This window comes from Zosterops lateralis (genome assembly GCF_965231275.1).
Source record: "Zosterops lateralis genome assembly, chromosome: 6".
NCBI classification, from domain to species: Eukaryota; Metazoa; Chordata; class Aves; order Passeriformes; family Zosteropidae; genus Zosterops; species Zosterops lateralis.
This window is the reverse complement of record NC_139761.1, coordinates 50,748,369-50,892,547: the sequence shown is the minus strand read 5'-3', so window position 1 is coordinate 50,892,547 and position 144,179 is coordinate 50,748,369. Positions and strand designations below refer to the sequence as shown.

General features: G+C 41.0%; 1 protein-coding gene across 2 annotated transcripts; it reads left to right on the top strand.

The window, feature by feature from the left end:
- The first annotated feature begins 48,890 nt into the window (after positions 1–48,890).
- Positions 48,891–134,981, top strand: PDE3B (phosphodiesterase 3B). Of its 2 annotated transcripts, none has more exons than XM_083863258.1 (16): positions 48,891–54,068; positions 117,170–117,220; positions 117,885–118,130; positions 120,607–120,752; positions 123,158–123,264; positions 123,435–123,645; positions 124,225–124,298; positions 124,828–124,934; positions 125,664–125,798; positions 127,294–127,405; positions 128,147–128,260; positions 129,897–130,096; positions 131,479–131,682; positions 131,918–132,079; positions 133,181–133,430; positions 133,761–134,981. In XM_083863258.1, the coding sequence occupies exons 1-16, from the start codon at positions 53,091–53,093 to the stop codon at positions 133,985–133,987; spliced, it is 3,324 nt and encodes a 1,107-aa protein (XP_083719384.1). In that variant the 5' UTR covers positions 48,891–53,090; the 3' UTR covers positions 133,988–134,981. The 2 variants fall into 2 exon arrangements, with proteins under 2 accessions (XP_083719384.1, XP_083719385.1); XM_083863259.1 differs by having other exon boundaries at positions 133,181–133,434; positions 133,764–133,928.
- Positions 134,982–144,179: the final 9,198 nt, after the last annotated feature.

Here is a 144,179-nt window from a genome sequence, read left to right as displayed (position 1 = left end):
CCAAAGACATCCAAATTTACTTAAATTTGTAATTTCTGAATAACTTCTTAATTTAAAAAAAATTTATACATTATATGTCACATAAAAATGATGTTTTGAAAAGTTATGCAAATCCATGAAAATTTTCCATAGATCCAGTAAGAAATGTTAGAAAATTAATTTTATTTGAGGGAACATGCATATTATACCTGCTGAAATCACATCAGCATCAATAGATTTTGCTTGAGAAACATTAGAAAACATTGTTGACATTTTCACCCTCAAAGTGAGAGCTTGGTTATGACTGAAACATATTTCAGCTATAGAGATGCACATCACTACATGCTTAGCTGGAGTTGCACAAGTTGGTCCATTTCCAAAGAGTCTGAGTTTGTTCACATGAGGATGATCCCTTAGATTAAAAAAAGAAAAGAATGGAAGCATCTGGATATAGTACCAAAAGCCAACACACTACTGCTTCTTCTCATAAAAATATGGGCATTGTTTGGAATGGTAGCAATACATTAAGAAGGAATATTCAAATGTCTGCATTTCATGTGTCTGAAGAATAGCAGAAAAAGGTGCTTTGAGGTGGAACCCACAGCAATTTTCAACAGAGCTGATCTCTGTGCACGCAAAGGTTACAGGGCATGGGCAAAAAAGAAATAAAATTTAGCAAGTACAAAGAGAAGGTGATTATTAAAACGAAGAAATATTAAAATGGATGTGGTAAGATTTAGGCAGGTTCTGGATGTGTGGGTCAAAAGAAATAGGCCGAAGAGGATACCAAGATTAAAGTCTTGAGCGAAAAGAGTCATTGATATGTTATCAGTTCTTTCTAGTTCTTCTACACTAGAACAGAGACAATGCAAAAATAGGTTAGAATTTTGAAATATAAAAAAATTTTCATTTAGAAATTACAAAAGAGGAAATGAAAATATTTGTTTGTGTATGGAGGCCATAATATCATTGGCCACTGTTACACACGTGCAGGTATTTCTATCATATGGTTCCTTCAGTATCAACCAGTTCCAGCAGTGGCGGGAAGTCCCACAGAACCCAGGGCTGGTCCTGCCCTTGGGCCACACGAGCCCCCTGCAGCTCCAGGCCGCTCCTTCCTTCCTGCAGGGCTCAGTGTGAGGCTCCAGGTGCCTCCTGTGCCGTGGGCACTGGCTCCAGCTGGCTCGGCTGCCGAGGGCTGGGGCACAGCCCTGTCCCTGCTGGGCAGCCTCCAGCAGGGCCCCCCTTCACTGAGCTCCATGGCTGTCCCTGGGCCTGCACTGCTCTCCCTCCCAAGGGCCCGGGGAGCTGGGCCTCTTTGTCCCACTCCTCTGTGAACAGTTCCTGTCCAGAGCCTGCAGAGACTTTGGTCTGTTCTGTAATTCTGTGTCGCTTCTCTGACACATTTCCTCAGAGCTGTCTCAGCTGAATGCCAGTGCTCCTTCTCTCTCTGCTCTTCTGCTCTGGGCATGGACACAGCCTTGGCCTTCAGAGACAACTTCTGTCTCTTCTGGGTTCCATTCTCCTCTGCTTGGAGGCCTGAAGGACTTGAGGCGGCCTTGAGATTCCTGTTCTGCCACGGCAGCCCCATGACAGAACTGCCTTTTGTGTGCTGTTCCAACTGCATCCTACAACTCGAGTGCTGCTGACTGAAAAGACCTTCCCAATCCCTGTACTTCCATCAGCCAGGGTTCCTCTTTGATTTCGCAGCCCCAGCCTGTTTCCTGCTCTACTTATTGACATTCATTCTTGTACAAACTCTCCATTACATTTAGCAATTCTTCCTTGAAATGTTGTTTTATTCTTTAATACTTATATACAGAAAAAAAGGAAAGCAGCCCCTTGGATGGCCAAAAAGTTGAGCAGCACTCTTGGGCAAAGCCTCTGGTCATTCCTACAGGGAAATTGCTAACGAGGCAGTGGCAGCCTTGTCAGAGCTGGGTCAAGGACATGAGAGAGCAGATACCAACAAGGATTTTAATCTGTGCCAAGGGAGGGTTGGGTTGGACATTAGGAAGTGCTTTTGCCCACTGTTAAGAGATTGGAATGGGCTGCCTGGGGCAGTGGTGGAGTCCCGGGTGTGGGAGGTGTCCAAGGAAAGCTTGGGCACAGTGCTCAGTGCTCTGCTGGAGCTGCCATGGTGGGCATGGATCCCCACTTGGGGCCTCCAAAATCCATTCCATGACTCTGTGACCTCACAGCCTCTGGGGCCAGTGCAGTGGGACTGTCCCCGGCCCGTCACCGTGCCCAGAGCACCAGCAGCAGTTGGTGTGGGCAGACGGTCAGAGCGTGTGCTGAGGTGGCAGCTCGACCTGCAGCAGCAGCAGCAGCAGCAGCAGCAGCAGCAGCAGCAGCATGGCTGGCTCCGTCTCCCAGTGGGTTCTGAGTGCCTGTGTGCTCCTGCTGGTGGCCCGTCCGCTCAGCCCTTCCAGCCGTCCTGAGGCGGACACGGCCACCTTGTGCCAGCTTCCCAAGGGCACGGAGCAGCAGGATGAGGGCCCTCAGAAGATCCCCTGGCTAGTCAAGGTGGCTACTTCCCTGGCTGGCGTCGTCCTGGAGGTGCTGCTGACCACAGCTCTCCGCAGATGGTGGTCTGGCAGAAAGCCCCAGAGACGCCGGGAAGAGGTGAGGGAAGGGGGTCAGGCAGGTGGATGGGGGCAGTGGCCAGGAGGAAACAAGGACCAAGCTGATGTCGGGAAAGGCATGAGAGCCCACACGGGGGGGAAAAGCTGGGCAGATCCCGAGGGTCCTGGGCCTTTTGGGCAGCGCTTTGGCCAAGGCCCCGAGGCAGAGGAGGTGCTTTAGGCCCAGGGAGGGAATCAGGCTCTGGGCTGAGCCCCAGGGACACCAGGCTGAGCCGGACAGAGCCCTTCTCCCTGCAGCCTCTGCCCGGGCCAGCCCAGGGGTGTCCAAGGCAGGCCAAGAGGGCTCAGCGCCACGCTCTCCCTGTGCTGTGTCTTGCAGGAGAAGAGGCAGAGCCCCCCGGGCCCTGCAGAGCCGTGCTGCTGCAGGGAGCTGCTGGAGGAGCTGAGGCACAGCCGTGCCCTGCTGCGGCCATCCCTGAGCCACAGCTCTGGGCAGAGGCCCAGGCAGAGGAGACCAGGCCTGTGCAAGAGGCGGAGGCTGCACTTCTCCCCTCAGCTCTGCAGTGCCCAGCTCCAGCTTTGCCCCTCAGCTCTAGAGCTGGCCAAGGGGATGCTGTGACCCGTGCCCAGCCGGGACACGGTGACAATCCCCCAACATAGATTTTAGTAAAGACCCTGTTTGTTACCCATAGCTTCCCTTAGCATAAGAGTAGTTGCCCAACAATCTTTCCCCCTTCTTTTCCTCTAGAAGATAGTTTTCCTTAGCATTCCAATTTTAATAAGTAGTAGACAGTTTTTTAGGAATAAGGTTCTCCCCATAAATTACACCTGGCACTGCCCCGATTTAGATTTTTTGATTAGTCTGTTTGAATAAAGTTCAGCTTTTCTACGCTATGTTGTTTTGTTTTCTTGATATTCTATCCTATATTAAAATAAAGATCGTTTATTGGAAGGAGTATATCACTGTTTTCTGGGGAATGGAAAGTTTGATGGCTTACCCATTACTACATGACCAATAGGAGAAAAGACTACTAATCAACTTTGCAATTTTAAAAACTACTCTTTCAACTCTTACAAATCAGTTGGCAATGTTCTGAAGTGATACCAAAGCAGAAAACAAGGGGGAAGACAATCAGCAATTGACAACACCTGCTAAACTACATGTTAAATTTAATTTAACGTCTCTAGGTGCAAGTTTCAGTCTGTAAATGGGGACATTCACACAACAGAGGCACTATCCATTGGTAGTTTTGGCCTTTCCTATGAGTTTTCTTTTTTTCTTTCCCACCAAAATAAGGAAAAAATCAAACAAAAGTGACTTTTTTTGGTGAGGAAAAGACATGATCCGGTTTTAGGAAATCATTATATTCTGTCTAATAACCTACTGGGGAAAATGTGAGCTTTTAGCAAAATGTCCCTGTGCTGTTGCAGCTGTTCTACCACTGCATGAATAACAGGCAGGTGTGTAAGACTCCTCTAGTTCATCCTATGGGAGGGACATTGACCAGTTATCACTGTAGGGATCACTGGGATGAATGACAGTGGAAAGTGTGGAGGGAGCTGGATAAATAAATGCTTGCAATTTCCTTAGCCAGAAAAAAACCCAAACCTGTCATGGTGTATTTTGGGGCTTTACTTGTTTGCTATATACATCTGTTTGTTGTATACTGTTTCCCAATGGTTTTTCCCATGTACCCCATGTTGTACCCCATTATGGTTTACCCCAGTTACTGTTATTAATCAGTCATTGTTTATATGACAGCTTGGTCCTTTCTGTCACTTCGAGGCCTCATCCTGAAGTCTAGAAAATTCCGGTGAGGAACCCCAATGATTGGCAGGGTCTTGGTTCTCCTTCCCCCTTTGTTCCCTGATTTGTTCTATGGCTTGTCACTTTGGTTCAGGGTCACTCCCTTCCCATTCTGGATTGGTTCCAAGCTGTGACCTCCCTACTCCCCCACCCCCATATTTAAGTTGAAACCCCACGAGTTCAGAGGACTTTGGTGTGCTGACTGCTGGGTGACAAGAGATATAATAAAATCCAGCTGAAGTCCCCCTCCAGAGTCTCATTCCTTTATTGCTCACATTGTTCACACTGCTGCTAAGACAAGAACCCACAGGAATGGAACTGTATTCCAAAATCCAGAACTGTACCTGCTTGGGGCACCGGTGCCAGAGCAAAGCAGGGAATGCAGGCAAAAGCCCCACTGCAAAAAACCAACCCTCAAAACAAAGCAATAAAAAAAGTATCCTCTGAAGTAAGAGAATTTAAATGAACTGTTTATGACTGATTTTGGTTTGTATTCTTATGTTAAATATTATCATTTCATTATTGTTCTTTTCTTGTTTTGTTTCCCATGGGCCTGTTTTTTGAAAAGTTCAACCAGGAGATGTAATTTGTAGTAACTTTGATTTCCCAGCCCCTGCCTGTTTCCTGCTCTACTTATTGACATTCATTCTTGTACAAACTCTCCATTTCATTTAGCAATTCTTCCCTGAAATAATACTGTTTTCTTTAATGTGAATATAAAAAAATGAAAGGAAAGCGGGCCCTTGGATGGCCAAAAAGTTGAACAGCACTCTTGGGCAAAGCCTCTGGTCCTTCCTACAGGGAAATTGCTAACGAGGCAGTGGCAGCCTTGTCAGAGCTGGGTCAAGGACATGAGACAGTAGATACCAACAAGGATTTTAATCTGTGTCAAGGGATGGTTGGGTTGGACATTAGGAAGTGCTTTTGCCCAGTGTTAAGGGATTGGAATGGGCTGCCTGGGGCAGTGGTGGAGTCCCGGGTGTGGGAGGTGTCCAAGGAAAGCTTGGGCACGGTGCTCAGTGCTCTGCTGGAGCTGCCATGGTGGGCATGGATCCCCACTTGGGGCCTCATAATGGATTCCATGACTCTGTGACCTCACAGCCTCTGGGGCCAGTGCAGTGGGACTGTCCCCAGCCCGTCACCGTGCCCAGAGCACCAGCAGCAGTTGGTGTGGGCAGACGGTCAGAGCGTGTGCTGAGGTGGCAGCTCGACCTGCAGCAGCAGCAGCAGCAGCATGGCTGGCTCCGTCTCCCAGTGGGTTCTGAGTGCCTGTGTGCTCCTGCTGGTGGCCCGTCCGCTCAGCCCTTCCAGCCGTCCTGAGGCGGACACGGCCACCTTGTGCCAGCTTCCCAAGGGCACGGAGCAGCAGGATGAGGGCCCTCAGAAGATCCCATGGCTAGTCAAGGTGGCTACTTCCCTGGCTGGCGTCGTCCTGGAGGTGCTGCTGACCACAGCTCTCCGCAGATGGTGGTCTGGCAGAAAGCCCCAGAGACGCCGGGAAGAGGTGAGGGAAGGGGGTCAGGCAGGTGGGATGGGGGCAGTGGCCAGGAGGAAACAAGGACCAAGCTGGTGTCGGGAAAGGCATGAGAGCCCACACAGGGGGGAAAAGCTGGGCAGATCCCGAGGGTCCTGGGCCTTTTGGGCAGCGCTTTGGCCAAGGCCCCGAGGCAGAGGAGGTGCTTTAGGCCCAGGAAGGGAATCAGGCTCTGGGCTGAGCCCCAGGGACACCAGGCTGAGGCGGACAGAGCCCTTCTCCCTGCAGCCTCTGCCCGGGCCAGCCCAGGGGTGTCCAAGGCAGGCCAAGAGGGCTCAGCGCCACGCTCTCCCTGTGCTGTGTCTTGCAGGAGAAGAGGCAGAGCCCCCCGGGCCCTGCAGAGCCGTGCTGCTGCAGGGAGCTGCTGGAGGAGCTGAGGCACAGCCGTACCCTGCTGCGGCCATCCCTGAGCCACAGCTCTGGGCAGAGGCCCAGGCAGAGGAGACCAGGCCTGTGCAAGAGGCGGAGGCTGCACTTCTCCCCTCAGCTCTGCAGTGCCCAGCTCCAGCTTCGCCCCTCAGCTCTAGAGCAGGGCAAGCGGATGCTGTGACCCGTTCCCAGCCAGGACTGACTGACAATCCCCCACCATAGCTTTTAGTGAAGACCCTGTTTGTTAACCATAGCTTCCCATAGTAGTAGTAACCAAAAAATCTTTCCCCCTTCTTTTCCTCTAGAATGTATAGTTTTTCTTAGCATTCCAGTTTTAAGAATTAGACGGTTTTTTAGGTATAAGGTTCTCCCCATAAGTTACTCCTCTCACTGTCCCGTTTTAGATTTTTTTGAGTAATCTGTTTGAATAAAATTCAGCTTTTCTATGCTATGCTGTGTTGTTTTCTTGATATTCTATCCTTTATTAAAATAAAGATCATTTATTGGAAGGAGTATCTTGCTGTTTTCTGAGGAATGCAGAGTTTAATGGCTTACCCATTACTACATGACCAATAGCACAAAAGACTACTAATCAACATTGCAATTTTAAAAATTACTATTTCAACTCTTACACATCAGTTGGCAACGTTCTGAAGTGACACCAAAGCAGAAAACAAGGGGGAAGATACTCAGCAATTGACATCACCTGCTAAACTACATTTTAAATTTAATTTAATGTCTCTAGGTGCAAATTTCAGTCTGTAAATGGGGACATTCACACAATAGAGGCCCTACCCATTGGTAGTTTTGGCCTTTCCAATGAGTTTTCTTTTTTTCTTTCCCACCAAAATAAGGAATAATCAAACGAAAGTGACTTTTTAGGCGAAGAATAGTCATGGTCAGGTTTTAAGAAAGCATTTTATTCTGCCTGCCTAATAATCTATTGGGGAAATGTTAGTTTTTAGCAAAATGTGCAAAAATGTGCTGTTGCAGTTGTTCTACCAATGGATGAATAACAGGCAGGTGTGCAAGACCCCTCTAGTTCATCCTATGGGAGGGGCATTGACCAGTTATCACTGTAGGGATCACTGGGATGAATGACAGTGGAAAGTGTGGAGGGAGCTGGATAAATAAATGCTTGCAATTTCCTTAGCCAGAAAAAAACCCAAACCTGTCATGGTGTATTTTGGGGCTTTACTTGTTTGCTATATACATCTGTTTGTTGTATACTGTTTCCCAATGGTTTTTCCCATGTACCCCATGTTGTACCCCATTATGGTTTACCCCAGTTACTGTTATTAATCAGTCATTGTTTCTATGACAGCTTGGTCCTTTCTGTCACTTCGAGGCCTCACCCTGAAGTCTAGAAAATTCCGGTGAGGAACCCCAATGATTGGCAGGGTCTTGGTTCTCCTTCCCCCTTTGTTCCCTGATTTGTTCTATGGCTTGTCACTTTGGTTCAGGGTCTCTCCCTTCCCATTCTGGATTGGTTCCAAGCTGTGACCTCCCTACTCCCCCACCCCCATATTTAAGTTGAAACCCCACGAGTTCAGAGGACTTTGGTGTGCTGACTGCTGGGTGACAAGAGATATAATAAAATCCAGCTGAAGTCCCCCTCCAGAGTCTCATTCCTTTATTGCTCACATTGTTCACACTGCTGCTAAGACAAGAACCCATAGGAATGGAACTGTATTCCAAAATCCAGAACTGTACCTGCTTGGGGCACCGGTGCCAGAGCAAAGCAGGGAATGCAGGCAAAAGCCCCACTGCAAAAACCAACCCTCAAAACAAAGCAATAAAAAAAGTATCCTCTGAAGTAAGAGAATTTAAATGAACTGTTTATGACTGATTTTGGTTTGTATTCTTATGTTAAATATTATCATTTCATTATTGTTCTTTTCTTGTTTTGTTTCCCATGGGCCTGTTTTTTGAAAAGTTCAACCAGGAGATGTAATTTGTAGTAACTTTGATTTCCCAGCCCCTGCCTGTTTCCTGCTCTACTTATTGACATTCATTCTTGTACAAACTCTCCATTTCATTTAGCAATTCTTCCCTGAAATAATACTGTTTTCTTTAATGTGAATATAAAAAAATGAAAGGAAAGCGGGCCCTTGGATGGCCAAAAAGTTGAACAGCACTCTTGGGCAAAGCCTCTGGTCCTTCCTACAGGGAAATTGCTAACGAGGCAGTGCCAGCCTTGTCAGAGATGGGTCAAGGACATGAGAGAGCAGATACCAACAAGGATTTTAATCTGTGCCAAGGGAGGGTTGGGTTGGACATTAGGAAGTGCTTTTGCCCACTGTTAAGAGATTGAAATGGGCTGCCTGGGGCAGTGGTGGAGTCCTGGGTGTGGGAAGTGTCCAAGGAAAGCTTGGGAACGGTGCTCAGTGCTCTGCTGGAGCTGCCATGGTAGGCATGGATCCCCACTTGGGCCCTCATAATGGATTCCATGACTCTGTGACCTCACAGCCTCTGGGGCCAGTGCAGTGGGACTGTCCCCAGCCCGTCACCGTGCCCAGAGCACCAGCAGCAGTTGGTGTGGGCAGACGATCAGAGCGTGTGCTGAGGTGGCAGCTCGACCTGCAGCAGCAGCAGCAGCAGCAGCAGCAGCAGCAGCAGCAGCAGCAGCAGCAGCAGCAGCATGGCTGGCTCTGTCTCCCAGTGGGTTCTGAGTGCCTGTGTGCTCCTGCTGGTGGCCCGTCCGCTCAGCCCTTCCAGCCGTCCTGAGGCGGACACGGCCACCTTGTGCCAGCTTCCCAAGGGCACGGAGCAGCAGGATGAGGGCCCTCAGAAGATCCCCTGGCTAGTCAAGGTGGCTACTTCTCTGGCTGGCGTCGTCCTGGAGGTGCTGCTGACCACAGCTCTCCGCAGATGGTGGTCTGGCAGAAAGCCCCAGAGACGCCGGGAAGAGGTGAGGGAAGGGGGTCAGGCAGGTGGGATGGGGGCAGTGGCCAGGAGGAAACAAGGACCAAGCTGATGTCGGGAAAGGCATGAGAGGCCACACGGGGGGGAAAAGCTGGGCAGATCCCGAGGGTCCTGGGCCTTTTGGGCAGCGCTTTGGCCAAGGCCCCGAGGCAGAGGAGGTGCTTTAGGCCCAGGGAGGGAATCAGGCTCTGGGCTGAGCCCCAGGGACACCAGGCTGAGGCGGACAGAGCCCTTCTCCCTGCAGCCTCTGCCCGGGCCAGCCCAGGGGTGTCCAAGGCAGGCCAAGAGGGCTCAGCGCCACGCTCTCCCTGTGCTGTGTCTTGCAGGAGAAGAGGCAGAGCCTCCCGGGCCCTGCAGAGCTGTGCTGCTGCAGGGAGCTGCTGGAGGAGCTGAGGCACAGCCGTGCCCTGCTGCGGCCATCCCTGAGCCACAGCTCTGGGCAGAGGCCCAGGCAGAGGAGACCAGGCCTGTGCAAGAGGCGGAGGCTGCACTTCTCCCCTCAGCTCTGCAGTGCCCAGCTCCAGCTTCGCCCCTCAGCTCTAGAGCTGGCCAAGGGGATGCTGTGACCTTTCAGCCTGGGGACTGTAACAATTCGTCACCATAGATTATAGTGAAGACCCTGTTTGTTAGCCATAGCTTCCCATAGTGTAGGAGTAGTTTCCCAACCATGTTTTCCCCTTCTTTTCCTGTAGAATGTATAGTTTTTCTTAGCATTCCAGTTTTAATAATTAGACAGTTTTTTAGGTATAAGGTTCTCCCCATAAGTTACTCCTCTCACTGCCCCGTTTTAGATTTTTTGAGTAGTCTGTTTGAATAAAGTTCAGATTTTCTATGCTATGCTGTGTTGTTTTCTTGATATTCTATCCTTTATTAAAATAAAGGTGCCTCATTGTAAGGGGCATCTCACTGTTTCCTAAGGAATGCCAACTTTGATCGCCTACCCATTCCTACTAGCCCAATAGGACAAAAGACTACAAATCAGCTTTACAATTTCAAAAGCCACTCCTGCTCTTATACATCACTTTTATTACTGGCAATATTCTGAAGTGATACCAAGGAAGCAGAATACATGGAGGAAGATATTTAGCAGTTGACATCACCTGCTAAACTACATTTTAAATTTCATTTAAGTTCTCTAGGTGCAAATTTGTGTATATCAATGGGGCATTCACGTAGAGGCATTACAAAGAAACAAGACCTCAAAACAAAGCTATAAAAACAGTTATCCTCTGAATTAGGAGAATTTAAATTAAATGTTTTATGAATTCTTTTAGTTTGCATTTTCATGTTAAATATTATCATTTCTATCTGAAATATTCATCATTGTTATGCTTCTCAGAAGTGAATTACAAAGTAATATACACTGATCTTTCCAAAATCTGGTTTTAAGTCTTTGCAAGTTTAATCACCTAGGAAACAAAAGGAACCGCACATGTCACAGGATCAATAAAATGTAACCAACAAAACTTGAAAAAGTATATTAAATTGTCAATAAAGTCAGTAAATGTTTTCCACTGTAGAGATAGATAGCACCAATTCAGGAATTTTGCTACTAATGATTTAGTGTAGAAAAAAATAAGTCTTTATAGCCAAATCAGCCATGAGATGTTCTCCTCCACTGCCAGTGTCCTCTGGGTATGAGCACTGTATTCTTCACACTCTCATCCACAAAGAATTCCACTCTAAAGTTTGGTCTGGTTTTGAGTTTGACCAAACAAATGAAAATTCTCTACTAAAACACAGGGATGGCAGCAGGGTCAGTCTTTGCAATGAAAATCTAAGATTTCACAGTGTATTCCTGATCAGATCTCCAGGGCTGAGTAGACATGGTCATGGTTTTGCCCGGCCCTTGCTGGCAGCCAAACTTCCACCCAGACATTGTTATTCCCTCTGCTCAGGAGCAAAGGCAGAAAATGAGAAAAGCAGGAACAAGAAAGGTACCTCAGCATAAAGACAGGGAGGTCACTGATGAAACAGGCTTAACTTGGAAAATCTTATTTATCACCGCTTAAAATGAATATTTAATTCTATTAGTATTTGTTATCATTAGATAGTCAGAGACAGCAAACATGACTCAAATCACTAAGACAGCCATCTTGTTTTGGTAGTGAAACTGGAGGATGACAAAAAAATAGGACATTTCCCTGACATAAATGTCTTCACTCCAATTTTAATAAACCAATATGTTTTTCTGTGCATGCTTAAGAAATAGCTAATGGAAAGTTATTCCTTCATTCTAAAAGTTATTCTGTTACAAGGAGCAATTTAGCTAATGCTATTCTAATTTACAACAGACACTAAAGTACTCAAACTAGGTTTTCTTTATATTGAAATTCCTCATTATTAGATTGGAAACTCCTCAAGACAGGGTCCTGTAATGTGGGAGGAAGAGTGGTGTTAGGCAACAGAGACATTACTGAAGACCAACGATATTCCCATTCCATTTTGGAATGTATGCATTACTTCAGCACACATAGCACTGAAATTAAAGGTAATTAATTCATGATAAATGATCTGAAAAAAAGATGGGAAGTTGTATAGTATAATGTTAATACAAAGTTACTGAGAGTAAAGATAGAACTGACTGAGGGAATGGGCTTACAGCCCCACAGTGCTGAGTTCATAGGCAGGGGAAATTTACTGTAGATAACTGTAATGTAAACACAGAAAAAAAATCCTAATCTTACCTATAAAATTATCTAGTGGATGTAGATGTTAACAATCAGAACACAGAGCCTGGGATCTATCTACTTAACACTGTGAAAACAGTATTCAATGTTCAACAGCACCACGTTCAACAATGCTTAGTTTATCTGCTGTCTCACTTTCTCAGACAAGCAAAACAAAAGAGAGACACGAACTTCAAGGAAAGAAATCATTAATTGGACTGTGCTTCTGTCTTGAATACTGGGTGTAACTCCTGCTCTTCTCTGCTCCAAAAGCATAGAGCAGTACTCAAAAAAAGGGAAAAATCCAGTAACATGGAAAGAATCTGAAAAAACTATGCCCAAGGACTTCAGCTTAGAAAATAATTGCAAGAGCGAGGAAAGATCTAACGACGGCCTTCCACAGCACCTCCACCTTTCCAGTGCTTTCCAGTGCCTTGCCCATTCTTTCTAAACTGACAAGCACTGCATCCAATAAAGACAACTTACTTTTCATTGCTCTTTTCCAGTTTTGTTTCCCATGGGCCTGTTTTTTGAAAAGTTCAACCAGAAGATGCAATTTGTAGTAACCCAGGCTTTGCTGGCACGTGGTGAAGATCAGAGTGTTGTAACTTATTTGAAAGTGACTGCTTTGCTTGATGTGGAATGCAACTGAATCTCTCTTTGCCACCCTTAGACATGACAGATTAACCACACCTAATGGTGAGAATACTGACACCATGCTTAGTGAACACACTTGCACAACGAGCCTCTTTCCCCAGTACATTTGTAATTCCTCCAACCACTGCATTTTGCCATCTCCTTCAGGACCTTGTTCCCGTCACGTCTGGTTGCCTACAAACCACCACAGCTCTCTCTCAGTCTTCAGCACTGCAGACATACACACACCTCAGCAGCTGATCTGGGCTGCCTTTAAGAGAGAGCATGGAGCACACAGACAAACAGGAGATGACCCAAGCAGCTCCAGTTGCAGGCTGCAGCACATGTTTCTACAGAGTAACCACAGTGATCACCACCACACGAACTTTAAAAGATAAGGCACAATGCTGGTGTTTCTCCCAGCACAGAACTTTGGTCAAAACTTTGGATTTCCCTAAGTGAGCCACGCTTGCCTGGGTTTTCTGGAGGCAGAATATTTCTTTAGTTTGTTGTTTGCTTGGGTTTTTATTTTTGCTCACGGGTTATGTTGTAATAACCCCGTTTCTCTGTTTATTCAAGCATCTGATGCACAAGTGATAAAAAAGCTGAGGCACACACAGACAATTACTGCCTATGTAATCCTGACTGTCTTTAAACTAATTATGGACAAATTAGTTTCTCCACCTTTAATACTCAAAGAAAAGCTAATTCAAAACCTGGTATTTGGCCATCAAATTCCTAATGGATATGAATAAATGAAAAGTAGCAAAATCATTAACTTCTAAACTCAGAGCTCACACACAAAATAAGTCCTCTCTTCCAACATTTTCATTCATATGCTGGACACCTCACCAGTAGTCAGGTAGTAGAATATTATTCCCTAAACAAAGCATGAATGTACTGATTCTTCAATCATACACAAGACTTTCTACAGAAATGATCCCATATTATGATGAGGAAGCCAAAAACGAAGCTTTAGAAAGCACTGCTGTATCTCATAATTTCCTGGAGTGTTACTCTGTGAAAGTTTCCAAATTAGGTACCAAATTGATGATTTCTTTCCCCATAAAAAAAGGGGAGGACCTACAGTCAGGGCATGTTTACATGCAATAACAATTAGATCTGATGGTTATTAATTTGATGCTTAACATCCAAAGAAGTTCTTGAAGAGAAACTTTAAAGAGGACTTCCTAGAATTTAACTATCATTTCCATTCTGATTCAAAAGAAATCACAAAAAGGCAACGATGTCCAAAGTTATTAAACTGATGCAAATGTGGTACATACGGTAAGAAATTGATTGAAATGGCAGCACAACATTAAGAAGAAATAATCATATGTCTGAAAAATGTACTTTGAGGTGAAACCGGCAGCAATTTTCAACAGAGTTGATCTCTGTGCATACCAAGATTACAGGGCATTGGCAAAAAAGAAATAAAATCGAGCAGCACAGACAGAAGGCAGTTATTAAAGCTAAGAAATATTAAAATGATTGTGGTGAGATTTACACTGGTTCTGGATGAGTCAAAAGAAATACGCCGAAGTGGATGTCAAGACTAGAGCCTTGAGTCAAAAGAGTCATTGATATGTTATCAGTTCTTTCTAGTTGTTCTACACTAGAACAGAGACAATGCAAAAATAGGTTAGTATTTTGAAATATAGAAAAACTTTCATTTAGAAAGTACAAAAGAGAAAAGGAAGATATTTGTTTGTGTTATGGAGGCCATAATATCATTAGCCACAGTTACACACGTGCAGGTATTTCTATCATATGGTTCCTTCAGTATCAACCAGTCCCAGCAGTGGCGGGAAGTCCCACAGAACCCAGGGCTGGTCCTGCCCTTAGGCCACACGAGCCCCCTGCAGCTCCAGGCTGCTCCTTCCTTCCTGCAGGGCTCAGTGTGAGGCTCCAGGTGCCTCCTGTGCCGTGGGCACTGGCTCCAGCTGGCTCGGCTGCCGAGGGCTGGGGCACAGCCCTGTCCCTGCTGGGCAGCCTCCAGCAGGGCCCCCCTTCACTGAGCTCCATGGCTGTCCCTGGGCCTGCACTGCTCTCCCTCCCAAGGGCCCGGGGAGCTGGGCCTCTTTGTCCCACTCCTCTGTGAACAGTTCCTGTCCAGAGCCTGCAGAGACTTTGGTCTGTTCTGTAATTCTGTGTCGCTTCTCTGACACATTTCCTCAGAGCTGTCTCAGCTGAATGCCAGTGCTCCTTCTCTCTCTGCTCTTCTGCTCTGGGCATGGACACAGCCTTGGCCTTCAGAGACAACTTCTGTCCCGTCTGGGTTCCATTCTCCTCTGCTTGGAGGCCTGAAGGACTTGAGGGGGCTTGAGATTCCTGTTCTGCCATGGCAGCTCCATGACAGAACTGCCTTTTGTGTGCTGCTCCAACTGCATCCTACAACTCGAGTGCTGCTGACTGAAAAGACCTTCCCAATCCCTGTACTTCCATCAGCCAGGGTTCCTCTTTGATTTCCCAGCCCCTGCCTGTTTCCTGCTCTACTTATTGACATTCATTCTTGTACAAACTCTCCATTATATTTAGCTACTCTTCCTTGAAATGTTGTTTTATTCTTTAATACTTATATACAGAAAAAAAGGAAAGCAGCCCCTTGGATGGCCAAAAAGTTGAACAGCACTCTTGGGCAAAGCCTCTGGTCCTTCCTACAGGGAAATTGCTAACGAGGCAGTGGCAGCCTTGTCAGAGCTGGGTCAAGGACATGAGAGAGCAGATACCAACAAGGATTTTAATCTGTGCCAAGGGAGGGTTGGGTTGGACATTAGGAAGTGCTTTTGCCCAGTGTTAAGGGATTGGAATGGGCTGCCTGGGGCAGTGGTGGAGTCCTGGGTGTGGGAGGTGTCCAAAGAAAGCTTGGGCACAGTGCTCAGTGCTCTGCTGGAGCTGCCATGGTGGGCATGGATCCCCACTTGGGCCCTCATAATGGATTCCATGATTCTGTGACCTCACAGTCTCTGGGGCCAGTGCAGTGGGACTGTCCCCAGCCCGTCACCGTGCCCAGAGCACCAGCAGCAGTTGGTGTGGGCAGACGGCCAGAGCATGTGCTGAGGTGGCAGCTCGACCTGCAGCAGCAGCAGCAGCAGCAGCAGCAGCAGCAGCAGCATGGCTGGCTCTGTCTCCCAGTGGGTTCTGAGTGCCTGTGTGCTCCTGCTGGTGGCCCGTCCGCTCAGCCCTTCCAGCCGTCCTGAGGCGGACACGGCCACCTTGTGCCAGCTTCCCAAGGGCACGGAGCAGCAGGATGAGGGCCCTTGGAAGATCCCCTGGCTAGTCAAGGTGGCCACTTCCCTGGCTGGCGTCGTCCTGGAGGTGCTGCTGACCACAGCTCTCCGCAGATGGTGGTCTGGCAGAAAGCCCCAGAGACGCCGGGAAGAGGTGAGGGAAGGGGGTCAGGCAGGTGGGATGGGGGCAGTGGCCAGGAGGAAACAAGGACCAAGCTGGTGTCAGGCAAGGCATGAGAGCCCACACAGGGGGGAAAAGCTGGGCAGATCCCGAGGGTCCTGGGCCTTTTGGGCAGCGCTTTGGCCAAGGCCCCAAGGCAGAGGAGGTGCTTTAGGCCCAGGGAGGGAATCAGGCTCTGGGCTGAGCCCCAGGGACACCAGGCTGAGCCGGACAGAGCCCTTCTCCCTGCAGCCTCTGCCCGGGCCAGCCCAGGGGTGTCCAAGGCAGGCCAAGAGGGCTCAGCGCCACGCTCTCCCTGTGCTGTGTCTTGCAGGAGAAGAGGCAGAGCCCCCCGGGCCCTGCAGAGCCGTGCTGCTGCAGGGAGCTGCTGGAGGAGCTGAGGCACAGCTGTGCCCTGCTGCGGCCATCCCTGAGCCACAGCTCTCGGCAGAGGCCCAGGCAGAGGAGACCAGGCCTGTGCAAGAGGCGGAGGCTGCACTTCTCCCCTCAGCTCTGCAGTGCCCAGCTCCAGCTTCGCCCCTCAGCTCTAGAGCAGGGCAAGCGGATGCTGTGACCCGTTCCCAGCCGGGACACAGTGACAATCCCCCAACATAGACTTTAGTAAAGACCCTGTTTGTTACCCATAGCTTCCCTTAGCATAAGAGTAGTTGCCCAACAATCTTTCCCCCTTCTTTTCCTCTAGAAGATAGTTTTCCTTAGCATTCCAATTTTAATAAGTAGTAGACAGTTTTTTAAGTATAAGGTTCTCCCCATAAGTTACTCCTGGCACTGCCCCGTTTTAGATTTTTTGAGTAGTCTGTTTGAATAAAGTTCAGCTTTTCTACGCTATGTTGTTTTGTTTTCTTGATATTCTATCCTATATTAAAATAAAGATCGTTTATTGGAAGGAGTATATCACTGTTTTCTGGGGAATGGAAAGTTTGATGGCTTACCCATTACTACATGACCAATAGGAGAAAAGACTACTAATCAACTTTGCAATTTTAAAAACTACTCTTTCAACTCTTACAAATCAGTTGGCAATGTTCTGAAGTGATACCAAAGCAGAAAACAAGGGGGAAGACAATCAGCAATTGACAACACCTGCTAAACTACATGTTAAATTTAATTTAAAGTCTCTAGGTGCAAGTTTCAGTCTGTAAATGGGGACATTCACACAACAGAGGCACTATCCATTGGTAGTTTTGGCCTTTCTGATGAGTTTTCTTTTTTTTTTTTTTTTTTCCCATCAAAATAAGGAAAAAATCAAACAAAAGTGACTTTTTTGGTGAGGAAAAGACATGATCCGGTTTTAGAAAATCATTATATTCTGTCTAATAACCTACTGGGGAAAATGTGAGCTTTTAGCAAAATGTCCCTGTGCTGTTGCAGCTGTTCTACCACTGCATGAATAACAGGCAGGTGTGTAAGACTCCTCTAGTTCATCCTATGGGAGGGACATTGACCAGTTATCACTGTAGGGATCACTGGGATGAATGACAGTGGAAAATGTGGAGGGAGCTGGATAAATAAATGCTTGCCGTTTCCTTAGCTGGAAGAAAACCCAAAGCTGTTGTGGTGTATTTTGGGGCTTTACCTGTTTTCTCTATACATCTGTTTGTTGTATACTGTTTCCCAATGGTTTTTCCCATGTACCCCATGTTGTACCCCATTATCCTTTACCCCAGTTACTGTTATTAATCAGTCATTGTTTCTATGACACCTTGGTCCTTTCTGTCACTTCGAGGCCTCACCCTGAAGTCTAGAAAATTCCGGTGAGGAACCCCAATGATTGGCAGTGTCCTGGTTCTCCTTCCCCTTTGTTCCTTGATTTGTTCTATGGGTTGTTACTTTGGTTCAGGGTCTCTCCCTTCCCATTCTGGATTGGTTCCAAGCTGTGACCTCCCTACTCCCCCACCCCCATATTTAAGTTGAAACCCCTTGAGTTCAGCGGACTTTGGTGTGCTGACTCCTGGGTGACAAGAGATATAATAAAACCCAGCTGAAGTCCCGCTCCAGACTCTCATTTCTTTATTTCTTGCTTTGTTCACACTGCTGCTGAGACAAGAACCCACAGGAATGGAACTGTATTCCAAAATACAGAACTGTACCTGCTTAGGGCACCGGTGCCAGAGCAAAGCAGGGAATGCAGGCAAAAGCCCCACTGCAAAAACCAACCCTCAAAACAAAGCCGTAAAAAAAGTATCCTCTGAATTAGGAGAATTTAAATTAACTGTTTATGACTGATTTTGGTTTGTATTCTTATGTTAAATATTATCATTTCATTGTTCTTTTCTTGTTTTGTTTCCCATGGGCCTGTGTTTTGAAAAGTTCAACCAGAAGATGTAATTTGTAGTAACTTTGATTTCCCAGCCCCTGCCTGTTTCCTGCTCTACTTATTGACATTCATTCTTGTACAAACTCTCCATTACATTTAGCAATTCTTCCCTGAAATGTTGTTTTTTTCTTTAATACTTATATACAAAGAAAAGGGAAAGCAAGCCCTTGGATGGCCAAAAAGTTGAACAGCACTCTTGGGCAAAGCCTCTGGTCCTTCCTACAGGGAAATTGCTAACGAGGCAGTGCCAGCCTTGTCAGAGCTGGGTCAAGGACATGAGAGAGCAGATACCAACAAGGATTTTAATCTGTGCCAAGGGAGGGTTGGGTTGGACATTAGGAAGTGCTTTTGCCCAGTGTTAAGGGATTGAAATGGGCTGCCTGGGGCAGTGGTGGAGTCCTGGGTGTGGGAGGTGTCCAAGGAAAGCCTGGGAACGGTGCTCAGTGCTCTGCTGGAGCTGCCATGGTGGGCATGGATCCCCACTTGGGCCCTCATAATGGATTCCATGACTCTGTGACCTCACAGCCTCTGGGGCCAGTGCAGTGGGACTGTCCCCAGCCCATCACCGTGCCCAGAGCACCAGCAGCAGTTGGTGTGGGCAGACGGTCAGAGCGTGTGCTGAGGTGGCAGCTCGACCTGCAGCAGCAGCAGCAGCAGCAGCAGCAGCAGCAGCAGCATGGCTGGCTCCGTCTCCCAGTGGGTTCTGAGTGTCTGTGTGCTCCTGCTGGTGGCCCGTCCGCTCAGCCCTTCCAGCCGTCCTGAGGCGGACACGGCCACCCTGTGCCAGCTTCCGAAGGGCATGGAGCAGCAGGATGAGGGCCCTCAGAAGATCCCCTGGCTAGTCAAGGTGGCCACTTTCCTGGCTGGCGTCGTCCTGGAGGTGCTGCTGACCACAGCTCTCCGCAGATGGTGGTCTGGCAGAAAGCCCCAGAGACGCCGGGAAGAGGTGAGGGAAGGGGGTCAGGCAGGTGGGATGGGGGCAGTGGCCAGGAGGAAACAAGGACCAAGCTGGTGTCAGGCAAGGCATGAGAGCCCACACAGGGGGGAAAAGCTGGGCAGATCCCGAGGGTCCTGGGCCTTTTGGGCAGCGCTTTGGCCAAGGCCCCGAGGCAGAGGAGGTGCTTTAGGCCCAGGGAGGGAATCAGGCTCTGGGCTGAGCCCCAGGGACACCAGGCTGAGCCGGACAGAGCCCTTCTCCCTGCAGCCTCTGCCCGGGCCAGCCCAGGGGTGTCCAAGGCAGGCCAAGAGGGCTCAGCGCCACGCTCTCCCTGTGCTGTGTCTTGCAGGAGAAGAGGCAGAGCCCCCCGGGCCCTGCAGAGCCGTGCTGCTGCAGGGAGCTGCTGGAGGAGTTGAGGCACAGCCGTGCCCTGCTGCGGCCATCCCTGAGCCACAGCTCTGGGCAGAGGCCCAGGCAGAGGAGACCAGGCCTGTGCAAGAGGCGGAGGCTGCACTTCTCCCCTCAGCTCTGCAGTGCCCAGCTCCAGCTTCGCCCCTCAGCTCTAGAGCAGGGCAAGCGGATGCTGTGACCCGTGCCCAGCCGGGACACAGTGACAATCCCCCAACATAGACTTTAGTAAAGACCCTGTTTGTTACCCATAGCTTCCCTTAGCATAAGAGTAGTTGCCCAACAATCTTTCCCCCTTCTTTTCCTCTAGAAGATAGTTTTCCTTAGCATTCCAATTTTAATAAGTAGTAGACAGTTTTTTAAGTATAAGGTTCTCCCCATAAGTTACTCCTGGCACTGCCCCGTTTTAGATTTTTTGAGTAGTCTGTTTGAATAAAGTTCAGCTTTTCTACGCTATGTTGTTTTGTTTTCTTGATATTCTATCCTATATTAAAATAAAGATCGTTTATTGGAAGGAGTATATCACTGTTTTCTGGGGAATGGAAAGTTTGATGGCTTACCCATTACTACATGACCAATAGGAGAAAAGACTACTAATCAACTTTGCAATTTTAAAAACTACTCTTTCAACTCTTACAAATCAGTTGGCAATGTTCTGAAGTGATACCAAAGCAGAAAACAAGGGGGAAGACAATCAGCAATTGACAACACCTGCTAAACTACATGTTAAATTTAATTTAAAGTCTCTAGGTGCAAGTTTCAGTCTGTAAATGGGGACATTCACACAACAGAGGCACTATCCATTGGTAGTTTTGGCCTTTCTGATGAGTTTTCTTTTTTTTTTTTTTTTTCCCATCAAAATAAGGAAAAAATCAAACAAAAGTGACTTTTTTGGTGAGGAAAAGACATGATCCGGTTTTAGAAAATCATTATATTCTGTCTAATAACCTACTGGGGAAAATGTGAGCTTTTAGCAAAATGTCCCTGTGCTGTTGCAGCTGTTCTACCACTGCATGAATAACAGGCAGGTGTGTAAGACTCCTCTAGTTCATCCTATGGGAGGGACATTGACCAGTTATCACTGTAGGGATCACTGGGATGAATGACAGTGGAAAATGTGGAGGGAGCTGGATAAATAAATGCTTGCCGTTTCCTTAGCTGGAAGAAAACCCAAAGCTGTTGTGGTGTATTTTGGGGCTTTACCTGTTTTCTCTATACATCTGTTTGTTGTATACTGTTTCCCAATGGTTTTTCCCATGTACCCCATGTTGTACCCCATTATGGTTTACCCCAGTTACTGTTATTAATCAGTCATTGTTTATATGACACCCGGGCCCTTTCTGTCACTTCGAGGCCTCACTCTGAAGTCTAGAAAATTCCGGTGAGGAACCCCAATGATTGGCAGTGTCCTGGTTCTCCTTCCCCCTTTGTTCCTTGATTTGTTCTATGGGTTGTTACTTTGGTTCAGGGTCTCTCCCTTCCCATTCTGGATTGGTTCCAAGCTGTGACCTCCCTACTCCCCCACCCCCATATTTAAGTTGAAACCCCTTGAGTTCAGCGGACTTTGGTGTGCTGACTGCTGGGTGACAAGAGATATAATAAAACCCAGCTGAAGTCCCGCTCCAGACTCTCATTTCTTTATTTCTTGCTTTGTTCACACTCCTGCTAAGACAAGAACCCACAGGAATGGAACTGTATTCCAAAATACAGAACTGTACCTGCTTAGGGCACCGGTGCCAGAGCAAAGCAGGGAACGCAGGTAAAAGCCCCACTGCAAAAACCAACCCTCAAAACAAAGCCATAAAAAAAGTTATCCTCTGAATTAGGAGAATTTAAATGAACTGTTTATGACTGATTTTGGTTTGTATTCTTATGTTAAATATTATCATTTCATTGTTCTTTTCTAGTTTTGTTTCCCATGGGCCTGTGTTTTGAAAAGTTCAACCAGAAGTTGTAATATGTAGTAACTTTGATTTCCCAGCCCCTGCCTGTTTCCTGCTCTACTTATTGACATTCATTCTTGTACAAACTCTCCATTACATTTAGCAATTCTTCCCTGAAATGTTGTTTTATTCTTTAATACTTATATACAAAGAAAAGGGAAAGCAAGCCCTTGGATGGCCAAAAAGTTGAACAGCACTCTTGGGCAAAGCCTCTGGTCCTTCCTACAGGGAAATTGCTAACGAGGCAGTGCCAGCCTTGTCAGAGCTGGGTCAAGGACATGAGAGAGCAGATACCAACAAGGATTTTAATCTGTGCCAAGGGAGGGTTGGGTTGGACATTAGGAAGTGCTTTTGCCCAGTGTTAAGGGATTGAAATGGGCTGCCTGGGGCAGTGGTGGAGTACTGGGTGTGGGAGGTGTCCAAGGAAAGCCTGGGAACGGTGCTCAGTGCTCTGCTGGAGCTGCCATGGTGGGGATGGATCCCCACTTGGGCCCTCATAATGGATTCCATGACTCTGTGACCTCATAGCCTCTGGGGCCAGTGCAGTGGGACTGTCCCCGGCCCGTCACCGTGCCCAGAGCACCAGCAGCAGTTGGTGTGGGCAGACGGTCAGAGCGTGTGCTGAGGTGGCAGCTCGACCTGCAGCAGCAGCAGCAGCAGCAGCAGCAGCAGCAGCATGGCTGGCTCCGTCTCCCAGTGGGTTCTGAGTGCCTGTGTGCTCCTGCTGGTGGCCCGTCCGCTCAGCCCTTCCAGCCGTCCTGAGGCGGACACGGCCACCTTGTGCCAGCTTCCCAAGGGCACAGAGCAGCAGGATGAGGGCCCTCAGAAGATCCCCTGGCTAGTCAAGGTGGCCACTTCCCTGGCTGGCGTCGTCCTGGAGGTGCTGCTGACCACAGCTCTCCGCAGATGGTGGTCTGGCAGAAAGCCCCAGAGACGCCGGGAAGAGGTGAGGGAAGGGGGTCAGGCAGGTGGATGGGGGCAGTGGCCAGGAGGAAACAAGGACCAAGCTGGTGTCAGGCAAGGCATGAGAGCCCACACGGGGGGGAAAAGCTGGGCAGATCCCGAGGGTCCTGGGCCTTTTGGGCAGCGCTTTGGCCAAGGCCCCGAGGCAGAGGAGGTGCTTTAGGCCCAGGGAGGGAATCAGGCTTTGGGCTGAGCCCCAGGGACACCAGGCTGAGCCGGACAGAGCCCTTCTCCCTGCAGCCTCTGCCCGGGCCAGCCCAGGGGTGTCCAAGGCAGGCCAAGAGGGCTCAGCGCCACGCTCTCCCTGTGCTGTGTCTTGCAGGAGAAGAGGCAGAGCCCCCCGGGCCCTGCAGAGCCGTGCTGCTGCAGGGAGCTGCTGGAGGAGCTGAGGCACAGCCGTGCCCTGCTGCGGCCATCCCTGAGCCACAGCTCTGGGCAGAGGCCCAGGCAGAGGAGACCAGGCCTGTGCAAGAGGCAGAGGCTGCACTTCTCCCCTCAGCTCTGCAGGGCCCAGCTCCAGCTTCGCCCCTCAGCTCTAGAGCTGGCCAAGGGGATGCTGTGACCCGTGCCCAGCCGGGACACAGTGACAATCCCCCAACATAGACTTTAGTAAAGACCCTGTTTGTTAACCATAGCTTCCCATAGTAGTAGTAGTAGTAACCCAAAAATCTTTCCCCCTTCTTTTCCTCTAGAATGTATAGTTTTTCTTAGCATTCCAGTTTTAAGAATTAGACAGTTTTTTAGGTATAAGGTTCTCCCCATAAGTTACTCCTCTCAGTGTCCCGTTTTAGATTTTTTGAGTAGTCTGTTTGAATAAAGTTCAGCTTTTCTATGCTATGCTGTGTTGTTTTCTTGATATTCTATCCTTTATTAAAATAAAGGTGCCTCATTGGAAGGGGTATCTTGCTGTTTTTTGAGGAATGCAGAGTTTGATAGCTTACCCATTACTACCTGATTAATAGGAGAAAAGACTACTAATCAACTTTGCAATTTTAAAAATTACTCTTTCAGCTCTTACACATCAGTTGGCAATGTTCTGAAGTGATACCAAAGCAGAAAACAAGGAGGAAGATACTCAGCAATTGACATCACCTGCTAAACTACATTTTAAATTTAATTTAATGTCTCTAGGTGCAAATTTCAGTCTGTAAATGGGGACATTCACACAACAGAGACCCTACCCATTGGTAGTTTTGGCCTTTCCTATGAGTTTTCTTTTTTTCTTTCCCACCAAAATAAGGAATAATCAAACGAAAGTGACTTTTTAGGCGAAGAATAGTCATGGTCAGGTTTTAAGAAAGCATTTTATTCTGTCTGTCTAATAATCTATTGGGGAAATGTTAGTTTTTAGCAAAATGTGCAAAAATGTGCTGTTGCAGTTGTTCTACCACTGGATGAATAACAGGCAGGTGTGCAAGACCCCTCTAGTTCATCCTATGGGAGGGGCATTGACCAGTTATCACTGTAGGGATCACTGGGATGAATGACAGTGGAAAATGTGGAGGGAGCTGGATAAATAAATGCTTGCAATTTCCTTAGCCAGAAAAAACCCAAACCTGTTGTGGTGTATTTTGGGGTTTTACCTGTTTTCTATATACATCTGTTTGTTGTATACTGTTTCCCAATGGTTTTTCCCTGTCATCCTTGAATTTCTTGCCTTCAGGTGTTTGAGTCTTTGCAGCAGCTTCTCACGCTGCTTCATGTAAACAATATTTTATTCTTCGAAATTATCAGTATGTTTTGCATTCTTGTTCTCTGAGAGAGAACTTGATTGATGGTCATATTGACCAATGGAGTCAGGAGCTTGTAACCTCCTTGGGCCAATCTTGGCCCTCTGTAGAAAATGTATATAAGCCTTTAGAGTGAGATAATAAAGAGCTTTCCATGATTCACCAAGCTGCTGCCTGCTGTCTTCTGTGAAGGTCCACTCCCACGTCACAACATGTTGCCCCTCTAAAGGCTGGGGTAACATTTCCCATGTACCCCATGTTGTACCCCATTATCCTTTACCCCAGTTACTGTTATTAATCAGTCATTGTTTATATGACACCCGGGCCCTTTCTGTCACTTCGAGGCCTCACCCTGAAGTCTAGAAAATTCTGGTGAGGAACCTCAATGATTGGCAGGGTCCTGGTTCTCCTTCCCGCTTTGTTCCTTGATTTGTTCTATGGGTTGTCACTTTGGTTCAGGGTCACTCCCTTCCCATTCTGGATTGGTTCCAAGCTGCAACCTCCCTACTCCCCCACCCCCATATTTAAGTTGAAACCCCTTGAGTTCAGCGGACTTTGGTGTGCTGACTCCTGGGTGACAAGAGATATAATAAAATCCAGCTGAAGTCCCTCTCCAGAGTCTCATTCCTTTATTGCTCACATTGTTCACACTGCTGCTGAGACAAGAACCCACAGGAATGGAACTGTATTCCAAAATCCAGAACTGTACCTGCTTGGGGCACCGGTGCCAGAGCAAAGCAGGGAACGCAGGCAAAAGCCCCACTGCAAAAACCAACCCTCAAAACAAAGGCATAAAAAAAGTATCCTCTGAAGTAAGAGAATTTAAATGAACTGTTTATGACTGATTTTGGTTTGTATTCTTATGTTAAATATTATCATTTCATTGTTCTTTTCTAGTTTTGTTTCCCATGGGCCTGTTTTTTGAAAAGTTCAACCAGGAGATGTAATTTGTAGTAACTTTGATTTCCCAGCCCCTGCCTGTTTCCTGCTCTACTTATTGACATTCATTCTTGTACAAACTCTCCATTACATTTAGCAATTCTTCCCTGAAATGATACTGTTTTCTTTAATGTGAATATAAAAAAATGAAAGGAAAGCAGGCCCTTGGATGGCCAAAAAGTTGAACAGCACTCTTGGGCAAAGCTTTTGGTCCTTCCCACAGGGAAATTGCTAACAAGGCAGTGCCAGCCTTGTCAGAGCTGGGTCAAGGACATGAGACAGTAGATACCAACAAGGATTTTAATCTGTGCCAAGGGATGGTTGGGTTGGACATTAGGAAGTGCTTTTGCCCAGTGTTAAGAGATTGAAATGGGCTGCCTGGGGCAGTGGTGGAGTCCCGGGTGTGGGAGGTGTCCAAGGAAAGCTTGGGAACGGTGCTCAGTGCTCTGCTGGAGCTGCCATGGTGGGGATGGATCCCCACTTGGGCCCTCATAATGGATTCCATGACTCTGTGACCTCACAGCCTCTGGGGCCAGTGCAGTGGGACTGTCCCCAGCCCGTCACCATGCCCAGAGCACCAGCAGCAGTTGGTGTGGGCAGACGGTCAGAGCGTGTGCTGAGGTGGCAGCTCGACCTGCAGCAGCAGCAGCAGCAGCAGCAGCAGCAGCAGCAGCAGCAGCAGCAGCAGCAGCAGCAGCAGCAGCAGCATGGCTGGCTCTGTCTCCCAGTGGGTTCTGAGTGCCTGTGTGCTCCTGCTGGTGGCCCGTCCACTCAGCCCTTCCAGCCGTCCTGAGGCGGACACGGCCACCTTGTGCCAGCTTCCCAAGGGCACGGAGCAGCAGGATGAGGGCCCTCAGAAGATCCCCTGGCTAGTCAAGGTGGCCACTTCCCTGGCTGGCGTCGTCCTGGAGGTGCTGCTGACCACAGCTCTCCGCAGATGGTGGTCTGGCAGAAAGCCCCAGAGATGCCGGGAAGAGGTGAGGGAAGGGGGTCAGGCAAGTGGGATGGGGGCAGTGGCCAGGAGGAAACAAGGACCAAGCTGATGTCGGGAAAGGCATGAGAGCCCACACGGGGGGGAAAAGCTGGGCAGATCCCGAGGGTCCTGGGCCTTTTGGGCAGCGCTTTGGCCGAGGCCCCGAGGCAGAGGAGGTGCTTTAGGCCCAGGGAGGGAATCAGGCTCTGGGCTGAGCCCCAGGGACACCAGGCTGAGGCGGACAGAGCCCTTCTCCCTGCAGCCTCTGCCCGGGCCAGCCCAGGGGTGTCCAAGGCAGGCCAAGAGGGCTCAGCGCCACGCTCTCCCTGTGCTGTGTCTTGCAGGAGAAGAGGCAGAGCCCCCCGGGCCCTGCAGAGCCGTGCTGCTGCAGGGAGCTGCTGGAGGAGCTGAGGCACAGCCGTGCCCTGCTGCGGCCATCCCTGAGCCACAGCTCTGGGCAGAGGCCCAGGCAGAGGAGACCAGGCCTGTGCAAGAGGCGGAGGCTGCACTTCTCCCCTCAGCTCTGCAGTGCCCAGCTCCAGCTTCGCCCCTCAGCTCTAGAGCAGGGCAAGCGGATGCTGTGACCTGTCAGCCCGAGGACTGTAACAGTTCCCCACCATAGATTTTAGTGAACACCCTGTTTGTTAGCCATAGCTTCCCATAGTGTAGGAGTAGTTTCCCAAAAGTCCTTCCCCCTTCTTTTCCTCTATAAGATACAGCTTTCCTTAGCATTCCAATTTTAAGAACTAGAATGTTTTTTAGGTATAAGGTTCTCCCCATAAGTTACTCCTCTCACTGCCCCGTTTTAGATTTTTTGAGTAGTCTGTATCCTTTATTAAAATAAAGGTGCTTCATTGGAAGGAGTATCTTACTCTTTCCTAAGGAATGCCAACTTTGATCGCCTACCCATTCCTACTAGCCCAATAGGACAAAAGACTACTAATCAGCTTTACAATTTCAAAAGCCACTCCTTCAGCTCTTACACATCGCTTTTATTACTGGCAATATTCTGAAGTGATACCAAGGAAGCAGAATAGAAGGAGGAAGATATTCAGCAGTTGACATCACCTGCTAAACTACATTTTAAATTTCATTTAAGTTCTCTAGGTGCAAATTTGTATATATCAATGGGGCATTCACGTAGAGGCATTACAAAGAAACAAGACCTCAAAACAAAGCTATAAAAACAGTTATCCTCTGAATTAGGAGAATTTAAATTAAATGTTTTATGACTGCTTTTAGTTTGCATTTTTATGTTAAATGTTACCATTTCTATCTGAAATATTCATCATTATTATGCTTCTCAAAAGTGAATTACAAAGTAATATACACTGATCTTTCCAAAATCTGATTTTAAGTCTTTGCAAGTTTAATCACCTAGGAAACAAAAGGAACTGGACATGTCACAGGATCAATAAAATGTAACCAACAAAACTTGACAAAGTATATTGAATTGTCAATAAAGTCAGTAAATATTTTCCACTGTAGAGATAGATACCACCAGTTTAGGAATTTTGATAGTATAGACTTTGTGTAGAAAAAATAAGTTTTTAGAGTCAAATCAGCCATGAGATGTTCTCTTCTACTGCCACTGTCCTCTGGGTATGAGCACTGTATTCTTCATACTCTCATCCACAAAGAATTCCACTTTAAAGTTTGGTCTGGTTTTGAGTTTGACCAAACAAATGAAATTGTTCTACTAAAACACAGGGATGGCAGCAGGGTCAATGTTTCAATGAAAATCTAAGATTTCACAGAATATTCCTGATCAGGTCTCCAGGGCTGAGTAGACATGGTCATGGTGGTGGCCTGGCCTTTGCTGGCAGCCAAACTTCCACCCAGACATTGGCTCATTCCCTCTGCTCAGGAGCAAAGGCAGAAAATGAGAAAAGCAGGAACAAGAAAGGTACCTCAGCATAAAGACAGGGAGGTCACTGATGAAACAGGCTTACCTTGGAAAATCTTATTTATCATTGCTTAAAATGAATATTTAATTCTATTAGTATATGTTATTAGATAGTCAGAGACAGCCAACCTGACTCAAATCACTAAGACACCCATCTTGTTTTGGTAGTGAAACTGGAGGATGACAAAAAAATAGGACATTTCCCTGACATAAATGTCTTCACTCCAATTTTAATAAACCAATATGTTTTTCTGTATTTGTTTAAGAAATAGCAAATGGAAAGTTATTCCTTCATTCTAAAAAGTGTTCTGTTACAATGAGAATTTTAGCTGATGCTCTTCTAATTTGCAACAGACACTAAAGTACTCAAACCAGGTTTTCTTTATATTGAAATTCCTCATTATTAGATTGGAAACTCCTCAAGACAGGGTCCTGTAATGTGGGAGGAAGAGTGGTGTTAGGCAACAGAGACATTACTGAAGACCAACTATATTCCCATTCCATTTTGGAATGTATGCATTACTTCAGCACACATAGCACTGAAATTAAAGCTAATTATTTCATGAGAAATTATCTGAAAAAAGAAGGGAAGATGTAAATACACTATAAATACAAAGTTACTGAGAGCAACGATAGAACTGACTGAGGGAATGGGCTTATAGCCTCACAGTGCTGAGTTCACAGGCAGGGGAAATTTACTGTAGATAACTGTAATGTAAACACAGAAAAAAAATCCTAATCTTACCTATAAAATTATCTAGTGGATGTAGATGTTAACAATCAGAACACAGAGCCTGGGATCTATCTACTTAACACTGTGAAAACAGTATTCAATGTTCAACAGCACCACGTTCAACAATGCTTAGTTTATCTGCTGTCTCACTTTCTCAGACAAGCAAAACAAAAGAGAGACACGAACTTCAAGGAAAGAAATCATTAATTGGACTGTGCTTCTGTCTTGAATACTGGGTGTAACTCCTGCTCTTCTCTACTCCAAAAGCATAGAGCAGTACTCAAAAAAAGCAAAAAACCGCAGTAATATGGAAAGAATCTGAAAAAAATATGCCCAAGGTCTTCAGCTCAGAAAATAAATGCAAGACTGAGGAAAGATCTAACCATGGCCCTCCACAGCACCTCCACCTTTCCAGTGCTTTCCAGTGCCTTGCCCATTCTTTCTAAACTGCAAGCACTGCATCCATTAAAGACACCTTATCATACATGTAGCAACATAGTTTTCATTGCTCTTTTCCAGTTTTGTTTCCCATGGGCCTGTTTCTTGAAAAGTTCAACCAGAAGATGTAATTTGTAGTAATTCGGTCTTTGCCTACACGTGATGAATATGAGAGTGTTGTAACTTATTTGAAAGTGACTGCTTTGCTTGATGTGGAATGCAACTGAAACTCTCTTTGCCACCCTTAGACATGACAGATTAACCACACCTAATGGTGAGAATACTGACACCATGCTTAGTGAACACACTTGCACAAGGAGCCTCTTTCCCCAGTACATTTGTAATTCCTCCAACCACTGCATTTTGCCATCTCCTTGTTCAGGACCTTGTTCCCGTCATGTCTGGTTGCCTACAAACCACCACAGCTCTCTCTCAGTCTTCAGCACTGCAGACATACACACACCTCAGCAGCTGATCTGGGCTGCCTTTAAGAGAGAGCATGGAGCACACAGACAAACAGGAGATGACCCAAGCAGCTCCAGTTGCTGGCTGCAGCACATGTTTCTACAGAGTAACCACAGTGATCACCAGCACACGAACTTTAAAAGATAAGGCACAATGCTGGTGTTTCTCCCAGCACAGAACTTTGGTCAAAACTTTGGATTTCCCTAAGTGAGCCACGCTTGCCTGGGTTTTCTGGAGGCAGAATATTTCTTTAATTTGTTGTTTCCTTGGGTTTTGATTTTTGCTCACTGGTTATGTTGTAATAATCCCGTTTCTCTGTTTATTCAAGCATCTGATGCACAAGTGATAAAAAAGCTGAGGCACACACAGACAATTACTGTCTATGTAATCCTGACTGTCTTTAAACTAATTGTGGACAAATTAGTTTCTCCACCTTTAATACTCAAAGAAAAGCTAATTCAAAACCTGGTATTTGGCCATCCAATTCCTAATGGATAGGGATGAATGAATGAAAAGTAGCAAAATCATTAACTTCTAAACTCAGAGCTCACACACAAAATAAGTCCTCTCTTCCAACATTTTCATTCATATGCTGGACACCTCACCAGTAGTCAGGTAGTAGAATATTATTCCCTAAACAAAGCATGAATGTACTGATTCTTTAATCATACACAAGACTTTCTACAGAAATGATCCCATATTATGATGAGAAAGCCAAAAAGGAGGCTCTAGAAACACTGCTGTGTCTGATAATTTCCTGGAGTGTTACTCTGTGAAAGTTTCCAAATTAGGTACCAAATTGATAGGTTTTTTCCCCATGAAAAAATTATGACTACAATCAGGGCAGGTTTGCATGCAATAACAATCACATCTAATTGTGATTAATATGTTGCTCAACATCCAAAGAAGTTCTTGAAGAGAAACTTTAAAGAGGTCTGCCTAGAATTGAACCATCACTTCTATGCTAATTCAGAAGAAAGCAGAAAAAGATTTTATGAGAAGCTGGGCAACTATGTCTGAAGATATTAAACAGATGCAAAAGTTGCCACACCATGAGAGATTGATTGGAATGGCAGCACTACATTAAGAAGGACCAATCAAATGTCGGTATTACATGTGGCTGAAGAATAGGAGGAAAAGGTGCTTTGAGGTGGAACTGACAGCAATTTTCAACAGAGCTGATCTCTGTGCATACCAAGATTACAGGACATTGGCAAAAAAGAAATAAAATTGGGCAGTACAAATAGAAGGGAATTATTAAAACTAAGACATATTAAGATGGATGTGGTAAGATTTAGGCAGGTTCTGGATGTGTAGGTCAAAAGAAATAGGCTGAAGAGAATGCCCGGATTAAAGTCTTGAGTGAAAAGAGTCATTGTTATGTTGTCAGTTCTTTCTAGTTATTCTACATCAGAAGAGAGACAATGCAAAAGTAGGTTAGTATTTTGAAACATAAAAAAAATTTTCATTTAGAAATTACAAAACAGGAAATGAAGATATTTGTTTGTGTATGGAGGCCATAATATCATTGGCCACAGTTACACACGTGCAGGTATTTCTATCATATGGTTCCTTCGGTATCAACCAGTCCCAGCAGTGGCGGGAAGTCCCACAGAACCCAGGGCTGGTCCTGCCCTTGGGCCACACGAGCCCCCTGCAGCTCCAGGCCGCTCCTTCCTTCCTGCAGGGCTCATTGTGAGGCTCCAGGTGCCTCCTGTGCCGTGGGCACTGGCTCCAGCTGGCTCGGCTGCCGAGGGCTGGGGCACAGCCCTGTCCCTGCTGGGCAGCCTCCAGCAGGGCCCCCCTTCACTGAGCTCCATGGCTGTCCCTGGGCCTGCACTGCTCTCCCTCCCAAGGGCCCGGGGAGCTGGGCCTCTTTGTCCCACTCCTCTGTGAACAGTTCCTGTCCAGAGCCTGCAGAGACTTTGGTCTGTTCTGTAATTCTGTGTCGCTTCTCTGACACATTTCCTCAGAGCTGTCTCAGCTGAATGCCTGTGCTCCTTCTCTCTCTGCTCTTCTTCTCTGGGCATGGACACAGCCTTGGCCTTCAGAGACAACTTCTGTCCCGTCTGGGTTCCATTCTCCTCTGCTTGGAGGCCTGAAGGACTTGAGGGGGCCTTGAGATTCCTGTTCTGCCACGGCAGCCCCATGACAAAACTGCCTTTTGTGTGCTGCTTCAACTGCATCCTACAACTCGAGTGCTGCTGACTGAAAAGACCTTCCCAAACCCTGTACTTCCATCAGCCAGGGATCTTCTTTGATTTCCCAGCCCCAGCCTGTTTCCTGCTCTACTTATTGACATTCATTCTTGTACAAACTCTCCATTACATTTAGCTACTCTTCCTTGAAATGTTGTTTTATTCTTTAATACTTATATACAGAAAAAAAGGAAAGCAGCCCCTTGGATGGCCAAAAAGTTGAACAGCACTCTTGGGCAAAGCCTCTGGTCATTCCTACAGGGAAATTGCTAACGAGGCAGTGCCAGCCTTGTCAGAGCTGGGTCAAGGACATGAGAGAGCAGATACCAACAAGGATTTTAATCTGTGCCAAGGGATGGTTGGGTTGGACATTAGGAAGTGCTTTTGCCCACTGTTAAGAGATTGGAATGGGCTGCCTGGAGCAGTGGTGGAGTCCCGGGTGTGGGAGGTGTCCAAGGAAAGCTTGGGAACGGTGCTCAGTGCTCTGCTGGAGCTGCCATGGTGGGCATGGATCCCCATTTGGGGCCTCCAAAATCCATTCCATGACTCTGTGACCTCACAGCCTCTGGGGCCAGTGCAGTGGGACTGTCCCCAGCCCGTCACCGTGCCCAGAGCACCAGCAGCAGTTGGTGTGGGCAGACGGTCAGAGCGTGTGCTGAGGTGGCAGCTCGACCTGCAGCAGCAGCAGCAGCAGCAGCAGCAGCAGCAGCATGGCTGGCTCCGTCTCCCAGTGGGTTCTGAGTGCCTGTGTGCTCCTGCTGGTGGCCCGTCCGCTCAGCCCTTCCAGCCGTCCTGAGGCGGACACGGCCACCTTGTGCCAGCTTCCCAAGGGCACGGAGCAGCAGGATGAGGGCCCTCAGAAGATCCCCTGGCTAGTCAAGGTGGCCACTTCCCTGGCTGGCGTCGTCCTGGAGGTGCTGCTGACCACAGCTCTCCGCAGATGGTGGTCTGGCAGAAAGCCCCAGAAATGCTGGGAAGAGGTGAGGGAAGGGGGTCAGGCAGGTGGGATGGGGGCAGTGGCCAGGAGGAAACAAGGACCAAGCTGGTGTCAGGCAAGGCATGAGAGCCCACACGGGGGGGAAAAGCTGGGCAGATCCCGAGGGTCCTGGGCCTTTTGGGCAGCGCTTTGGCCAAGGCCCCGAGGCAGAGGAGGTGCTTTAGGCCCAGGGAGGGAATCAGGCTCTGGGCTGAGCCCCAGGGACACCAGGCTGAGGCGGACAGAGCCCTTCTCCCTGCAGCCTCTGCCCGGGCCAGCCCAGGGGTGTCCAAGGCAGGCCAAGAGGGCTCAGCGCCACGCTCTCCCTGTGCTGTGTCTTGCAGGAGAAGAGGCAGAGCCCCCCGGGCCCTGCAGAGCCGTGCTGCTGCAGGGAGCTGCTGGAGGAGCTGAGGCACAGCCGTGCCCTGCTGCGGCCATCCCTGAGCCACAGCTCTGGGCAGAGGCCCAGGCAGAGGAGACCAGGCCTGTGCAAGAGGCGGAGGCTGCACTTCTCCCCTCAGCTCTGCAGTGCCCAGCTCCAGCTTCGCCCCTCAGCTCTAGAGCAGGGCAAGCGGATGCTGTGACCCGTGGCTCTGACTGAGCGCTGTTAGATTTTAGTAAAGACCCTGTTTGTTAGCCATAGCTTTCCATAGTTGCAGTAATAGTAGTTTCCCAAAAGTCCTTCCCCCTTCTTTTCCTCTACAGTTTTCCTTAGCGTTCCAGTTCTAAGAAGTAGACAGTTTTTTAGGTATAAGGTTCTCCCCATAAGTTAGTCCTCTCACTGCCCCATGTTAGATTTTTTGAGTAGTCTGTTTGAATAAAGTTCAGCTTTTCTACGCTATGCTGTTTTGTTTTCTTGATATTCTATCCTTTATTAAAATAAAGGTGCTTCATTTGGAAGGGGTATCTTGCTGGTTTCTGAGGAATGCAGAGTTTGATGGCTTAGCCATTCCTACTAGCTCAATAGCACAAAAGACTACTTATCAACATTACAATTTTAAATGCTGTTCCTTCAGCTCTTACACATCACTTTTATTATTGGCAACATTCTGAAGTGATACCAAGAAAGCAGAATACAAGGAGGAAGATACTCAGCAATTGACATCACCTGCTAAACTACATTTTAAATTTATTTTAATGTCTCTAGGTGCAAGTTTCAGTCTGTAAATGGGGACATTCACACAACAGAGGCCCTACCCATTGGTAGTTTTGGCCTTTCCTATGAGTTTTCTTTTTTTCTTTCCCACCAAAATAAGGAATAATCAAACGAAAGTGACTTTTTAGGCGAACAATAGTCATGGTCAGGTTTTAAGAAAGCATTTTATTCTGTCTGTCTAATAATCTATTGGGGAAATGTGAGTTTTTTAGCAAAATGTGCAAAAATGTTCTGTTGCAGCTGTTCTACCACTGCACGAATAACAGGCAGGTGTGTAAGACTCCTCCAGTTCATCCTATGGGAGGGGCATTGACCAGTTATCACTGTAGGGATCACTGGGATGAATGACAGTGGAAAGTGTGGAGGGAGCTGGATAAATAAATGCTTGCAATTTCCTTAGCCGGAAGAAAAACCAAACCTGTTGTGGTGTATTTTGGGGTTTTACCTGTTTTCTATATACATCTGTTTGTTTTATGCTGTTCCCAATGGTTTTTCCCATGTCCCCCATGTTGTACCCTATTATGGTTTACCCCAGTTACTGTTATTTATCGATCATTGTTTATATGACACCTTAGATCTGATTGTTATTAATTTGATGCTTAACATCCAATGAAGTGTTTGAAGAGAAACTTAAGAGAGAGCACGGAGCACACAGACAAACAGGAGATGACCCAAGCAGCTCCAGTTGCAGGCTGCAGCACATGTTTCTACAGAGTAACCACAGTGATCACCAGCACACGAACTTTAAAAGATAAGGCACAATGCTGGTGTTTCTCTCAGCACAGAACTTTGGTCAAAACTTTGGATTTCCCTAAGTGAGCCACGCTTGCCTGGGTTTTCTGGAGGCAGAATGTTTCTTTAATTTGTTGTTTCCTTGGGTTTTGATTTTTGCTCACTGGCTATGTTGTAATAATCCCGTTTCTCTGTTTATTCAAGCATCTGATGCACAAGTGATAAAAAAGCTGAGGCACACACAGACAATTACTGTCTATGTAATCCTGACTGTCTTTAAACTAATTATGGACAAATTAGTTTCTCCACCTTTAATACTCAAAGAAAAGCTAATTCAAAACCTGGTATTTGGCCATCAAATTCCTAATGGATATGAATAAATGAAAAGTAGCAAAATCATTAACTTCTAAACTCAGAGCTCACACACAAAATAAGTCCTCTCTTCCAACATTTTCATTCATATGCTGGACACCTCACCAGTAGTCAGGTAGTAGAATATTATTCCCTAAACAAAGCATGAATGTACTGATTCTTCAATCATACACAAGACTTTCTACAGAAATGATCCCATATTATGATGAGGAAGCCAAAAATGAGGCTCTAGAAAGCCCTGCTGTGTCTGATAATTCCCTGGAGTGTTACTCTGTGAAAGTTTCCAAATTAGGTACCAAATTGATGATTTCTTTCCCCATAAAAAAAGGGGAGGACCTACAGTCAGGGCACGTTTACATGCAATAACAATTAGATCGGATGGTTATTAATTTGATGCTTAACATCCAAAGAAGTGCTTGAAGAGAAACTTTAAAGAGGACTTCCTAGAATTTAATGAACACTTCCATGCAGATTCAAAAGCACAAAAAGGCAACTATATCCAAAGTTATTAAACAGATGCAAATGTGGTACATACGGTAAGAAATTGATTGAAATGGCAGCACAACATTAAGAAGAAATAATCATATGTCTGAAAAATGTACTTTGAGGTGAAACCGGCAGCAATTTTCAACAGAGTTGATCTCTGTGCATACCAAGATTACAGGGCATTGGCAAAAAAGAAATAAAATTGAGCAGCACAGACAGAAGGCAATTATTAAAGCTAAGAAATATTAAAATGATTGTGGTAAGATTTACACTGGTTCTGGATGAGTCAAAAGAAATAGGCCGAAGTGGATGTCAAGACTAGAGCCTTGAGTCAAAAGAGTCATTGATATGTTATCAGTTCTTTCTAGTTGTTCTACACTAGAACAGAGACAATGCAAAAATAGGTTAGTATTTTGAAATATAGAAAAACTTTCATTTAGAAAGTACAAAAGAGAAAAGGAAGATATTTGTTTGTGTTATGGAGGCCATAATATCATTGGCCACAGTTACACACGTGCAGGTATTTCTATCATATGGTTCCTTCAGTATCAACCAGTTCCAGCAGTAGCGGGAAGTCCCACAGAACCCAGGGCTGGTCCTGCCCTTGGGCCACACGAGCCCCTTGCAGCTCCAGGCCGCTCCTTCCTTCCTGCAGGGCTCAGTGTGAGGCTCCAGGTGCCTCCTGTGCCGTGGGCACTGGCTCCAGCTGGCTCGGCTGCCGAGGGCTGGGGCACAGCCCTGTCCCTGCTGGGCAGCCTCCAGCAGGGCCCCCCTTCACTGAGCTCCATGGCTGTCCCTGGGCCTGCACTGCTCTCCCTCCCAAGGGCCCAGGGAGCTGGGCCTCTTTGTCCCACTCCTCTGTGAACAGTTCCTGTCCAGAGCCTGCAGAGACTTTGGTCTGTTCTGTAATTCTCTGTCGCTTCTCTGACACATTTCCTCAGAGCTGTCTCAGCTGAATGCCAGTGCTCCTTCTCTCTCTGCTCTTCTTCTCTGGGCATGGACACAGCCTTGGCCTTCAGAGACAACTTCTGTCCCGTCTGGGTTCCATTCTCCTCTGCTTGGAGGCCTGAAGGACTTGAGGGGACCTTGAGATTCCTGTTCTGCCACGGCACCCCCATGACAAAACTGCCTTTTGTGTGCTGCTCCAACTGCATCCTACAACTCGAGTGCTGCTGACTGAAAAGACCTTCCCAATCCCTGTACTTCCATCAGCCAGGGATCTTCTTTGATTTCCCAGCCCCTGCCTGTTTCCTGCTCTACTTATTGACATTCATTCTTGTACAAACTCTCCATTACATTTAGCTACTCTTCCCTGAAATGTTGTTTTATTCTTTAATACTTATATACAGAAAAAAAGGAAAGCAGCCCCTTGGATGGCCAAAAAGTTGAACAGCACTCTTGGGCAAAGCCTCTGGTCCTTCCTACAGGGAAATTGCTAAAGAGGCAGTGCCAGCCTTGTCAGAGCTGGGTCAAGGACATGAGAGAGCAGATACCAACAAGGATTTTAATCTGTGCCAAGGGAGGGTTGGGTTGGACATTAGGAAGTGCTTTTGCCCACTATTAAGAGATTGGAATGGGCTGCCTGGGGCAGTGGTGGAGTCCCGGGTGCGGGAGGTGTCCAAGGAAAGCCTGGGCACGGTGCTCAGTGCTCTGCTGGAGCTGCCATGGTGGGCATGGATCCCCACTTGGGCCCTCATAATGGATTCCATGATTCTGTGACCTCACAGCCTCTGGGGCCAGTGCAGTGGGACTGTCCCCAGCCCGTCACCGTGCCCAGAGCACCAGCAGCAGTTGGTGTGGGCAGACGGTCAGAGCGTGTGCTGAGGTGGCAGCTCGACCTGCAGCAGCAGCAGCAGCAGCAGCAGCAGCAGCAGCAGCAGCAGCATGGCTGCCTCTGTCTCCCAGTGGGTTCTGAGTGCCTGTGTGCTCCTGCTGGTGGCCCGTCCGCTCAGCCCTTCCAGCCGTCCTGAGGCGGACACGGCCACCTTGTGCCAGCTTCCCAAGGGCACGGAGCAGCAGGATGAGGGCGCTCAGAAGATCCCCTGGCTAGTCAAGGTGGCCACTTCCCTGGCTGGCGTCGTCCTGGAGGTGCTGCTGACCACAGCTCTCCGCAGATGGTGGTCTGGCAGAAAGCCCCAGAGATGCCGGGAAGAGGTGAGGGAAGGGGGTCAGGCAGGTGGGATGGGGGCAGTGGCCAGGAGGAAACAAGGACCAAGCTGGTGTCGGGAAAGGCATGAGAGCCCACATGGGGGAGAAAAGCTGGGCAGATCCCGAGGGTCCTGGGCCTTTGGGCAGCGCTTTGGCCAAGGCCCCGAGGCAGAGGAGGTGCTTTAGGCCCAGGGAGGGAATCAGGCTCTGGGCTGAGCCCCAGGACACCAGGCTGAGCCGGACAGAGCCCTTCTCCCTGCAGCCTCTGCCCGGGCCAGCCCAGGGGTGTCCAAGGCAGGCCAAGAGGGCTCAGCGCCACGCTCTCCCTGTGCTGTGTCTTGCAGGAGAAGAGGCAGAGCCCCCCGGGCCCTGCAGAGCCGTGCTGCTGCAGGGAGCTGCTGGAGGAGCTGAGGCACAGCCGTGCCCTGCTGCGGCCATCCCTGAGCCACAGCTCTGGGCAGAGGCCCAGGCAGAGGAGACCAGGCCTGTGCAAGAGGCGGAGGCTGCACTTCTCCCCTCAGCTCTGCAGTGCCCAGCTCCAGCTTTGCCCCTCAGCTCTAGAGCTGGCCAAGGGGATGCTGTGACCTGTCAGCCCGAGGACTGTAACAGTTCCCCACCATAGATTTTAGTGAACACCCTGTTTGTTAGCCATAGCTTCCCATAGTGTAGGAGTAGTTTCCCAAAAATCCTTCCCCCTTCTTTTCCTCTAGAAGATACAGTTTTCCTTAGCGTTCCAGTTCTAAGAAGTAGACAGTTTTTTAGGTATAAGGTTCTCCCCATAAGTTACTCCTCTCACTGCCCCGTTTTAGATTTTTTGAGTAGTCTGTTTGAATAAAGTCAGATTTTCTACGCTATGCTGTGTTGTTTTCTTGATATTCTATCCTTTATTAAAATAAAGGTGCTTCATTGGAAGGAGTATCTTGCTCTTTCCTAAGGAATGCCAACTTTGATCGCCTACCCATTCCTACTAGCCCAATAGGACAAAAGACTACTAATCAGCTTTACAATTTCAAAAGCCACTCCTTCAGCTCTTACACATCGCTTTTATTACTGGCAATATTCTGAAGTGATACCAAGGAAGCAGAATACAAGGAGGAAGATATTTAGCAGTTGACATCACCTGCTAAACTACATTTTAAAATTAGTTTAAGTTCTCTAGGTGCAAATTTGTGTATATCAATGGGGCATTCACGTAGAGGCATTACAAAGAAACAAGACCTCAAAACAAAGCTATAAAAACAGTTATCCTCTGAATTAGGAGAATTTAAATTAAATGTTTTATGACTGCTTTTAGTTTGCATTTTTATGTTAAATGTTACCATTTCTATCTGAAATATTCATCATTATTATGCTTCTCAAAAGTGAATTACAAAGTAATATACACTGATCTTTCCAAAATCTGATTTTAAGTCTTTGCAAGTTTAATCACCTAGGAAACAAAAGGAACTGGACATGTCACAGGATCAATAAAATGTAACCAACAAAACTTGACAAAGTATATTGAATTGTCAATAAAGTCAGTTAATATTTTCCACTGTAGAGATAGATACCACCAGTTTAGGAATTTTGATAGTATAGACTTTGTGTAGAAAAAATAAGTTTTTAGAGTCAAATCAGCCATGAGATGTTCTCTTCTACTGCCACTGTCCTCTGGGTATGAGCACTGTATTCTTCATACTCTCATCCAGAAAGAATTCCACTTTAAAGTTTGGTCTGGTTTTGAGTTTGACCAAACAAATGAAATTGTTCTACTAAAACACAGGGATGGCAGCAGGGTCAATGTTTCAATGAAAATCTAAGATTTCACAGTGTATTCCTGATCAGATCTCCAGGGCTGAGTAGACATGGTCATGGTGGTGCCTGGCCTTTGCTGGCAGCCAAACTTCCACCCAGACATTGGCTCATTCCCTCTGCTCAGGAGCAAAGGCAGAAAATGAGAAAAGCAGGAACAAGAAAGGTACCTCAGCATAAAGACAGGGAGGTCACTGATGAAACAGGCTTACCTTGGAAAATCTTATTTATCATTGCTTAAAATGAATATTTAATTCTATTAGTATATGTTATTAGATAGTCAGAGACAGCCAACCTGACTCAAATCACTAAGACACCCATCTTGTTTTGGTAGTGAAACTGGAGGATGACAAAAAAATAGGACATTTCCCTGACATAAATGTCTTCACTCCAATTTTAATAAACCAATATGTTTTTCTGTATTTGTTTAAGAAATAGCAAATGGAAAGTTATTCCTTCATTCTAAAAAGTGTTCTGTTACAATGAGAATTTTAGCTGATGCTCTTCTAATTTGCAACAGACACTAAAGTACTCAAACCAGGTTTTCTTTATATTGAAATTCCTCATTATTAGATTGGAAACTCCTCAAGACAGGGTCCTGTAATGTGGGAGGAAGAGTGGTGTTAGGCAACAGAGACATTACTGAAGACCAACTATATTCCCATTCCATTTTGGAATGTATGCATTAGTTCAGCACACATAGCACTGAAATTAAAGCTAATTATTTCATGAGAAATTATCTGAAAAAAGAAGGGAAGATGTAAATACACTATAAATACAAAGTTACTGAGAGCAACGATAGAACTGACTGAGGGAACGGGCTTATAGCCTCACAGTGCTGAGTTCACAGGCAGGGGAAATTTACTGTAGATAACTGTAATGTAAACACAGAAAAAAATCCTAATCTTACCTATAAAATTATCTAGTGGATGTAGATGTTAACAATCAGAACACAGAGCCTGGGATCTATCTACTTAACACTGTGAAAACAGTATTCAATGTTCAACAGCACCACGTTCAACAATGCTTAGTTTATCTGCTGTCTCACTTTCTCAGACAAGCAAAACAAAAGAGAGACACGAACTTCAAGGAAAGAAATCATTAATTGGACTGTGCTTCTGTCTTGAATACTGGGTGTAACTCCTGCTCTTCTCTACTCCAAAAGCATAGAGCAGTACTCAAAAAAAGCAAAAAACCGCAGTAATATGGAAAGAATCTGAAAAAAATATGCCCAAGGTCTTCAGCTCAGAAAATAAATGCAAGACTGAGGAAAGATTTAACCATGGCCCTCCACAGCACCTCCACCTTTCCAGTGCTTTCCAGTGCCTTGCCCATTCTTTCTAAACTGCAAGCACTGCATCCATTAAAGACACCTTATCATACATGTAGCAACATAGTTTTCATTGCTCTTTTCCAGTTTTGTTTCCCATGGGCCTGTTTCTTGAAAAGTTCAACCAGAAGATGTAATTTGTAGTAATTCGGTCTTTGCCTACACGTGATGAATATGAGAGTGTTGTAACTTATTTGAAAGTGACTGCTTTGCTTGATGTGGAATGCAACCGAAACTCTCTTTGCCACCCTTAGACATGACAGATTAACCACACCTAATGGTGAGAATACTGACACCATGCTTAGTGAACACGCTTGCACAAGGAGCCTCTTTCCCCAGTACATTTGTAATTCCTCCAACGACTGCATTTTGCCATCTCCTTGTTCAGGACCTTGTTCCCGTCATGTCTGGTTGCCTACAAACCACCACAGCTCTCTCTCAGTCTTCAGCACTGCAGACATACACACACCTCAGCAGCTGATCTGGGCTGCCTTTAAGAGAGAGCATGGAGCACACAGACAAACAGGAGATGACCCAAGCAGCTCCAGTTGCTGGCTGCAGCACGTGTTTCTACAGAGTAACCACAGTGATCACCACCACATGAATTTAGAAAGATAAGGCACAATGCTGGTGTTTCTCCCAGCACAGAACTTTGGTCAAAACTTTGGATTTCCCTAAGTGAGCCACGCTTGCCTGGGTTTTCTGGAGGCAGAATGTTTCTTTAATTTGTTGTTTCCTTGGGTTTTGATTTTTGCTCACTGGTTATGTTGTAATAATCCCGTTTCTCTGTTTATTCAAGCATCTGATGCACAAGTGATAAAAAAGCTGAGGCACACACAGACAATTACTGCCTATGTAATCCTGACTGTCTTTAAACTAATTATGGACAAATTAGTTTCTCCACCTTTAATACTCAAAGAGAAGCTAATTCAAAACCTGGTATTTGGCCATCAAATTCCTAATGGATAGGGATGAATGAATGAAAAGTAGCAAAATCATTAACTTCTAAACTCAGAGCTCACACACAAAATAAGTCCTCTCTTCCCACATTTTCATTCATATGCTGGACACCTCACCAGTAGTCAGGTAGTAGAATATTATTCCCTAAACAAAGCATGAATGTACTGATTCTTCAATCATACACAAGACTTTCTACAGAAATGATCCCATATTATGATGAGAAAGCCAAAAAGGAGGCTCTAGAAACACTGCTGTGTCTGATAATTTCCTGGAGTGTTACTCTGTGAAAGTTTCCAAATTAGGTACCAAATTGATAGGTTTTTTCCCCATGAAAAAATTATGACTACAATCAGGGCAGGTTTGCATGCAATAACAATCACATCTAATTGTGATTAATATGTTGCTCAACATCCAAAGAAGTTCTTGAAGAGAAACTTTAAAGAGGTCTGCCTAGAATTTAACCATCACTTCTATGCGAATTCAGAAGAAAGCAGAAAAAGATTTTATGAGAAGCTGGGCAACTATGTCTGAAGATATTAAACAGATGCAAAAGTTGCCACACCATGAGAGATTGATTGGAATGGCAGCACTACATTAAGAAGGACCAATCAAATGTCGGTATTACATGTGGCTGAAGAATAGGAGGAAAAGGTGCTTTGAGGTGGAACTGACAGCAATTTTCAACAGAGCTGATCTCTGTGCATACCAAGATTACAGGACATTGGCAAAAAAGAAATAAAATTGGGCAGTACAAATAGAAGGGAATTATTAAAACTAAGACATATTAAAATGATTGTGGTAAGATTTACACTGGTCCTGGATGTGTAGGTCAAAAGAAATAGGCTGAAGAGAATGCCCGGATTAAAGTCTTGAGTGAAAAGAGTCATTGTTATGTTATCAGTTCTTTCTAGTTATTCTACATCAGAAGAGAGACAATGCAAAAGTAGGTTAGTATTTTGAAACATAAAAAAAATTTTCATTTAGAAATTACAAAACAGGAAATGAAGATATTTGTTTGTGTATGGAGGCCATAATATCATTGGCCACTGTTACACACGTGCAGGTATTTCTATCATATGGTTCCTTCGGTATCAACCAGTCCCAGCAGTGGCGGGAAGTCCCACAGAACCCAGGGCTGGTCCTGCCCTTAGGCCACACGAGCCCCCTGCAGCTCCAGGCCGCTCCTTCCTTCCTGCAGGGCTCAGTGTGAGGCTCCAGGTGCCTCCTGTGCCGTGGGCACTGGCTCCAGCTGGCTCGGCTGCCGAGGGCTGGGGCACAGCCCTGTCCCTGCTGGGCAGCCTCCAGCAGGGCCCCCCTTCACTGAGCTCCATGGCTGTCCCTGGGCCTGCACTGCTCTCCCTCCCAAGGGCCCGGGGAGCTGGGCCTCTTTGTCCCACTCCTCTGTGAACAGTTCCTGTCCAGAGCCTGCAGAGACTTTGGTCTGTTCTGTAATTCTCTGTCGCTTCTCTGACACATTTCCTCAGAGCTGTCTCAGCTGAATGCCTGTGCTCCTTCTCTCTCTGCTCTTCTTCTCTGGGCATGGACACAGCCTTGGCCTTCAGAGACAACTTCTGTCCCTTCTGGGTTCCATTCTCCTCTGCTTGGAGGCCTGAAGGACTTGAGGGGGCCTTGAGATTCCTGTTCTGCCACGGCAGCTCCATGACAGAACTGCCTTTTGTGTGCTGCTCCAACTGCATCCTACAACTCGAGTGCTGCTGACTGAAAAGACCTTCCCAATCCCTGTACTTCCATCAGCCAGGGTTCCTCTTTGATTTCCCAGCCCCTGCCTGTTTCTTGCTCTACTTATTGACATTCATTCTTGTACAAACTCTCCATTACATTTAGCTACTCTTCCTTGAAATGTTGTTTTATTCTTTAATACTTATATACAGAAAAAAAGGAAAGCAGGCCCTTGGATGGCCAAAAAGTTGAACAGCACTCTTGGGCAAAGCCTCTGGTCATTCCTACAGGGAAATTGCTAACGAGGCAGTGGCAGCCTTGTCAGAGCTGGGTCAAGGACATGAGAGAGCAGATACCAACAAGGATTTTAATCTGTGCCAAGGGAGGGTTGGGTTGGACATTAGGAAGTGCTTTTGCCCACTGTTAAGAGATTGGAATGGGCTGCCTGGAGCAGTGGTGGAGTCCTGGGTGTGGGAGGTGTCCAAGGAAAGCTTGGGCACAGTGCTCAGTGCTCTGCTGGAGCTGCCATGGTGGGCATGGATCCCCATTTGGGGCCTCCAAAATCCATTCCATGACTCTATGACCTCACAGCCTCTGGGGCCAGTGCAGTGGGACTGTCCCCAGCCCGTCACCGTGCCCAGAGCACCAGCAGCAGTTGGTGTGGGCAGACGGCCAGAGCGTGTGCTGAGGTGGCAGCTCGACCTGCAGCAGCAGCAGCAGCAGCAGCAGCAGCAGCAGCAGCAGCAGCAGCAGCAGCAGCCGCAGCATGGCTGGCTCCGTCTCCCAGTGGGTTCTGAGTGCCTGTGTGCTCCTGCTGGTGGCCCGTCCGCTCAGCCCTTCCAGCCGTCCTGAGGCGGACACGGCCACCTTGTGCCAGCTTCCCAAGGGCACGGAGCAGCAGGATGAGGGCCCTCAGAAGATCCCCTGGCTAGTCAAGGTGGCCACTTCCCTGGCTGGCGTCGTCCTGGAGGTGCTGCTGACCACAGCTCTCCGCAGATGGTGGTCTGGCAGAAAGCCCCAGAGACGCCGGGAAGAGGTGAGGAAAGGGGGTCAGGCAGGTGGATGGGGGCAGTGGCCAGGAGGAAACAAGGACCAAGCTGGTGTCGGGAAAGGCATGAGAGCTCACATGGGGGAGAAAAGCTGGGCAGATCCCGAGGGTCCTGGGCCTTTTGGGCAGCGCTTTGGCCAAGGCCCCGAGGCAGAGGAGGTGCTTTAGGCCCAGGGAGGGAATCAGGCTTTGGGCTGAGCCCCAGGGACACCAGGCTGAGCCGGACAGAGCCCTTCTCCCTGCAGCCTCTGCCCGGGCCAGCCCAGGAGTGTCCAAGGCAGGCCAAGAGGGCTCAGCGCCACGCTCTCCCTGTGCTGTGTCTTGCAGGAGAAGAGGCAGAGCCCCCCGGGCCCTGCAGAGCCGTGCTGCTGCAGGGAGCTGCTGGAGGAGCTGAGGCACAGCCGTGCCCTGCTGCGGCCATCCCTGAGCCACAGCTCTGGGCAGAGGCCCAGGCAGAGGAGACCAGGCCTGTGCAAGAGGCGGAGGCTGCACTTCTCCCCTCAGCTCTGCAGTGCCCAGCTCCAGCTTCGCCCCTCAGCTCTAGAGCAGGGCAAGGGGATGCTGTGACCTGTCAGCCCGAGGACTGTAACAGTTCCCCACCATAGATTTTAGTGAACACCCTGTTTGTTAGCCATAGCTTCCCATAGTGTAGGAGTAGTTTCCCCACAATCTTTTTCCCTTCTTCTTTTCCTGTGAGAAGAAGAAGATTTTTTAGCATTCCAGTTGTAAGAAGTTGATAGTTTTTTAGGAGTAAGGTTCTCCCCATAAGTTACTTCTCTCCCTGACCCATTTTAGATTTTTTGAGTAGTCTGTTTGAATAAAGTTCAGCTTTTCTACGCTATGTTGTTTTGTTTTCTTGATATTCTATCTTTTATTAAAATAAAGGTGCCTCATTGGAAGGGGCATCTCACTGTTTTCTGAGGAATGCCAACTTGGATGGCTTACCCATTCCTACTCGCCCAATAGGACAAAAGACTACTAATCAGCTTTACAATTTCAAAAGCCACTCCTTCAGCTCTTACACCTCACTTTTATTATTGGCAACATTCTGAAGTGATACCAAGGAAGCAGAATACAAGGAGGAAGATATTTAGCAGTTGACATCACCTGCTAAAGTACATTTCAAATTTCGTTTAAGTTCTCTAGGTGCAAGTTTCAGTCTGTAAATGGGGACTTTCAGACAGAGGTACTACCCATTGGTAGTTTTGCCCTTTTTATATTGAGTTTCTTTTTTTTTTTTTTTTTTTTTTTCACCAAAATAAGGAAAAATTAAACAAAAGTGACTTTTTAGGCGAAGAATAGTCATGGTCAGGTTTTAAGAAAGCATTTTATTCTGTTTAATAACCCACTGGGGAAAATGTGAGCTTTTAGCAAAATGTCCCTGTGCTGTTGCAGTTGTTCTACCACTGGACGAATAACAGGCAGGTGTGTAAGACCCCTCTAGTTCATCCTATGGGAGGGACATTGACCAGTTATCACTGTAGGAATCACTGGGATGAATGACAGTGGAAAATGTGGAGGGAGCTGGATAAATAAATGCTTGCAATTTCCTTAGCCGGAGGAAAAACCAAACCTGTTGTGTATTTTGGGGTTTTACCTGTTTTCTATATACATCTGTTTGTTGTATACTGTTTCCCAATGGTTTTTCCCATGTACCCCATGTTGTACCCCATTATGGTTTACCCCAGTTACTGTTATTAATCAGTCATTGTTTATATGACACCCGGGCCCTTTCTGTCACTTCGAGGTCTCACCCTGAAGTCTAGAAAATTCCGGTGAGGAACCTCAATGATTGGCCGGGTCCTGGTTCTCCTTTCCGCTTTGTTCCTTGATTTGTTCTATGGGTTGTCACTTTGGTTCAGGGTCACTCCCTTCCCATTCTGGATTGGTTCCAAGCTGTGACCTCCCTACTCCTCCACCCCCATATTTAAGTTGAAACCCCTTGAGTTCAGAGGACTTTGGTGTGCTGACTGCTGGGTGACAAGAGATATAATAAAATCCAGCTGAAGTCTCCCTCCAGATTCTCATTTCTTTATTTCTTGCATTGTTCACACTGCTGCTGAGACAAGAACCCACAGGAATGGAACTGTATTCCAAAATCCAGAACTGTACCTGCTTGGGGCACCGGTGCCAGAGCAAAGCAGGGGACTCAGGCAAAAGCCCCACTGCAAAAACCAACCCTCAAAACAAAGCAATAAAAAAAGTATCCTCTGAAGTAAGAGAATTTAAATGAACTGTTTATGACTGATTTTGGTTTGTATTCTTATGTTAAATATTATCATTTCATTGTTCTTTTCTAGTTTTGTTTCCCATGGGCCTGTTTTTTGAAAAGTTCAACCAGAAGATGTAATTTGTAGTAACTTTGATTTCCCAGCCCCTGCCTGTTTCCTGCTCTACTTCTTGACATTCATTCTTGTACAAACTCTCCATTACATTTAGCAATTCTTCCCTGAAATGACGCTGTTTCTTTAATGTGAATATAAAAAAATGAAAGGAAAGCAGCCCCTTGGATGGCCAAAAAGTTGAGCAGCACTCTTGGGCAAAGCTTTTGGTCCTTCCTACAGAGAAATTACTGACGAGGCAGTGCCAGCCTTGTCAAAGCTGGGTCAAGGACATGAGAGAGCAGATACCAACAAGGATTTTAATCTGTGCCAAGGGAGGGTTGGGTTGGACATTAGGAAGTGCTTTTGCCCAGTGTTAAGAGATTGGAATGGGCTGCCTGGGGCAGTGGTGGAGTCCCGGGTGTGGGAGGTGTCCAAGGAAAGCCTGGGCACGGTGCTCAGTGCTCTGCTGGAGCTGCCATGGTGGGCATGGATCCCCACTTGGGCCCTCATAATGGATTCCATGATTCTGTGACCTCACAGCCTCTGGGGCCAGTGCAGTGGGACTGTCCCCAGCCCGTCACCGTGCCCAGAGCACCAGCAGCAGTTGGTGTGGGCAGACGGTCAGAGCGTGTGCTGAGGTGGCAGCTCGACCTGCAGCAGCAGCAGCAGCAGCAGCAGCAGCAGCAGCAGCAGCAGCAGCAGCAGCAGCAGCAGCAGCAGCAGCATGGCTGGCTCCGTCTCCCAGTGGGTTCTGAGTGCCTGTGTGCTCCTGCTGGTGGCCCGTCCGCTCAGCCCTTCCAGCCGTCCTGAGGCGGACACGGCCACCTTGTGCCAGCTTCCCAAGGGCACGGAGCAGCAGGATGAGGGCGCTCAGAAGATCCCCTGGCCAGTCAAGGTGGCCACTTCCCTGGCTGGCGTCGTCCTGGAGGTGCTGCTGACCACAGCTCTCCGCAGATGGTGGTCTGGCAGAAAGCCCCAGAGACTCCGGGAAGAGGTGAGGGAAGGGGGTCAGGCAGGTGGGACGGGGGCAGTGGCCAGGAGGAAACAAGGACCAAGCTGATGTCGGGCAAGGCATGAGAGCCCACAAGGGGGGGAAAAGCTGGGCAGATCCCGAGGGTCCTGAGCCTTTTGGGCAGCGCTTTGGCCAAGGCCCCGAGGCAGAGGAGGTGCTTTAGGCCCAGGGAGGGAATCAGGCTCTGGGCTGAGCCCCAGGGACACCAGGCTGAGGCGGACAGAGCCCTTCTCCCTGCAGCCTCTGCCCGGGCCAGCCCAGGGGTGTCCAAGGCAGGCCAAGAGGGCTCAGCACCACGCTCTCCCTGTGCTGTGTCTTGCAGGAGAAGAGGCAGAGCCCCCTGGGCCCTGCAGAGCCGTGCTGCTGCAGGGAGCTGCTGGAGGAGCTGAGGCACAGCCGTGCCCTGCTGCGGCCATCCCTGAGCCACAGCTCTGGGCAGAGGCCCAGGCAGAGGAGACCAGGCCTGTGCAAGAGGCGGAGGCTGCACTTCTCCCCTCAGCTCTGCAGTGCCCAGCTCCAGCTTCGCCCCTCAGCTCTAGAGCAGGGCAAGCGGACGCTGTGACCTGTCAGCCCGAGGACTGTAACAGTTCCCCACCACAGATTATAGTGAACACCCTGTTTGTTAGCCATAGCTTCCCATAGTGTAGGAGTAGTTTCCCAACCATCTTTTCCCCTTCTTTTCCTCTAGAAGATACAGTTTTCCTTAGCATTCCAGTTCTAAGAAGTAGAATGTTTTTTAGGTATAAGGTTCTCCCCATAAGTTACTCCTCTCACTGCCCCGTTTTAGATTTTTTGACTAGTCTGTTTGAATAAAATTCAGATTTTCTACGCTCTGCTGTATTGTTTTCTTGATATTCTATCCTTTATAAAATAAAGGTGCTTCATTGGAAGGAGTATCTTGCTCTTTCCTAAGGAATGCCAACTTTGATCGCCTACCCATTCCTACTAGCCCAATAGGACAAAAGACTACTAATCAGCTTTACAATTTCAAAAGCCACTCCTTCAGCTCTTACACATCACTTTTATTATTGGCAACATTCTGAAGTGATACCAAGAGAGCAGAATACAAGGAGCAAGATAATCAGCAGTTGACATCACCTGCTAAACTACATTTTAAAATTAGTTTAAGTTCTCTAGGTGCAAGTTTGTGTATATCAATGGGGCATTCACGTAGAGGCATTACAAAGAAACAAGACCTCAAAACAAAGCTATAAAAACAGTTATCCTCTGAATTAGGAGAATTTAAATTAAATGTTTTATGAATTCTTTTAGTTTGCATTTTCATGTTAAATACTATCATTTCTATCTGAAATATCCATCATTATTATGCTTCTCAGAAATGAATTACAAAGTAATATACACTGATCTTCCCAAAATCTGATTTTAAGTCTTTGCAAGATTAATCACATAGGAAGAAAAAGGAACCTCACATGCCGCAGGATCAAGAAAATGTAACCAACAAAACTTGACAAAATATATTAAACTGTCAATAAAATCAGTTAATATTTTCCACTGAAGAGATAGATACCACCAGTTCAGGAATTTTGCTAGTATAATTTTAGTGTAGAAAAAAAAAAGTCTTTAGAGCCAAATCAGTTATGAGGTGTTCTCTTCCACTGCCACTGTCCTCTGGGTAAGAGAACTGTATTCTTCATACTCTCATCCAGAAAGAATTCCACTTTAAAATTTGGTCTGGTTTTGAGTTTGACCAAACAAATGAAATTTCTCTGTGATGGCAGCAGGGTCAATGTTTCAATGAAAATCTAAGATTTCACAGAATATTCCTGATCAGATCTCCAGGGCTGAGTAGACATGGTCATGGTGGTGCCTGGCCTTTGCTGGCAGCCAAACTTCCACCCAGACATTGGCTCATTCCCTCTGCTCAGGAGCAAAGGCAGAAAATAAGTAAAGCAGGAACAAGAAAGCTACCTCAGCATAAAGACAGGGAGGTCAGTGATGAAACAGGTTTAACTTGGAAAATCTTATTTATCATCACTTAAAATGAATATTTAATTCTATTAGTATTTGTTATCATTAGATAGTCAGAGACAGCCAACCTGACTCAAATTACTAAACCACCCGTCTTGTTTTAGTAGTGATAATGGAGGATGACAAAAAAATATGACATTCCCCTGACATAAATGTCTTCACTCCAATTTTAATAAAACAATATGTTTTTCTGTATTTGTTTAAGAAATAGCAAATGGAAAGTTATTTCTTCATTCTAAAAATTATTCTCTTACAAGGAGAAATTTAGTTATTACTCTTCTAATTTACAACAGACACTAAAGTACTCAAACCCAGTTTCCTTTATACTGAAATTCCTCATTATTAGATTGGAAACTCCTCAAGACAGGGTCCTGTAATGTGGGAGGAAGAGTGGTGTTAGGCAACAGAGACATTACTGAAGACCAACGATATTCCCATTCCATTTTGGAATGTATGCATTAGTTCAGCACACATAGCACTGAAATTAAAGCTAATTATTTCATGAGAAATTATCTGAAAAAAGAAGGGAAGGTGTAAAGTATCATGCTATTACAAAGTTACTGAGAGTAAAGATAGAACTGACTGAGGGAATGGGCTTACAGCCCCAGAGTGCTGAGTTCACAGGCAGGGGAAATTTACTGTAGATAACTGTAATGGAAACACAGAAAAAATCCTAATCTTACCTATAAAATCATCTAGTGGATGTAGATGTTAACAATCAGAACACAGAGCCTGGGATCTATCTACTTAACACTGTGAAAACAGTATTCAATGTTCAACAGCACCAAATTCAAAAATGCCTAGTTTATCTGCTGTCTCATTTCCCCAGCAAAGCAAAACAAATGAGAGACAGGAATTACAAGGAAAGAAATCGTTACTTGGACTGTGCTTCTGTCTTGAATACTGGGTGTAACTCCTGCTCTTCTCTGCTCCAAAAAATAAAAAAAAAAACAGTAACATGAAAAGAATCTGAAAAAGTATGCCCAAGGTCTTCAGCTTAGAAAATAAATGCAAGAGTGAGGAACGACATCAAATCATTAATTGAAGAGATAAGGTGACTAGAGAGAAACTATCCATTGTTTCTATCAAAATGAGAAGAATATCAATTAAGACAGATAGGAAACTTTAAAAAAACAACCATATTTCACACTTGTGTAGTAAAGTTGCATTGGGTAAGGACATTTCCTTATACTACTCTGCACATGCTAAAGATTCTGTGGACTTAAAAAAAAGAAAAAAGACTGGGCAAATTTGTGGCTCTACTGAGAACTGTCAAGAACAAGACACCACTTCTGATTCAGAAAGTGCTGAAGCCACAGATGGTTTCATCCATGGTATTTAGGGAGCATGTGATGTCCTATCGCTGTAGTCTTCTTTACGCACTTCCTAGTCGTCACTGTTACAAATATACCTAAACGTGTTTTAATGAAGATTACACCAGCAAATTATTTCTGGACTGCATTTATTTATAGCTCAATTCAAGGGAATATATATATATAAAAGAATATGCATAAATGCAAATTATTTCTCAGCTTTAAAAGCATTTACAAGTATACTTGATTGTGGTCCAGTTGATATCACTAACATATGAATACAAGAAAATGTAAGAGTATAATTCTAAAGGGACTACACATTTTCCTTTTTTAAAACTTTTTAGAACCACTAGGATAGCACAGAATCTTTGTTAAGTGTACCAAGTCAGGAGAGAATATTTTTTCTTTCTTTTGGAAAAAGAGTGTAGGGGCATTTCTAACAAAGGAAGATATACTGTGGTATTAAAATTCCACCAGATTGACCAGCCTTTAAAAAAAAAATTCAAATCACTACTTATTTCCATCTTGTGTGCAGGAGTTAGTGTATTTGCCATTGCATAGTGCATTTTCTGTCAGGAATCACGCTTGACGATTTCTGTTCATGGGCAGCTTTCAGGCCGTGTCCTGCAGCAGCACTTCCTGCCACCCACAGCTTCCACACAGCAGCTGCTACTCGGGGGCTGCTCGAGGGGAGGGAATCACAAGCAACGGCACCAAATAATTTCAAGAGTTCCTTGTTTCCATAAAAGAAGCAAAAAGTGCAACCACTGACTTACCTGAATTCTAAAGCAGTGTACGTAAAGCAGTACAATATTATGTGGAAACGTGGCTCAAAGGACCTTTGTTCTAGGTAACAAGGTAAACATGCACAGTTATAATAAATTTCAGAAGTGCTTAGCCGTTACTTTTCCAGAAACAAACAAACAGAACGAATGAGCAAAGGCATTACTCAAAATCCCATTAGCCGCCTATTTTCCCTTACAGCAGCCTAAACACTTCCAACGGTCCGTTCCAAAATTATTATTTTGATCCATTCCAAAGGTTTTAGCTGTGCAAATAAACCTGGCCGTGCAATGCGCTCTAGCCTGTAACTTAGTTAACGAAGGCGGGGGAAAAAAAAAAAGGAAAAAAAAAAAAAAAAAAAAAAAAAAAGAACATAATTACACAAATCTGTACTTACTTCTCGAGTACTAAAAAAAAAAAAAAAAAAAAAAAAAAAAAAAAAGGAGAAAGTGATGCTCCTCAGAGGGAAAGCACTTCGATACTCCGCGTGTGCTTTACAGCCCGTACGAACAACTTTTCCGCGGCATCTCGAAGCTAAATGACGAGATAAAGCACCGAGTTGCGCTGGTTCAGCGTTCCTGCCTCTCCATCGCTCCCCCACGAGTCCCTTTGCTGCGGCCGCGGCGCCTGCCGGGGGCCGCCCGAGCCCCTCACGCTGCCCCGGGGGCGGCCGGGCAGACACCGACATTCAGACTGATATTTTAAAAAAGATCGCGGGCAGCGCGGGGCCCGGGGAGGAGAGGAGAGAAGGGGAGGCGGGCGGCAGGAGGGGAGGGAGAAGAGGAAGGGGGGCGGGCGGCCAGCGCCGTTCCCGCCTCGCTCCCACCCCCGCCGGCTCCGCCGCTGCCGCCGCTGGGCGCTGGGGGGCGGCAGCGAGCGCCCGCCCGCCGCCGGAGCCGTTTGGGGAACGCCAGCGGGCGAGCCAGACTTTTACCTTTTCTCTCTTTTTTTTTTTTTTCTTCCCCGTCCTCACCCACCATGCCGCGGACGCCGCTGCCCGCGGGGGACGAGCGGCGGCTCAGGCCGGCGCCCTTCTCTTGAGGGGATGCGGGAGGCGCGGCCGGGACACAGCTAGCGCGACCCGCGCCTCTCCGCCGTCCTCCCCCGGCCGCCTCCCCGACCACCATGAGGGAAGAGCGAGAAGCCGCGGCGGCGGCCGCCTCCCCCGCCGGGGCCGGCAGAGCCCCGCAGCCCTGCCCGCAGCCGGACGGCGGCGGGGCGGCCGCCCCCGCGGAGAGCCTGCGGAACGGATACGTGAAGAGCTGCGCGACCCCGCTGCGCCAGGACCCCCCGAAGAGCTTCCTCGCCTTGCTGCTCTTTCCTACCGCCTCCTCCTCCCGGGTCCGGCTCGCCCTGGGAGTCCTGGCCGCCGCCGTCCTCTCGCTGCTGGCCTTTCCCGGCCGGGGCAGCTCCCGGGAGCAGCAGGACGGGAGCGGCTGGCGGAGCCCGCGGCCGCTGCACGCCGTGCTGTGCCTGACCCGCTGCCTCAGCCCCCTCTTCAGCATCGCCTGTGCCTTCTTCTTCCTCACCTGCTACCTGGTGGGCGGCCGGCGCGGGGAGCACGGCGGCGGCGCGACCCGCTGGTGGCCGCTGGCGCTGCCCCTCTGCTGCTTCTCGGGGGACTTCGTGGCGCTGCAGTGGCTGCTGCCCGCGGAGGGGCGCGAAGAGGAGCCGCCGATGTTCCTGGGAAGGCTCCTGACGGTGCTGGTGTCGGTGGCGGCGCTGACCCTGCCGCAGAGCTCCCTGAAGTTGCGCCGGAGCCTCCTGGTCTCGGCGCTGTGCAGCCTGGTGTGGCTGGTGTCGCTGAGCAGCCTGCGGGCGCTGCCCCCGGCGCTCGGGCCGCTGCTGGCCGGCGCGGTCGGGGTGGCGGGCTGCCTCCTGGCGCTCTGTGCCGGGGAGCGCGGCATCTTCTCGGCGCAGAGCCCGGGGGCGCACCACCAGCATCACCGCCACCCGCGGCTCCCCAGCGCCGAGGAAAAAGTGCCTGTGATCAGACCCAGGAGGAGATCTAGCTGCGTGTCCCTAGGGGAGGCTTCGGTCAGCTACTACGGCAGCTGCAAAATGTTTAGGAGACCCTCGTTGCCTTGCATTTCCAGAGAGCAGGTAGGTTTCTCCGAAACTTGCAGGAGAAACTTTGGGAGGAGTGAGCGTCGCTCCGTAGCTTTTCCTGGCGGCTGTGTGTGTCTGTGCTGGATGTCTGCTCGCTAACAAACTCCTGCTAGAGGAATGGAGGAGAATGTTAGTCCCTTAGCGGGTTTCTCAGCTCGCTTCTGCAGAGTCGATATAACCCTTTATTTCTGCGTGGGCGCTAAATCATAATAATGTATTTGCTATAGGACAGAAGGCTCGCTCGCTTTTTATGCAACCTCAATTATTAAACAGCGGTTCTTATTGATTAGAGCAAAACCTCAAACCGGCCGGCTTCAGCTATCAGTTACCTTGTTATTTTGTTTGTTTTCCGAAGCCCCCCACCTCCTCCGCGTCTGGCAGCCTTTCCGAGAGAAAGAAACCACAGCTTTCTAAGCTGCTCGGCGCTTCTGCTTCTTCCCGCTTTCTATCGACAAAACCATTGCCAAGTGCTAAAGAAATACCGGGTTTTGAGGGTCATTATTTATCGAATGCTGGCGTTGTTGGAGTGGCAGCTGTCCTCCTGCCCCGCAGATTGCTGTCGTTTGTTCCTCTCTGTCCCTCTCTCTCCCCCCCTGCTCCTCGCTCCACCTCAGTTAACGTTAGTTTGGGGTTGATGGGTTTTAAGAAACTTCTTTTTTACTGAAGAGAGAGCTGTTCAGTAGGGGCTGGAGGGATGCCCGAAACGCTCAGTTTTCTTGAATGGAACTCTGTTGGTTTCTACCTCCCGGAAAACTTTTCAATGAGTCTTGTTTTTTGTAGCGTAAACCCCCGTGCGTGTGGGGGAGTTTGTTTTTATTTGGGCACTTGCACGTCAACTTCAGGAACATCGAGTTGTGTTGGAGCTGCCCCGAGGCTGCTGCAAGTGGATTATCAGCCCGCTGTAGGAGGGAGAATGAGGGGAGTGTATTTAATAAAAGTGAGAGTGAGTAGTTTCTGCGAAGTGATTGTTGCTGCAGAATCCCCCGTCTGTTACTGTCGTGGCTGAAACTCATCGGTGCCAAATGAAGTTTTCTAATTTTCCCTTGGCATTTATGGTATAATGCAGGTCTTGTGATGGACTGTGAGTTAGGTCTGAGGAAATACGAGGTGAACGGTGGAGTAGTTTTCGAGCATTTTCCCCCCTTGAGTTTGCACAACAGAATTAATACAGCAATTGTTTACAGTGGTTAATACATTAATTGTTTCTGCATAAAAGGTTAAAATACAAGTATGCTGTGACAGTCTTCAGAAATAACTCATTCAGTAAGTTACAGATTATCTAATGCATACAATGAAAGAAACATTAAAATATTTTACTAGCAGTTAAGATATGTAGGGACTAATATATAATAATTTACTTTCTCTGTTCCCTTCTGGATAGTAAATGCTCTCTTTTGCTGTCACGTTTGTCTGTAGCGCAGAAATCTCAGAAAATGTGATTTCATTAACCTTTCTAGATGATAGAAGATATTTGTTCATATGCGAGTTACTAAAAGCTTCCTTTGACGCTCGGCTCACTTCTTAAAGGCATGTGCATATTTCAAGTCAGGGCTTTCATTATTCCTCAAGTAACATCATAAATGTCAGCTATAACTAAATACATAGAATTTATTGGCAATGCTTAAATCATACGTGTTCATAATCAAATGTAACTTTTTGGTAGACTTCCAGAATCTGATGTCTTTGTTATTGCTAGACGTGAGCAACAAAGAGATATGAAGTTCTTCATTCTCCTAATAATCTATTATGCTTTACAAGAAACATTTGTGTCTTTGTTAAGCACAGTTTAAATGAGATTCACAGATACACGTTCTCTGCTGTATTTTATATGCAGTTTTACAAGGATTACACAGGTTAAATTGTCTGATCTCTTATCTGACTTGGAGAGAGATCAGACATTGCAGAGGTGATAAAACATCAATTGTTTAGGCAGGGGTAGGGAGAAGTAAGCCCGTAATGTGTGACTTTATTTGAATAAACAGTGCAAGGTTTTTATATTGCTTCCTTGAAACTGAAGGAATGTGTGTACATAATGCTTTTCAGAGAGCATCTATTGTGTGGCTTTTCTTTAAGGGCTGATAGCATTTTGCAAATCTTTATAAAGCAGTACAGAGGTTCTTTTCCAATATTAATATTTCAAGGAGTTTAATGAACACTGCTAGGAAGATGCTGCTGGTCCACCATGACAGAAACACTTTGATGAATGAGAGATAAGTTATTGTGATTCTATTAGATGTATTTTGTATGATTGTCACATACCTGTTATATGTAGAAGAAGTTTATGTCAAATACAGAATAGCAGGTCAGTAGGGTACCCCCAGGATCATCTGGTCCTACCTTTCTTGGCAAAGTCACCGTCTAGACAAGTTGGCCCAGCACCCTGTCCAGCTAAATCTTAAACTTGTCCAGTGTTGGGAAATCCATTACTTCTCTGGGGAGGTTATTCCAGCAGCTGATTGTTCTCATTATATATATTTTAAAAATCTCATTTTGTATAGATTTTAGTTATTATTTAATGAAAATAGAGAACATTAGTATTGACTTTAAATTATCAGTAACATGTTGATTTGAAGTTATGTGTGCTCTCTGTCTACTTAAGTATACAAAAAAAATAATTATATTTATTTGATTTTTTTTTTCAGCCAACAATTCCAAGGGGTCTGTGTGCATGGAGGGGGTGGGAACAGGAGGAATACTAACACAACTAGCAGCTCATGCACACAGAAATTGGATGGAAATATCTTTTTTGTCTGAGGTACAAGTGGAAAGAGGGCCTGTAAGCATGATCCTGTAAAAGCTTGCAAATTTGAGTAATCCTCCTGACAAATAGTTAGGTATTGCTTTCTGGACTTCAGCAGGTGTGGCAACTATAAGGCTGGAAAGTTGATAAAATTAGATTATCCTTACCATTTATATGAGTATCTATATCTACTTTAGCCATCAAAGTCTCTAAATTCATGCTGTGTGTGTCTCTTCTGCAGTACAGATGTCTAGCAACATAGTTTGAGGTGGGAGGAAAGAAACTTGAACAGATTATGTGTTTATGTTTTCATGTAAGTATACTTAAATGCCAATATCAAAATATATAAATACACATAGAGGAAAACAATATGACTAAAAATTACAGCTAAAACTTTTGTGAAGCCTTTTCTGAACTCTACTATAATTAACACTCCTGCCAGTAGAAATTGATATGATTTTAGCAGTTACCAGGCTGTTTGTATTCTTACTTCAACGTTCATCTTGGACCTAGAGAGGAATTGCAGTAAGACCACAGTATTGATTGGTATTTCAAATTTTGTGTAGGTCATATTTTGACTGCATGTATCAATTGGATGCTAATCTGTTAGCTCTACCTATTATTACTGATATCAAAGGGTTTATCATTATTGACTGTTGCATATTTAGCACTTAATTTTATTTTTTTTTTGTCTGAAAGCCAAATCAGGGCATCTAAAAGGTGCTTGTCAGTATTGCAGACCTTGTAAACACTATGTCCTGAAAAATAGGGTAGTAAGACTTTTTTTTTTTTTTTTATTTTTAAATTTAACTTCATGGTGGACATGTGTATGAGAGCAAACAACTACGTGTAGGAAATCTTACATAGGAGCTTCTCAGAATCCAGAAAGAATATTCATATTTTTCCTTGAGTGAAGAATAGGCCTTCCTAATTAAATACACATGATACGTGTCCAAAACAGTCTGCAAACAGAGCTGACACACACTTTTTCTGGTTATCTGACTAGGTTCAAACACGTTGGAAAGCTGGGATATTTCATGGACAAAGACTGCTTTCATGTTACACTCTGTTAATTACAGGAAGAATTGTCTTGTGGTCAGGGTTGGATTGACCACCACCTCAGTTTCTGTTCCAAGCTATCTCATACTTTTGATGTATTACCTTAGGAAAATCAAGACTTGATTTCAGGAGTCTGAAATATTTGTGTAACTCGAAATTGATGCAGTTCCTTATTTGCTCATGAAATTTACATCTGTGTCTGTTACCTATTTGTGAAACAAATTACACTTTGTCCTTAAGCTTTCAGGGTATTAACTTCCTAGTGCAGAAGCTGTCTGTTACTGTGTATTTTAGAGTGTCTTAAAATTGTTGCACTCAGATATTGTTTGCAGCCCAGAAACAGGTGAACCTTTACCTGTTGAGTGCTGCCAGTAACAAAATACAATTCTTCTTGCTGTGTGTTTGACAAAGCAGCTCTTTGCTATTTGAAGTTTCCTCCCTCATAATTCTGATGACTGTTACCACAGCTGTACCTGCACGGAAAGATGTGTTTCTGTTGTCCACCGAATCTTCCTGTCTCTGGGGTTTGTCTTATGGGGAAGAAAAATCAAGGTAGCAGTGGGTGTTGATCTGTGAATGGAATCAATTCCAATGGGATGCAGCTGAGAGTGAAGAATGTGCAAAGAGAAGGATTACATGGTGAAAGCAACAGACTTGGAAAACTGTTCCTGCAACCATATTTTGGATGAGTAGGATTCTATTGTTTCTGTCTGATTCTCTCTGACGTTGACAAAATATTTTGAGCTAGATGAAATGTATAATGAGAAGGCTCTTGGTAAAAGTTCCATCTCTCTTTCTCTCTCTCTCTTTCTCTACCACAAAGCAAGGATGATTGAATCATGGTTTGCCCATAGAGGGGTCAGAATTTAAGATGTTATCTTCTGGCAAAGTTTCACCTGTGACCACTGAGAATTACAAAGAAGGGTTTTAGGGAGACTGAGCGCATTTAAGAACTCTATTAGCTGAGTTTACCTTAAGCTGACTTTTAGATATCCAGACTTGGTGGCAGTTTATATTCTGCATAAGTAAAAGCAGACAAGAGTGTCTCTGAGCTGTCTGTGTAGCGAAGGGGGTTGACTGTTGCTTCAGGTGTGTTTTTCTGGAAAGAAAATATAAGTGGAGAAAGGAAGGAGATCAAAGACCACTGCTGTGGAAATGCTGGAGAAATTTGTTGGAAGGTGAGGGAAGCATGTTACAGAGCACCAGTAGGAAAGAAATGAAAGGAACTGAGAGAGGTGGTTCCAACAACTGCATGATTAACTGTGTTGAAGAAAAATAGCAGATTAAATTGCATAAAGTGCTAATATTCAGCTTGGACCAGGAAGATGTTTGAAATTTATGAAAGAAACTTGTAGAGGTGAGAAACAAAAGGTGCCCAGGAGAGTCTCTAGAATGAAAAAGAGGGGGCAGCCTCCATGCTGGAGTTTGTGAACAGTGTATTCTGGGAGGTTAAATATGAAAGGGAAGAGAATGGCAAGAAATTTGGTATATTTTCCTGAGAAAAATACTCATCTTTTGACACAAAGTGTGTCTGTGCATGTATATGCCTGATAGTGCTATTCTAATAATAGAACTTGAGCAGTGGAACTGATTGTAGTATATTGGCCTGACAAGATCAAATCCCAGCAAATTTTATAAAAAACCTATGAGTGGGAAGTGAAGAAACCCTATGGAATATGGCCAAGTGCAGGGCAAGTCTGCAGTGTGAGCTGAACTCTCAGAATCCCCATGACAGTGTCTCATGTCACGAGTGAACACCAGAATGATGCAGGTGGAGTGGGGAGTTTGTCACAGCCTGGGCTCTATGTGACATTTGGTTGGAAACTTATATTTCTAAAAAAAAAAGCTTTTTTATTCCTGTCTTGCTTTTCTGATGCTTTAAAATGAAAACTTCATGCAGCCTTACCACCCTCAAAAGAAATCGCTGAACAAAGCCAAATAAGACTATTAGATGATACCAGTTGCTGAAGATGAGAAAGAGTAAAACTTGTACTTTTGTGCAAGGATTGGGTATTACAGACAGGGAAATTGGGGAATGTAGTCTGTTCTGTTGTTGATGTAAAAAGTTCTGGAGGAAATCAGATGAGAAACTTGTGTCTGCCAAATGAGAAAAGAGAGGACAGACCACAGGAGGCTACAGACATAGAATATTTTGCTAGAATCTCACTGATTTTTCCAGGATAAAACTATGTGGAGAGCAAGCTGAAAGAATAGTTGAAGATGAGAATAAAAGAGAGTGAAAGGAAATGTTGAATTTCAACATGTCCTTTCCAGTGGCTGAAAACAATGCTTAACAAGAGGCAATGACACTACAGAATAAATTTTAATGGTGAGAAAAAAAAAAAAAAAAAAAAAAAAAAGGGGGACTTTCCTGCAACTCAATAGCAGAAACGAAAATTTAAGGTTAAAGCAAGGGCTTGGATTGGTCAGGGCAGACTGTGCAATGTCTGAGTGATTGTTACTGAGGCATAAAAAGGATCAATAACTTAAAGAATCCTATGGCAGTAAAATTGTGCTAGAACCTTCAAAAGAGACAGGAGCCATGGATGTTAATAAATGAGAGTTCACAGGGTAACAAGTAAACTGGCAGATGATGATATTTGGGGAAGTGTTACTGATATTTGTTAAAGAAATAGGTCAAGGAACTCTGTGCTTAAGGAAGACCAGTTAAGTGAATGGCCTTATTGATGAGTGTGGCAAAACAAACTGTTCTAGGAACTAGAAGGGCCATAACAAGGCCTGACTGCTGAAACAAAATGTCAGCTTCCAGAGCAGTTTTGTATTTGAAAATGGATCATTCAGCTGTGGGGAAGGACATCATTCATATCAATACTGTCAGCTGGTGAGGAGTAAGTTTCGATGTGTTGGGCCATCCTTGCTTTTTTCACACAGAGCTTTTGTATGTAGCACATTCCTTTGAAACAAGTGCAAATTTATTGGGAGAGGGACAGACAGGGCACAGATACCCAAGTCGTTTTTTAATATCCCAGTATTTGTTTGATAGTTCAATATTTATAGAAAACTCTGCTGTTAAACAGAACATTTGTGACCACCAGTGTTCACTTCAGTTTGTACAGGAGTGTGTGAGAAAACCTGGCATATTTCCAATACAGTGCCTGATCAAATGATAATGTTGACAAGTTCTGTTACCCAGTATTGGGTTGCCAACCTTAATGTCCCTTTATGCAAACCCAAATACCTTCACTAAATTGAAGGCATGTTTGCAGCAAATGTTCCATTTGTTGTTCATTTGATAAACAGAAGTTTGTTTTATGGAATATGAAAATGATGTTTTCCCTCCATACTTTACTATTTTTGAGTTATTTGAATTATTATATTTGGGTGCTTTGGATTTGGTTTTGAGAGATCTTCCCTCTTTTATGAGGAAAATCTCAGGCTTTTTGTGAATTAGCATTACAGATATGTTGGTTTAGCTGTATCCATGCTGATGATGCTCATAGAAACAGGAATGGGGTTTAATTTTGGGGTGTGTTGATTTATTTTGTCCAAAGCAGCCAGTGCTGCTCCCCACCCCAGAGGAACAGTCACTCTGAGGGGTGGTGATACAGCAAGCCTGGGCCACACTTGCCTCTTAATATCTGCTCTCAGGATGGTTTTATCAGCAAAATTCCTAACATAGCATGAACTTTTCTAAAAGTGTGTGAAAGCTTAAGTTTCCAGAGAGAAATTTCATCAGTTTTATTGAAATAACAGCTTAATTATGACTCCCTGCATAGGCACTATGGTATTAGCATGTCTCTTTAACCTTCATTACTGGTCATGCTTCATTTGTTTTTGATTAATTGACACACTTTAACACGATAGGAGTTAAATTAAAGGGTAAAAAAGACATTCTTATACTAAGCTTAATGTCTGCATGCCTTTTTTCCTACTGTGACTTGGAACTAAAGGCCTGTCTTTCCTTTTTGGGGGTCTTTTTATTTTTCTTAGAGTCAGTTGATATAATATGTACAATCACAACATATTTTTAAGGGATTTGAATTAATTTAATTGTTCCTCCAAAGTATTGTTACGTGATACCTGTTTGCCACTTCAGGAATATAATTTTGTTGTTTCTGCCTAGTAGATTCTCTTAAGAGAACTCTAAATTTCTGAGCACTCTAAAGTTACTAATTGAAGAAGCACAGGGTTTTTAAATGAGATTTTTCCTAGTACCTTCTGGCTGTCCAGAAGAGTTTCCATCCTTTCACAGATGATGTTGCTACACCTCCTGTTTTTCAGCATTTGATGACTGCTCCATAGTGACCCTGGGGTACCTCATTATCTCCTGTGTGAGGGCCAAGGCATCTAACCCTGTGTGTGCTCTGCAGGCAGGGATGGGCTCTCAGCTGCCCTTGTACCTCTGAAAGGGAGCTGGCTTTTTGTGAGCTTTCTCCAGGCAGGGACAGATCTCTGTATTCATAGAACTTCGTTAGTAGTTAATAAAATCCAGTGTCATCTGTGGTTTAATGATGCTAACCTAAAAAAAAAAAAAAAGTTTGTGTTTTGAGAGATCTCTTAAGTGATTGTTCTGTTGATTAGTGTTCGCAGGAGTCTTCATTTCATTTGATTTGTCACCTAGCTAGTGTAATGTGTAAATACACTCCCAGGCTCTTCCATCCCTGCTCTTGGAATTCCATACTTCCTACACATTCTCTCTCTCTCTCATTACATAGTATGAAATGAAATTTCTGTTAATTTAAACTGCATTTCTGTAGGTACAAGCAGTTGTGTTCCGATGTGTGAGTAGAAAGGGAGGGAAATTTGTGTTGACACCTGAAGGTGTGATTAGCAGGCTGAAAAAGTTTAGATCCTGCTGTGCCTGTGAAACACCATCTGCTCTGGCAGCGACTGCCCTGAAGGAATTGGCTCAGACTGGAAGCAGTAAAGGCACGCTAGCACAGTTTTCCTCTTGGCCAGTCGGATCTGCAAGAAACAGACTTTATTTTGCTCAGGGAATGATGAATATTGGTCCAGGTTTTACTGTTTCCACTGAGATTGTCCATACAAAAGCACACTGAGACACAGATGTGAATAAATTGTTAATGATGACATGATTATTCCTAACATGTTAGTATAGGATAGAGCATTACATTTCATATCTGAACTAAAAAATACAATCAAACTTGTCTTTTCCACCATGCATGCGTCCTCTTTCTGTCCTGGTTTCAGCCATCTGCATTTTTGGGGCAGCAGAGTGTCCTTTTGGGGATCACTGGAACATGCTCACAGAACAGATTTCAAATGAGCCTTGCAGTGAGACAATTTCCATAGATTATTCACACAGATTTTTAGGCATCTTCTAGATTTTTCATTTGGTTAGGTGGTTTTTTTGTTGTTTAAATAGTAAAAAAAGCTGTGGAATGTTACTTAGGATCTTTCTAATGATCAAAGAACTGTAATATGTCTGTCTGAAGTTAAAATGAGTTATTACCATGTGATGTAAATGACAGCTTTTTGCTGTTATGGCAAAGCACAGTTGAAAGTATTTTGATTTTAAGTATCTGTTAGCTCAATTTTAGGCAGTTGTAGAAAGCATTCATTACAATTTTTATCAGCATTTCTTGCTGGGTTTTATTCAGCACAGCAGAATATTTCCATGCTCTCATAATACAGAAAGTCTAATTTTCCCTTCTATTTGGACTCTCTGCTTGAACAAGTTGGATTGAAAAGGAAGAGTTTGGAACAGCTTTTGCGTTAATGACCAGTCTTTTTTTTTTTTTTTTTTTTTTTTTTTTTGGTCACTGCTGTTAATTTATTTTTCATAACTGGCAGCCTGTTCATTACATGCCAGAGAATTTCAAAGAAGTTTGAAAAGAATAAGTTTGCAAGTGATTTTCTATGATGTCAAGATGAAAATAAGAAAATGGGAGTAGATGAGCAGAGGCAGATGTGATGCTGGCTGTTGCTGTAAGTGTGGTCTGTGTTTTCAAATCCTCTGAGGCAATGGCTGTCATATCAGGGACATCTGCAGAGTTGTCTGATAAAAATCCAGTACTGTATTCTCTGTGTGATGGATAAGAATTTTTATGAAGATCAAAAATCGAAATTAGATAAGAGACCCTAAGCTTCAAACAGTTGTGTTACAAATGAGTAAAACTCAGTGCTTATGTGTAAAATTTGCATAACTCGTTATTAGGCATAACATTTCAGGACAAATTAAGTTAGAAACTGATACACCTGTAAACATGAAATTGATATCTTGTTTAGGAAATCATCTCACAACTTTAAAAAATATTCGAACTGTGTTTCATGTCATAAAGAGATGCCATTTCAGGTATCTGCACAACTCAGTAGAGCTTCAATAATGGACCTCTAAGGGTGTATTTAGTCCTGTGTAATTTGTCTTTTATGAGAGTAGTTGCTGTTAAAATCTCCTTTCTAAAGATTTGTAAGTCTTCCATGCTTGCCTTAACACTTGTTCTAGTAGGAAGCTCCCTAGAGTCAGCAGAGCACTTAAGCTTTCAAGTGGAAAAGAACATGTGTTTTGCAGTGTTTAAGGATTGAGATTATAGTCCTTACTTGTTTAAAAATTCACAGAGCTTAATGTAATTTATAACTTTAACAAGTGTTAACAGTCTTGAATACATTCCTAGAGCTATGTTTCTTTCACCTGTCTGGTGATGGATGGGTTTGGTGTGCCTTTAGAAGCCACGTTTTTATTTTTAATTGTTTGGGTCTTGAAAGTACAAGGAAAATAATTTTCCAGGAGGTTAACGTTCAAAAGTAAATTGCTTATTTTCTTGTCTTTTTTTAAAATATAATTTTTTTTCTTTCTTTGACCTTATCTTTACTATTTTGTCATTTATAATAATTTGAACACCTCTTCCTTCCAGTGTGTTCTTTCTTTGTTACAAGATCAGTACCATAATTTGGTGCAAAATTACTAGTGTCTGTTTCAGCAGAGATATGAAAATGTTCTGACTCAAAATACTTCACTATTTTGAAACCTAGCAATCAAATTATTGTTTAAAAAATTGTGGAACGTTTTGTAACGCATAACTTCTAACAGAGAAAATTAAGTATCTGTAGTTACAGCATTAAAATATTTCTAGAATCTGTTACTTCTAACTGTCCATTATTGAAAAATTATACAAAATTCAACTACATTCAAGATGCTGCATACATTTTTTTTTACTGTCATGCATACCTTCTCTTTTACCTTGATGCTATATTTTATTGTGAAGTTTTTTGTTCATTTTGCTCTTTTAGTTCTGCAGGTTAGATGCAAGGTGATCTGCTTCCTTCTCTGTAAGTGCAACTGCAAATTTGTTTGTCATATCTGAGGTCTTAAGATGTGGGTTTTGGTTGGCTGGGAGCTTATTCTTTGCTGCCCAAAGAGTATCTGCATGTGTTTGGTAGTTTCAAAACTCAAAACAATACCTTGTTTGTTTATTTCCTGGATGGAGGGGGCAAAGGTTTTCTAGGTTGGCTCAGGGTTTGGTGTTTTAGGGTGCTTTTTTGTTTCTTTTAAAGGAGACTGAACCTTTAGACGTCTTGTTTGTGTTTTGCCTTGCTCTCTCCTATTGTAAGCAAGTGAGAAGGGAGAAATAAGAGTGGTATTGACTCAAGAGCTGCAGTTGTAGCAAGAAGAGCTGGCTGAGTAATGATAATATGGAACGAGCTGTGCCTCAAAAAATAAATACTGAACATCTTCCTCCCTTCACCGTTAAAAATGGAGTTAAAAACTCAGGATTTGGATTTGTTGTTGTACTTTCCTGCAGTGTTTGAGAGCTGCAGGAAAGCTTTGCCTGATCTGTATAGTACTGACAATGAATTTAGTTGTGGTGTTTCGTTCTGATGACATCTTGGGTTGTAACAGAATTGGTAGGAGCAGAGGAATATTTTTTGTCCTGATACCTTGAGCTTTATTTACCTCCATTAGGCTAGAACTTTTAAGTGGATTTTCACAGTACTTTTCTTTCTTGTTAAAGAATTTATCTCCAATATCTGAGTAATACTTTGGTTCAGCAAATCTGATAGATTCCCAGCTGTGTCCCAGGTCTTTATTTTTCTTCCCATCAGCTCTGATTTACTCTCTGAAATGTTCTGCAGTGGTACCCCTGCAGATTTCAGTAAGAGGGGTAAGCCAAGAAAAAACAGAATTAAAAAGGACAGCTAGTTCCCTGCCTTGCTCTTGTCATGAGCATCGTTTGGGATGTCACCTAGCTTGGTGACCAGAGCTGTATTTTTCTTCTTGTGTCCCAGAGTGTAACAGGAGAGAGAGCTGGAGAAAACTACACTGTGATGGTGGATTCCATAGTCAGTGGATTGTTTTAGGGCAGACAACAATTCTGAGCGTTGTAAGAGTACTAAGTCAGTAGTATTTGGATAGATTTCCAACCCTTGTGGACACTTTTGTTCATATTTGTATATAAATATCTTTTTGTGTCCTCTGACAGAACTTGTCTGTGGTTGTTTCTCCACCTGGTTCTAATCCTCTCACCTAAAAACTCATTTTATCAAAGATATCCTCGGCAACCATTTTATGTTTTAGTTTTGGAGAACTTGTCTGAACCTTGAATCCCATAGGTTAAAGCCATCATGTGGCTCACCACTTTTCTCAGGATTCCCTAATCCACTGAGTGCAGTTAGGGTGGGAATCTTCTGTGCCTTGCTAGCCTGTGCTCATCTGCTTCCCTCCCCTATAGGGGTATGAGGGTTCCTCAACATGCCTTGTGCCATCCCAGGTTTTCTGCTTATCATTGCCTCCTCATCCCTGAAACTGCTTGATCTCATTCTGGAATTTCTATAATCACATACCAGACTACTTCCTTTTTTTTTTTTTTTTTTTTTTTTTTTTTTTTTTTTTTTTTTTTTTTTTTCCTTGAGCTGGCTTTCCATTCAGTTGAGGAAAATTTTCTATGGGTGAAGAAAACATTTATTTCTGTTTTCGTTCTGCCTTCCTGCAAACTATGTGGGTACTGTAGGACAGAGAAATAACATAAGGGGAATGCAGGTGAATGGAAAGAAGCTAAGAAGTGATGCAGAGAGAAATCTATAATAATAGAGTAGAAAAGCCAACTTTATGGAAACATCTGTGTTTTAAAAAATACACCACTGAGATGCTAGCAAGTAGTTAATTGCTGACAAAGCCAGAGCATTGATCAGGTTGTGTTAACTTTTTGGGTTCTTCTTTTCTACAGAAGTACAGGTGACAGTGCATAACTGCACACTGTTCTCAGGAGTTTTATTTCAGCCTGCTCCTTTCTCTGTACCCCTGGGCTTTTTAGCCTAAAACTTGCTATTCTGTACTTTGGAATATTGTTACATTATGATACTAGGTTTGAGCAGGAAGGCTCCCCAAGAAAAAGGAGAAACAGGGTGTATTAGAAAGAATGAGAGTGCCAGTTAGTGGAAAATCAGGATGTTTCCGATCCCCTTGCAGAGCAGTTCTGGCGTGATGCAGACTGGCCCCTGAGTGAGTAAGCTTTGGGGAAAGGAATTCTGAAAAGTCCCTGCCACTGCTGCATGCCTGCACCTTCACATTTTGGGTACCCAGTTCTCTTTGGTGGTCAGGAAGCTGCTGTGGCAGGTTGTTCTGGCTGGCCGTCATCCATTTCAGAGTGCTCGAGGGGATTTCCCATTTGAGAGTGCACTGAGGAGATCACTCTGTGAAGGGGACAGGCTTTTTCACCAGTAAATTTCATGGGCATTTTTCCTCGGTGAAGAATTGCCCAGAATTTTTAACAACAACTAATTACTTTTATCTCACCTTTTTGCTTTCTTTGTGGCCCACGACTATTCCCACAGCACAGAAAAACAGTTGTGTTTTACACCGGATAAGCACTGATGTCAGCACAGAAAAGCTCTGTGCTGAAAATAGTTTGTTTCATGTTTATTCATGTCCTGAAATGACCAAATTCAAATTCACATATAAGAAGTAGACTGTAAAATAATCTATTTTTTGTGTGTTCAATAGATTGCCGGAAAGGCCAGCATTTGTTCTTTTTTATATTTTTTTTTTTCTCAAGAATCTGCAGTTTCCCTACACACTGATGAGATCCATGCTCTCTACATTTTTTTGATCAAACTGGGTTATTTTTTTATTCCTTGGTGTATATACTGTTTTTTGATACATTTTTAAAATACATTTGCTACTTATAAATCAGCCTACAGCTACTTATGAATGAGTCTACATTTATTTCAATTGAATGAGAAGCAGTTCTAAAGATAATCTTGATATTTGTATTTAATTTACTTTGAGTATAATATAAAATCTGGAGAATTTTGTAGCTATAAAGTTAAGATCAGAAATACATAAACCTTATTGTTTTATGTAAAGTCTGGTGGGCTACTAAATTTTTAAATTTGATTTGTGGCTGAAACTTTCAGTAGTGCAGATAGAAATTAAAAGATACTTTTTTTTTTTCTGCTAAGTTTTAATTTTAAATTGTTTTCTTTCTCATCTTTCCCTTCTCAATTAAAAACGAAAAAGGCAGCGTAGACAAGCTGCTGCCAAGTTGTGAGAAAATGCAAACGCCTGCTCAAAGCCTGGCTGTGAAAAGTTGGTTTGAGCTGAGCTGGGCTAAGTGGAAAGATGTAACTCAAGGGTTAAGCCGAGCGTTTCTCTGGCTGCTGAGTGAAACAGGATGCAGTGACTACATTGTCAGACTGCTGGTGTGAGTGCAAACAGATGAGGAAATGCTGGATCAGGCACTTCAGCAACTTGGGCTGTTACCGAGGAAACCGCTTGCGTCATACTTGCCAGCAATTAGCTTACAGTTCTTTTATTTTTGATAGTGTTGCAAGCTGAACTCGCCTGTTACAAAGGGAGAGACTGGCTCCGTCTCAAGCCCTCTCTCTGCTTGTGACTGCGGCCACGGCGCTCCAGAGAATTTGCAAAGCACCGCTTGGGAAAAATTTTTCAATTTCTTTTAAACTTTCCATGCTGCTTCTGCGAAGAACGTTGTAGGGTGTGCTCGGTTCTCAAAAATGTACAATCACATTTTTGTGATCTGTATGAAAATGACCTCCCCTAGTTGCCAAAATCAAGTGCTTTGCAAGTTTCACCAACATTTTGGGTATCACTACCTTTTCCAGCTATTAATCTGAGATATTTTCGTGTGCTGAGTATTAAAACACAATTTTCAAAATTAATGTTATCTCAGGCTGAACCTCTAAAGCAAGTGATTTTTTTTTTCCTAAATCCTTTTTTTCTTTGTTGATTAAAATTCAGTTATTTCCAGTGGTTACCTAGCCACCAATATAAACCAGTTAGTGTTGAAAGCAGTGTGTGTTTCATCTCAGAAAATCATCATAACCTCTGTATTTCACTTAAAAGCTGTAAACAAATTTACACTAACTGGCCTAATATTGATATATATTGTTACTATGGGTATTGCCTTGTGGCTAGCTATGGTTGGGATTTTTAGGGAAAAATCACAGTGACCAACAGGTTAAACCAGAAATGTTTGTGTTTTTATTTTCCATGAATTTGTTACAGAGGCAAACACACAAATAAACTTAGAATTTAACTAACTGGAATAATAGTACATAGCTGAAGGCCAGAGTTGTTAAAACATGAAGGTTAATACAGAATGCACATGTTCCTCAATTGGTGCAATGCTTAAAAAGTCAGTATAAATTAAATGGTTGAATACTTAGATTTTCAAATTATTTTCAAAGATTTCAATCCTTATTAAAAGCATGAAGGAAAAAAGACGACCAAACAAATCACCAAACCTTGCCAATTTCGAACCCTACTTTCCCCTCCCCTTCCCCCCCAAACCCTTGGCTACAAGGCTTAGAAAGATTGAGTATCTTCATTTCTGCACACTTATGATAAATTGCCTTGGCTGTGTGAGTCTGGCAGCCCGTATCCTTAGGGCATTTTTTGGACTGCAGGCCAGTGTCATTTATGGTTAGCTGGTCACTGGGGTTGCGTTCCAAATGGTGATCGCTGTCTGTGTGGCCTGGGACCTTTCTCTCCCACTGTATTTTACTTAAATTTAAAAAGAAAAATAAATGTGCGGAGGTGGCTGAAACACCAGGGCTTTATTGGCCTTTAAGAAGGAAGAGCAGCAGGTTTTGCTGATATTTCAGAGTAGTTTGGCTGCCTTGCTCAGCCTCACTAAGACATTGCGTGTGGCCACTGCTCGGTAAGGGCTGTATTTGGTGTGGGTTTATGTTGGCTCAGCTGCAAGATAGGAAGGTTTACTGTTGAAGTCAATGGGTATTGGGACTTAAATCTGAGTGATCAATAAAGAGCTAGTGGAGATGTTAACAAAGCAAGATGTGGAAATCACAATTTTGAATTTTGTCCTTAATTTTCTTTGCCCCTTCAGTTCTGGACAGTAAAATGGTAGTTATGGTGTCATCAGGTCCCTGTCAGGTTTGATTGTGTCCTGTAATTCTGCCAAATTTTTAGGACAATTTCTGCAAGTTATACAATACATCAGGCATATTAGATATTTGGTTTTATCCTTGTTTAGTATTTTAGCCCTGCAAGCCTTGTCAGTTCTCCTTCAATGAAGGAAATGGGAGTTACATGATCGTATACTTACATTTCTGCCTAACTTTTAATATTATTTAATTATCTGTATTTGCTCTTCATTCTGGCACTTGTTAGCTCTTTTCAAAGTGCTTTTATGAGCTGACAATACACAGTTGTTGTTTTGTGGGTTCTTAGCCAGACTGCTTGGTATACATTCATGTTTCAAAAGATAAGTCTGTAATAACAGATGGAACTGGATGCTACTTGGCTATTTCATCTTTCAGGCATTACAGTAAGTGACTGCATGTTTTTCAACAAAATCAGTGATGTTTTGTCCAGTTCCTGGGAAGACATTTGGTTTATATCTGTCAGTGTAATGACAAGGCAACTTGTCTCATACTGTTTGTTCTGTAACAGAACCAGTCCAATAGGTGGGTGCTGTGAAAGAAAAGGGATTACAGTCTCTACCATCTCCTTCTGATTGTGATTATTACAAATCATGAAAATGTTTTTGTGACTCTTATGAACTATTATGTAGAAAATTCCACTGAAAACAAGAAGAAAGTGACTGACAATTTATATTTTTTTTAACTTGTGTGAAGCTAAAATGGCCAGCAGTTAGATCACCTTGCATGGAAAGTGTTGTGCATCAGGAATGTTTCCATACTTTTCTGGGCAGCACAAAGGGGTGTTTTCTTTGTTTTGTATCCTCGTCATATTCCTAAATGACAATTATAATCCCTTAAATGGACAGCCTTTTAAAAGTTATTATTATTTTTCCCATTGTCTAATTAGAATAACTTTCTTCCAGGTCATTTTGTTTTCAAACTATCTTTGCTGGGAATGTTTTTTATTCCCATGTAATCATTAAGATCAACAGAGGAAATTATGTAGATAGGTTTCTGTTCTCCAGACCCTTTCTCCTGATATTCAAATCTTCCTCTTTCTAATGAATAGGAAGTTTCTCTACATCTCCACCCTAGAACATCACAACTTCAGCCTGTGGTAAACCTGTCATTGGGCTTCTTTGTTTGTTTTGGATTTTCAGAGGATAAAAGCTAGGGGGAATAACAGAGAGACATGCCATAGCCATCTCTAAATTTTCCTGGCATGTCACAAGTTTTCCTTTACTATTTTGTGATTTTCACAGTTTATTTATTTGCTGTGTCCAAGTAACTGACTTGTTCCCACTTTCTTCAGTGTTAGGCTTCCTCCCAATGTGTTTGATGTCCACACAGAATTTGAATCCTTAACTAATCAATAGAATGTAACAGTTTGCTAAAATCCTGTGGAACAGAGAGAGAGAGCTCGTTTCTCATTCTCATTGCTCTAGATTATGGTTGCAAATGATTTTTCTCAGTTGTCATATTCCACTACAGTTTCTTTCTGGGATATTAATTTTATAAGCATTTTTTACTTAAAGTGTTATCCTCTCTATATTGTACCTATTTAGAGGAAATGTTTTTGTTAAGACACATGCTGGAGGCCAAGATTTCAATGACTTTTAAAATCAAGTGTTTTAGTGCTATCAGTAACTTTTCTATAGCTTCTTCCTTTCTTCCCACCCTCCTTTATTTATTTACTTTTTAAAGATTGGAATGCTGACCTCTTGTATTTGTCCCTGCTATATTCTATTCCCCCTGCCTCCAGTCTTCCTCATTGTTTCTTCACATATTGGTGGGTTTTTTCTTTAGGGTTTTGTTTTTGTTTTTGTTTTTCCCTCCTTTTTTTGCTCATAATCCCAGCAGCAGAACCAAGTAAAATGTGTGGTGCAACAGCAGGTTTTGTTGGCTGGAGTGTACATTTGCAGTGCAAGTCTTGATTAAAATTATGAGTTCTGAGGTCAGAGCATAATTTTTTGATGCTAAGAACTATGTCCAATCTAGATTAGTTTTTTATATAGTCACTAAAAGTGATTTTTTTTAATATTGACCTTTGGACATAGAGTTTCCAATCTGAGCACCTCTACTCAGATATTCCAATTCCCTGGATGCTTTATGGCACTGACACTGAGAGGAGTGGTCCTTCCCAGCCCCGTCTGCTCATTCCTGCCCTGGCACCATCCCCCATTGTGCTGACACAAGCATTCATGAGAATACACAGTGAACTAAATTGGGGAACTAATCCGTGTTAAAAGTAATCAGTTCTTTTCTGGAGCTCCTTGCCACGTGTCTGTGCAAAGGCTTTTGCTGCAAAAGGGAGGGAGTCACCCGGAGATGGGAATGAGCAGCAGAGGGAGGGCAGGGCTGCAGCTTTATTGTGACCATGCCAAGTTGTGCTGATTTAAGAGAACTAATGGCACTGCCGTGTAAAGAATGGATGTCTTTAGAATCTCCCAATAAATCAGTCAAAAGAGCATCCCCTCGTGCCCAAAAGCCTCTATGTTTTGTTTTTTTTTTTTTTTTTTTTTTTTTTCTTGTCTTGAGTGAGCCATATATTCTGCATTGTCTGTTTAATATAAAGGAACAAAACACTTCAGCATTGGATGGCTGAAATATGGCAAACAGGTAGTTAAAATGCAGCAGTTGCAGGCAAATGTGCTTGCAACATACAACGTTTTACACAAAGTTTTCACAAAGTCTTTGAATGGAAAGTCACAATTTAGATATTTAAGTGAGACTTGGACATAAATGGAGCAGAGGGTTTGTTTGAAGAACAACTGAAGATCATGTGGGCACAGATAGAATCATACTGCATTGATACCTCAGTACAGAATGAACTGGTAAAGGGCACATGTGAATTAGGCTCTTCCAAACACCAGAATATTTGGCACTCCTTTAAAAACAGCGCTTTAATACTGTTCTGTTTATGTGAAAATTCTTCATACTTCTTGGAGCGAAATAAAACAAAAACTTTAGAAAACTGTAACAACACTTCTGTGAGTCACCTTCTGAGTCTTGGACTCTCATCAATTCATCATGCTTCCATCTACAGAACTAAATGTGTAATGTGGTAGTGAAGAAAAGCTGTTACCTGGGAGTGCAGAAGTGGAAATCCTCTCATACTGAGGCAGCAAATGTCTGTCCCTCTGATGCTTCTATATGATGATTTTTCTGACTTTTGTGGGTATCTAAAGTTCCAGATAAGTAAGTTGCTAGTCAGGAAACTTCTATCTAGATCATTGTAGTAATCCTCCTTGGCTCTTAATTTTCACATTGCCAAAAATTCACATATGTGACAGCAAGAAATAGGAAAATATGATGAAAATGTCAGTTTCTCATTAAAATTTCAAGACCAGACTGAATTTCATGGGACAAATAGGTCCTATGACTTTGTTCCTGCCAGTACCTTTGTTTCATCCAGTTTACAATTTTCCGTAATCTGGAACTGGGCAATCCAATTGTGGATTTGCTTTTATAATAACTCCTGGCCCTTGGTATGCTCATTTTTTAGAGTTATCTGCTTATCTATTCTGTCTGTCACCCCTTCAGTAGACTCACCAGTGTAAGATGCATTAAGCCACCAAGATGATTTTTGCAGAAGAGATTGGGAGTGGAGATAGAAGCAGGAGCACCATGTGTCTCATTTCAGCTTTTAAACAAATTCAGCTGCTGAAGAACAGACAGAAATTACTTCAGGTATCTGTTTCTTTTGTGAAATTTTTGTGTTTTTTTCTACTGTCTGCTCAAGGTTTGTGACCAAAGAGAAAATTGTGTGAAAACATCTGTGGCCCTGCTGTTTGGAGTTGTTAGCTCTATTCCTTTATGAAATCTGAAATATTAAATCTTGCATTGTGCCACTAATGATGTATTCCTAACACAAAGACCATTACCTATCACCTAATTATTATTATTATCTTTTAAAATAATGTTCAGGAAGATAAGGAGGAAATTTGCTCTTGATTAAATTCACATTTTTTAAACCAAAACATTAACAAAAATGTTGATTACATAGATGAAGACAAAGATCAAACTCAAACCTGGGAGAACTGAGAGGGAAGTGAAAAATAAACAGGAGAGAAAGCTTTAATCACATAAAGAGGAAACTTTAGAAGCCTGAAGTTTGTAAGTAAAGCTTAAAGTCAAGCTGTATTCACCCAATCATTTTTGATCTTCCATATCAATTATTCCTAGCCAGAAGTTGGAGTTGGAATACTTTAATTTTACAATGTCAAATAAGCAATTTTTAGGGCTTTATCTATTTGGTAGTGACTGTACATGGTAATGTGTTCTGGACAACGTGATGTGAAATACGAAGGATGTGCAGGATCCTCTGTCACTGGAATTCCCAGAATATCAGAGAATCATGGAAGGGAAGATCATCTCATTCTGTCCCCCCCTGCCATGGACAGGGACACCTTCCACTCAGGTGTCCATCCAGCCTGGCCTTAAACACTGCCAGGGACGTGTTCTGTAAGGCCTTTAGTAAGTCTGGCTTGTTGAGGAGCTGAAATAGAACAAAGACTTTTCAACTGAAAACATGATTAGAAATATTTTGTAAGAAATAGTTGAGGAGAATTATTAATTGACTGAGGCATTTTGGCAAACATGCTGAAGACCGGGGCTCTAAAATGACTGTAAAGAGCTATAAATGACCCCAAAATATCTCAAGAAAAAGGGTTACAGTAACTCCTCTTTGGGGTGGCCCTAAAGCAGCTGTATGTAATGCTGCTAATGGTACAGTATCCTGTGAAATCTGCTCAGGAAATTGGGTGGGCATGGGTGGATATTTTGTACTGAATTCCATTCTGCCATTAATCTTTCTGATAAATTAAATATTTGGAGAAGTAGCCCACAAGACTTTAAATATTTTGCCAAATCTCCTTGTTGTGGCTGACAAACTGTCAGAAGTTGAATGCTCTGTGAATTTAGCCAATGTTTCCTGTAAATGCTCAGTGCCATCAGGGATAAAACCCCAGGCAAGACCAGGCAATTCTAATCTGATTTCCCTGCTTTATTTTTTAAGCCTCACTGTCTGGTGGCCTCCAGTCAAAAATCTGTCTTTCTTATATATTACAGGCTTGGTTCTCAATGCAAATGTCCTGTGTGCAGATTTTAATTAATTAATTAGCTTGGTTACAGCCCTGTGTGAGTTGAGGAAAAGTAAAGGTCACCCTTTTATCTATTGGTCAGAAACAAGAATCAAACAGAAGTGGTTTCAGAATCTTAAATGTTTGCTTTGGTATTTAATATATAGCTTGATTCATGATAAGATTACAGATTATTTTGTTGCTTTGTTAAAATGGTAAAAAATGCTATCATAGATTTGTGGTTTTTAGGTTTCATTATGTAAAATAGAGTTTTAATCTCTCTTTTCTTGGAACACTTGAAAAGGATTCTTATTTTGACAATATGCTTAAAGACAGTATTTTCAGAAGACAATATCTTTTCAGAAAATTTCAACAAAATTTCGAAGTATTCAAAATGTTTCAAATTTCCAATATGAAAATTAGGAATATTGACATAGTAATTAATACCATTCATTCTACAGCTCCTTGTAAATTCTTTGTGTAGCTTGATTGGTTTTATTTGATGGAAGAATTGCTGAATTCTGCTGTGTTGGTTACTTGGTAATGATTTTTAGGACACTTACTTTGAATCTTGAATTTAAAAAAAACCTTATGCCTCAAAATCTAAAAATTTTATAAAAGGGAAAAAAAGAAAATTAGATGGTCCAACAGTCACAGAAGGTACCTGCCTTCCCCACCCTGTTTTCAGATCTGTTCATTTAATGACTGAACCATTCTGAAGACTAAATATTGTAAAGTTCCCTCTATGTTCCCACTGAAGTCTCCTAACTTCAAGAGAGCTACACAACTTTTTATATTATTAAAATTGCCAATGTCAGAAACACAATCAAAAATCATTGAAATTAAATAACAGCTTTTGCATTTTGACATTTAAACCATGCTGCTTAGTATTCTGACTGGTTTGATAACTGATGTGAACTGTACAGAATGTCTTTGTTTAAGCAGTTGTAGTAATTTTTAATAACCGTTTATACACACTGAGAAACTGCATTTTCTCGTTTGCAGAGTAGTAGCTCATTTTCTGTGGCCTGAGGCAATTAATTAAAACTGTTTCAGTGTGAAAGTGGGAGTCAACACTGTTTAAACGTAGTAAAGTGACTCAGTCCTATGGTGTTAGTAAGTTTGAAGTTTCTACATCAGTGTTTTCAAGCACCAATATACATTTTTATTAATTGAAGAGAAATTAATTGAACTGTTTGATTCAGCATTTCTAAGTAGCTTTTTCTAGTCTTAACCAACTTGTTTTTGTGAACTCTCTAGTTGAGTTTCCTCTGAACATCTTTCATGATTGAAGCTTTAGTTCTGAACTTGCACCAATTCTTGAAATCATAGCCCTTTCAAGAAGCTAAAGCATAAATATATCCCCAAAGTTTATGATACAAGACAAAAAGCCTTGAAGAAATAATTTCCTGTTTCCTATTTTATTTTCATGTTAAATTCTAATGTAAGACATTGTCCTGTCAGGTCACAACAACCCCCTGCAGCGCTACAGGCTGGATTATGAGTGGCTGGAAAAGTGTCTGTCAGAAAAGGGCCTGGAAGTGCTGGTGACAGGTGAAAAGACCAGGGCAGGGATTTTCCCTGTACTTGGCACTGCTGAGGCCACACCTCCAGTGCTGTGTCCAGTTCTGGCCCCTCAGTTTAGGAAGGACATTGAGGTGCTGGAGGGAGTCCAGAGAAGGACAACAAAGGTGGTGAAGTGTCTGGAGCACAAGTCCTGTGAGGAGCAGCTGAGGGAGCTGGAGGTGTTCAGCCTGAAGAAAAGGAGGCTCAGGAGAGACCTTATCACTCTCTACATCTGCCTAAAAGGAGGCGGTAGCCAGCTGGGGGTCCATCTCTTTTTCCAGGCAGCCAGCAATAAGATGAGAGGAGATGGCCTCAGGTTGCCCCAGGAGAGGTTTAGATTGGATATTAGGAAAAATATTTTCATGGAGGGGGTTGTAAAGCATTGGAACAGGCTGCCCAGGGGAGCAATATAGTCATCATCCCTGGAAGTGTTCAAAAAACGTGTGCTTATGGTACTTGAGGACATGGTTCAATGGTGGTAGTGCTAAACCTAGTTGGACTTGATGATCTTAATTTTTTTTTCCCAACCTTAAAAATTCTGTGATTCTGTAATTGTATCTGGACTTGGTAAAGAATTTTTGTTGCCTTACCAGAGATGTCTGTTTTCCAGGATGTCTCTGAAGTGTCTGTTTGGGACCTTCTTTTGGATATACTTCTCTAGGGTAATTTATTTAGGATATAACCCTCTATTTAATGAAGATCTGAATGTAAATATAGACAAATTTTTATATCAACACACAGTGGACGTGTGCAGGCATTGTATTTTAATTCAAATACCTTTCTGTCATGCAATCATTCATAAAATCATAGAATGCTTTAGGTTGGAAGGGACCTTAATTCTAGTTCTAGTTCCACCCCCCTGCCATGGGCAGAGACATCTTCTACTGGACCAGGTTGTTCAGGGCCCCATCCAGTGTGGCCTTGAACACTTCCAGCTTCTCTGGGCAACCTGTTCCAGTGCCTCATCACCCTCACAGTAAAGAATTTCTTCTAAATTTCTAATCTGAACCTGCTCTCTCTCAGTTTAAAGCCATTTTCTCCTGTCCTGTCACTACAGTGCCTGATGGAGTCTCTCCCTGGCTTTCCTGTAGGCTCCTTTCATATACTGGGAGGTTGCTATGAGGTTTCCATGCAGCCTTCTCTTCTTGAACAGCCTCAACTTTATCAGCCTGGAGTATTCATCCTTAGTGTCTTTGAAATCGTTGCTTATTTCAGTGAAATTTGACAGAGGATAAACATCCAAGTCCAAGTTGCCAGGTAATCCAGTCATAAAACAAAACTTCTAAGGATTTCATCATTTGTGCTCCTCACAGAGGCACTTATCCTTTTACTGAAAAAGTGTGTTTGTTGTCCTGGTACTCCTTGCTGAGATGTTTATTCATATTTTGGGAAGATGTTCTTCTATGTAGTGAAACATTGCTGTGTATTTCCTGTGATGTTACAAGGACTTAATTTGTTGCTCCTCAGTCTTTACCAGTTATGGAAGCGAGCTCTCTAGCAATGACAGCACCAATATAAATGAAATGCTGACTTATTTATAGGCTAATTTATTTGTGCTCTGTGCCTTTGTTGCAGGGACTACAACTTTTCTTTTTTTTTACTAGATAGAAATGGCAATGGTCATTCTTTGGAGGATGAGCTTGAACAAGTTTTGATCTGGCATGAGACCTGATTCCCTGCTGCTTCTGGGATGTAAAAGTTGTCTCACTGGTATTTTATTTTGTGTAGTATCTATTCAGAAATAAAAGGATTGATCACAGCCTATTCTTGTGGAGTCCTGAGTAGTAAAATAGACTAAATAATAAAAGGATGAAGCAAAGAAGTTTGCTTTTCAAGCAAAAGATGAGTTTTCTTAGAACTTCTTTTCACCAAAGGACCAGAAAGCATGAAGATTTATTAACATTGATTACCACCCATTTTCCTCAGTCTTTTCTGATCCTCAGAGTTATTTTTGCCCCACTCTAAGAAATGGAACTTATGTGTTTCTGAAGTAAATTTCTCATTGGATCTCCAAGTTCACATTTTGCTTTCAGAAAAGATGTTTTTTATGTTTATAGTTTATTACATTGCTCATAGGCATGTGTCATCTGTTTAGGCAGTGAGGTGATGTTTTTGTTTGTTTTAAAATTAACTAGCTAACATTTACAAAGGGGAGGGTGAAGGAGGGAAAAGACACTTACTTAAAAGTTGGCCGTTTCCAAGACCAGTTATTAGAACAACAAAATAATTCCTCCAGGAAGTCTTACCTCTTTGTGGGCCACAAAGCTGTCATTGTGGGAGCATAATTCTGACTAGAATTCTGTGTAGTGTGTGCTTGTTGCACAGGCTGCATTTTTTGGTAACAACTGGACATTTGTTTCTTGCTCTTTCCTTCCTATCCCAAGTCATATTGAAAAGATTATCCAGGTGGCTTCTGAAAGTCTCTGTTTGGAAGGTTTACCAGCAGTGAGACTTGGGAGAACAGAGTCTCCTGCTGCTGCTGTCCATGGAAGCATGGTTGAACTGTGCTCTAGCCCCTCAAAATTCTCAAAGTGCAGCAGTTTGAACAGCAAGTTGTTCCCTTCAGCACCTTGATTGGTTCCAGATACAGCAGCAGAAAAGTGATGCTTTGTTTTCCAAGGGAGGTAGAAGACTGGGAACTCAGTTTTCAGCTGTCATGATGAGAGGTGTGATGGGAAGTAAATTCAGAGTCCTGGAAAAGTTGACTTAGAGCCCAGGTACAGGCATATAAATCAGAAAGCAAGCTGAGGCGATTTCAGAGCTCTATCTGAATCAATAAGTAAGGCATTGCTGAATTTAGTAGAGGCATTTTTTTCTTCAGCTCTTTCTGCTTCACTTCCAGATAAACTACTTAGACCTTTAGATGGTGTTGAAATGTTTCAGTTTGGGATCATATAGGCCCAAATTACCTCTGGGCTTTATCCAGAAACAATATTCTTTAGAAGTGTATTGGAATCACCCCTGAATTGGAATCGGAGCTTTTTCTCTGACTCCTGACAGAAGACAAAAAATATAGTGAGATATGTAAAATCAGTCATTATCTGCTTCAGATCAAGTTGGTTTTACTCGCTCCTTTAGCTTGTTATGGTTTTAGGGAACTGGTAAAACTCTTTGCATGCCAGGAACTAAGTATTTAAAAAGAGAGGTTTACCTGTTTAGTGCCTTTTCTATAGTTTTTCCACTTTGCGTATGGATGGTGGGGTTTTTTGGTGAAGAGGGAATGTTTCTGATTTTGATCACTTCCATTTGATATAACATATATTCCAGTTGGCCTTCCTAAATTTATGGTAATAATTATATTAGGCAGGTGTTATATTAGGTAGGTGGTCTCTTTTCATGCAGTTTTTTGGTTGGAGATGTATGCAGCAAAAAACTGTGATAAATGCCCACACAACCTCTCAGGTCTGAGTAAATAATTACAGTTCAGGGGTTGAGAGGGACTGCTGAATGTGGGGTTTCATACTGGCCATGTGTCAAAAGACTATGAAAATAAGCATTCTGGGTTTTGTAATATTGACTCAAATTATTCTGTGTTCTTCTCTGCAGTGTCCTTTTCTTGGCCACTCGAGTTTTAGCTTCTTCCTTCATGTTTTCTCAGAGCCAGCAGGAGGAATGTGAGCACACAGGACACAGACTCCCTCTGTTATGATGTCTAACATTACAGTGCATTCCTATTAGGCCCAGCTCTGATGAGGAAACTGCTTCATTTCCAGACTGGAGCAGGGGAGTGCTTACTAGAGGTATAATGCTTGTATCTAGCACTTTAAATGCTATTTTTGAAACTTGTATAGATTATGCAAATTTTTTTTTCTTATTCAATAGATTTCCAGAAATGTTTAGAAACTTTATAGAATGGAAGGTATCAGGCAACTTAGAATTTGAGCTTTTCTTGTAAATTACACTGGACTAATGAGCCTGTTCATAGAGTTTTCACACACGTTTTTTCAAAATTAAAATTCTGTAACTGTAAATTCAGGTTATTTGGGAAGTTGTCTCAAGCAGCTTTACATCTGTGCAGTTTTATCTTGTTTATTCTTCAGGGTCTTATAAATAATTTTTCTACTGAGTTATTTAAAATACAGCCCTTCTAAATTCCTTAAATACTAGACTTCCTAAATACTAGACTGCTTAGAAAATAGTGCTGGAATAATTATTTCTATTATTTCTATTGGTACAGGTTGTTTTGTGACGTCTTTTGTTTTCTTTGCTGTGGGAACAACAGGGCTTTGTCCCTGTAAACAGTTACCCAATAAAGTTGTTGCTGGATTTGAATTTTCATTTACAGATTTTACAGAAGTGAAAGAAGCTCAGAGCTTACATTCCAAACTGACAAAACTGACAAGTAATTTTTTTTTTGTGGGCTGAGGGAAAATTTCACCATTGAAAAATATATTAAAAAAAAAAAATCTATTGCTCTTGGTATTATTCATTGAAAGATATTTGAGCAGATAAAACGTCTTTGAAAGCCCCCTGAATTTTTCAAGGAGCTCTTTTGTAGCCTACACTTATAAATTTGTACCTCTTTTTCCCAGAGCTCTGGTGAGCCCTGTATACTTCATTCTTTTTCAATTGTAAACATAGTTTCGGTACTACCACTTTTGCACCAAAGGCGGTTCCTAAGCGACTGCTGACGTCAGTTGGTGCAGCACAAGAAGGTTTGTGTGTTTATCTGCTGTGGGCAGACTCTTAGAAAAGACGAAAGTATGTAACTAGATTAGACCAAAGAGATTACTGCTTTAAATAAGCATACGGGCTGTTTGCAATGCCTTACTCCTTTTTTTTTTTTTTTTTTCCCTTTTTAAAAAATGTATTTTATTTTGATTAGCGGTTGTATCTTCTGTTGCATATGCCACAGTATCTCGTTGGCAGGGGATGATAAGGAGGGGTATATATTCTCTTTGCTCTTGCTTTAAAGGGGCAGCAGCTTCCCTTTTTTCCTGCAGCACAGTTAGAATGAGAATTTAAAAGGAGCGTGTGTCATAGCGTGAAGCTTTCACATACCTGATCTCAAGGTTAGAAACAGAACTGTTGGAAATGAAAGCAGGCTTACAATTTCCAGTTTAAGTGAAACATATTTACTTAGAGATTTTTGGCCAGAGTCTATACATTTGGAAAAACTGGAATGATACTCTTGGAATATTTTACTGCATGCCTTTGTGTCAAATAGAGTTGGAGTGGAGCTGGCTAAAATACCTTTGTAAATTTTTTCAGTACTTGAGTATACTTGCAGCACACCCACAATGGAGGGAAAATACCTGTAGCAAAAAACTCTTTGTATGAAAATCTTTTTATTAAAGTAGTGGGACTGCAGTCATGGTAGTCCAAAAAACTGAAGCTTTTGCAGTGGTAGTATTGAATGGCATAATGAGGCAGGAAGAAAAACAACAAGCATAGAATCTCCTCTTCAGGTTAAAGAATAGAAGCAGCAACTTTCAGAACTAAATAAAAGCCAAGAGCAAGTGCTCCAAGTAAACTTAAATCAGTTTAAAATAATTTTAAAGAGTGCCTGTGGGACATAGGAGGGTATAAGCAAGCATAAAGGTGAAAAGGTCAAGCTAAATAAGGTCCAGCTTAAATGTGCCTGTGGTGATGGTCTTGCCAATCTTGAAGTACTCATCCATCTTTTATGTATCCTGTGTGTTATATTTTACTATCCACTCCTGCCTTGAGGACCTCCATGGCTGGAGACTGCACGGTTTCTCTGGGCATTCTGCTTCACCTTGTCTCTCTGCTGGTCTGCCCTCACAGGGAGACGTTTTTTCCTTGCCTCTAGACTGAACTCGTTGTTTCAACATTGCCTCTCACCTTCACACTCTGCCCCACAGAGTACAGCCTGGCTTTGTTGTTGTTGTGATGGCCTCCTGGTAGACACTAACAGGACTTTTCTCCCCAAAGCCAAAAATCCATTGCTTCTCCAACTTGGATGAGCCCAGCTCCCCCAGCCTCTCCTCACAGAGTAGGTTCTCCACTCCCTTTAACCACATTCTTACTACAAGATACTTTTTCTGCTTTCAATAGGAAAAAAAGGCTTAGGAAATGACATTTAATTCAGTAAACTGCTTTTAAACAAATGTTGAAGTTACTTTTGAGTTTCATTAGTATTAAAACATTAAAATAGCTCAGATTAAGAGTTCATTTATCTTAATATTCTGTCTCTAATCTCTGATCTTTGTCCAAGGTCAAGTTTAACATCTGTTCATAAGTTAAATATCTTTTACATCCTTGGCTTGAAGATGTCATATTAAACAGACTTTTGGGGCCAAAGGGTGTGTTAGAACTTCTTCTGTCTGTCCAATGCATCTGCCTGCTACTGCAGTGTCTCTAGAAGCAGCACACCAAGGGAAAAATCAATAAAAACTATAATCACAAGTTGCTGCTTATCATCTTCCCGTCCATTGCAAGGGCTAATGTGCAATTAAGTGCATTAAAGGTCATGGGGGAAAAGAAAGTAGCTGTAATCAGAAGCCAATGGAAGGATAAAAATATGATCACGTATGATACTCTTCTTTCTTTTCTCCCATCCCGCCTTCCTACACTCTCCCAACTTCCACCTGTTTTCAGCTCAGGGGACTTTCTGATGTGGTTTAGTTATTTAGCTGTGAGTGCTGGTCAGTCTCCTCTTCAGTGTATGGACCTTTCCTCCTTTGTCCAGTTTTCCCTTGAATTTATTTGAACTCCTCAAATCCTTTGATGAAGTAGGTTACTTCCTGCCTGCTGGGAAAGAACTGTAGCTTTCTGGTTTGGACTGGCTTGTTCCTAGCCTGTGCTAGTGACATCTGGTACTTGTGCTGTAAAAAAGTGCTCTAATATGTTTAACTTTCTGCTGACCAGTTCCTTGGGCAGAATTTGCCACAATCATGAGCTCACTGTAGCGATGTGCATGACATGTAGCAATGACAAGAACTGTTTGATTTAAATTTTTTTTAAGTGCTTCAGAAACCTTCTTGACACAGCAAATTTTGTGAGATTTTATACTCTGAATATATTGCAGTAATACACAGGTTTTCTGTTTCCTGAAGGTTGATAACTATTTGCCGTTAGGATTTTTTTTGTCACAGACTGATGCAGCTTAAAGTTCTGTCTGATGATAGCAGATGTTCTTGTGGAAAACCCCTGGACACAAAAGAAGAGCAGAAAAATCCACCCCCTGAGCTAAGATACCATGGTATTGCATTGGTTTCCTTTTGCAGGGGAATGTTGTTGATTTGGTGTTCAGACATCAGTTGGAATTATCTTCACTGTCTTTACATAATTCTGGAGAAATGGGTGCACCTTGGACACATGGTCTGGGATTTTCGCATTTGTTCTGCTCTTGTGGACAGAGAGTAAATGTATAAAGGTTTTGTGAAGAAATAGATTATTGAAAAGATTATCCTTTCTTTGTCACTGAGTTCAAAAAAAAGTTGCAGCAGATCCCAAAATACAGGTCTACAGGCAAAAAAGGTCACTGTTTCCTTGTTCATTTTTTATGACTTGTGATCTTACAACAGTCCAATTTCAAAATGTTGCTCTGGGATACTGTACAACATAAGTTTAAATTCTATAATGATTTTTTTTAAATGAAGCTCTTTAATTTGTTAAACAGTTTAGGCAGTTACTATAACCTCTTCTTGAATTAAGGGTATAAAATAGTAAAATTAAATTTTCAAGAACACCTGTGACTTAACCATAATCATTTTTAAATTGAGACAAAGCAACAGGCTTTTATTATATTTCTTAATTGCAGTACAGCCTATAACAACCATTCTGGTCTCAGGTTTCTTAGTTACCATCCTGTATGTTCTGTGACTGGGCTCCAATCCATAACCTGCTCTCTGTAGATTTATAATAGACAAACTGAGAAGTATTTGTCTCTAGATTTGCAAGAATACCCTTGCTGGCTCTTTATAACTTTTTGATGTCTTATTTGCTGGATTTTTAAAATAAGGAAATAGAATAATTTGGGAAGATGTGTATGTTAGTATGAGATGCTGGAAATTAAATAATCTCCCACTGATAATTGGCTGTCAGTGAGTTTTTATTTTTGTTAATACAAAGATTAGGAAAATATATGTTTCATCTTTGATCCTGTAAATATCTTCTTCCTAGATTTCATGTGACTTTTGCTTTTATTCCAGATATAAAGTTGAGCAGTTATAAAGCTGTTGTCTTCAGAAACACCTTGAAAGATTAGGAGACTTCAACAGCTACCCCTTGGGTTTGGTTAGCATGTGTTAGACAATTAACAGAAAAGTTGGCTAATAGCATGCATTTATAAGGTTAGAAATCAAATATGTTTGTACATAAGTGCTGAAATGATTTTTGTCTCTGTAGCCCAGAATAAAGAGTTCTGTGAGGGATAGTTCACATATGGCTGCCAAAAATAGGGAAAGGTTTGTACCTAAGCAAGGTATGGCTGAGATAATTAGTTTTAGCTCACTATGTTAATGCTTAGCATAGTCTTTGGAGGGAATCTGGGCAGGTAGGTTTTATTTTCTGATTTCCTTTAGCTGTGTTCTTTTTTAGATCCAGCTGTTTTATGTGGTGTTTCTAGAGTGGATTCACAGCATATTTTCTGAAATATTAGTTATTCTCTCTCTGCTCTTGGTAGCTTTGCCTCGTTGCCTTATTCCAGAATCTAGCTGTGCATCTTGGCCAACAATTACTAGTTGTTTTAGGTGTTGTACATCAGTTGTTCCCAAACCACTTGGGATGACCAAAGGTTGTCATCCTACTTTGGGTAACAGCAGTTGCAAAGGGAGTTCCATGCCTGGTGTAAAAGCTTAACTGCTCATTAACATTTGGAGCTGTAACCCTGAGAGAAATGAGGCTTGAAATGGAACTTATCACAAGGGAAATAAAATTGGCAACTACTCCAAGGTGAGAGGGGGATACGGGATAACGTTTACTCTTTCATAGAAAACATCTGCTGTTGGCACACTATGACTCTGTGACCCCTCGAGGATCCTTTCAAGCAGAATTATCCTGGGAGGCTGTACCTGTTGGTGTGAAGTTTGGTGTAGACACAGCTAACTAGTGCAGGTACTGCTGAGGGCATGTTTGCAGTAGCACATAATTCTTCTCAGGCTGTGAATCCTGGGAAAGGAGCTGAGCAAATATTTAAGTATTGAGTCAATGCTGAACTCCAGCCACTCAGTGGCTACTGAGCTAGCACTGCCTCAGCTTTTTAGCTTATAGTTCTCTAGTTTTCTAGCATGCTCCTTGCTAGCTTTATGAACGAGCTGGAAACATCTCAGTCCCTTTGATGACTTCTCCTGTCGTAGAAATGGGCCATATTTCATATACCTATCCCATCTTTCTGTTCATGGGATTAAACTTGCAAAAAACAAGACTCTTATTGCTATAACCTGGACCTGGAACAGTCTGTTAGCTCATTGTGTTAGTGTAAACTTATCAGCATGTACTAAATATGTGTTTCAGAAGGTGGTAGGAACAGAATAAATGTTTAGTGTTCTGAAAGAGGCATTTAAGATGCCTGTAACATTTTCTCATTCTGTAGCACAGCAGTCATAGCAACTGAGTGCTCAAGTCACAATGTGCCTTTAAATATCATTGAAACCTGAATATTTCTGATAACACAGCACAAACTTATGGTTTCTCTGATGTCTACCTCAGCATTTTGATTAAGTCTTGTGAATTTTGGAGGAAAATGTTCATGTGCTTTAACTCTGGGTTGCAATGCTCTCTGACTGCAGTATTAGTTGCCTTTAAGGTCAATGACTGCATTCTTCAAAAATTAAACCTCTTTTGCATATTTTTAAATTTAGTTCTCCTATCCCTATCCTGGTGTGAAAGATTTGGGCTTTTTTGGATGCTGCTGTTTAAGGTTGCTGAAGGAAGTAATGATAGAATGAGCTTTGAAGTATAGTTTGCTGAAAAGCACAAACCTGTGCGTTCCTTTAAATATCCTGTATAGAACTATAAGAAATTTTCACCTCTTGAACTGGAGAAAGAAGTGAGACCGTGTGATTCCTGTCCCTCACTACAGAGATGTAATAGAGAATGAATAAACTGCACACATGCAGCTTTTCACAGAAACCACTCCTGTGGCACCCCTGCTACCAAAATCTTTCCACACATACAAAGGTCTTTGCTAGTTGTCATTCTCTTTCATCAGAAGGGGGTACTGATATCTCTTTTGAGGCTTGGATTTTTTGATGCTTGTTAATATCTTCATTATTATAAGGGTTGAAGCAGCTCTTTGATGGACTTGACCAGTGAGAGATCATTACTAAATACTCTGTAACAGAAAAATATGCTTCTAAGGTCTATAACAATTCCTCATGGCATCAGTAATACACTAGATTTATGTTATAGGATTTAAAAAGTTGGTTAGTCCCTTACACCAGGCTTTATTCAGAAAGTTAGAAATTCAGAGGGATATTATAGGTAGAAATAACACACTCACATAGTTTGAGTCTGAACAAAATAAAAAACACTATTGCCATTTTTTACAAGTTGGCTTTCATGTTGAATTAAAAATAGTGAAAATCTCACAAGTCTAAAGAATCCAGATAATTATAAATTGTTGGAGGTTGAATGAGTTGGAGGTAGCATCAGTATTAATTTTAGCTGAAGATTTTTCTCCCCTCAGAGGTCTTGCATTTTGTGGTACCTTAAAAATTCCAAAACTACCTGAATTAAACCATATCTTTATGCGGATTCTGCAGATTTTGCATGAAGGCGGGGATCTCAGATGAAATGTTTAGATAACATCAATGATTGTTTATTGGAGCAGCCAACAAAAAAGGAAACACAACTGTTAACTTCTTCCTGAGGAATAGATTTAGGATCTCCTTCAAAATAGCAATCAGAGAACATTTCTGTAATAACAATTGCAGTGTCAGTGATCATTCAGAATTCATGTTGGAGCAGTGGAAGGCAAAATATCTGCAACATCTGGGCTCAGAAACACTTTTAAAGTAAAAGGGGAAAGTAAATGAAGTAGAATCCCTGCAGGCAAGATTGAGACTGTTCCAAGACATTATACTGGAAACTTGAGGCAAATACATGCCATTTATTATAACAAGATGTAAAGATAAAAAGAAAAATGCTATGATTAAAGAGGATGGTAAAAAGGGCTTGCAGGAAAAAGAAAGTATTCTTTAAATAATTGTACGTAGAACAGACAGAATAACTGTAATAGTTCAAGGGAGATAAAAAATAATCTGACGATCAACTTGTAGAAACTATATTAAAAAATTAATAGTATTTGTACAAATGCATTAGAAGCTTGAAGCCTCCTAGAATTCCTGTAGGACTAGCAGGCTCCCAGAAACAGATGGAACCATCCATACAAGATGAGGCCACAGCAGGTAAAGAAAATTTTCTTTTTGAAGAAGGTCATTGTGGGTGAATCTGGAGAAAAATGCCTGTGCTGGAAGTTTACAGGCAATGTTTCAGAGGCTTTAAGTCAAATTTAAGTGTTTCAAAGTACATTTGCTAGCAGAAGAACAGCAAACTCTCAGGATCAGATAATGCACGCCCAAGGTTCTCAAGACATTTGAGGAAAAACCACCCAAACGGATGAATGTAATGTTCGGCTTTTGACTTAAATTTGATTAGGTCCCTGTTGACTGCAAGTTGGCCAATGCAAGTCATGTAATGAAAGTTTCCAAGAAAGCTCTAAAGAACTGTCGGCCAATAATTGCGACTTTCATAGCAGGCAAATTGGTAGAAATCATAACAAATGTTGAATGACTCACTTCAGAGAAAGATGTTTTGGGGAAGAGTCAACACTGCTCTTGTGAGTCTTGCATCAAACCAGCTTGTGAAAAATTTTTGCAAGTTTGTGAGATAATAAAGAAAGATCCATCTGCTGCAGTCTGCTTGGATTTCTAAAAGATTGTGCACCCTCCACTTTGTCACCTGAATTACCAGTTATCAGGAATTTGAGGAGCTGGAAGAATGTGGTTTGATTGGAATGCCAAAGACAGAGGCAGCTGGTGTGTGACAGCTAGAATTACAGGATATGCAGTAGGTACAGGAGTTGCTTTTCCTTTATGTATTTTGTTAGTAGGAATGCATGGAGTTCCTCTTGTGCAATTCTGAATACAAGCATGGAAGGCTCATTTTTACATGATGCCATGGATCATGAAAATGTAAAACCTGGGCTGAACAGAGGTGTATTTCAGTAAATGTTTGTATGGTTTGTTTTTTAGCTCTGCACATAGAAGATCACATTTGTTAGGTTAGATAAAGGATGCTGCAATGAAGTCAAGCTTCTGTTAAGCCTGTCTAGCCAAAATTGATTAGTAAATTGATTTCTAAATTATAATCTAATTTGTCTTTGCCTCCCTTTTCCAAACTGAAAGCGACTAAGTTGACATATAGACTGAACTGGGCTTTTTGTTTCTTTTTCCTTCATTGGTTTGAATATGGTCTCAAAGTCCTCTGTTGTAGGACAAGACTGGAAGTTGAGGAGAAATGGTCTTTATGGCAAGGATGTGTGAGGGGTTGTCTTTCTGAAATTCTGCTCTCAGTGTAGCTGTGTTTTTAAAAAATGTTTTGTTTGCATGTGCTCAACTTTTTTTTATCTTTTTAACAGAGTACCTGGGCACTTAATCACCATGTGTATGATCTGATCTGAAGTGGACTTGGCCTGCAGTTCCTTCTCTGAGCTTGGGCTGTGCCCCAGAACTGAACAGGAGAACAGTTTCCTCTGTGCTTTGTCTCTCCCTTGCCTTGTCTTGCCTGATTTGATTGCAGTAGGGATAAGAATGGGATGTGGGTGTGGAGAAGAAAATAAGTCCAATGTTTTGGCAAGGAGAGGGGAAGAAGTTGGGATTGAAGGAGAGGAGGCTCAAATGGTGATTTGAGCTTGAATGAGGGTGGGATAATTTTATGTCTGGAGTAATGAGATTGACATGCTAGACAAGGAGGTTTTGGTGAGAAGCTTGGGAAGTAAACAAAGCTGGAGATAGCTGAAGAATGAAACTGGAATAAGGAGGGATGGGGTGAGTCTGGACTAATGCGGGATGGATGAGGCTGTAATCTTGTATTTGAGAGAACATGCTGAAATTTGAGCTTGTTGAGGAACATCAGGAACCTGGATAAGACCATCTCTCTCTGCTGTAAGAGCTCCTGAGAAAGGCTCTCAGTGCTCTGTAATACTCACCTGGAAAAGAAACCCTAACCTGACTTCTGCCATTCCCTGCTACAATGGCACAGATTTGTTGGCTTGTCACTCCATCAGTGTGATGACAAATGGTGGAATTTGGGAGTTTTGGTGTGCCTTGAGAACAACTAGGAAGTAGCAACAAAAAAGTTAAAATGGGCTGTGTTTCTGAAAGATTTAAAAAATTAAATAATACTGGAAGTGCCTATGATCTTGCCACTTGTAAATATATATTTCCACACACCTCTTCTGTCCCCCTTTTCTTTCCTCCAAATCCTGAAATTTGTGGTACATCACAGTGAGCAATTAGAGATTTGTTTTGTCTTGTTTTGTCTTGTTTTGTTTTGTTTTCTTGCTGTAGTTCCCAGTTCTGTGACCACACATAAGTGTATGGAATTGAGCTGGAGATCAGATAAAAACAAGAGATGGTCTAAATGTTACATTGGACAACTGAATTTTATTCTGACTTTGTCACCAAAATTTCTTTGTGTGTGTGGGATTCTTGGTGTTTCACTAAAATCTTGTTGTTCCCAAGTGGTTCCTAATTGCCTGTGTGTGTTTCAGTTTTGTTATTTGTTAGGTTTGGTTTTTTGTGACTGGGGATCTGTTTTGCAGTAACAGGAACCATTCCTTGCTGTGACTGAAGTCCATCAATCCTACTTGGAGTGGCTGAAGTCTAAGTTGTGGTGAAAGAAACTGAACATTTAGTTAGACACCCAAATTTAGCAGGATCATTTACTTTTTTTTTTTAATCTGATCTTTAATCTGATCTTTAATCTTTACTGATCAGTAAAGTACTGCAACATTTTGCAAGCCTTCTGTTACTAATTTTGTAAGAATGTGTGTGAATATTCAGGTGTTTTCATGGGAGGCACTATACCAAAAGCAGAGGAAGTGAAAAGAAAAAAATGTTTGAGCAGTTTTCAACTGCAGTCAGCAGTTTTGGGGCTATACTCTGAACAATAAAGCAGCAGAGATCTCTTCTCTTTCTGTGGGCCTGATCTGTTGTTTTTCAAGTGTGACAGCTCACACTTGCTATAATCCTTGCTGGCAGACAAAATTTCTACCTCATTTGCTCATCTGGAAGTCCCTCAGAACTAAGTGTTTTCACACTGAGGGTGTTTGTTTCTTTTCCTGTTTAGACACACACATTAGCACGATGTTTCCCAAACACAATCATTGCACCAAACTCGAGGCTACCTTGTGTGACTGAGAACTTCAGAGATACATTTTCTCCATGGAATTCTGACAAACGCTTTCCAGTTGCTGGAGTGAGTGATGATGAACTGCTCTCACGCATCACCAAGAAGGAATGTGACAGCTCATTAGTTGTCCTGCTGCAATAGAACAAGTTCTGTCAGTCATGAATCGAAATCTTTGTTAATAACACATCAGCACGTGGCAGGGGTACTGTGATTCTGAAACATTGGCTGTAAGATTTTTGGTGTCTAGAACAATGGGAGTGCTGCTTATACACTACACAACCTTATTAAATATACATATATATATATATGTAGGTATTTATACAATCTAGATTATACTGTATAGAGGAATATAGGAAATATTTTTATATATTTTAATTGAAATACTGGAGTTTTAAGTACAGTAAAGCATGTGATGCATTTAGGAACCCTGCATTTATGCTTTGCAGTTCTGCCTGAAATGTTGCCATACTAATAGCCCTCAAATCTATTGCATTGCACAGGATTATCATGTAACCTTTCCTTTTCCAGCAATCATTTTTCTCTTTTCCAGGTACGAACTGGATGTGTTCAGTGAAAATAATCAGCGTTGGTAATTAGAGATATGCAATAAATTCTGTAGTTGATGATATTTTTAAGAGCTATGCCTTATTTTGTTTCAGAGTTGAAAATATGGTGAGAGAGGGTCATTTTATGGTTGTAAAAACTGAATGACAGAGAGTCTTTGCCTGATCCAGCATTGTTATGCTGATAACCAGTCTATTTCAATTGTCTTTCTGTCTTTGTCTTTAAAGCATTTATCATAATGCTTTCATCTGCCTTGGAGAAGATGTTGGTTTAAATATCATCATAAAAAACACATTAGGAAATTAATCTGCATCACAGTTTGGAAGGTTTACAGTAAGGAACATATGAGGTCACACTAAAAGTGTGGAATAGAAAGAAATACGAAATTGTTTCCTTACTCTAAAATGGTCTGAGTTAACCTTTTATCCCATGATCCTGTAGCTGTGTGGGTGGGTGTGTTGCTATGGCTTGGCTGGTTTATGGTACATCAGCTGTTCTGCAGTAATTGCCCGTGGATTTGCTTTTATTTCCAGTGCAGTTAGACATTCCCTGTGTATTATCTCTGAGGGGTGATAACTTGAAGTATTTTAGTTTTTAAAAAGAGTAAGATGCTTCTGTTGGAGCATTTGTAAAGTAGCAGCTCGAGCCACACTAATTGTCTAAGGGTTGTGTCTGAGGGGCCCTAATGCTTAGGAAAATGTCCCAGAGAGCTGGACCAGAGTCACCTCCATGTGAAACTGCAGCAGTCCTCCTCTCTTGAGTCAATATCACCCTGCTCCTACCGTTTAAGAAACCTGGTAATTCCCATTTCCTAGAATTAAGAGGGATATATACTGAGAGCCTGGGATTCATCCTGTTGCTTCAAAACGTTTTTTTTTAATGTTAGAGCTTTTATTCCTTTATTCATAACTTCCAAGTGTTTACTTTGCACTTTCTTTACAACACTCCAAAAAAATTTAGACTTACTGCTTGCACAGCATATATAAGAAAGTTAAATGGGTTGATTTAGTTTATTGCAACATTAATGTGAGGAATCTCAGCATTTCTGTTTGGTTTGATTAAAGGTTGAGTTAACGATTTCTATCCTGTTGATTTGATCCAATAGTTTTACAGTGTCACAGGTTTTACACAGATTTTAAAAGTCTCACGATATATATATATATGTATTAAGATTTTATCGTTTGACATATATTCTGAAGATTCAGGTTTAAACTGATGAAGTCCAATGAATATCTTGTTGAAAAGCTGTCTCTACTTCCACGGCAGGCAATTTCTGACATTTACTCCACTGTCCTCATGTTTTTTAAACTGTGAGAAACCATCTCACAGCTTTTCCTGCCTCCATCAGTGCAAACTCTGCTCTTCAGAATGACAGCTTGTGTCTGCTCACTGATTTCTCAGCAGTTCGACTTCTTTTCCTTTCCTTTCCTACCAGCCTGTAGCAATTTGGTTCAACATTTGCACATTAATAATATCAGAAAAGTCAAATTTGCATCTTTTACCCCAAATAATCATTTTGTATACAGACTGAGGATGCAGTAATGAACCAGTTCTGAGAGGGCAGCTCATGAATATAAATAGTCCCATTTTACAAGTATTTTGCCAAGGTCAGTGGGAGAGAGGAGCCGGGTCAGAAGTAGCTCCTTAGTCACAATCACATCTGGAGCTGAAACAGACTCTTTCTTTGTCTGTAGAAATTTGGCAATGTCTTAGGGTTGCCAGAGTTTAGATGCTAAAATCTGGGACAATGTCAAAGAACTAAACTGTGCATATGTAGATTAACTGTGCATGGAAAGTACAATTTATCTGCATAATAACCACTTTTTCTGGATGCCTTGATTACTGTGTGTTTGGAAAAACAACAGTTACTTCAGAAATGCAGGAAAAGCCATAGCATAAAGGCTTTTCATAAGGCTTTAGATTTGGCCACTAGAACATAACTTCTTAATTATACAGGACATCTGGCAATCCTGTGAGGTTCAGTCTGCATTTTTCCTTCATCACAGAAGAAATATTAATGCAGCAGCAAAGGCATTCTTTGGAGACAGTGATTATTGTTCAAGATAGCAATACTGGCACTAGGTTTTGACCTCTAAACTTGTTTCTGCTTGGCAGGGGCTTTTGGTATTGTCCGAGTGCAGACTGGTGTCTTCTCAAAGGAAAAATATTTTTGTTTTCTCTTATCCGTCAGTCTGTCCACTTAAGTAGCCTTTGCTGTCATAATATTGTAAAAAGCAACTTAAAGTTGCCTCTGAGTGGAAAAAAAAAAAAAAAGGCCTGTCTGAAAGTTCCAAAAAGGGTGGTGCTTATGTGATTCTTTTTGCACTTTCTCAATCTAATCCTGGGTTTTAAGGAAGATGTTGGGAATTTAAGCTCTTCAGGGGAAGAAAGCACAGGCTGTCTTTAAAAAAAAATAAAATTAGCAAATCAAGATGACCATAGGTCTATATTATTGCCACAAAAAGCACCACAGTTAAGGGGCATACGGGGTGGCACTTCACAGAAAGTATCTTCCAGACAGAATAATCTCCTTTTAAAAAAAATTCTGTTCTGTATGCAATGTGTCAGACTGATGGAGTGCATAAACTTTTTCTGTAATTACTGGCCAACCTTGTAGTTCCACTGAGCAAATATTTTGTGTTTGACAGTCATTGTTCATGCTCAGCCTGGAATGATGCCAGGAAGAGGAATCACTGAACAAATGCTTGAGGAAGGAGATCATCAGCCCTTAGTTATCAGGTGCTGAATAATCCAAGCATTTTGTCCTCATGTTGTCATATCCCCTGAAACATTTCCACAGGTGGTGAGAATATGGGGCTTACTGCTTTCCAAATTCAGGGCCCTTTTATGCTACAGTTCAGCACAAAACCATGATGCTGTGCAGATTTGGGAAACTTGAAGTACTCTGAAATTCCCTAATGGCCATGATGACGTGTGTCTGGAATGGCAGAGCTGCGATAAAAGCTTTTAAATGAGTTTAGTTCTCTCTGCTGCAGCAGTGCTGTTACCTGAGCTGATTGAAGGCAGGAGCTGCCTTAGCATCCTCTCCCCAGTGCCTCAGCACTCTGTCTGGGGAGCCCAGAGAGAGCACTAAGCCTCTTGAGTTATTTGATTTATGGTGTCACATGTAGCTTGTCAGAGTGGTAACTCGAAAATAGGCTGCATCCTAAGACCTTTCAAAGTGTCAAATGACACTGAATTCAGTGTTCACAGTAGTTGTGTATAAAGTTATGACCAGCATGGTATTACCTTTGGTTTTATCAGAAGCTCTGGCTGTTTTAAAGTAAGAAAGTTTTTCAGGAGCTTTTTTGGGAGACATTTTTTAGCCTGCTTCCAGAAAGATTTGTTCAAAGATGAGAAAACCATAGTGTGAACCATGTAGATAATATGGTGATAATATGTAGATAATATAATTATTATTATAATATGACAATATTATAATATCATCATATTATTATAATATAGTTATTATAATATGATAATATTATAATAACTATAAGCCGTCAAATTATTTTTTAAATCCCTCCTGTTTTAGATCAATGCCACAAAGGAAGAGGAATGGTGGTAGGAGGTATTGGAATTTTAAAATAAAATTAGGAAATTGATGATGCAGAAATCAGCCTGTAGGATTTTTCTGTTTACTTTCATACCCCTGGAAATATCTGCTGATTGTATTTGGTTTGTGTTTTGATAGTGGGTATTTATATACCCTCATTTTTTGTTCCAAAACGTAATATCTAGTATAGAAAAACGAACAAGCTCCTATTTAAGCATAATTAAGAAATCAACTTCTATCCCAATTCTGAAGCTATTCAACATGTCTAGTTATAGACATACAAATTTTAATGTTTTCTTTCACAGTGACGTGATGATGGGAAAAAATATCAGAATTTTCTTGAAATTTTAAAAATCTGATTGATCTCATTTGAGGACTCTAGACTTGCTCTGTGCCCATCACAGGTTGAAGAGGACCCTGGAGTTGTGTAGATTTTTAAAAGTCTATCAGGTATTACACTGAAAAATTAACTGGTAAAATATATTCAACCAGTTTGTTGAAATGTGATAGTGAGGCTTAAAATGTGTCATTGTAGAGTAAAGTTCAGTTCTGACGTCACACTTCTGACCTTCCTCGCTTTGTAGCACTTTGATTTTCCTGCAAATGTCTTTGTCATTGTTTTAACTTCTTTAAAGACACAAGTTCTTATGGAGGAGGAGGGGGAATAAAGAGGAAAAAAAACAGAAATAAGAAAAAAGAGTTTGGTATTATTATGGGTAAAATATTTATGGAAATAATTCCTTAGCCATTTTATACATTTTAGTCTTATTTTTGTGTGGGAATCATGTAACTTTTGTTGCACTTTTCAAGTTAAACTTGATCCTTGCTCAAATGGACTGCATTACAAAAACTGAAATCTTACTCTTTTTTACAGATTACACAAACCACATTTATATTGCATAAAGATGCATTTTCTTTTCTTTGCTTATTAGGCAAAATGATTATTTATGGCTTTAAACTTCCCATAAAAGCAGGGGTATTGTGAAGTGGAATGGAAAATTTCACAACTGGGCCCTGGTATAGCTGACTAGAGATGCTCATAAGGCCCTTGAAGCACTTGCAGGATGTTGGTGTGTGACAGATGGCTCCTGGTTTTCTCAAGTGGTCAATCCTTGGCTTGTACCTCATGACTTTAAAGTCATGTACCATGACTTTATTAAGTAAATGGCAGGCCCCAAATAGGCATTTCTGTCCTGTCAGCTTTATCCTCTCTGTATAAATAGTGAGGTCATAGGAAGCCTGTAGGAGCTTTTTCTAAAGCCAGTTATTAGTTGGGTAAATGCTGTGTCATAAAAGTTTGTGCAGTTATTATCTATCTAAATATTTTTGTAAAGGTTTTGATTGTTTCTGTTTCACTCCTTAAAGGTGACAAATGCATTTGTAAGTGTTGACAGTGCACTTTGTGTTGAGGCTTACAAAGCTAAATTTAGGGTGGTGCAAGTGACAAAACTGTGCCAAGGGCTGAGGTCAGAGATAAATATTGACCTTATCTGAGTCTGAGGGGCAACTGCATGGCCTCAGCATTTCTGTGTGATATGGGAATGGAGAGATTGCAGTGGCAGGAGAGAGACACAGCTTCTTTTCATCTCTTCAAAGTTCTGGGGTGGTTGCCTGGCACTTTTTCTGCCCTTCACAATTTTGTCATTCTAGATTCATGCAACCGATTTGAACTATTATATTTCCTTTTCTTATAAGTTAGCAGAGCAGAAAGAACAATTCCTTTGGAGGAAGAGGTATGTTTGTTCAGTAAATAGCATTGGGGGTATAATATGTATTTTAGCTCAGTTTCCAAAGGAAGTGAAGCTTATATGATTCTGCCTTGTAGGCAGGAAGGTGCAGGACAGTGTCTGTGCTGTATTTACCTGTATATCTGTCTCCTCTTGCTTGCTAGCTTTTGAATGTGTTGCATCATTTAAAAAACTGATAGAGGAGTAGATATTTTACTGATGATCCAGTTCCTTTAAGTTTTGGGAGGTATTAATGATTTCATGGAAAGCTCCTGTCTGTGCTCTACCAAATAGAGATTACCCTCTTTTTGTGGGAGAAAGATCTCACAAACATTGTGAGTGCATGGCAATTTTAATTTCAATTCAATATTTTGCTGTATTGATTTTGTCTGTCCCCTTTTCCTCTTTTGCCATGCAGTATTTCATTACATGAATTTTGAGATATTGGTCTTGAATTTTTGATTCTTAATTTTTCTCACTTGAAGTAAGATCTTTCCAAGAGATTTCCTAAAATTACAAGGAATAGAATTCCTTTCAGTATATCTTTTTAACTACATTGCAGGTGCCAGGTAATCAAGCAGGAATTTCCCTGTTGTCTTGTTATCCTGAGCTTTCAAAGATGTGAAGTTCTTTATGGTTCTCCTCCTTTATGGTCTTCCTCCAGCTACTCCCTGTCCTACTCTAAAAGTATCTTGTTGAACCAAGTAGTTTGGTGAGTCTTATGTACCTCTCAGAAGATGTTTACACCTCTGGAGCTAAAATTTGATGAAATTATTTTGATCTTATGATTTCTAATGTTCTACTTTATTGAACATGGTGAAGAATTTTTGATTTTTGAGCTAGTGTGAACAAATTGTTTTATGAATAATTTAATATATTTTGCAAGGAGGAGAGAGAAAGTAAGAGAGATGGCTGATTTAGGCATCTTCTTAGTTTGTCTGCATTTGAAACTAATATACTTTATACTCTTATTTGGGGAGGTAATGTGGGGATAGGGCTTGTAGCACAGCTGTAGTTGTATTCTTCATTTTAGACTATCTCCTTTTGAGGTGATGGTTGCCAAGCAGTGGTACTGTAATACTATTTTGACAAACAAGTATTCTTACTATGTCAAGAAACAAAACAGAAAAATGCTACCAAACAAGGCATATTTACGTGTTTAATCATGTTTCTGGTTTGATTTTTATATTATCATATGGATCAGTCTGTGTTCTTTTTAATAAACCTGGAGATGGTCTTGTAATACACAGCTCCTCCAGTTAATCTGACAAAACACAAAGTGTAGACTAATCTTTTTAGCTCTAACATAGCCTGGCATCTTCCTGATGAAGGCCTCTAGAGACTGAAACATGTGTAGACCTTAATTTTCTTGTATTTTGACAATTAGTGAAACTTGCTGTGAACAAAAGAGCATTGAAAAATTAATTTGATATGACACAACTGTCAAAACTTGCTCAGATGTGCTCAGCTTGAGTCTTGCTTTCTACCTGCCAAAAAAATAACCCTGGCTGCATTTCAGTTTGTGTCTGGAGAGGATTTCTTTATTAAATTTTAAATTATTAATTCTTTTTAAAAACAAAATATACAAAACGAGGATGGTGATGTTTGAAAGAAGGCAATAGAAATAATGTTCCAATTTGCTCACATAAGTAGGGTAAAATAATGCCACTTGTGTAAATCGTTATTGACTCATTTTTCATGAATAAGTACCCTGTGCTTTTTGGATGAAAAGTAGCCTTATGCAAGCCTTGGGGCTTAAGCAATTATTTAAGATATTTCCTGCAATTTAAATATTGGCATCTGAGTTCATACTTTTGAAGCAACTTACTCGGCAGGAAAGATCAGGTGGTGCTGGAGCATCCATACAGTGCAGTTGCACGCTGAGAGTTCCTTCAGGCTGTCCTGGGCTCTCCCAGCCCTGTTCTGAGCCCCAAGATCCAGAAATGCTTGTATAATTGGGAGCTGCTTTGTGACTTATTAATTGCTCCATTGGGTGTACAGTTGCACGTGAGCCAGGTTGGCCACTCTCCCAGCTTGCATCACTGGCAGCTGTTTCACTCCAGGCAGATGGCTTGGGAGAGGAGCACCCATAAATTAGGGCATTGCTATTTTTTTTTTCCAAACTATTCTGTGAGAGCAAACCTGACGTTTCAAAGTGGGTTTTGCACACCCTGCTAAATTTCTTTGGAAGTGTCTAAATAGCACATTTTGCAGTTATCTCTATTTTTTAAAGAGAATTGTAGGGCAGTGCAGATACTACAATGTTAGCAGCATGAAAATGTTAAATTGTATTAAAAAACATTGGTGATGCTGTCTACATGAAAGAAGGTGGTGAAAAAAAGTTGTATCAGAAAGAGGGAATAGCCTTTATGTAATGAGAATAAGAGCATTTTTAAGGGCTGGAGCAAGAGAAGAAATGGAATAATAGCATACAATAGCAAAACTTCAATGGTCTACTCAAGTGTTTTAGACATTTGTGTAATGTTTTTCATCTGGACTTCATGCTCACAGGTAGAATTTTAATAGCTAGACTCCTAAACCACTACTTCTAAAGAGTAGTATGAGACTTGTGCAACTTCCTTCTAGTTAAGAATTCTGTTATTGTGCTTCTTTATCCATATTAAATTCCACAGGTGTACACATACTACTGCTTTGGAGACAGGAAAAATTCTTCCTCTCTCAGGACCCATGGGCACTCACACAAACCTTGCCTTTCTATGTGTCTTCTCACTGGCATAAACCAATCTAATCCTGAAAGTTTAATCCTAGAATCACTATTTCTTAAAACTACACAGCAATTTTAAACCCTAAACTTCCTACTTTTGCTGTCTGATTAATCTTTTGTTCCCATACTGTAACATCTGTTAAAACAAATTGCTTTTGGTTTTTTCTAGTTTGAGCCTCCAAGACTCTCATTTACACTTAACCATGCCTTAGAACCACCTTTATTATGGAGGCTGCTCCAGAGTTGGATGTCTCTGTGCACACCTTTGCAATTAGGCTTCTGTTTGAGAAATGTGATATTTGATCATTTGATCTGGACTTGTCCCCAGGAACTAAATAATTGTTTTGGGGAAACATCAATAATTTCCTCTAGTGAAGTCCTAAACTTTCATGCTTAGGTGGCAAGTTGGGAAGGTTTCTAAATCAACTTCAGGCTCAGTTAGGACCTGCTATAAATGAGGGTGAAATATGTTCTGAGAAAGAATTGGTCCCTAACCAAATTAATCTTGGAGAAAACAGTTTTTGCTGCTTCCTTGAGGAAGCAATTCTCTTAAGTTGAGCTGTGTCAGAGCTTTTGATCTATAATATTGGTCCAATCTGCCTTTGTACATGTACTGCTGTTAAATCTGTGCCTTACTGCCTTACTGTGAAGCACTTGGGAGCAGTTCTGCTTACAAACTTCCCACAGAACCAAAGTCTGTCTGTCTTTGTCATCGTGTTATTTATAAATTGCCTTTTAGTTGTTAAAGCATTTAAATAGTTTAGCCTTTGTGGTTATGGCAGATGTTGATCCCTCAGCCCCCCAATATTTGTGATAGCTTTGAAATGTGAGATTTGTTTATTTTACTCCTGAGAGAAAAAGGTGAAGTGTAACAGTGATCTTCCAGCTCTGCTGAATTTGTCAGCAGAGGACTCTGCCTTGCACATGCAAAAGATAGTGTAGGAAGTTGGAATCTGAGGAGAGATATAAACTCTCTCTTGCTGTAATTGTTCAACACAGAAACAGTTTTTAAAATAATATTAGTTTTTGGAGGATGAGTTTTCTGTGCTCCCATGTAGTCTGGAGAGGTGAAGTGGTTTAGTGTAATAATGCTGCATATGACATAATCTGGAGCAAATATTTAAAGCATTCATTCACACATACTCTCTTTCAACTAAAATTAACTTCTGTGATAAGACCCAGGCATTGTCATTAAAAATAGGTTCTAGAGTAAACCAGTTGGTAGTTATGGGATGGGTGCAGAAATTACTATGTTCTGCTCTGATTGATGTAATTAAAGAATAAAATTAGTCCCTCTGGGCTTAATATTTCCTAAGTGGTTGTGTATCCTGTTTTGTCATCTGCTGTTAAAGCTGCTGTGGCTGCTTTTCCTCAGTGTTAAAAGATACTTTCAGCAATCAATGGCATAGTTGAAGCACAAGGGAACAGAGGCAACTGCCAGCACAGAGCTCCAAAGGAGGAGGTGTGTCCTCCCTATTTGATTTAACCTGGAATTAGTAATGAGTCTTTAATGAGAATTTCTGACTGATAACTGCATAACAGAGCAGAGGAGAGAGGGCAGACCTTGTTGAAATCTGCAGCTTCCTCATGAGGGCAAGCACAGGAGCAGGCACTGATCTCTTATTCTCTGTGGTGACCAGTGACAGGACCCAGGGCACGTTTAGGTTGAATATCTGGAAAAGGTTTGGATTTCACCCAGAGGGTGGCTGGGCACTGGAACAGCTCCCCAGGGCAGTGGTCACAGCATCAGCCTGAGAGAGCTCAAGAAGTGTTTGGACAATGCTCTCAGGCACATAATGTGACTCCTGGGGTGTTCTGTGCAGGGCCAGGAGCTGCACTCCATGATCCTTGTGAGTCACTTCCAATTTAGAGTATTTTGTGATTCTATGGTAGCTGTCTTCTCTGACCAAGAAAGAACCACTGCACATGTAGGCCTGGAAAGTCTGAAATCTTAATGGCCTGATGGAGAGAAGGGGTTGAAATAAGGGCAAATTCTAATGGGTTTTTATTGTAAAAATGTGAAAGCAGGAAAAAAAAAAAAAAAAGCAGCAAATGCAGTGGGTAATTTTCAGGTGAATTGGGTTTGGGGTTTTGTTTGCTGGTTTATTTTTTTGTTTCTTTTTCAATGAAATCTGACTTCCTTAAAATTTGAGAGATTTTTGGTTGTCTGTTTTGGCTTTTTTTCCCATCAGCTTCCTCCTGAGTGATCTTTGGGTCAAAATCCCTGGCAATATGCATGGCAATTATGTGATGTCTTGCTGATCTAATTGCCCTTATTGGCCAGCTGACTGTCCTTGGTAGAAACAAATACAAAAAAGTTAGGCAGTATAAAAAGGCAGATTGAAAAGAAAGGATAAAATAAAGAAAGGAAAAAAAAGGTACCATAGAATAAATAATTCTGTGTTTCCGTATATTTCAGACAAGGTGTTGTCCATCCGTTTTTACATTTCTGAGTTTATGGCTGCCTGATTTTTAACCTTTTGTATGCAAAGTATCTTTATTTACAATGGTCTCCACGGTGTATAAAATTAGGTCAGTGATTTTTGTGATTTTTTTCTTTCCAATTTCATTAACATAAATATATTTTTTTATATATAGTTTGTTTATTTCTCTCTTTTTTTTTATGGATCATGTGATCATCAGCCATCACCATCAAATTTTAAAATAAGCACTTGTGTAGATAGAGCAGATCATGGACCTTTGTATGACAATCTAAAAAGTCTGTAAAATACTTTAAAATATTCAGTAATCCTTTTTAAAGAAAATAGCAAGTTGAGGAATAATAATTTAGGATCTCACAATAATATTTTCCTTCCTTATTTCTCCTTTGTCCTCCTTTTCTCCTTTTGCTGCTGCTCATCTAAATTCTTTCCAAGCAGTAATAGTAAAATTACTAGAGGATAAAGAATGGGGACAGAACTAAACTTGTTTTCATTTAGAAATTTAATTGGCAATGAACACATCTAAATTTCAAATGCAGCTTCTGAAGGTCTCTGGCTAGTTTTAAGGGGAGTGCTAATCTCCTCAAGAATTCTTACACATCTTTTCTGCATTTAGGTTCCTTTAAGCAGTTCAGTCATGACGTTCAGAGATGTGCACCCTGTGCCTGTTACAGCAGTTATAGTTACAGTTGTGACAGTGCCTGTCATCTTCGGATTAGACTTGCAATTTCCTCTGATCTTCAAGAAGTAGATTATAATTGGATGTGTGATAACAGATTGATCGATGTGTTTGATTAGTCCAGCATAATTGTAAGCAAGTTCTCAGCTCAATTGGCTTGCTGTCTGCACTTGGTTCATTTTTTTGTTTAATATTTGGTGCTGCATTTTGTTACTGGCGATCTCTGCTGCTGCAAGTGCTGCTCTTCCCCCTATTTGTCTCTGTTGAACCTTCCTGATTATTTTTAGTTGCCTGTTAGATGTTCATGTTTTAAAAGTGTAATGAAAAATGAAAGGGATGAGACACATTGTATGAAAAAGCCAAAGTTCTGTAGCTTACTTTTTCCAGGCATTTTCTGAGCATTATGCAAGGTGATGTTTTAATTTTTCTTCATTTTTTGTGTTGCTTAGTTTGCTGATGTTCTAGCATGACAGAGGTGATAATACTGTTAATGCAATATGTTTTACAGAGCTTTTATAATGTGATTAGATACTTTATATACCTTTTTCTGTAGATTTTGTGTATGTACATGTGTGCATATACAGATGTACAGATACATATATAGAAATATAGACAGCCTGAAAAGGAATGTAATTAGGTTCTCCCAAAGTGTTTGATCTGTTTTGTATTTAAGTTTTGAAGAAGCCACGTGCTTAGTTATTACTGGAGGAGGGCTAGATCATTAATGTCATTTATTCTGTAAAAGGAACAAATGGATTAAATAATATCTGAGCCATAATATAAAAAAATCAGATGGGTAATATGTATTTTATAAAAGTATATTTCCTTTGAAGTGAATGACTGTGTCATATGGAACTCTCTGGGTGGAGTAGTAGACCGCTGCTACCCTTGGCAGCATATTGGGTGGGGAGAAGAGGAGAATATCCCAAACTACAAGAGTGGAGGAAGAATGCTGCACCTATTTAGTCGAGAGAAGAGAATACTGAGAGGACATCACATCAATGCATACAGATATCTCAAGGTGAATGTCAAAAGGATGGTGCCAGACTCTTTTCAGTAGTGTCCAGGGACAGGAAAAGGAGAAATGGCCATAAACTAAAACACAAGAAATTCCACCTCAAAATGAAGAACTTTACACTGAGAGTGTCAGAGCACAAGGGACAGCTGCCCAGGGAGATCATGGAGTCTCCCTCTCTGCAGACACTCAAACCCACCTGGATGTGCCCCTGTATCACTGCTCCTGTCACCCTGCCTTGGCAGGGAGGTTGGACTGGATGGTCTCCAGAGATTCTTTCCAACCTGAACTATTCTGTGAGATTTACAGAAAGAGGCAGGAGGCCTCTAATTCCAACAGAAATGGATGAGAGGAGCAATTCTATAAGCAGGCCTCATTAGGAAATTTACCAAGGGCATGAAGAACAGTACAGTTCCATACAACTAGGAAGGTTTCTAAGATGAGCCCATTTCTATAATTACTTTTTTTACATTAATTGGAGATAATATCAAACTGGCCCACTCAGCTCAGACTTTTTATCTTAAGCAATAGTCAGTAGTGGCATTTCTTTCAGAAGTGGTTCTTTCCTTTCTGGGGTTCTCTGCCATGTTTTGTCAAATCACAATTTGGGCCATCCTTAGCTAGAGGATACATCTGTGCTGTGGTAAGTAGCCATGGACTGATGACTCTGTGTGAAGTTTTTTTAACATCTTTGGTTACGTGTTTTTCCTGTAAAAACCAGCAGCAATTACTGCAATAATTTATTTATGCAGTGTGTGAGAAATACCTCCTTAGGCTTGTTTTAAGGCTGCTGCCAGATGGTCTAATTACATGGCCCCCATTGTAGTGCTTGTGAACAGCACGGCCCAACCATTCCATGACACTGGTAACTACAGAGCATTGTAATAATCCCTGTTTTCCTCACGCTTGAGGGATCCCAGTCTCACAGTCTGTGCAGCTCCTCACAGTAGAAACTGCTCCATCCCTTTGATTTCTCTCATTAGCTTACCCTTTTTTATTTCTTCAATACTTCTGTCTCTCTGCAGCTCGGACTGTGGGTGTTGCTCAGATCTATGCAGTGGTGCTGTTTTGTCTGTATTGTTTAATGTTCCTCTTCTAATATTTCATTTAGCATCTTTGAGAATTGCTGAAGCAATTGACTGCAAGATCTCTTCTGGTTGTTATTGCTGTAATATAAGCCCAGCTTCCTATATAAATAGTTAAAATTTTTTTTATTCTCAGTGTTAACTCATTAGTGCAGAATTTCAGCAAATGTTTTATTCTTATTTATTCACTGTATTAAGGCCTATTGCTGTTTTTTTCACTCATCAACTCCATTTAAGAATATTCTCAGGAATTTTGTGTTGTCAATGCATGTTGACACTTCAGATATCTATTGCTCTTTCAATTAATTTTGAGTGGGCTGATTAGGATAGATCCCAGCTTGAATCTTTGAGGAAGTCCCTATTGACCTTTTAAAAAAGTTGTTTGTGAACTTTCTACTCTCGTTCTTTATTTTTTATGTTTTAGCAAATTGCTAATCCTAAAGAGAGCCATTCCCTTCTTCCCATGTAAATGTGATTTCTTCAGGATCATTAAGGGAGACCATGTCAAAGTTGTTAATTTTGTTTTGTTCGTGTTCGTTTTTAAATCAAAACACACTGACTGGTTGGTCCACTTTTATTGGTGTGTGCAGTCTGTTTCAAAAAGTCCAGTAGATTTCTTTGGCAAGACATTAGTGTAGAAAACCCTACTGATTTTTGTCAATATTACATTTACATAGTGTAGCTGTACATAATAAATAAATTCATTTTGTAGGGTTCTGTCTCTGTATCATCCTCCCAATTTCTGTCCAATTTTTCTGATGTTTTCATCACATCTTTCAGGATGCTTTTAAAAGCTGATGGTGGAGTTGCCATTTTCTGGTCCTGTGGTACAAGACATAGTTTGTGATTGGTTTTAACACAATATACAGATTGTATTCCTTTGAAAGTTCCTAGATCTTACATGAATGACTAAATACTTGATTATTTGTTTTGTCCAGACATTCTCCTACTTTTAATTGTATGTGCTTTGCAAGAGTATTTGATTAAAATACGAATTTTGGACATCATAAGTTCACTGATATGTTAAAACTACTCAAATAGAGAAAAAAATTCTAACTTCTTCATATCAGTTTAAATTTATTAATGAAATGCTGTAAAGGATACCTTTTATTTGTATTAATTTGAGGGTAAAATTATAATTCCTGAAATGGAAAATAGTTTGTTTTCAAAGCATGGGTTGCATAGCTTTCAGTTAAAAAACCCCCAAGCTATATAAATATTGGCCTTTTTAATAACGATTATGAGGTTTTAGGGTTTTTTGGTTTTATTTCCTTTGATGGAATGGCAAATTGCAAAGGTCTGATAAGTTTTGTCAAAGCTTTCCTGCTCGTCTTGCAGGGACAATATTTTTCTAGTCAGATATTGCTGAGAGCCTTGGCATCCCATTGTTTTTCTATGGTTAAAATTTTTGGTATTTTCCCTTTTTCTGTTTTAGAGAAAATAAATCAAAACATATGCAAGTTCTATGAGATGCTAATCGAGGGATGAGTTTGTTGATAAGAACATAGAATTAGTCACAGATGAGTGCAGGCTTCTTTTTTTTTAGGTTCATCTTATTAGTAACTATTTTGAAAACACAGTCTGAAAGAGATTTCATAGCAAACACATTAGCCATTAGCCACATTGTTAAAAAAAAAAAGGCTGAGAAATGAAAAAAAATAGCGTTGTTCCCCAAGGAAAGTTCCTTTGCATGCATTTATAAAATTTGATGGATTTATTGAGCATGCTACACTGCAACTTTATTGTAAGTAATACTTGTCCCAAATGGCAAATTATATTCTCACTGCCAATGTTGTTCTCTGTAGATGTTTATGTAACTTTCACTGTTGTGATGATTTTGCTGAAAATGTCTCGCAGTTTAAAAGAAGATTCCAATGCTTTTCTGCTTGTATAGAAAAAGCTGGCAAGCTATCCTCATTATCTTGCAGTCACTGGAAGACACTTGACCCATCTTGACCTCTTTCTTTCATATTAGTTTCTCCATCTGAGTCATGCTACCAAAATGAAAGAAAAAATAAAAAAAATAATTTGTGGAGTCTGGGTATTTATAAGATCTTTATTCTTTTGTAGGGGAGTGGGAGGTTTGGGTAGTGATTTTACTCACCAAAATCGTAAAATATGTTATAGAAATGAAAGTTTGATTTTTTAAAAAAAATTCTTTTAGTGGAGGGGAGGTTGGGTTAGGATTTCAGTCATCAAAATTGTGGGAAAACTTATAGAAACAAAACTAGGGAACACGTCAGCATCACTTTTTTTTTTTTTTTTTTTTTTTTTGTGCTAGACTTTGATTTGATAGTGTTTAGAAACCTTTGCAATAAGAATGCTGTAGGTAACTTGTGCTCTACAAATAGGGTAGCAAAGTAGCTTAGAGAGTAAGTCAAAACAATGGAATGGAATGGAATGGAAATAGGCTTTTGGATGCAATTTCCCACTATCTTTGTGCATAGTAGTTTGCACAGTTATGTCTTCAAGTGTGTGGGAGTCCTGTGATAGTTGAAACAGCAGAATGGAACATAATATATAAAAAGCCAGTGAAGAAAGAACCTCTGATTTAGGAAATGTTAGTTGTGGGACAGAGATGATCTTTCTTTGCTGGAAGTGCACCTTTAGTTACCGCATTAGCAGAATGTGAAATTCAGTTTACACCTACGTAAAGGGGATCTCATTAAGAAGGATGTGCTACTAAACCTGATTAAAGGCACAGTATTTCACAAGGACTTCTGGAGTTTGAGGCTGGTTGGGATTCTTTTTCCCTCTTTTAGCTGAAATCTGAGCCTGTTCATCCCTCAGTCTTTTCACAGAGAACTCTTTCACCACATTATAGATGGTAACCACTACCACTTATGGTCTGAGTGTGTATTTTCTTTGATGAATTGATCATGAGGCAAGGTGCAGTGATGTTTGTGACCCTCCCATATCGCTGGTGGCAATTCCTTTGTTCACACTGCACATACAAGATAAATAAATATCAACGCAAGATTTGCATTTCGGGCACAAAGTGGATCTTCCCAAGTCATTTTGTTTAAGGTAGTCATCACCTAATGCTGCTACAAGTGGGAAGGCATCGTTGTTTATTTTGCATTTAGAACAGCATCAAAATGTTACCGTGTGGGGGAAAGAAAATTCTGCTTTCTTTCAAATCTGCTGTCATTTGATTCTTTTCTCAGCTGCTTACAAAGCTGCCAACTAAAGTACTACTTACCATGAATACATTAGAGAGAAGTAAATTGGCACTTTCTGTAGAATGCAGCAATTTGCATTCCCCTCTCTTTCTGAGAGCAATCTGTATTACATTCTTCAGAGTTTCAATATTTTTCTCCCCCTAAGAGATATCATCTTGTATTTCCTGGCACTTCAACCAGAAACTTGTCCATTAAGATAATTTCTCTTAATACTGATTTAACTTTCATTAACGTATTTGCTCTTGCAATCAGTCTCATAATTATATTCTCATCTGTTTTTAAATTATTGCTTTTAAGTCTTTAGCTTGAGCAACTGAGAATGGAGTCAGTTTAGCTCCAGTGTATGACTTCCAACCAAAGCACTGCAGCAATATTTGCTTTCCTTTATGACATAATATCTTCTTTGGCGTCTTGACCAGTTTCTTTCAGCTTACTTCTCTAACTCCAGTCCCTGTAATATTTCTTTTTGGGTCACCCTCAAGTCATTGAAAGAAAACAACACTCATTTGTGTAAAGCCTGTATCATGTGGCAATTTTGTGAAGAAAAAATCCTAAGATGGCAATTAACACAATCAAATGAAGTGTTGGGGTTCAGTGATTTAGAGGGTTTGTTATGCTGAAGGTTCTGTGTCTCTGAAGTAGCCTGAGGGATATGAAAAATGCAGCCTCATAGTCTGAAAAAAAATTTGTCTTGTGCCTGAAGTCAGCTGGAGAACGACTCAAAGCTTTTGCAAAAACAAATTGTTCGGTGGAGAACTGCATGAAAGTGCTGCTGGTTGTTTGCTTCCTCACTGTACAACAGATCCAGAATGAAAGGGAACTTTGCAAAATCTGCATTTAACCTGTGAAATGCCTTTGTGTGTGATATTGGATCTATCAGAATGTTAAGTCTGAGAAAGACAGAGGTGAAAAAAATCCACTGACTTCTGTAATATACATGCAATATATGTTGTAACATATATTGGCTTCTTGGGCTGTGTTGCTGTTTACTTGAGAATATCCTTATCTTGAGGTGGCTGCCCTTGCTAATGACAAGATACTGGACTAGATGATCATTTGGTCCAATTCATTTGATGCTAGCCATTCTCAGATTCATGGTAATTTTTGACTAAGAGAGTGGTACAGTTTAATTTTATGCTTCTTGTTTTAGAGAGGGAGTGGGGAGAGAGAAAAATATAAGTATTTTTATACATATATAGGAGATTTTAAAGAGAAATTTTGTGAGAAAACTGGGTGAAGAATTCAGTATCCCCCCTTTTCAGCTCAATTCTGAAAAAACCTACCTGTGTTCATACGGAATAGTTTCTCTTGGCTGAAGAGAATAAAATTCTAAGATTCATACCTGCATTTCAGGATAATAGGTGGAAAAACATCAATTGATTGAAAATGTAAGTCATAAGAAGGAGAAATTGGTTGATCTCTAAGTGTTTTTAGTTACTGCATTAAGAATACATCAGCGTACAGTGAAATATTTCAGCATGAGATTTTTGCACATCGTTCTATTGAAGGAAGATAAAATATAAGTTTGTTCCCTCTGTCTGTTCCAACATGATGCATTAACAGTATGTCAACACAGCAGTAAAGGCTTTTACTGTGTATAATTGTAAAATAATGCCAATAGGTAAATGGGAAAAGGATGTTTGGGGAGCAATTTCTAGATCTTGCTTTCTTGAAAATAAACACCACTTAAAAAAAAAAAAAAAAAAAAACAAAAAAAGGGCTTGGGGTTTTGGATGACAGTAAAAGTGGTGCAGAATGCCAGAACACCAAAGCAACTGCACCGGAGCAGAGCAGTAATCCACCTAGCACTATTGCTTTCCTTTGATGGTGATTAGAACCACATGCTCCAAAGGAAAATGCTTATAATGGGCAATTAAAGGATCTGCACATAGCAGGCTTTTCCCCCCTCCTCTGCCCTCCCTCCCCCAGTTGCCATAAATTACTGGTTGGCCTTTACTCTGACGTGCAAGTCTGACAAAACCTAGAAGGAACAGGAAATGACCTAAGTGTGGTTTTAGACAGTTTTTTTTCATTACCTACATAATAAGAAAAAAACCCTCCTCTACTTTCTACCTTTTAGAAGCTTTTTAAAACATTTAAAGATCTTGAAAATATATATGTATAAAAAATAAGATCAGATCAAATCAAACAGGCAGTAAGAACTGAGAACTTTCTACAGCAGACAAAGTAGACGCTGTCCTGCTGATACTCCTGGGTACAAAAGCAGAAGTAGCATGTCTTTTTAAAAACAACCAAATGAAACAAACATGTAAAAAAAGAAACAAAGCCCCAGCCAAACAAAAAAATATTTTTATGCTTGCAGGGAGTAGTATTAGCTGTAAGAATAAGCTTGCTGAAGGCGTCTTTGAAACTTCAGCATACGCTGGAGCATTTTTGCTCTGTTTTTGTATCTGTGCTGAGGGCAAAGCTACTGAAAATAGTAACTAAGCTTGTGAAAACTCTGAAGTGACTGACTAAAGTTTACTTAGGTGCAGCTCTTGTCAAGGATTTGTGTTTGTAGGGAAGATCAGGATACTGTGGAGCCTGCTGGAAACGTCATGGTGGCGAGACACCTGCATGACCCAGTGTTGTTCTTACACTTCCAGCCAAACATATTGCAAGTACTATTTAGTGTCTAGAAGAGTGTCAATTAAAGCAATTAGGAAGAGGCTAATTTCTTTTCATTGGAGGAAGATTTTAAGGCTCTTAAAAAAGCAAAAGTAATGTCTTTCATAAAAGAGTGCAGCAGAGTCAACAGCGGAGTCGTTGGGTAGGGGATGTGACTGTTTCCGTCAGGATGTGTGTCCAAACCTCAGAACCATGAAAGTACACACAGCTTCTGTTCAAAGATTGTGGCTATCTGCAGACTTCACAACCCATTGGCCATTTTACAACCTTGGATAAATAAATTGTGTATAGAGTCAGGAAGTGATAAGTATTAGGGTTCCAAAAATACCCTAGCTTTTTTCCCCTCTTCCATTTATTTTCACGGGAAGGTTTAGGGAGTGGAGAAATACCATCATGAGTCTAAATGTCCAGGGTATGGAACTGAGGGCTGTATTTTGTCTTGATCACAACAATCTGCTCAAGTGGCTGCTGTTTTGGCCTGCAAGATTTCACAACAGAACGTTGTCTTTGTTATCTAAATAATGCTGCCTCTACTTTGAGAGTCATTCTTTGGTTGCATCACCTTTAGTTCATACTGAATACAACTTAACTACTTAGTAACATACTGTTTTTCAACATTTACCTTTTCTACAGAGAATAAAAGACCTCCAATAATAAATAAGACTCCTAAGATTTCAAGGTTGTATCCTGTTCTGCTTTTTTGTGTGTGTGTACATGGATAAAAAAATGGTAATTGATTTTAAGCTGCTACAAAAGAATAATCTAGAAATAAAAGCAATGGATCAATCTTATTTGAAAGGCAGTCATGAAAAGAAATGGGTGCATAGCGCAACCTCTTTCATATTTTACAATAAATTTATTTCTCATCTAGTTGCAGAATTTGGCTTTTGAATGAGGTGATTTTTCAGAGAGTTGATTTCTGAATCAAGTTGCTGTGGTGTTGGTTTCATTGTTTAGTTAATTCTATGCTTGGTTGCTATGGAAATACTTATTTACGGAGCTAATGCCTAATGGTGTCAAACAGATGCTACTGGCAACTAGGAATCCTTTATATTTGATCAATGAAAGACTCAGTCAGAAGTAGAAACTCAATTTTGTCCTCATTTTTCTCCGTTAAAATTTTGGAGCATGGAATGGAATTGATGTTCTCAAATAGGACAGGTTTTCTTTTCTTTAGAAGCATTAAAGCACACTTTGAATCTCCTAAAAAGTATCACCAGTGAAACGAAATCCTATTTTAGCTTCAGGGAAACATACAATGTAAGCAATGATAGAAATTTTAACATTGTGTGTGGCCTTAGACAGTGTACATGCTTCAGCTTGGGGAATGCAGAATAGTGTTGGTTATATTCAACTTTTAAAATTGATTTTTCGATTTCTAAAGCTCTGAAATGCTTTTTTTTTGTAGATGTGTATTTTAAATCTCTGCATAAGCATTAGTATTATTCTTACTTTAACTTTTCACCAAACAAATAATTCTGGAGTAACTAAACTGATACGATTTTTTATTTTAGAAGTTAAATTATGAAGAAAACATAATTGCAGTTATTTAGTCAAATATATTTTAAGATTAAAATTTTAAAAAAAAGGTTTAAAAATGCTTTGTGTACTTTTATAGTAATTTCAGTGATAATAATAGTATAGTAACTTTCAGCTTGACAAAAGTAAAATCCATAATCTTTATCATGCTTAAGCCTTTGGAAGTTGAAAATACTCCTCAAACAGGTCTTTAGACAAATGGAGTTGTGCTGTTTGTATAAAGAAGATCTATAAAGCCTCCAGCCTCCATGGCATCAACTCTTCTGGAAGACACATCTATCCCAGGCCCTGGAACTGGGTGCACTGTGATAGGAAAGATAACCTTTCCTATGGAAAAGGAATTAAAACCAAAACCAAACCCCCTGAAGCCCTGCTGGTTTGCCTTGATTGTCTTCTCTCATCTGTTTTCAGTTTACTTAGGCTATAAACTTCTCAGAGGAGCATTTACTGCCTATTATTTTGTGAAAAATAGTGTTGCTTTGCTGCTTCTCTTGGAGCTGGAAGCTGGTTTAGGATAGACCTCTGTTACTATTACCTTGGTGTTTTTTTTAACATGTTTCTGATGTTGCTAACTGTGTGCTTTGCCGAAGTGCTGTCCTTAAGCTTTGGTGATGGTTAGCTTGATATTCTTGCGTTCAAATAGCATGGGAACTCCTCTGAAGTACATGGAAATATTGTTTTTATTGTTTGAGAAAACATAGGCCTGATGCCTAGTGTCAATTTTTCTGCATTCATCCATTAAGTGACAGGTATTTAAAACCTCCTGAGATCTGACTGACCACCCATGGTACTGGATACAGTGTTCATTGTTCAGAACAGCAACTTTGGGGAGAATTTGTTGAGTTTAATAACTTTTTTTAGCCTTGAAAAAAACTTATTTTCAGTGAGGCAAATTCCTTTCCTTGAGGCTCTTAGCCTGTTTTGAGTGATGAGTTTCAGTTTGACCTATGCTGGCTGATGATGGCCAAATTGGGAGAAGTCACTGGTACTTAAAGAGGTTCCAATAAGCTGGCTTGTCTTGTTTTAACCATGTTGAAATTTATTTCAGAGGCTAAATAAATTCAATTATTATAGTTAAAATAATACAGACCCTGCCGGTTACAGAACGTGGCATTTGTGGGTTTTTGTTTTGGTTAGTTTTTTTCCTATTTGAAGCTATTTTCTGTTGATGCTGTCCTTCAAACCCCCGATCAGCTTGTCAGGCAATGACATAAAACCAGGAAAGAGTGTTCATGTCTCTCTGGATAAACTGGGAAGACTCCGGGGCTGGAGTCAGGCTGATATGAGAACTTCTCCTCCAAACTGACTGGTAATTTCCTGTACACATTTCTGGTGGGAATGGCTATAGATTTTCCCCCTCTCAGAAGTTTATCTGCAGTGTCAGAGCCCGCTGAAGTTTGATTTTCAGAGGAGCTCCGAGACGTGCGGTTGCTGTGATGTTGCCACTGACGGGGGACGCTCGGAGCCAAAGTGTGTGAGTTACTAAGCAGAGGTCTGAGTTACAGCTTGGAACTTTTATGACTCAAGTCCATCCCAGATAAGGTGTTTCTTGATGGAGGAGGTGAGGGAAGAACGTTATGTGCAATGGATTACAAAATCTTAGTATTACAGAGTACAGATCTTTCTGCAACCAGTCTCATGGTTGCAAAATCAGAAATCGCTGAGGCTCTGCTTAAGACCTATTTTAAGGTCTCTTGCTCTCTTCACAGTAGGTCAAAATAAACGGTGTCTTTTCACTGCTGTTGTAAGATTAGTGGGACTCTGGGAATACTCTAACTTTTTGTTGATGTACAGTAATGAAATTAAACTTCGACTGCTAAGCTCTCAACAAAAAATAATGCCTGAAATGCTGCTTGTTTAGCATTCCAGATTTAACTTGCAAGGCATGGAGTTCGGCTACTTAAACTAAGTTTGGTAGGTAATGAGAGAAAGAGAAAAATTTTCTTAGTGCTGAGGAGAAAATTTTTTAAACGGAGAAATAGAATTTATCAGCTGTTAACCTTTAAAATCGTCACCCCCCTTGTCTTTCAAACCCTGGCGATTCTGCAGAAGGTGCATTAAGGAATATCCTGCTGCTTTCCGCTGCTTTCTCTCGAAATTGTTTTTATTGGGGGAGGCTTTCTGGATTTTGAGTGCCATCTTGTGGTGCGTTCCCAGCACCTAAGGAGAGGTAACCCCTCTCTCACTACTAACCTGCGGGGATTTGCTTGGTGTAGAGATGAACCAAGTCGGATTTACCATGGAAAAATATTCATTTTTTAGACATCTGCGGTTTTTTTTCCAGTCGTGCTTAGCAGCAGAGATCGCTACTTTGTACCTAAACTTCTCATCATCAGTTCATGTTATTACTTCGGTGTGTGGCAGGTGGAATGACCCCTGAAAATGTGACAGACTGTGTGGTAGCTTGCTGGCTGTGGTAATAGACTGTCTTGTCTTCTCTCAGAAGACATGGCTTCTAATTAATGGTGATAGATCATGAATTAAAGAAAAATATGATAGCAAAGTACCTGTAAACTGAAGTTCTGGTAATTTCAAAACTGTTTTAGTTTCTTTGCTGTAAAATTGGTATCAGTAGAGAATCTTAAATCTTCTGGTTTAAATGACAACAGAAAATTTTCAGCGATGAATCCAAGCTGTGAAATTTTTCACTTAAATAAAACTCTCCATAAAGTGATGTTCCACTATTTAAAATATCAAACAATTATTTGCATTGAAAGTAGATTGGAAGGCTTTTCTGCCTTGTGTTTACTGGGGGAGTCTGGGTCACAAGAACCTATTTATTCACCATAGCAGGGCTAAAACCGAAAGGAAGGTTTTGAACCTTTTTTGTCACAAAGATTGACCCCCAAAATTATAGCTTATGTGAGCATGTGTACGTGTACATGAATAAAGGAGTTGCAGTAAATGGTTTGGTTCAGAAATTTTCTGGAGTAAGCAAGATGTTTATCGGTTTGGTTTTTTGTTAGTTAGTTTGTTTGGTTAGTTTGTTTGTTAGTTTCTTCTTATTATTGTGAGCTCATTTGTAGCAAATAAATAAAACCAGCTAGCATACCACATATTTGAAAGAAAAATAAAGTACTCTAAGAGGGAAACCTCTTTTGTGTCCCCTAATGGAGGCTGCAAGATTACGAGCGAGCTGACGCAACCCTGTGGCCCATTAGTATCAAAGGTTACTAATACAACTAACAAAACCCATGTGGACAGCTGATCTCTGCTGCTGATTGAGGCAAAAGTTAATGAAGCAGATTAATGCAGTCTCTATGTGCGAGGACAGAATGAAACCAAAAGGTTTACTGATGTTCAATACAGTAAAGAAACGTCAATCTAGAAAGAGGAGCTGCAGCTTCATTCACAATGAAGAAAATTTAATAAAAGCACTCAAAGAAACAAACAAATGAAAAAAATTGGTTGCTAAAACTAAATGCATCATGGCAAAATGGGTATGGCCAGAGAATGTTGGTCATTATCTTACTGTTTGTCAGGGACGGACAGACCAAAAAAAAAAAAAAAAAAAAAAAAGATGTGGCAGCTAGATTATTCACTTTAAAAATCCCCCAAACTCTCAAATACCTAAATTCTTAATTCCTGATTTTGATCGGCTTGCTTTACCCGGTATAACCTGGTATGATTTTCTGAGAGAGCACAACTTACTCCCAGTTCGAGCACATTCTTTGTGGTAGATCTCTTCGGTTTTCCTAGCAAGAGGATGTCATAACTATTAACTTTAAACACAGTCTAGTGGCATCTCTGTGAAGATAACTGAAGAGAAAAAGAGCCTTTGAGTGCCTCCCTTGCCTGGGCACTGCTGACACGTACCCACCTGTGTTTCTTTTTCAACGCTTTCTGCACCTTCCTCTGGACAAATGCCAGACTGGAACATTGGGTATTCTCCATGGAAGTGCTGTTAGTCCCAGAGGAACAAAAACATACCTAGTTCTCACCTATGAAAATAAGCAGAAGATCTTCCAGGATTGCAAAATATGAATTACCAAGTGGGGTATTGGCATGTTATTTGTGCTCTGTAGCTATGAAAAAGAGCGAAAAGCTATGTTTAATTTGTGAATACACATTTTGCAAATGGATTAATTTATCAAAGAATAATTAGAATCTGTCAAGAAGTCATGAAGACTGAAAGCTATTGAAACAGAACAGACATCTGAATTTCATTTCTTGTATGTTGTTTTCATTTTTTCTCAGTATAGAAGACAAATTAAGTGAGTGCTGTTGACGTACTTGAAGCTGATAGCATCTTCAGATTGTGTTGCTGACGTTCTTTTGTGGGTTTGGTGGGTTTAGTGAGGTTATTCAGAGCATGGGGCTTTGTAGCCATGTTCAAGCAAAGCCTAACAAAACCTCCTGCAAGAAAATGTTTTTCTTACAGTACCAATTTTTAACCTCTCTTTGGATAGATTTTTGAACCCCTTTAAAAGTACATGATGTAATGTAATGCTTTCTTCAGTGTATTTAAAAACTGCTTCTGTTTAAATGATTCTGGAAAGAAAAAATATTTTGCTGGTTTTAGGCTAGATTTGCTTTTGTAGGTTGAGGTAAATAGGAGCAGAAAACACCATCACCACCAAATTTAATGTGCATGTTGAATGATTTATAAGCAATCTAAAAATATTGAAATTAAGCCATATTATTCTGTCATCATGATAGCTCAGTTGCATGCAATTTTTTTAAACTCTTCTTTAGGGCTCTTCCTGGGTAGCATTAACTGGGAATATGATCCAAATTACATGGTAAAAAATGAAGGGAGAAGCATTTCTCATTGCATCACGTAATCAAAATTTAAGCCATTGCTGTTTTTCAACCTAAGCACATCACTTAATAATATTTTCTTCTTTTTTTTATCTTTACAGATGATACTTTGGGATTGGGATTTGAAGCAATGCTACAAGCCCTATTACCAGGTCAGTATATTATGAACTTAATTGTTTTTTTTTGTGAAATGTGATTGAGTACAGAGCTGAAAACTGTCAAATTGTTTAAAAGTATTCAAACTGTCAAATTTCAGTTCTTCTGTGGATGCTATATTTGCCCAATTTTTCCCTCTGTCTCTTATATGGTAGTAAGCTCTTCTTGTTCCTGTTCAGAGAGTTATGGAAAATTAAAACTAATCACTTTTGTTTAGACAAATTTTTTATAATTTTTTATGATTTCTTTCAGTAGAATCAGGGTTAATAAAAATTATAAGGCTGTGGAAATTGTGCCTCTGGAAGGGGCTCTAACAGTTTGACTGCCAAAATTTGTTGATATTGTTGGAAGAGAAAGAATACTGAGTTTAATGCTGAGACAGAGTAATGAAAATGGAGATTAAAAAAAATTGCCAACAGATTTCAAATAGAGAAAAATAAACTGAAAGCTAATGTTGAATTGTGAATTACTTTTTATTGTGTGACAAAAACCTGCAGACGCTGTTGTCTGAATGTCTGTATATATTTTCTTTAAAAGAAATTATGTTGCATTGATTATTAAAAACCTCTTTGCAACACAGAAGATACTTATTTAAAACAAAGAACGCTGTGAAGTGCTTTGACATGTTAATAGTTTACAACACGTTTCCATCTATTCCAGAGTGCTGGCAGTGGGAGTGGAGTTGATGTCTCAGTGCTGAACGAGGCTCGGAACATGCTCACGGAGCTGCTGAGTGACCCATGTCTCCCCCCACATGTGATCTCCTCCCTTCGAAGCATTAACAGCCTCATTGGTGCTTTCTCAGGAGCATGCAGGCCAAAGGCCAGCCCTTTCACACCCTTCCCTGGCTTCTTCCCCTGCCCTGAAATAGAGGATCCTGCTGAAAAAGACCGGAAGCTGCTCAAGGTCAAGTGGCTTTCATTTTCAGTCGTGTGTGTGTTGCAATTAAAAAAAAAAAAATAGATAAAGGAAAATTCATCTAGAAAGAATGCTCCTGTATGCATAGCAGGAGCATACTCTCTACTGAGTACCCATGGACAATGTTTAAGGTCAAAAGGGAGCAGCTGTGAAAACTCATTGAATAAAATGGAGATGGGCACTAAAATGCAAATTCAAGTGGTTGATGGATAGACAGGTACAAGTGCTGGTCTGCACCCTGACCACATCATTCCTCAAAATAACAGCAAATATAAACTGAAGATGTTGTAGTCTCATGACATGGGACAAACAGGGCTGATCTTGGTTCTTCCACATTCTTTATCTAACCATTACTGTCAGTGTGGCTTTTTCATTGACCTTTTTTTCCCCAAGAAATTTACCCAAGTGAAAAGCAAACCAGACATCATACAGAAGCAAATCAGCTATGTAAAAGGAAAAATATTCCTTCTTTTTCTTCAGCAAATCACTTTATGAGACCAGTGTAAGATCTACTGTCACTTCTCCATTGCTCAGGTTTAGAAAGTGAAAACAAGAGTGTAGTTACTATATGAAATGCTAAGGAATATGGTGGAAAAAAATTACAATATAGAAAATCATCTGCAGAGCACCAGAGCTAATAATTCCAGCCCAGTATTGACAGCTTGAGGTTGTTCTGGGACATGCCCTGTAGTTGTTTACATTTCCAGGAAGTGGGCAGACTGGCCCAAACTGATCATCTTGTTAGCTTAGTATTTTGGAGCCTGATACAGCCTGTGAAATGTCTGTTGGGAACCATATTTCTGGAGGAAAAAACTCAGTGTCTATGGGTGACTCTGTGGAAGATCCTGCAGAACCACTGCAGTATGAAATTCCTTGTAATGTCACATGGATACCTGCAGGAATCAGTTGGGCAGGGATCACTGTCATTCAACATGTTTTCCAACATGTTTTCTTTTGTGGATTTCTTTAAAAGCTGATAAGAATTGGCATACTTTTTGATTGCTAAAATTTCTTAATAGCTAGTCAAAATAATGTGAAATGAAAAATATTCATTGCTGGAGACAAGCTATGAAGAGTATGTGAGATTGAAATATTATGGCTTTTTGCAGCTATTCTCTTTTTCTCCTTCCTAAAAGTAACTTTTTCCTCGAATTTTGAGGGGTTTCTGTATAAAAATTTGCCTAGTGCTTGCCACAATCATGGCTTTGGTATATGTTTGGCTTTGGTATATGTTTAAGAGTAAGCCCAAATATTTCTCCCTATGTACGTTACTGCAAGAGAAAGATTTCTTTTACTTTTAGAAATCAGGTAAGTGAGCAAAAATTCCAGGTTAAAACACAGCAAAGAAAATATTATGAAAGTATTTCTTCAAAATGGACAATCTTGAAAGGTTCCCACTCTCTCTGACTTGGAATATAAAAGGTCTCCTCCATATTTTTTTTTGCTGCCGATTATGTACATCTTTCTTTCTCTTCCCTGACTGGCTTCCAAAGTGTGTTCAGGTAAAATTTGCAAGTTGATTAGGAGGTCATCAAGTTGATTAAAGGGCTGAAGCACTTCTCCTACAAGGAACAGTTGAGAGAATTGTGACTGTTCAGCCTGGGGAAGAGAAGGTTTTGGGGTGACCTGATTGTGGCTTTCCAGTAGCTGAGGGGAGCCTGTAGGAAGGGTGGAGGGAGATTATTTATACAAGCATATAGTGACAGGACAGGAAAGAATGGCTTCAAACTGCAAGAGGCCAGGGTTAGATTGGATTTTAGGCCAGGGTGGATGGGGCTGTGAGCAATCTGATCTAGGGAAAGATGTCCCTGTCCACAGCAGGGTGGGTTGGAACTAGAGGATCTTTAAGGTCCCTCCCAACACAGACTGTTCTATGATTCAATGGTGAGCTGCCTGTTCTCCTTGATAGGAAAGGAATTAAAAACAAGGAAAAGAATGTAACTGAAACTGAGCTTCGGCCCTTGGGCTAGTCATAACTGGTTGTCTACTGCTAACCCTTCTCTTTGGGCTTCTTGAAAGTGTGAACTGCCCAGTATTCAGAAAAAAAATTTAAATTAAATATGAGACAAAAACATTGCAAGGCTACTCTGCAACAGAGACACTTTCCACTTCCATCAGGACTGTCCCTAGAACTGTCCTCAAGTTTCCTAATGTATGTCAGTGGGATGCTTGCTGGATGGGTGGATTTCTTCTGTTATCAACAGCCATGATTTTAACAAATTTCACAGCCCAGGCAATTAAAAGTTGTCTAGGCAAACCCTTGAGTATGCATATCTCTTATCTCCTGGCCTTGTTGCCCTCAGGAGACCCCCACCTGGAGTAAGACACCATATCTGTGGTAGGGTGCCACATCAGCTCTTTGGCTATAGAAATTAGCAATAAATAGCCCTTAAAAACCATAAATAAAATCCTAACATCTGCTTTTACTTCCATGGATTTTAACTATGGTCAAATTACTCAACAGGGATTAAGTAGCAGGAGCAGCCTGCCAACCCCACAGCTGAGACGATCCTCAGGAGTTTCTGGCTTGTCACCTATAGAATCAACATCATCTAGATGGGACAGGAGTAACATCAGCAAGAGATCCCATCAGGAATATAACACAGCAAGGTAAGCCCTGAACAGTTTTTTAAGGGCAATAGTAAAGCTGGAACTTGGCAGCAGGAGTATTTGATGTTAAGTCTCGTGAATTAAGTCTCCAAATTCTGCCAGCATAAACTGGAAAAGTTAATTATGTACTATGCTTTGTAACTCCTACGTAGAAATCAGGTCATGCTGAGGTTAAATAGTGTGCTCTGTCATAATAAGTAGGCTTTGATAGAAACTTGAGTAGGAAATGAAAAAAAAGTCCAACATACATGATTGCAAGACAAACTTGTTTAGTCTCTAAACTTGTACTGACTTCCTCCTTATTTTTATTTAATATATGTATCACTTACCAGCTTCCATATACCTATACGTAATTAAAAAGGTGAGACAATTTTCTTCTTGTTGGTAGCCAGTGTTGTGTGTATTACAACATTTATTATTCCTGCATCAAGCAAGGTGTAAGATACATTAAGTTAGTAATCTCTACTTGTTAGTAAATGTGGTGCAAATAGAGCTTTTATTTCCAGTATTAAGATAACATTCTGGATTAGGATTAAAATAAATGTTATTTTTCCTTTTTGTGTAGTGTTGTATATTAGTGAAAATTCACACATTTAATTTTATTTTAATGGATAAATGAGAATACTTTTGCTTCTGAAATCTGTAAAAATGTGTATGGTTTTGCTCTTCTTGTTTTGTTGGTTTTGTTTTTTTGTTTTGGTTTTTGGTTGATTTTTTTGTTTGAGTTTTTGTTTTGTTTGTTTTTTTTTTTTTTTCTTTATATAGTTCTACATAGGTTGTAAGAAAAGTATAACAGATGCATTTTTAAAAAAGAAAATGTGAGTTATACTGATAACTGGTAATTATTAGTAGTGGAGGGAAATTTATATACACATGTGCAAGAATTTACTTATCAGTATTCTATTTCGTATTAAAGTGAACCACTTAAATTATTTGTCCCTTTCAGTGGTTTTTTCCCCCTTGAATAAAATATGATCTTTAAGTTTTTACATTGTAAAACTTAATTGTGGTTTGTGTGTGAAGTATAATTGAAGATTCTGATATGAGCAGCAGTAGTCATTACAAGATTATATTTTCATGGTGACTTGGTGCCTGGTGTCCAGATGAACCTCCCCAGCTGTGTCCACTGGAAATAACCAGGGACCAGAGAAAGTGCTCTAACCTTAGCAACTATGGGATTTCAATCTGGGGCTCAGCCCTCCTGCTGCAGTCTCAGTGTCCATTTACAGAGGGTGTTCTCACTTTCCTTACTATTCAAAAGCAGCTATTGAGAACTTCTGTTCTATTTGTATACAGATTTTTGGTTTGGTTTCTCATTCAAACACGAGCTCAAAACGTAAAGTTCTTCCTCATGTTGAGATGAAACTTCTAGTGTTTTAGTTCATGGCCATTGCTTCTCCTCCTCTTTCTGGGCACCACTGAAAAGTGTCTGGCACCATCCTCTTAGCCCACCATTGAGATATTTATAAACACTGATGAGATCCCCTCTCAGCTTCTCTCAACTACCCAGGCCCAGCTCCTGCAGCCTCTCCTTATATGGGAGATGCTCCAGACTCCTCATCATCTTTATGGCCTCCACTGGACTCTCTCCAGTAGCTGGAGATACACAGAAATAAATCCATGTTTATTCTTGAACTCATTTTTCATATTCCTGTATTTAAATTAGTGATGGGAGATGAAGTACTATTTCTGTATTTGACTTCTTTTTGCGATCTGCTTAAGAAAGATTAAATCTATTTTGGTAAATACTATTTTCCCCTCCTGAGGTGAAATAGCTTCACATAAACTCTTTTCACTTTGAATGGAATATGTACATTTACTTTTAGTTGCATATTACATTTTTGTTCACTGAAGGAAATGTGATTTTAAATTCTGGAGTGAAATTTCGTCCCTGGAACAGCAGATGGCAGAATTGAGCAATTGAGTTGGAGGATTTTGCCGCTGAAGCAAAATACGCTTTGATGTCAAAAGCAGCTTTAGTTTTAGGCTTATATTACATAAAATAATGAATTGAATATGCAAAATGTATGTGGCTGTGTAAGGTTTTCATTTTATTTCCAAAGTAATCAATCCTCAGACCTGTTAGGAAACAGCCTGCTTTACATGTTCAAGAAAAATAGCATGTTAGAAAGTAAAACTTATCACACATATCTATTTACTGCATCATTTTAGGACTGTGTTAAGTTTTTTGTTGCTTTCAATCAGTACACAGCAGTTTCTATTTCATGTAATTGACATATGTTTTCTAGCTGGTTTTGAATTTGACTGCTTTGTAGTAATCTCTCTTTCTTGAATGGTGGGCACTGTCACAGGGCAGCGTAGCTATTTTAAAAGCATTTTATTTAATAAAAGTGGAAAACAAACTAGGAAACAAAGAAAAAAATTACTTACTGTTTTCTTTTCAGCCAAGGATCTCACTCCAATGGGTCTTTTGGTGCAAACTTGCTGACAATACCAAAGCAAAGATCATCCTCTGTGACCTTGACTCATCACGTGGGTCCCAGACGAGCAGGTAGGACCATGCCATTTGTACAGCAACAGGATGGTACATCATGGGCTTTTTCATGTAAACACAGCACTAAAATAATAACATCAGCATGTCCCTCGTTGTTTAAATCCAATCTTTGTAAACAGCAACGACTTTATTGTCATCTGAACCCCATGTAATGTTTGTTTTGGCAGGTGCTTCTCCCGGCCTGAGTCCCGTGGGTTCACCCAGCCATGGATCTGTCTCCAGCGGGGCTTTCAGCAACTGGTCACCTGTAGAGTTCCCTGACACTGCTGATTTCCTCACAAAACCAAGCATTAACATACACAAGCCTCCAGGACACACACCTAGCTCTCCAGATTTTCAGCAGCCAGTTAAAACACCTGTAGGTTATATGTGTAGCAGGTACTGTAAACTCTGTTATCATTTCAGTGACTTCATATGGGTTGAAAAGAATGCAATTAAAATGAAAACAACAAAAAAACCCTAAACCATCAAGACCTGGGCTGGGCCCCTACTAGGGTTGAAAAAGGGCATAAATCTCATAATAATCTGCAACAGTGTTATCCAGTGCAGAGTAAATAATGCTGAATGTATGTTGCTGCTTTGACATGGCCCATCCTTCTCAGCAGCTGTTATTATTGTAGAGGAACAACATTCTGTGGAATTTTAGAAAAAGAGGGTGTCTTACTTGGGAATTGGATTCTGTGTTTCTGAATACTTTCTTAATTATGAGCTGTACTTTAATAATTCAGGGGTCTCAGTCTGGGGGGGCGGGGGGGGCGGTGATGGTTGATTATTACCTAAGGACAGACTAAATCTCTGTATGCCAAATTTAGGAGAAAATACTCAGGTCAGTTGTTGGAGGAACCTTCACCAGCCTTTTTTAAAAAAGTAGTTGGCAGATATTTTTCAGTAGAAGACAGCAGTAGCAAAATAAGAAGGTTACTGAATGTTGTAAATATTTTTCATGTATTCTGTAAGCTGTGGACGCCAGATACTCAAGCCTGTTCCGATACCAGAACCAGACTTTGCAGAATACAGAGACAGAAAATCAGGTGGGATTTAAAAATAGACAAATACTTGATATCAACTTGCTGCCCTTTTTTTTTTTTTTTTTTTTTTTTTTTTAAGCCAGTTAAATTAAAATTTTAATCTTTCTACATATTTTTTTCCTATATTTTAACCTAGGTATGTATTTTACTTTATTTTGTGTTTTAGAATAATCAAAAGAAAAGAAAATATTGCCTGCTTCATAGTAAAAATTTTAAAACAGGCTTCTACTAATACCGTTTTAGTTCTGTACTCCATGTATCAAACCAGTGCTCTATCAACTAAGCTAAACTAATCACTGATTTTTTTTAATAAAAGCTATGCTTTTAGCTTTTCCTAATCTTTAAATAGGTTTTGTCCAATAAATTTTGTCCTTTATACCTTCTTTTGCATATTTCTTAAATAAAATGGTTTAGAAACAAGCTATTACTTATATTTCAGTGACAAATCTGTATGATCAGTTAAAAATTATTAGACAGTAGTAATTTACAGACCAATTATTGATATAGTATTTCTGTATGTGTTTTCTTTAAGGTGAAATTGCAAGTGCTGGTGGTGTCTTCAAAGAACCTTTCCACCATACGGAGAAGAGGAAAGACGAAGTGAAGGAAGTGATTGATCAAACACAAAATAAACTGCTTGTAAGCATGTAATTGCAAACAAACCCAAACACTAGCAATAACTTTTCTCAATTCAGTATTTCTTTATCATTTCTAACTTGCTGTGAAAGAGGTCTTTACGTTGCTAAAATAGTAATTTCTAAAGGGTTACAGTGCATGGTTGGAATTCCAATTTTCATTTAACAATTGTTTACCTTGCACAAATGTCACTAGCAAATTACAGGAAAGGTTGTGATTGTATTGATTTTGTTGATCAATATTGATTTGTGCAGATTTAATGCTGAGAGATTGGCTAATATTTTCTTTTGGAAGTTTATGAAAGATGCAGCAGTTGAAGTGAGACTTACAAATGAATGTTCAATACAGTGCTATTAACATTTTGGATTTTTACATCCAGTGTTTTCAAAGCTTGTCCTATTAACCTGTTCTTAAAGCTCAGAAAATCTTTGGTTAGCCTATGCATATTTTTTGCTTTGTTTTATTAACTCACCTTGTTTAAAAATAAATTAGAAGGAAAATTGAGCACCATCTCAGAAACCCCTGGAATCTGCTGCCCAAAGCAGGAAAACTCAAGCCTTTAAGTGTGCTGTTTGTGATATTGATTTATAATTTTCTCATAGCTGTGGTTGCAGCACCATTCAATAAATTCACTAATGATTTATCATTTTCAGGGCTTTTTTTGCCAACACGACTGATAAATTAGTTTTCATTGTTATTTTAGAGATGATAAAGTATCTTAATCTCATACAGGTGGAACAGAGTTCTACGTTAGAAACAATGTTATTAGACCATGATTCACTAATGGAGAAGATGAGCAATTGGAATTTCCAAGTTTTTGACCTTGTAAAAGAAATGGGAGATCAGTCTGGAAGGATCCTTAGCCAGGTTTGTTGTCCTTTATTATATGGGGGAGGGTGTGTAAAGCTGTCCTTTATTTAAACCATGAAGAAGTTTTGCAGTCAAATTTATGTGGATGCCATCTTTAAAAGCAGAAATATGGCTTTTCATGTACTCTATGTCGTTGTAAACCATAAAAAATGGTTTGTCTATAGAGAACATGCTCCAGTCCTTCCAAATTTTATTCTTAATGTAAATAGGTCAGACTCAACCCGACTAGGTTTTGCCATAATCTGCCATTTCCTGTGCAAAATTATCTCCTGCTTTCAGAATTACTACTCTGTTTGTAAAACCAGTGCTTTTTTCCCTTATTTTAGTAAAATATTTCTGCCAGTGCTACACCTGTGGGGGAAGAGAAATGATCTTGTAGGCAGATTTTTGCCTCCTGATCCTACAAACAGTGGGCTTTTTTTCCCTGCTGCTTTCCAGATGTAGTACCCCTTTTATCTCTTTCTGACTTATTACTAAGCTCTTGTGGGTAGTTTCATGTTTGCTGAAGCCAAACCTGCTGGCAGGTGCAAGAGTAGGATTCTGTTTGCTCTTCCCCAGCTTCTCCCCTTCATCAAGGTCATCTGGAAGCTTCTGTCTGTTTCATTAGAGTGGATCTAGCAATCATGGAGCTTCTGATTTGACCACTAAACAGTTTTATTTACAGTATTTTAGTTTTCCACCCTAGAGTGATGTCCCCTACTTTTACAGCTCCTGTTCCTCTAAACACCTCCCACAGTTCAGAACTTCTTGTTCCTCTCCTGTGTCTAGGAAAAAAAAAAGTCATAAAAATGAGTGGTAGTGACTTGTTTCAATTTTTTTTTTAAATATTTACAGCCTTGGGGGTGGGGGGATTAGCGTTTGAAATACAATAAGTTCTACATGTATACCATAATATATGGCTTATATACGTATATGGAAGTTCCAAGTACCTTTTTGAAATACTTCTTCATTTACCGACTCGTTTTGTTAAAAACACTGAAGATAAATCATAATAAAGAAAAGAAATAGGATCTCTTTGCCAAAGTCTCAAAACCAACCACAGTATTGGGAGGCTGGTGTTGTTTGTTTCTCTTTGTTTTATTATTAATGACTGTGCTGTTATAATTAAATATTTTGAAGTTTTGAATTATAAGTCAGAATATAAATTTCTTCTTTTTAGGTCACTAATGGAATAAAGCATGACTTACTTAGCCCTATAAAACATTTTGGGGTACATTATTAAAAATCAGTCATGCATAGAATTATCAGTAATGAACGAAAAGTTTTTCTTATTCTTTATTGAGAAGACCATAAATATCCGCATTTTTGTGGTAAAAGTGTGTTAAATATATCTCTATGGCAATAGCATTCCGATAATCTTTGGTGGAACTTCAGTGATTTCCATGTCTGTCGGCAAGTAAAATTTTAAAAACCAAGAAATTTTTAAAGTTGAAAAAGCAGAACATGCATCGGTAAATCTTTGAGGCTTAAATTAATTTCAATCTTTGTTTAGGTAACTTATGCCTTGTTTCAAGACACTGGCTTGTTTGAAATTTTCAAAATCCCCACTCAAGAATTCATGAATTACTTCCGTGCGCTGGAGAACGGCTACCGGGATATTCCCTGTAAGTGCTCCCTGGTAACACATGGAATTTTTATGTCAGCGACTCTCCTTCAGTGTGTGCATTTGTATTTGTAGGCAGCTTAGTGTGTTTTTAATGAATGCACTTGACAGAGCTTAGAACAGGTCTAATGAATTGCAGGACAAAGTGAGTGGACTCTGAAACTGAATTTGTTAATTTGGAGTCTGAAGATAATCTTAAAGAATTTGAATTAGTAATTGAATCAAGCACACTGAAGTCAATGAGGGAATAGTTGCTGATTTAACAGAAATTTTGGTGAAGTCCTTAATAAAATGAGAAGAAAATAGAGAATTTTGATGGTAGTTATTCACCTTGCTGTCCAGGAGAGCCAAATTTATTGGAAAACAAAACAAAAACCACACTTCCCCACTCCACAGATGTTTGCCCAGGTGCCTGTAGGCATCAGATTGCAGGCCATGCTTGTTTTTCACTATTATTGATTTAAAAGGCCATTTAATCCCTTCCTGAGGCCCAGGTAGGATGAAGTGTGCATAGACAATGTTTGATGTTTATCTAACTGCCTTCTTAAAAATGTTCAGTGATACATCTATCTACTACTAACATTTTGAATGCTATTTTTCCTTTTATAATTAATCAAAACCTCGCTTATAATAAGTTTTCTACATTTCTTTTTTTTTTTTGTCGATGTTACTGTTTTTAATTATTCCTCTTGATGACATTTCAGACGATATTTTTTTGTTGTTGTGTCTTGCTGATTTTTAGATCACAACCGTATCCATGCCACGGATGTTCTCCATGCAGTGTGGTACCTGACCACGCGGCCCGTTCCTGGCTTCCAGCAAATCCGTAACGAGCATATCATGGAGACTGAGATAGGTATGTATCCACACACAGGTTGTTTCTGTTTTCCTGAAAAATGTTTCAATGAAACGACAGCAGGTAAACCAAATTACTCTGCAAGAAAATATCTAATTATTCTTATGACTCACTTCTTTTTCTTTTTTTTTCTTGGACTTTTGTATAAGGCAGTAGAAAAAAAATCACAAAGCACGCACCGTTCAGAAATATCATGGAATTGACTTTTAGAAAAATTATTAGATGAGTAATGGTTAGTTTGTTAGCCAAGAAAACTGGTTCACTTAATAAATTTTCTGTGCTGAATGAAACCTCTGTATTCTGCCATAGTCAGGGTATTTTTAGCATTTGAAATACATTAGGCTAATATTTCTTAACTTTATTGGAAAGTTAAATAGACCAAGGAAAAAAAATACCAAAGTATTTAACTTAATTGAAGTTCTCCTTAATGGCTTTAGTATAAAAATTAATATTTTAGAATTCTCCTGTTAGGTATCACATGCAGACTTTCAAACACTGAAGTGGCCACCCCAACAATAACTGCATAAGAGCATCCCTGAAAAGGAAATAATACCTCCAAATTCAAATGTTGCGTGAAGTTACTTCCAATTAAGCTTACTTTTGTGTTGTCTGGACTTCATAAAACTAACTTTTAAATTTAGAATTTTTAAGTTTTACCAAATTGTAATTTTTCCAAGTATCCTGTAAGTAAAGGATAAAAAAAAAAAAAAAAAGATCAAAAACCTAGACTTTGATGCTAAATGGTTTGGATTTTAGAAAGATGAAAAGGAGAAATCAAGCACTCTCCTAGAAGTCTGTTTTATATGTGTAGTAGAAAAAGACAAGACTCAAGTCATGTGGCTTTTAAAAGGTTGGAATTTTCTTTGTTCCAAGTTTGTCCATATCTCTTGATTGCGCCCTATTGCCTTTTCTTTCTCCAAGTGTTAAATGGGTTAGGACTGGAGACTTAACTGAAGAAAAGTGATAAAACTAATTTTATTCTCCTCTAAAAAAAAAAAAAGAAAAATTAAAATAAGAAATTTTAACCTTATTGCTTGGAAACTCTTCCAGTACAAATATTTTCAGGCTTTTAATCTTTGCTTATTCTATTGAGGCACAGGAATTCCTATGCACTGATGAAATAACTGCTATTCCTTTTCCTTTTTTTTAAAGTAGTGACTTGGTCCATGGAAAAGAGGATAATAAAACTGTGAATCTTCTTATGCAAATGTTTCTAAATTAATGGAGTTAATTCCATTTGCAGTAGTTTCCACTGCCTCCCTCCAGGTTTTCCTGTAGGTTTGCAAGTTCAAGAAATGGAAAAATGATAGAAATACTAAGGAAGGTGCTGATTAATCTTTTTTTGGACTAATTCAGGTTGGAGACAAACAATAGAATGCTCTGTTAGTGCTAAAAATTTGCAACTCAATGCTGTTCAACTTTTCTTTAAATTGTTGCTTATCTATAAGCATTGTTAGGACTTTTTCTTTTTTTAAATATAAGTCTTTGCCAATTATTCAGCTTCATGACAGCAAGGATAACTTGCACCATGTTTGCAACAGTCTGGCTGTTTATATCCGTTTATAATATATTACAAATATGAATGAAATACTGTTCTAAAAAATACTCTGGTTTTGTACTTTGAATTTTTTTTTAGACGAAGCCAGTGGTATTGCCCCAGTCCAAGTCAGCTACACTTCTTCAAAAAGCTGTCCTATTACTGATGACAGTTATGGTTGTCTGGCATCAAACATTCCTGCTTTGGAATTGATGGCTTTGTATGTAGCAGCTGCCATGCACGACTATGATCATCCTGGACGTACAAATGCTTTTCTAGTGGCCACTACTGCACCTCAGGTAAGAACCTCTTCATGCAGAAAATTATTTGTTTCTGTCTGAAATCAGTATAAAGATTTTTTTTTTTCTATTCTATATCCCTAAAGTAAGTTGCTTAGGATTTAAGGCCCAATTTAAGAAATGGAGAAATTAATGTGTAATGTGCTTGTGCAATATTTTTATTTTTCTTTCCTGTTAAATTCTGGTGTGTTTTGTGTGTATTGGTTCTGTGTGCATGTAGAAACAACCTTGAATTTGCAAAATTGAAAATAACAACATAAACCAGTGCAGGATGGAGTAAAGGATTATTTCATAGAGAGTTGGCCCTAAGCAGCTATGATGGCTATTTGGATCTCTCTTAGTAAGTTACAGACAAGAAACTTAAACAGCAGTTGAAGTTTCAACTTCAATAGTAACAACATCAACAACAACAATAGATGAGAAACTGGTACAACTTCTTAGGAGATAAAGACTTCAAAAGTGAACTTTCCAGTTTTCAACAAAAACTCCTTATTACAAAGAGAGTTTGGGATATAGGCACTTACGTATTTCTGCTGGAGACAGCATACAAGGAGGAACAAAACCAAACAACAGACATCCATCACCAAGTTTTAAAAATACAAGCATTCTTCGAAAAACTGCAAAACTCATTGGCAAAATAAAGTTTTTTTCAGGTTCTGTTTAATCTATATTGGATTAATTATTTTCTAGGGTGTGTTATATAAACATGGAAGCTCTGAGTAAAATCTGCTACTGTTTTTATATTTTAGTTAGCTCGTTTACAGTTAAAATTTCTGCATCAGCGTTAAACAGCCCTTTGAAAACTAGTGATACTTTGTACCATTTTCCATTATGACGGTTCCTATATGTTTTGAAGTCCTTTTTGTGATGGGGTTTTTTATTTGTTATGGGGTTTTTTTTGTTGTTGTTGTTTATTTCTTTCTGTTGGGTTGGGGGTTTTTATCTTTTTTTGTTTTTCCAACACAATTAAGAGGGAATAAAAGCATATACTCAGATTTCCTTTTTTTTTCCTAGTTTTTTTTTTTTTTTAGATCACTGTGTGATGTGAAACACACACTGCTCCACACATATATTTGCAAACTCTTAAGTGGTTGGTGTATGTGTGCCTGCAGTCTGAGTGCAGCTGTCACTAACACATTGTTAAGGACTTTTTAAAATACAAAGAACTTTGCTAATTGTTAAGTTTGGGGAGGTTTACCTCATCTGTCATTTTCATGTACTTTAACCCCAAAACTAGAAGACAAAACATTTTTTTTGTTATTATTTTTACCTACTGTTGTTTCTGACTAGCCCTTAAACTTCAGAATATTTAATTACAACTTTAAAACTTCCCTGTGTAATTTACGATTCTTTGCTTGTTTGTTTTTTTTTTTTTCCTGTAGGCTGTTCTCTACAATGACAGATCAGTCTTAGAAAATCACCATGCTGCATCTGCCTGGAATCTTTTCTTATCACGACCAGAGTACAACTTTTTATCCAACCTCGATCACGTAGAATTCAAGCGCTTTCGTTTCCTAGTGATTGAAGCAATCCTTGCCACAGACCTCAAGAAGCATTTTGATTTCCTTGCAGAATTTAATGCCAAGGTTTGTTCCACTTTGGTGTCTGCACTGATCTGGTCTTGATTTACCAACATTATCATAGTTTCTCAGTAATTGTTAGTTTTAATCACATGCCTTTAAAGTTTTATATTATTTAAATTTAAGCTATTAAAATGCAAGGAGTGTATTTCCTTTGTGCAAACCAGCTGTAGGTGGTTTGTAGATTGCCTGATAAATCCATGGCTGAAGAGTTTTAACTCAATGTCTGTGCCTGCCCCAGGTCAATGGCATGAACAGCAACGGCATAGAATGGAGCAATGAAAACGATCGCCTGCTGGCCTGTCAAATATGCATCAAACTGGCTGATATTAATGGCCCAGCCAAAGTCAGGGACCTGCATCTGAAATGGACTGAAGGCATTGTCAATGAATTTTATGAACAGGTGGGTATGGAGAGAGCAGTTTTCTCTTTTGAATGATGAGCAGATGATTGATTCTTTGTTTTACCAATGGTTTAACTCAATTAAACTTTATTCCTTGTTTTAAAATCTTCAGGTAAGGTATTTCCATCTTCTCATTCTGAATACTGAAAATTACTTTCACAGGTAGCTTATTAACATGATCTTTTAGTTTCTAATAATTGTGTTAGAAAACAAGCTCCCAGCCAATATTCTCCATTTTTCAGATTTTTCTATGACCAACTGTTCAATGTTTTTCTTCTCCAGTTTATAAAATGGGGGGAAAAAAAAACCAAAACAAAGCAACAAAACAAACCACTTTACTCTGGATGTTCTAGCTCATTTCATTCTTCTGTGGCCTTGCAGGGATGCCATTACCAGCATGCCTTGCTGGGGCTGATTACTCTGCCACTCTCTCTGTTCATCAGCTCAGCAATTGAAGTTGATCTCTGCCTCCTCTGCAGCCATACTGTAAAGGCAGAGGAACCGCAGTTCTCCAGGAGAACTAGTTCTCCATCCAGACACAAGCAAAGCTGGAGGGAGGATTATGGACTGATTATGCAAGTCTGAGCCATAGTGTGTCTTTATTTTAAACTGTCCTAATTACATTTTTATTCACTTAGTCCGTACAATTATTCTCCCCAGTAAAAAGATACAATCCATGGATGGTTCATGGAATCACAGAATATCCTGAGTTGGAAGGGACCACGGGGTCATCAAAGCCCCTGCACAGGACACCCCAAAAATCACACCTTGTGCCTGAGGGCATTATCCAAACACTCCTTGAGCTCTGTCAGGCTGGTGCTGTGAGCACTGCCCAGGGGAGCTGTTCCAGTGCCCAACCACCCTCTGGGCAGGAAGGACCTTTTCCTGATACCCAGCCTAAACCTCCCCTGACACAGTTTTGTGCCGTTCCATTGGCTCCTTCACTGCTTACTGGAGAGAAGAGATCAGTGCCTTTCCATGCACCACCCCGTGAGGAATCTGGAGCTTACTTGGGTCATTAAAAGTAATTCTTAGAATAAGAATTTAAAGCTAATTTTGTGAGAAATTTTGGTGAGGTTTTTTTTTTTTTTTTTTTTCCAGGGTGATGAGGAAGCAAGTCTTGGATTACCTATAAGCCCCTTCATGGATCGTTCTTCTCCCCAGCTTGCGAAACTGCAGGAGTCTTTCATCACTCACATCGTTGGCCCCCTTTGTAATTCCTACAATGCAGCTGGGTTGCTTCCAGGGCAGTGGGTTGATGAGGAGGAGGAGGATGCAGAAAGCACTGAAGATGATGATGGTGCACAGTTAGAGAGTGATGATGAAGAAATGGAAGATGATCTTATTTTAAGTAAGTCTCTGTGTTTCTGTTGGTGCTTAGTTGTCCTTCAGACATAGCAGTGAAGTTGAAATCATGCAGTACAAATCTTGTCAATTTTGCTGTTACGCTGCTTCATAAATTTTCCTCTTTTAATAAAGATTTTGTTGCTACCAGGAGACTTGCAATTTAAAGCAGAAACTTGTTGATATCCTTTGCCGTGCCACTGTTTAAATATTCAGCATAATCATCCATGTGCCTTGCTCAAATTTACATCTTGCTTGCAATGTGCCATTGGTTTTGTGTGTGTAAAATGCAGTTACTCGGAATGTCAAACAACCCAATGTGCTTATAATTTTACAGAAGCTCAAAGAAAAAAAGGTAGACGAATATTTTGCCAGCTAATACACCACCTCAGTGAAAATCACAAAATATGGAAGAAGGCAATCGAAGAGGAAGAAAAAAGCAAAGCAGAAGGAGCCAAACTGCTGACTGAAATCTCATCTTTACCTCAAGCAGACGACATTCAGGTTATTGAGGAAGCTGATGAAGATGACGAGCGACAGCTAGGAGAAGACAAGACATGCTAAGGGAACTCCAGTGGAGTCCAGTGTGATGACAGCCTATGTTTTTCCCCACTGTGCTGACTTCAGCCTGATGCAGTTCACATAAAATCGAAAGGCCTTAATACTGTGAGAGGATTCTCTTTGCTCTGGTGGAATCCCACTCCTATGCACTTTCGCCACACACAGAATACGGAACTTTATTCAGAGATTGAGTATTGTATACCCTGATGCAAAGTTCTTTATGCCTTAGTTGGTATAAAATATCCTGATATAATGCTGCCTTGCTGAATATGGAACTCTTCTTTTCCTTGAGGTACCTGCAGTTTTTAAAAAAAACATTCAGTGACTTTGATTACCAAAGTGGCAAGAACTTTTTGCTAACAAGGAACCGCGGGATGAATCCTAATGTTGTCTTGAGTTGCTTATTTCATGTTGTTTTTGAACATGAATGAGAAAAAAAGTCTATGCCTACATGAAAACTATGTTACTGCTGCAGCGCAAGCCTGTTGTGGGGTGTCTACCTAGTGCAGTAGCGTGCTTCATGTAGTCATCTCAGAGCAACTGTTCAAGGACTGTGACATAAATGCTGAATTCTGATATTTGTGGTTTAAAAAGAGGAAGGAAAATCCAGGTGCATCTATTTCTGATGCTTTTTATTATTGTGCATAATCTGATGTTTTATTTTTGCAGAAAATATTCAGGTTTGCAGTGGATGTTCATGATAATTCATTGAATACAAGGCCATTCTCATCTGTTGCCTTGCTGTTTTGTGGTAGAACATTAAAAACCTGTTCAGCTACTTAAATTATGAAGGAATTTTATTCTTTTAGTCATAAGTGATGTTGTATTTCCTGCCCTTACTCAGGTTCACGTTTAAAAACAAGTCAACCACATCATAGATTTTTATCTTGCACCCATTTCCCATATTAAATTTTAAGGAAATAAGATCGTATCTCATTTATTCTTTGTATGTAAAGCTTTAGGAGAATTAAAGACTTTTTTTTTTAAAAGACATAAACTGCTGTTTCAAAATGGCTTTTTTAATTTGCCCCACACTTTTTCTCCCATCACAGACACAGCTTTTATTGCCTTCAAGTTTGATGTGCATCCTGAAATACACATATGGAAACCAGAAGGTGGAAACTTTGTGTAAAGCCTGATACAAGATAAAAATCATTGTACTGTACTACATTTTAGATTGTTGAGTTTTAAAATAACAAACTTGCACATTCCACCCCAACGTATTTTTAGAAACACTATCATTGTAGGTCTAATTTGTAAACAAACAAACAAAAACATCATAAATTAGGCTACAGGTAAGCAAGCCACAGATAAAGCCTAGTTTTAAAAGTGCTCCTTTTAGTACTAAACCTTTAAATGCTGTGTAGTTGAACTGAATAAAACCCAAATGCACGTGTGCTATTTCTACATGTGTCTCAGCATATTTGTGTTTGCATCAATTGATTTGGAAAAAAAGAGATAACCTTGTGTAAACTGTATTACATTATTTTACATAGATTTTTATTCTGCTATTTCATTGGCCAGTTTAAATAACTGAAAAGTTTGGTTTTTTGGGGTTTTTTTGCATTTTTCACTAATAAGCCTTTTTGTGGATGCACTTAAAAGACCACTGAAATCTGCTTTTGCTATATCTTGAGTGCCATATTCCCCTTTGCTGCCATTATCACTATCACTGCAATTTTTTGTAACATGAGCAGTGTTAAACCAGATATTTCTGTCATTAATAAAATGTTGCACTATTGAAGCTGGCACTTAGTGATCATACACCTGTACTTTACATTTCTTTGGTCATATATTTGTCTTACAGATAATGTGAAGACTAGAAAAATTCTGATTCTTTCAGAATGCTGTATTCTCAGCATTTTGTATTTAGATAGTGTGTTTATGTACATAAAATATCAGTTTAATATTGTTTAATATCATTTTGCTTTGTCTGAAAAAATTCTATTAATTAGTTTGCCTAAAGTTGCTGTTCTATTATTTTACATGACAAGTTTCCATTTTTAGTTGCCCTTAAAATGTCATTATTTAAAAAATAACAGAAGTATAACAAGGTAAAAATTAAGATTTTATCTTTTACTAGAGCATTGGCAGGGCTAAGATGTGGTGACATCTTTGCCAGCAACTTTCTTATCTCAGGTTTCTCTTCAACTCTTTAGGAATACTGAAACAATTTTAAAATCCAGTAACAAGCAGCAAATCTCAGTGTTTAATAAACTCTAATGCTAATATGTATTTCCAATTAGATATTTCCAAGTTACAATAGCTTGCTTCAAAGAGATGTTTAATTATGGATGTGTTCTCAATTCACTTTAAAATGCCTGGTTTTTATGTGTGCACAGTATGTGACTAATTGTTACTCTAAGAGCAAAGGGAAAAGACTGGAAAAAAGTTAACAAAGGCTGGTTCAGGGAATGTTTGCTGAAGTGGATGTGGCTGTAACTAAAGGTACCTTAAATCTTTCAAAAATGGTAATGGAGGGTCCTCTGACTGTTGATTGAGCGGTCGTCCAAAATAATCTCTCCATATAAGGCATATCATTCTTAAATGTGTGATCATACCCCAGTAATTCACAGCTACCAGAGGATGTGAAATAGTGCTGAAAACCACGCAAAGGAGCACACTTGAAACATTTTCTAATGCAACACTACCTCTATTTTTCTTCTTTGTTTTTATTTTCCTTCCAAGAAGTGGACCAAATTAGCCTACACTGAAGTGTATGCCATGCAGAGTACAACTTTTCTGTGTAATATTCTCAGGTTTGAATCTCCCATCTTCTCATCACCTTCTTTTAACAAGGTGTGTTGGATTACTTGCACCCATACACACAGAACTAGACCTCCCAAGTTTTCTGTAAGGACAAAATTCTCTCTGTGCTTTCTGGAGCCCTCTGGATGTGAGGGAGGTGCTAAACCAGTCAAAATGAATAACTTGGAACCTCTTCCTTTGAGTTTTTTCTCCATGACAAATGGTGAGTATAATACTCAAAATGAAAGGAATGGTATAGCATTGCTCAAGGTAAGTCTAGACTAATTAGAACACTAAAGTTTGTGTAAGGCTTGATTTTCTCTGTGCATAGAACCATTTCTTTGTATTTACATCCAGTTTTAACCACAACCAGTGGTTAATCAGGGGAATCAGCAAAAGGAATTAGCAGAATTCAAGAGCTCAAAATTTTAGCTTTGGTGCTTGCTCCTGGTGTAGATGTAGTTGAATCTTGGCTTCTGGATCCTTTGAAAGCATAGACAGAATATGAGGTAATCCAGAGAGTTATTGCCGATAGAGGATATGGGGTCCCCCTCACTGGAGATATTCCAGAACCATCTGGACACAATCCTGTGCCATGTGCTCTGGGATGACCCTGCTGGAGCAGGGAGGTTGGACCAGATGACCCCTGTGCTTCCTCCCAGCTTGCCCCATCCTGTGATTCTCTGTGGCACCAACATTCACATGGCAGCACTTCCCCTTTTGTCAAAAAAAAAAAAAACATTTGAGATGTGCAGAATTTTAAGTGTCTCATACACTGGTGAGTGTGGAAGCAGGAATGATATGTTTTGAGAGATGTTTTGGACTAAAAGGATGGAATTAGCCTGGATGATAACTGGAAAAAAGAGGTAAGGATGGCACAGACACATAAATATATTAAAGATATTCAGAACTGAGGCACTGTTTATTGTCTCAGGCCAGTTTGTATTCAAAATACTATAGAAACAGTATGTCTTTATCAAGTCAGAATACTTGGATTTTTAAAAATGAAATTAAATGAAAATGGTAATGGAAATGATGATGCAATTATCACAACTTAAGCTGTGATACAAGTTTTAGGAAATTGATCCTTCATGGGCCAATAAAGATTAGATGAGAGAAAACAAATATACAAAATGGTTTAAATGAGGTACAAAAGGTATAATCAAGACAGTATTTATTTTGCTTTTTTTCCTCCAGCTCTTCAGAATTGTGTCTCTGGACAATCTGCTGCTTCATTCATGTCTATATTAAGGCAAATAAGGTAATGAATTACTTTCACTTTCCCAATGAGAAAATTTCCTTTTGTTATCTTTTGAAGTAAGTCTTTAACTTGCTATAAAATTATATTGTGGATTCTCAGAGATGAAGCTGACAAAAGAACACAATTCCTCTCTATCTGATCTTCGTTTAATAGGGCTATAAGCAATCAGTTTATAGCAGGATAACCTCTGCTTAATAAGAAGGAATAACACATTTTTAGAGGAAAGAGGAAAGAAAGCTGACGGACTAAGCTGCTACAGTATAAGTATTCCATTAGACTTGGCTTTAGATATGTAAGTGATTGGCACTTAGTTGGTTCTGTGTGACACTTCAGACACCCTTTAAAAAAGGCACAACATGACCAGGAAGGTTTCTTTTGGAATCTGTACACCACAAGATCATCTTTTGATTTCTGGACTTCAAGAGATCACAGGTGGTAGCAGCTGGTGTCTGTGGTAGGTTCTGCTGCACAGGCTGTGCTATCTGGCACAGATTCTGTGGAATCTGGTAGAGTAAAAATCTTCTAGTCAGGTGAAACCTTCTAAACCTTCTGTCTGCTGGTTTATCTGTGAGCTTTCAGAGGAAAAAAAAAAAAAAATAATAAAAAAAAAAAAAAATAAAAATAATAATAAAAAAAAAAGGTAATATTTAACCAACGCAGTAAGTGTTGGTGAGAGACCACTGTGTTTCAAATGATCCCTACCATTCACCTTGTGATTTGACCACATCCTAAACATCCTGCCAAAAAACAGGTGATGAGTCACTTCTGACTCATCTCTCTGGATCAGCAGAACCCTTTGCACCTTGAATGAGATCAAAATATCTTCATTTTAATTGCATATGAAACAAAAGGTAATGCTTAGCTTAAAATGCAGGTATCATACCAAAAATACTGAGGGTAGGGTTGACATTAATTATTGCGCATGAGGAGCAGAGTGCAGATTTTGTCCCCTGTGCCAGTCAGATGTGAAAACTTGCTCCTATATATAGTCATTCAAATGGGCTTAGCATGCCCCTTTCTTTTATCATGACATTCATCCTACTAGAATTTATTAATCTGTAGTATTGCCAGTTTATCTGACTCATATTAACTAAGCTTTCCTTCAGTCAAAAAGTGCATAAGTAAGCCCCTCTGTCTTTGAGAATGGGCTTGTAATAATTTAATTTAATTCAATTCATCATAACCAAGTCATGACCAAAATACTGTTTCTAATTTCAGGTGCCACACCTCAGGAAAAAACACCTGTTCTTTAGACAGATTGCAGAATTACAGTACAGACCAGTGAGACTGATGACGTGGCCTGAAGAGAAGGAGAAAGAAAAAATTAATTAAATTTTTTTTTTCCTAGTCTACAGCAAATGAGACTTGAGTGAGATATTCTAAGGTTACCTTGTGAGACTGTTTCAAAGAGTAATCAGAATAATGCTTTCAGTGTTTATAGTGTTTAGGACAAGAAGTAACACCTTTAGGTTGCACAGCTCAAACATGACTGATTGTCTCAGGATTGAAAGGGCTGTGACTCACTGAAATGGATAGTCTTGGGCTACTAAGAACATCTCTGCAAATAAAAAAAGAAGTCTGAAAAATAGCTTTTAGTAAAACTGTTAGTGGACCAAATGAGTGAACTGCATAACTTACTGAGATCCTTTCTGAACCTATTTTTTAAATGCTAAGACTAGAGTAGAGATTTGATATAGAAACTTTAAATACCAAGAAGAAAATGTCCACAGTTACAGAAATAAGAACAGTCAGACAACAAGAACTGGAGGCATCAGCTCCTTCATTTCAGTAAATATTAAAACCTTTTTGTTTTAAATGTGCTTCACCCATAATCCATCTCCCACCAGAAAGAGTCTTTTTATTTGTTGAGAATGCTAGAATCTTCTTGAAAAAATAGACAGGATTTGAACCTTAGCCAGAGATAAGAATCTGTCAAATTGTCAGATTGTGAAGAAATGGAGAGGCAGTAGCCAAAATGTTTTTTAAAAATATGATTATCTAAAGCTAGCTTGCTAAAGCTAATTGTATTTTAAATATTTGTCGAGCTATGTGGGCCTTTCTAGATCTTAAGGAAGTGCATACTTAAGACATTGGGAGGTGTTGGATGCTGTAGAAGATGATGTAATTCATATACTTAGCAATAGAATTAATATAAGTGAGTAGGGATTTTTAGACAAATTTTAGCTCTTAGCACTAAATTTTATTCCAATCAAAAATGAATTATTCTTACAGTCTCTATATAGTCGTGAAGTTCATTATGGCACAAAGAGCTTGAACATTTTATAGATGATACCTACAATTTGTGGTGAAATAAATGGAATATTAAGCTATGTTGCATTTCTCTCTATAGTGTGGCAGTTTAGACTGTACATTCCTTGAGAGAGAAATGGTGTGTCTGTACAGAATGTAAAATAAAATTGAATAAGATCTGAAAATGCCCTGAAGTGGCTTTATAAAGCAAATTTTATGCTTCCAAAAAAAAAAAAAAAAAAAAAAAAAAAAAAAAAAAAAAAAAAAAAGCAATTAAATTAACTTCCTTAACTATATCAGCTAAAGAGGGGTTGTAAGTATCAATGTTTTTCCTGGAAAAATTAGGTTTATAAAATTCTGCTGTGGTGCATGTTCAGCACTGTTGTTATTATTATTTTAAATTGAGCTTATTGTGTAAGTTGCTGAGAACCAAAAGGGCATTTTGACTCCTTAAACAGAGATGCCTGTGGAGAAAGGAAACTTTTTTTTATTACCTGAGAATAACTGGAATTCTTTCACATGTTTTATCCATAGTGATTCTATTCCCTAACTTTCATTCCTTACTGGTATGAACCTGTACCTGTATTATCTATATTAGTGAGGGACCTGAACAATGAGGCATCCTTTACCCCCTTGTTTTGGTGAGGGTATAAATGTCCATGAGACATGGATGAGTGAATCCTGTTGTCTGGATGCTGATGGGCCTAATGTGGACAAGCATCTGAACAAATTAACTGTAATATAAAAAAAACTTTTAAATACATAATATTTTTTCATGCTTCTGATAAATCGTAGTTTACGTAAATTAAAAATATTTCCTTTAAGTTTTTTTGGCATGAATGGAGAAAAGAAAGTCAGCACCTGAAAACGCAGCAGAATAAGTTTATTCTGTTTTCTGGAATATTGCTATAGGCCGGTCTACATCACATGTAAAATTTTTGGCAAGCAGCCATCTGCTGCAGTAATAGCAAGATATTGGATTAGATTGCACATTCCTGATATGCTCCCATTATTTTAATGGGTTTAATCTATTTGGAATGTTACTTATTCGGAAGAATGTAACAAATGTAACATCTCCTGAAGCCTGGCAGTCTTCCGAAGGAATGGCCACGCTGAGTGTGGGTTCTGCCTATTTCTAATGACATGGAGAGAGTTGACAGCCTTAAAAAATGCCCGAAGGCATAATCCAGAATGGGGAGAATCTGCTGATGCCCAATTTACATTGTTATGAAAGGACAGAAGAAGGCAGAAGATTTCCAGAGCCGTAGTTTAATTTGATCTTGATTAGACAGAGGGTTTGAATTATCAGGCCCAGTGCCAAAAAAGAACCCAGGACAGCTCGTTGGTATGAAAACACAAACCAACCTTTTGTGTGTACCTTCACAGAGTCATTTATGCTGAGAGTTCTTTCAGACTCTTACTGAAGAGTCCTCTGATCTTGGCCATGTCTTTTCATCAGTCCATCTCTCTCAACCAAAGGCAAATTCTGATCTCGCATCGTCCTCATTATGATTCCCCCCACCTCATTTATCCTGAATCTTTATGTTTTCACATCCAATGCATTGTTACAAAATTTACACCATCTAATTTTCACTCCTTTTTCAAAGGCATCTCACTATTTTTTACTGTGTTTTTCTCTAAGCTTGCTACTTTTCTCATGAACTTGCTATCTTCATGACAACATAATCTGCCTCATCTACTGTCTAGTGCTTGCACAAACTCTTAAGCTCAATTCAGGCTAAACACATTCTGGATACATATAAAAATATATCACAGTAAGTTTAAACTATTTACTTTCAGAGAAGCAGTAATGTTTCTTGAACTTTCATGAAATCTTCCTCTGTACAGTTAGTTTCTGAATTAATTAATGAACCTTCCTGCATTTATTAGGTTCAGACTAAGGATGTGTTCTTCAGTATCAGTGAAACTGCTGGAAGTTCAGGAAGTTAAGTGGTAATGAGTGAGATTTTTCTTCAGCATTTTTCCAGTGTAACATATGACATACTTGTACTGTTCCCTTTTCAGTCTCTGGGGATACTGACGTGGCCAAAACCAGCACAAAAACCTAAATATAAGGCTAGATATTTGAAAAGGAGACTTTAAGACACTATGGTGGTTCTGACTGCAGCTCTTTCAACAGTGGCACTGGTTAATATATCAACCTTTAATCCCAGAACAATGTTAAATAGCAGCCAGCTGCTATCTGCCCTAGATATTTCAGCTGGAATTATCTGAACATCCCACCAGGAAATTATGAACATCTGGCTGGCTACTGTAATGAATGTTGGTACAGTGGAGAAATTCCAGAGGACTAGGAAAAACTTCTATTATGTCAATATTTCAAATTACTAAATTGGATCATTAGGATAATACTAAGTCAGAGGGAAAATAATGAAAAAGTTGGTAGAGAATGAAACATGTAAATATGACTAATACTGATACAGACTTAGAGAAAAGACAGTTTGTCAAACGTATTTGATTGCTTAAATGAGACCATAAGCTGGCAGATAATGGTAAAAGTTTGGATTGATATTCTGAGGCTTTTATAAGGCATTTTGATTTAGAAACCAGAACGACATATAATCAATATGGTTCTCATTAAATGGATTAAAGACTAGCCAGGAGTTAAATCTCAAAATACCTCAGCAAAAGGGAATTGTAACTGGTCAGCTGCATTTTGAGTGTGGTTCAAAGAACTGCAGGAACTGGTTCTTGATGATTTTTAATCTTCCCCCCACTTGAATTAGCATTACTTGAGCCATGTTGTCACTGTAGGATAGCCTAGAGTTCTTACAACCCAGAAAGCAAGATTAGGTACTAAACAAACATTGGCTGTCAGATCTAAGAGCACAGGGTTGGGAACAAAGGGAGAATTGCCACGAGTCCAAAACCAGTGCCGAACTCCTCAGGGCTGGTTCATACTGAAGGCACCCAAGATCAGTAGATTCCACAATTTCTCCTCAGGCATTTCACAAGCACACAACATCTACTTGGTATCCAGAAAAACCTTGATCATGACTCCTGACCCCACTGCTTGCCAATGGCTTAGCAGTGCTTTATTCAGTTTTCCTGATGTGCCCAATGCACAGCAGTCAGGTTTGCCTCCTTCCTCCCTTTTTTGAGTTTTAAATCTTCTCTACAAAAGGCACTTTTTCAGGAAGTGGAGCAGCCTGCCCAGCCTCTTCAGAGAAACAGGAACTTGTGTTAGAGCTGCTCTCTGTGACACATGTGGGTAAAATAATCTGGACTTGCTGCATCTGAAGTCAAGGGGCTGTTATGTGAGTGGACTGGTAATAGCTCTCTTTGCTTTTTGTTTTGCTCTTTCAAAAGAAAGGAAGTATTTCTCCTCAGTATAAACTGAAAATATCAGGTCAGTAGACAGATGGCAATTCCTGCCTTTCAAATTTCCTGCAGCTCTGAGTTGCAGCACTATCTGTGTAAAAAGCCAGGTCAAACACTCAGCCCTGTCCTTAACTAGCTGCTTGCTTGTTTAGTTCTGAACCCTGTCCTGAGGCCCTCTCCCCACAGAGGGGACTGAATACTGTGTGTGCAGTTTCAGCTGCTCCCACAAGCTCTGTAGACACAAATCTTTATCTACCAATAACCACAAAGCAAGAGCTGGCAAGAAAAATAAATGAAGCTGGCAGAAGTCAAGTGTAGCCCTTACACATAAAATTTGTGCTTAAAATTAATTTAAAACCTGTTTCTCCCCATCCTATTGTGCTTGCCCTCCCCCAAAAAGTCTCTCCTCTGGTCAGAAGGGCAAGCAGTCTATTTTCTTTACTCATAGTATAGCTGCATGTGACTCTGCTAACACAAATACTGACTTTTTCAGACTATTTAAGCAGAGATTAATCATTACATAGTACTTTGTATTGGGAGGCAGTGGAGGACAGGTGTTTGGAAATGCAATATACTGGAGAAAAAAAGCCCAGT

Bases quoted from the DNA above. Each gene is read 5' to 3' on its own strand.
- PDE3B (XM_083863258.1), top strand. From the start codon at position 53,091: ATGAGGGAAGAGCGAGAAGCCGCGGCGGCGGCCGCCTCCCCCGCCGGG. The intron at 128,261-129,896 runs GTATGTATCCAC...ATTTTTTTTTAG, and splicing joins TATCATGGAGACTGAGATAG to ACGAAGCCAGTGGTATTGCC. The intron at 131,683-131,917 runs GTTTGTTCCACT...TGCCTGCCCCAG, and splicing joins TTGCAGAATTTAATGCCAAG to GTCAATGGCATGAACAGCAA.